Raw genomic sequence first — 144,179 nt, 5'->3', positions numbered from 1 at the left:
AGGAGGCCTTCTGATACTGGCACTCGGAACGTCCTATTGCCCAAGCCCCCTTCTGTTCCTGACTATCCTTTTAACTACCTTTCTTCCTTCTCTGTTGGGATTTATGTCCCTTAGAACTCTGCCAAGTGCCTGCTCCCCTGTGACATTAGACATATTGCAGACTCCAGACTTATCTTTCCTGCTTGCTTTTCAACCAGCTGCTTTGCTGTGTGACTGCTCCAAGCATGACCTGCCGTCGGTATGGGTGCTGATAGGCCTGGCTGGCCAAGACCCTCTGCAGCCTCAGCATGTGATGGAGTATATTTTTATAATAAGACGTGTATATTTGGTCTTTATCCTCATTTCTGGCACAGAGCTCCTAACCCCCTTGCAGTTTTCTAAATGTTGAGAGCTAAAGCTGTCCTTTGTGATATTAATGGGGTGACTTTTGGGCTGCACCTAAGGATGGGGACTACTGGTGCAAGTCTTGTGTGATTAGAGGGTTGGGACCTTCAGATCCATTCTATCTACCCCACCCACCCACCCCAACCTCGGTGGAAGACTGAGCTCAGTAGCCATTGGCCAATGCTTTAATCAATTGTGCCTATGTAATGAAGTCGCCATAAAAGCCCAAAAGTTCCAGGTGTGGAGAGCTTCCAGGTTGAGGAACCAGAACATTTCCACATGTCACCAGGCTTAGCCCCAAACTCCACAGGGAAGGATGGAAGGAAGCCCCTTCGTTCTGGACCTCATCCTTTGGAACTCTTCATCTGTCTGTTGATTTATATTCTTTAATATCCTTTGTAATAAACTGGTAATTTTAGTGAGTAAACAGATTTCCTGAACTCTGTAAGCCACTCTAACAAATTAATTGAACCCAAGGAGAGAGCCATGGAAACCCCTGATTTATAGCCAGTATGTCAGAAGTACAGGTAAAAACCTGGGCTTGCCATTGGCATCCTGAGTTTGAGGGGGTAGTTGGAACCTCCAATTTGGATCCAGACAAGCTTTGTGTGGAGCCCTGTGTGGATGGTGGGGGCCAGCAGCACACTGGTCGGGACAGCTGGGAAGGTAGGGGTATGGTGGTCAAGGATAAATGGGATGACAGTGATGATGTGAAAGGAAAGAAAGAAAAGTAAAACCAGAAATAAAGGTTTCAGAAAAGAGAGAAAGAGAGAGAAATCAAAAAGAAAGAACAGTAACAGGAAAAAATAAAGGGTTTAGAAGAACCTAAAATTCTAATACCAGAGAACAATTAGCAGATAAACCAGGACTGGGCTAAAGAAGTTACAGGAAGAGTCAGACCTCAAATTAGCCAAAGAAATGTTTGGTGTTAATAATAGAGCTTATAGAATCAATGCTCTGAGCCTATTTCCAAAGAGATGACTTCATGGGTTTTGAAGAGTTACTGAAAGATAAAATTACACAATATTAAAAGTCACTATCTTATGCAAGTTTTTGGAATCCTTCGATAGAGTTATGTTTTTCTTTGGAAACTGATGACTTGAAAAAGCTTACCAATTCACTGACTATGCTTTGCAAAGGCAAAAGAAGCAAGAGGAGAAGAAAGACACAAGATGTGGTTCCTGGAGCAGGAATAAAGCCAGCCTGGCATACCACCATGATGATGCAGTGGAGGACTCTACCAGGACTCTGAAGCCCTTGTGTGACATTTTAATCTTCTCCTGGTGTCTTCTTGTGTTTTCCCCAGTCCTTTCCATGTGCGACACAACTTTCTTTCCTTTCAATTCTGCCAAGTGCTGCAACCAGAAGGGCAGTATGGGGCAGGATGGCTTGTGCTGGCTGTTTAACTCCATGACAATGAGGTGCCGGCGTGACAATGAGGGAATTGGGTGGGAGGAGCTTCAAGATGGCAGAACAGAAGGATGCGGGGCTCACCTTTTCCCACCAATACATCAAAACTACATCCACATGTGGATCAATTCTCACAGAGTACCTACCGAACTCTGTCAGATCTTATATAAGTGAAGCTATAAGAATGAGGGCATTGGATCTTGCTGCCAAGGAGTTAAAATCTTGAAGCTTAGTGCCACTAAGTCACAGTTTAAAAATAAATTCTAATGATGTTGTCAATGTTGCTATCTGATTCCATAGCAGCAGCATCACTAAACTGGGGGGAAAAGGGTGCAAGATGATCAAAAATTGTGTAGAATTTACTGCCTTAGCCGTACCTCCTTGAACTACTTCACAGCTTGCCAAGAAAAGCAGTTTTCAAAAAGGACACGTGATGTGAACCTAATTAAAATTGAGTTTGAAGGGAGGGTGGGGGGATAGCTTAGTCTAGAGCCGGTGTTTGGCATGCATGAGGTGCTGGGTTCAATCCCCAGTGCCTCCATTAAGGGGGAGAAAAAGAGCACACACACACACACAAAAGAAAACTAGGGGAAAAAAATGAGTTTGAGGATTTAAACAAATCACATGGTGAAGAAGACTACTTATTTCTGCTTCAGAGTGAAAATATTGCTGCTGAAAGACATGAGCTTGATACTTAAAAATTAAATAACAAAAACAACCCAACTTTGAGGCTGAAGAAGGTCAAAGAGTCTTGTATTACCAGTTGTGGAATCTCCTAAGTGTCACTATGTCTTGACTGTTGAGTTTTCACTTATCAGAATATTTCTACTGATGGAGCACTTCAGATGGAGGAGAGAAACTCTGTATCTCTTTTATTTGCTGGTTGAAGTGTCTGGAGAACAGTCTCTCTCTTGTTCTGCTAGGCTGTAGTGGGATGACTTTACCCGGTGTGGGCATTTCCCTTCTCTTATAAAATGGGCTCAGCAAACTGTTGCCATTAACTACAATTTGATGGATTATGTTAACAATTATGACATCTGCGAGGTTTTATAAAGCAACTAACTTAACAAAATCGCTATTGTGAAGACTTACAAAGAGCACTTTGAAACAAAATGTTTAAAAATATACATAGTTGATATTTTTTCTAAAAAACTAGATGCATGGTAATGAAACCAAAAGGATTTGTGGTTTTGAATACATGAGCCATCTACCACACATGAAATTATTAATTGTAGATCACCAACTAAAGTTAACTCCTTCATGCCAATCTTCACACAATGCCACATAAAAATAATATTAAAAGGACCTTGAAAAGCAATGGTCTTAAGACTCTTAAAGAAGCCCCAAAGGGACAGTTACCCTGTGTGCTTCTCAACCAGCATCCTGAGGATTCATTTTTCTCTTTGCATCAGACAGGGCTGCTATCTACAGCAACCTATTCTGCTATTGTTATCCACGCTCTAATTTTTGTCTCTCAAATTTCCCTCCAAATTTCCTCCCAGTATTCCAGCCCTCCTTTACTAACTCTATTTTCTTCCATCCTTTCTATTTTCTGATTTAGTGTTTCATGAGGTAAAGAAATTTAACCTCAAACACTTTAAAACTCTTACTTTGACTCACTGTCTTGATCAACACAATAGATATTGGACTGTAATTATAAATAAATATGGAGTTTGTTACAAAAAGCTGTGAATACAAAAGCAGCCCACATGTTATCCACACCACCAGCCAGATACAGATTTCTCACTTGAGTTCCTCAGTAGCTAGTTGCTTTTTTACTTCCTCCTCCTCCGTCTCCTGACAATTCTCAGGCATCCTGGTTGGTCTTGTATCTTTGCTTTGTGTCCTCTCTTTACAGACGTGAGGCAAGCCAAGTGACTGATAAATTGTGCCTTTGTATCAGCTGTTAGTTGTCCAAATAACTGACCCGGAAGTTTCATTCTGTATCCTTGTCATGACAACTTCCTTCACTAAAAGACAAGTTAAGGGGAGAGTGGGGATAAAGAACAAGATCTGTTTCCAAAGAAAAGGACACAATTGACGCACAATTGCCCTTAGGCTTAAGGGTATTTTTTCTGTGGATCCCAGCATCCTCTCAAAACTGGCCTCCAATTCCTCTCATTCTCTAGAATGGCGAGGTACAGAAAGGTTTCCTTCGGTTCACGGTCATACTGAACGTTAGTAGTGGAGTAGAAAAGTGGAATGAGGTATCTTTACCCAGAAGGTCTGAGTCCTTCATCAATTCCCACTCCAGGGCAGGGGGATTTAGACGTAGGTGAAGGGAAGAGTTGGAAGGGAGAGAATGTGGGTGTGAGAAGGTCACTCCTGTAGTGACAGCCACCCAGCAAAGGCGAGGAGGAGGAAGCCTGTGCCCTTTACCTGACACAAGGTCTGCTGTCTTCTCCAGGTAGTGGACTAACCACTGCGTTTCACTGGGGCAGTGCCGGGGATCATGAGATGGAGCTTAAGTTCTCTGCTGAGAAAACCGGACCTAGCTCCAGCCAGAAAGAGCTGATTCCATCACATTCTCAATTTGTTGGTCTCGTTTCTCTTCCTCCCATGTAATAGGTGGACTCGTGGCTCCCTGTGCTACGTACGGTTCCCCTCACCACACGCAGAGCTGCCTTTCCTCACACGCAACATTTGTTCAGCAATGACTTAAGCATCTGGAACCTGCAGAGACAACTGGTAATAAGAGGGTCAGAGCTGGCTCACTTATACTGAGTTTTTAAAGACCTATGAGATGAGAAATGGAAACAGAAGCCAAGAGAAAGTGCATGGCATATGCTCCCTCAGCTTTTAAGTGCAATAGATCCCAATTCAAAACATGCTTCCCCTACATATGAGGTCTGGCGCTTAATATAACTATTCAGAGATTTAGTTTCTCATGAATAAAATAAAGCAAATAACGTGCTCAAAGCAAGACCTATTATCTATCCCCCTCACTCCTTTTTCCCCCTCTCACGTCTGGTAGGAAATTATGCCATCAGAGACAGTCATATGAGCAAAAGGAAGTTTTTGCATTTGTTTTTGACTTTTGACTTTGACTGTACAACTGCTCCATTCTGAGGACTTAAAAGTTCCAAGCTCAATCCTAAAGTGGACAGAAGAATCTGAAGATTTGAACTCCCTGTTGTCACTCTTCTGGATGATGTTAGAAGTAATGGCTCCATAGTTCTGACCACAAAGGGCTCAGCCAGGATAAAGCCAGGACCTGGTGGGGATGGGAAAGCAGGGCATTCAAAATATCTGAAGAGGACTTTAGGGGTGAAGGCTGTAAGGCAAATGGAGGGTCTCCTCCTATCTGACCCATGGGCTCTTGGAAAAATTGTCAATATGTATTTATGGGTGTATATCTAGAGAGAGTGCCCAGCAAAACGTAGTCACTAAATAAGTGGTTCTTGTTGTTTCATCATTATTACTGCAATGACAGTTGATACGTACAGGTGCCAAGGGTTCTTGGAGGTGATCTAGTCCAGATTGTTGTACTGGAGGTTGTTACCGTCTTCCCCTGCCCCAGCATCCTCCCTGTCTTCCCTCCCTCATCATTAATCTACACTAGAGAATGTATGATCTACATCTCATGTATTCTGAACCTGAAACAAGATCAGCAGCCAACCCATAGGGCTTTATACCTCTGCCTCTGGGACCTTTCTGATGTGAAATGATTTTTCTTGGGATATTCTACCTGAGGCACCAATAGTCTATTTTTTGGCCAAGAAAGATAGTCAGCTTTTAGTAACACCCTACCTACCCTTTGGTTTGGGGTTTCCACGATTGAAACATAATCAAACACACAGTGAATCCTTAGTCCATCAAACTGTCAGCAGAGCCTCCATAAGAGCTGGAAACATAGAAAATATTATGCCAATGCTGGTGTGTAAAGAGAAGGGCCCACCTTTATTGGTAACACCTGGCACAGTCTGTTAGAAAACTCTAGCCATGTGGCATTGTGAGCACTTACTCTGATAAATGAAGGCCAGCATGGATACCGGCACACACAGAGGGGCTCACCACTCCCCAGAAAAACCATTCCAGCCTTCCATCCAGTAGCTTTCCTCACAGTTTTTTTTTTTTCCTCTAATTTCAACCACATGTCTTTCTAGGTGTGGAGCTGCCTATATTCCCTACAAACCCTGCATTTTGGCAGAAACCCTAAGGCTTTGGAAAGTAAGGGGCTTCAGGGTACCGCTTCTCCCTGATGAGCATTGCTCTCCATCCTGCTCTCATTTTCTGGTCTCACCCACCTAAACACCCACAGATCTTGAGCTGGCTTCTTCTAAGACCTTCCACTGCTTCCTAACCGGAATTAGCCTACAGTAAGAGCAACCAAGAACAGGGTCCGTATTTCCTCCATCCACCACATCATTAACCAGGGTGCCAAGAAGGATAGCCCATGAGTGCTCAAGATTAAAATAATGTACAAGCAAGTACCATTTGCTCCAATGTCCAAATGTGTTAAGCATTTTCTCTTAAGAAGACAAATCCACCACCACCACCCCCCCCCCCCAGTAGTTCCCAAATCCCACGCACTGGCTGAATAGTATCATTTTGAGATGGAAGGTGGGTTTCCACGATTGGGGCACAATATTGAGAGAAGAGCAAACCCGTGAAAAGTGAGATGCCACGTTTTGAAAAATGACTTCTTTGCATTCCTTTATAGTCTTTATACAGACTTTGCAATGCTTTGTATTACTTTAGAACCTGCTGATTCTATTTTGTTTTTTGTAGTTTTTCTTAATTCCTCTCTCCCAACCCGTTGTCAACTTTTAAAGATCACTTCATGAACACTGCTTCCCACATCCCTAAGGAAAGACATGTGAGCCAAAGTTTGCAGCCATTGGTTAATATTATTGATTTACTTATTGAACAACAAATACCTATTGAGCATCATCTGTGTGGCAGACAGTGAAGGTAGGCACTAAGGATTCAGCACTGAAACAAGAAAGGCAAAACAATATCATCTTATGAGATTTAGTCCCTAGTGATGGGCAAACAGGCAGTAAATATTGACTATATAAAATATGCAGTATGTCAGTGATATATGTTAGTGGAGAAAAGGGAAAAGAGAAAGAGGAATAAGAAATGTTTTTAAATAGGACGGTTAGACATAATGTCCTCAGTACAATGACATTTGAAAAGAGACTTGACAGAAGTGGGGGAGTGGGCCGTGGGGAAACCCAGCAGAGGAGCATTCCAGGCAAAGGAAGCAGCAAGTGTAAGGCCCTGAGGCAGGACTGGGCGGACTTTCTGGAGAAACCATTAAAAGGCCAGTGTAACTGGCCATTTGGTAGGCTGTTATAAGAACTTTAGCTTTTATTCTGAGATGGAAAGCCATTGCCAAAGGAGTTATATGGTCCAATTTGTGCTTTTAAAAGGAGTCTCCTGGTGGCTAGCTTGAGAATAGGGCATAGGGGGACAAGAGTGAAAGCAGGAGGGCTATAGAAGGTGGACCTTAAACCAGAAGGGTAGAGATGAAGTGATGAGCAATGGCTGAAATCTGGGTATACTTTGAAGGTAGAGCTGGTAGGATTGGGTGATGAATTGATTATGGAATATGAAAAGAGGAAATTCAGTGATGACACTGAGAAAATGTAAGAATGAAATTGCCATTACTAAGATGAGACAAACAGCTTGGGGTTAGGGGAAACAAGTGTGAAGGGATTACCAGGCATGAGGATTGAGACATGTTAAGTTTTGGATGCCCAAGAACATCCAAGATTAAATGCTGGATAGGCAGCTGGACACAGAGGAGAGGTCAGTATTAGAGTTGTGTATTTGGTAACCCAGAGTATACAGAGTGCATTTAAAGTCATGAGGCTGGATGGCTTCATATAGGATGTGAACAGAGATAGAATGAAAAGAGAAGAGATCTGAGCATCATGTCATGGGTTACTGTAGAGTTTAAAGACCCACAAAGAGGAATCAGCAAAAGGGACAGGACAAAGACCTGCCAGTGAATTAAGAGGTAAACAAGGAAAGCGTAGCACTCCAGAAGCCAAGTGAAAGGAGGGTGATGATGGATGTTACATGCTGCTGATATAAAAGATAGATGACAACTAGGAATGGACCAGTGGACTTCACAACAGTGGGGTCAGGGTGATCTCAGCAAAATCACTTTGGTGAAGAAGTGGAGGCAAAAGGCTGTCTGGAGTAGGTGCAAAAGGAACACAGGATGTTGATGGTAGGGAGTAGGGACAAAAATTCCAAGAAGTTTTACTGTAATGGGCAACACAGATAGAAGATAGTGACTGGAGAAAGTCAAGAGGACTTTCTGGGTATTTTTTTTTCCTCTTTTTTTTTAAATGGAGGAAATTATGGCATGTTTATATGTGAATGGGAATCATCTGATAAAGAGAGATAATTTTGATGATGCAGGAAAGAAAAGGGAGAATTGCTGGAGAGATGTCCTTAAGCAGGGTGGGAAGACAGCTCACAAGTGGAGAGTTTAGCCCTAGAAAGGAGCATAGAAAGTCCATCTCGTACCTTGAGCAGCTGAAGGTAATACTCAGGTTCCATTCTGCCTGATGGTCAGCTAAGCATTATATCTAATTTACTGATCGGCTCAGAAAGAAGCCTGTCTGTGTTCATTCACAACCTGACCTTGCATCTCTACCCTTTCATTAATTTATTTATTCAGCAGGGTTCAATTGAGCAGTTCCAAAGTGTGAAGTACAAAAATGAGGATAGAAAATGAACAAAACATTTTATCTTTGGGGAAATATGTCTGTTTACCCCTCAAAGTTACAATCGACCATGGGCCATAGGGTATGTGCCCCAAATACTGTAAACCTAGACAGTATATGATAAACTTCATCAAAGAGGCACAATAAATAACAACAAGAGTTTAGGAAAGAGACAAGATGCAGTAGAGTCAAATCTGGATTCTTGGAAAAGGTGACGTATGTAAAGAATTTTGTTAAACAACGAATGAGGTAATGGTGTCCCAGACAGATGTGCTAGCAGATGCACTTAAATGGGAAAATTTAGGGAATTTAATATGATTGTCCTCTGTGGAACCTATATTGTCCTCCATTGCCTACATCATTTTTTTGTTTTGTCTTTGTTTTTTTCATTGTTATAGGGATCAAGAGAGACAGACCTTCTAGCAAAAGATCTGAGACTAAATCTAACTACTCATGACATGAGGTGTTAATTATTCAATGTCCCTCTTCAAGTTCAAATCTAGTTATTAAAAAAAATTCAAGAGACGTGATCTCTGTTGTTTCTATAGATGGAAACACATTTAAGTGTTGCCAAAGACATAGCACAAATCTAAGATAGATGTTGGCTTAAGACCATGGAATATTTCTGCCTTACCTACACACACACACACACACACACACACACACACACACACACACACACATAGAATGTGTAACAGCTAGGTGAATCCATTTTGCTTAGTTATATTATTCCTTGATGTTACAGTGAAGAGTGGAGGGAAAAAGAGACTCCATTTACCATGTTGTGTCTAGGAAAGAGTGATGAGAAGAAACCTTCTGAGAGTGCATGCATTCAGCAAACTTTGACAGCCTAGTATGTGATGGTCACCATACTGGGCTCTAGACAATGCAGTGATCATGGATAGGAACATGGGGCACTAAAACATTCCCTTATCCCTCTGCCACACTCCACAAAGGTGTACAGATGGAACAGTCTCAGAGCTGGGCAAAGATGTGTGTCTACTGCCCCACACACCCCCGAAATAAAACAGTTTCCGGGTTTTAATGACAGTGTCAGGTATTTATAATATTCAAATCATGTCCATGTGTATCATTTCATTTGTCCCCCATATGCCTTCAGTCTGGCTCAGCCTCATTACCTGCCCCACCCTACACAGATGATCAGGTGCTTGCCTGGGGGATACATACTCCAGGGACAGGTTAGTGGGAGAACCCTCCACAAACAACTTTACGAAAAATTTCAGATTAACTCTTCTCAATGGGTGATTCACATCAAAATGATCCAGCTGTGCAGTAATAACCCAATGGATGTGTCTTCATCAGCTGAATTGTAATGAAGAGATTTTTGTTAGTTTTACTGTTGATCTTGATTGAAGGTCAAGATCTTCCTGGATTGTAGCAGAACAGATATATGTTGCTATTTACGCATTGCAGTACATAAGCCAACTTATTATATCTTGTCTCTGAAGTATATGCTCTGTTTCTGAGAAAGCAGAAGGGCACGCCAACCAAGTCTTCTGTCATCACCCCAATGGGCCATCTTCTCCTCATTCTTTCCTCCTTGTCCAGAGGCAAAACAGAGGTCAAAGCAATGATCCCTGTCCTGTCCTGTCCTGAAGCAGAGGGATATGATCTGATGCCAGCAGGAGGTGTTACTAAGTAACGTGCTAATAAAGACTGAGCCCATTTGCTCCCCGTCAGGGTCTAGAAAGGGTCCTCCTCATTCCCCTTCCCTCAACCCCGCTCGCCACATTGGGTAGAGAGAGTGCTGCCCTCTTATGGGACAGAGGTCTCAACGCCCAAGTCCCAAGAAATAGCAGGCAAGTCTATTGGCTTTATAATGTAAGGTATGTTGTGAGATGGGGAGAGCTGGCATTATGTTTCCGTTTTATGGCTGGGGAAGTTGAGGACCACAGCGCTTAAGTGATGGAGCGCTGTCCTCGGTCCTGATCTGCTTTTCCGCCTCTGTCTAGAGTGCTCTCCAACACTCTGTGCCGCCACTGCAAAGCAGAGCTGCAGACAATCTGTCTGCGGAATAGTTGGTATGTTTTACAAAGTACTTCAAAAGTTTTAACGTTCTCTTACTCCTCTCTTACTTGTTCTGCAATTCTACCAACCCCGAGGAATATTCTTGGTTAAGTGTAGTCTCTACTTCACGGTTTGCTTTCAAGATGCAAATACTGCTGAGGTTGGGTGACTTTAAGTCACCTGAGGGGATCAGTTGATGAATGCACAAACCCAGGCTCTGGCACCTAATACACTCAGTTCAAATCCTAGTGTGGCCATGTATGGGTTCTATGGCGGTGGCAAGTCATTTAATATGTCTGGGAATGAAATTCCTTATCTATACAATAGGAGTATTATATATATGCAGTTATTGTAAAGATTTTAGATAATGCATGTAAAGTGCTTGGCACATAGGGCACAATCAATAAACAAGACTTTTTTTTTTAAACATACATAGTCCTGAGCCTGACAGCTTAGATCAGACTCTGTGTTCTGCTACTCACTCACTGTTACCTTGAAAAAGGTAACTGCTTTTAGTTTTGCATTTACAAAACAGTGTCATCAAATTATCAGGATTATCCTAAGGATTAAATGCAATAATGGTTTTAAAATCTTGCCCAGTGCATTAAAAAAGCATAGATAACATGATAACTATAATTATTATCATCACATCCTTGGTGGGGAGGAACTTCTGTTCTTCATCTATAAAATGAAGATGGTCAAAGAAAGGGATCTCTTGGCTTTTTCTGCCATTGGCAGCCTGTGATTACAGGAATTCCTCTTGGCAGAATGGGCCAGGGTACCAGAGGAAAGGAGAAACAGGAAGGACACAGAGAAGAGGCACAGAGACAAATTCTGCCACATCCACGAAGCTGTTCTCCTGAAAATGCCCACTTCGTGTGCAGCCATCAGGAGAGGTCGTCCCCAACCCCTCCTAAAGCCATGCACAGATGTCTTCTGCCTTCTACCAATGTCCAGTCCTTCTACCCAGAAACTCCTCATCCATCCGTCTCTCTGGTCTTGGGTCCCTCCCTTCCTAAGGTTCACTAACATTCGTTTCCACTCCCGAGACACAAGATTTTATCCCTCCTGTGTGCAGCATGAAACGTGAAACTGCTCGGCCCGTGGGACAAAATGAAGAAAGAAATAGGGATGCTCTGGCTGGCCTGGCGCTTGGCCCTGCTCAGAACTCCTGAAGTGCCTGTGCATCTCACAGACATAATGGCTGAGGCTGTGTGCGTGCGTGCGCGCGCATGTGTGCACGCGCCTGCATCTCAGGCAGAGGCAACGGGAAGCAATATTTATCCACCCACCTTCTCAACATAAAGGAGGCAGCCAGATGCCCTTCATGTCCACGGAGCAGAGGTCCACCCCTGAGTGAGGAGGGGGAGGGGGCGGTCATAGATGAAATGGGTTTGAGGGCCAAATTATCACCCGTCCCAGACATTGGCTCGCAGCGCAGAACCAATTTGAAAATGTGGCATGATCAGCAGTCTCGCCCGAGGAGAGACCTGGACCGGCGTAAAGCGAGGCAATAAATCAAGGCTCAGTTGCCCTGAGTGGGGAGCCCTGGCTGAACCAGCCCAGGCAGCTGTGAGGTAGGATTGAGATGCATTGGCAGAGCTGTGACGGTGACCCCCAGACTGAAATAATTGGGGTTGGGGGAGGTGCACCGCGGGTCAGACGCCGGGGCACTGGAAGAATATATGGGGGGAGAACGCTTTCAAAAGACCTGCCCAGACAATGACAGGCTCTGGTCAGGGTAATTATCTGCCGTGTCCATACGTGCTAAGTTCACTCTTAGAGGAGGAAGAGGCGCTCACACAAATACACGGGCGCAGAAAGAAAGAAAAGGCTTCCTGAAGAAAAGGGAGTACCGTAGAGCCAAAACAATAGGCCCCAAAGGGAAAGGTGAGGGAAAACTTACAGAACTTCATTTCAAGGCAAACAGTGCCCTCTAGAGGCGCGAGGGCTCGATGCAGGAGAAGTGGAACAAAAGAAGTTCGGTGGAAAGCGGCGCTGGAGACGACCCTTCTGCACCAGACGGACGGGGCGGTCTTGAGACTGGGGTCTAAGATTCAGGGACGGGGAGGGAAGTCCCCAGCATTTCCGCCTTCTGAGAGAGTGTTCATCATCCTGTCATTTTCACACTTTTCTCAGAAGATAATCCTAGTCCTTGCAAGGAGGCATTTTGACAAACACAATTACAAAGGGCCTGTTGTTAGAGCAAATGTTGGATTTCAGTTTGCGGCAGTAGAAATGGGTTTTTTGTTTTTGTTTTTGTTTTTTTGTTTTGTTTTTTTTAGAGAGAACCTCCAAAAATGGAGAATTCAGGACAATGTGGGATGGGTGGGAAGAGGCAGGGAGACATAAAAAATATATATATTGGAGCTGATATTTGTGGGCAATTAGATCTTTCCTCTTTTGATAAAGCTCCATCTAGAAGTCATCATTTTCAAAAGTCAAACAGTCCCCCTATGGGTCCCTTCATGAACCCTCGAGTCCCTTTTTTGAATCCTTTTCACATCACAGCCCCATCTCCCCTAGACCCGTCCTCCACAGCACCGCCCTTGTCCTCGCCCACCCTTCTCTGCAGAGGGAGCCCTGCCCAAGATGCAGCAAAGTAGAGTTGAAAAGGCCTCCACTTCCAAGCTAAACCGATGTGCATTAGAAATTCAAAACTATGGCCCTGTAGATGGTGATCTGAGCCTCCTCTGTGTCCTCATCTTAAGATGTGGCTGATAACAGCCTTCTCACTGTGCTGGTGGGAGAAATAAGTAATGAAATAAGGGTGTCTAACGGTGTGGGGGACAGGGATGGAGCCCAATAAAAATTAATTGCCTCCTCCTTCCCTTTCCTGCCACCTCTAATTACAGATGCCCTATCTCTGTTCTCTCCCTGTCTCTGTTTCCTTCCCCGCCAGTCCACACTGCACTCCAAATACTACCAGGCTTTGCATCACAGTTACATCGGGCCATGCCCTTATTCCACTGTTGTCACCTGCAGGACGAATCCAGACTCCTCGGGCATTCAGTGCCCTCCTCAGTCTGTGCCCAGTTCAGCTTCCCTCTTATCTCCCACCTGCTCAGCATCAACCAGCAGACTGCCTGTCTGCTTGCCACCCCGAAGGCACTCCTTATGCCTTTCCCACAATGTCCCCATTAGGAAAGCCACTTTTACCCACACCTGCCTCACTCCTCTCCCCTACCCAAATCTTACCCATCCCTCTGGGCCAAAGTCAAGTCCACCTCCTCTACTGAGCTTTCTCTGGCTATTCCTAGTCCATGGAGATGTCTGGGTCCTTTGAGCTGCTATAGCACATTGTATCTATCCTTTCAACCTTACCAGTACTGAAATAAATACTGTGCACCTGAAAAGAATGATGCCCATTTGCAGGTATTGGCACAGAAAGAAGTCTCTGATATTGAGGTGACTTAAAGGAATAAAAACAGTATATATTTTCTGAACCATTTCTGTTAAAAGCAACTACAACAACGAAATAAGTGTGTGGGGCAGGGCAGGGGGTGCGTATCTATATATGAATGCACAGGGACGGCCCTTTTCTATTTCGTACTTTCTTTGTGTGAATCTTTTCCACTGAGCATGTGCACATTTTTTATTTTAAAACACTCAAATAAGTCAACAACCATTCATGAAGCACCTAGTGGGCCAAACACTGACCCAGGTGCTGGGAATTCCCAAATGTGGCCCTTGCTTCCTGCAGAGTTCATAGGCTACAGGAAGAGAAACCAGCAGAACACTGAGGTGGGATGTGCTAAGTGCTGTGAAATCAAGAGATGCAAAGTCCAGGGAGACTCAGGGGATCAGGATGCTAGCTGGGCAAGAGGAAACACCCTGGAGCCACGATAGAAGGATGAGCGGGTGTCTACCAAGTGGAGGAGAAAGATTCAGACATACTTGGTGGAGGACGAAGCACGTGCCAAAACAAAGAAATGTTCAAGTGCTTGCCTTGTTTGGGGAGTGACAGGCAGGTACTGTGTGTGGACAAAGGATAGCACACAGGTCACAGAGGCAGAAGATAAGGCTCCGAAGAAAGGTTCTTGCTGCGAAGATCCTTGTGTGATGAGATTAGAAATTCATTCCTTTTTTAAAAAACATATTTTTATTGAAGTACAGTCAGTTTGCAATGTGTCAGTTTCTGGTGTACAGAACAATACTTCAGTCACGTAGGAACATACATACATTCATTCTCATATTCTTTCCTCTAGGAAGGGGATAGGAAGGGATAAATTGGAAGTTCGAGATTTGAAGATATATATATAGATATATATATATATAAAATAGATAAACAACAAGTTTCTACTGTATAGCACAGGGAACCATATTCAGTATCTTGTAACCTATGATGAAGAAGAATATGGAAATTAATTCTTTATACAACAGGGAACCACAGACTGTTTCAAGTGTGGGCATAATATAACCATATACTTCTTGGCATTATTATTTAATTACTTCATTACATCTATTATAATTTTGCTGTCTCTATGGCATATATCTTGGTCCCCCAATCCCTTATGGAATTCAAGTTTCTCCAGAAGAAGAGCAGAGGCAGCTAAGAAGAGATTGCTCCCAGCCAGAGTGGTGTCCATGGCTTAAACACGTTATCCACGGTTCTTATTAGAATGTAGAAACAGTATCTATCTCAGGTACAATGTTCTGATCATAGCCCTGGCCCAGGAATGTCACATCTCACTTCTCAGAATTACTGTCTGAGTGAAAGGCAACATAGACTTCACTGCACCGCTCTTCTTCTCTTCTCCCCTCCACCCAGTCTCTGCACCCAGCTTCCCACTGGGAGCCCTTCCATGAGGCAGAGCCCATCACCCACGTGGCTGCTTTTGTGGTTGTGCTGGAGAGACGGCTGGTTGGCCCAGAGAGCGTCCACATGGCTCCTGGTGATAACACCTCAAGCAGGAGAAAAGAAAAGCAGTTTTCTGTTAATGGCACTGTGTACAGCCGGCTGAGCTGTTTGGCACATTCTCTGCAGCTGTGTATTCATGATGCTACATTTAAGCCAAAAAAAAAAAAAAAAAACCCCAAAAAAACAAAAAAACTCAACTTCCAAACGATACAATCAATACAGGCTGAAATTTGGTTGACAATTTAAGTGTGTGTTTTCTTCTTCCTGACAAATACTTCCCTGTGAGGGAGGGAAGGAGATTCAGGCATGAGCCCCCCAAAAAAGTATAAACCCCCACTGTGCCAGAAAAACAGGAACAGATTCTGCCACACGTGGTGCTGCTTGGCTGAGTTCCCCAACTGCTCAGATGATTCCTGTGGCAAATCTTCTCAATGGACGTAAGGGAAACAGAAGTGCCAGCTCACAGTCTAGGTGGGGAGCAGGTGATGGGGTGAGTGAATGGGGTGAGGCAGCTGGAAGAGTGGTACTACTCCACGTAAGGTAGATTTACGTGAAAGATGGAACCTGCTAGGCTGATATGGTCAGAGAGCTACACCTGCCCAAGCCAGGCTGTCACCTGCTCCCCCAAATGCCCACGCTGCCAACAGCTGAACTTGGAGCCAACCAGGCCTGAGTACTTTTTTTCCTCCTTCTTTGGGGCCCAGTGTTTACATACTTAGGGGCAAAGGCTTAAGACTGTCCAGGGAAGCAGGAAGGGGTTGATTATGGTTTCTTCCTTGTTGAGCTTTTAAAGCTATGTTGAAGAGAACAGTGGGGATTGAACACGAGTTTGATAAAGATTAAGCCAGTCTGACTGCCTATATCTGCTACACACTCTTAAAAATCAGGGTGAGAATTTTTAAGGAATCTCCATACTGTTTTCCATAATGGCTGCACCAAACTACATTCCCACCAGCAGTGTACGAGGGTTCCCTTTTCTCCACAACCTCTCAAACATTTATCATTTGTGGACTTTTTAATGATGGCCATTCTGACCAGTGTGAGGTGCTACCTCATTATAGTTTTGATTTGCATTTCTCTGGTAATTAGTGATACAGAGCATCTTTTCATTTGCCAATTGGCAGTTGTACATCTTCAATGGAGAATTGTTTCTTTAAGCCTTATGCTCATTTTTTATTGGGTTGTTTATAATCCCATTCCTGGGCATATATTCAGAGGAAACTCTAACTCAGAAAGGTACAGGCACCCCAATATTAATAACAGCACTGTTTACAATAGCCAAAATGTGGAAACAACATAAATGTCCATCGACAGATGATTGGATAAAGAAGATGTGGTATATAAATGCAATGGAATACTACTCAGCCATAAAGAAGAATAAAATAATGTTATTTGCAGTAACATGAATGGACCTGGAAATTGTTATACTAAGTGAAGTAAGCCAGAAAGAGAAAGAAAAATACCATATGATATCACTTACATGTGGAATCTAAAAAAAAAATGAGACAAATGAACTTATTTACAAAACAGAAATAGACTCATAGATATAGAACACAAACTTGTGGTTACCAAACAGGAAAGGTGGAGGGATGGAGGGATAAATTGGGATTTTGGGATTTTCAGATACTAACTACTATATATAAAATAGATAAAAGGCAAGGTCTTACTGTATAGCACAGGGAACTATATTCAGTACCTTGTAGTAACTTAGAAAAGAACCTGAAAAAGAATACACACACACACACACACACACACACACACACACACACACATATAACTGAATCATTATGCTGTACCAGAAATTAACACAGCATTGTAAACCGACTATAGTTTAATAAAAAATAAATAAATACTTAAAAAATCAGGGTGAGACTGGGTAGAATTAAGATGGGTCTGGGCCAGGGAACTCAGGAATGTCTCATTGCTCTTCAAAACCAGAGACACCCACACCTTGAGATCCTGAGGGAAAGCGCACAATGGACCAGTAGGTTTGGCTCTGAAAGTCAATGCCGTGGATGTGGGCGGGGTGGGGTCGAGTAGCAGTTCTTCCTGATTCCAACTAACATGAACAGCTTCCGATGGGCACAGGCTGTGAGGTCAGATGTTTATTTCACTCTACCTGATTCCCACATCCTGGTGTCCGGTTTCCCCACCCTGCAGACCCTTGGAGGGAAGAATGGAACAAGCAAGAGAGCCACACAAGCAGTCTTCCTCTGTGTGAAAATGGGACAAGGAGAGAGACAAAGGAGAAAAAAAGGAAGCTTTAATACACAATGACTCCACACATAGGCACTAATCAGGGTCCTCAGAAGCTGACCCAGCGCATCAAGCCCCCATCCACTCTGCTATGCAAATATATTACCGCTTTGTTTTGCATTAAGCTTCCCAGAAAACTTCAGATTGTTAGAACTGAAAAAGACCTCAAACATCACTTAGTGGAACAATCATTTTTACAAAAGCAAAGATGATCAAAAATACCGTGAGACTTGCCCAAGGTCACACCGTTGGTGGTGCAATGTCAGCTAAGTCTGGGTCTTCACCCGATGTCTGGCACTTGTCACAATACCCCCTCCCCCCAGCCATGGATGACGCCATTTGGTAGTTCTTTTGTAAACTTGTTTGTTTTCAGTTTTCCCCCAATAATGAGGCATTCACTTCATATTTCAGGAAGCAAACATCGTAACTATCCATGAGTGTTAGACAGCTTTACGCATATCAATTACTGTGGGGTCACTCTGAATGGATTCTGGAATAAATGATCAAAGTTTGGTTAGATGGGTTCTCTCTGGGCTGAATACACAAATTCTCTCCTGGGACTCGAACTGGGACATGTGTTAATTAGCAAATGAGACAGTTTTCTCATGGATAGGCTCCCAGGCTCCCCAAACACTTTTCTACAAACAAAAATTCATATTCCTCTTATTATATGATCATTTTGAAGTCTGAAAAAAATTAGGTCACTGATTCCAAATAGACCTTATGGGGGTCTGGTCTCTCAGCAGGTGTGTGGGTTAGCAGCATTCAGCAGGAAGGTTGGAGGGGGCAGAAACCTGGGGGGAAATGTTGGTCCCCAAAGCCTCCACCTTTTAGAAGGTTTCACTCAGCCCTTAACTGCAGAATAAACAAATACTCATCTTGTTCCAATTGAGGAGCTCAGCGGGTAAAATCTGCACATAAGGAAAGAGGAAAGGGACCACCCAGCAGGAGCCCTTCCCACTGCCCTGAGTCCAGCCTGCACTTGGTGAGTTCACACCGCTTCTAGCACAGATCAGAGCCTCGTGGACATCAACCTACAGCAGAAGTGTTTAGTAGAATACAGAACTGATCTCCCTCAAACTCAGGGGTTTTGACGTGAGTAGGTGCGTACGTCAGGCAAATAAAATGGTGAGTAGGCTGCAGAGATTTGCAATACTCTTCTGAAAAACCTTCCTGGATTTGCAGTCTTTAAATGGGCAAAGGGCAGAATGACAGCAAGCTCTCTTGGGACTTTTTGGTTCTCCTATTGAGTTCCTTCAGCAGGATGCCCCCCAGGGGAGGATGGACCCCAGAAAGAACACTAGCAGGGGCAAGAGAAAATCATACCAACACCTTCCTCTCTTTTCTCAACCTCATCTCCTTATCTCACTCAGGTAACTCCAGGAAAAGATGGTGTCAAGATAACTTTGAAGGGGAAAGAATCAAAAACAAACAAACAAACAAAAATTATGCTCTTGGATACTAGAAAATTAAGATTAAAAATCATACCAACTTGGTCTCAGAGACTGATATACTGGTTTATTTATTCACTCAGCAAATATTGATGTGTTAGGAAATCACTGGGAATATATTGGTGACCAAACCTAGTGGCATTTACCGCCTAGTGAGTGAAACAAACAATGTAGAATGAACTGGGCCTGGCTGTGATACCCAACGAGCATCAACCTTTCAGCAGCTCAACAGGAATATTTCAGATTCAATACCCGTAAGCGCTAATCCTGCCTTGTAGCCACGCTGTCTGGAACATGCGGCCTCCAAATCATTGAAGAAAGACAAGAGAGTGGGAGAGGGCGGGGGATGCGTTTACGGGCCAGGCCTAGAAGTGCCTGACATCTGCCTGCATCCCATTGGACAAAACCCAGGCACTGGCCACCTTACAGCTTCTAGAGAAGCCAAGAGATGTAGGGGTGTCTGTGGATTGGTTGAGCACTAACGGTGTCTGGTACATATAATTGCAGATTTTGAGACACTGTAGGTGGTAGAACCCTTACCTGCTCCAAGAATAAACCTAAGAAGTAACTGGCACCTAGAACCCTTGCTGTCCTAGCAGTGGTGGGGAAGGAGGGTGACTTTGATTAACCCACTTCCCATTCCACTGCCTTCCGAGTGTAGACACAATTACTGGGCACTTGCCCTGACTCTTCCACACTTTCTGCTAGGCCACCCCCATCGGTCCATTGACTCATGGCTTTTCTCTCATTGTTTAGAGGCTCCTCGGTCTCTCACTGACCCTTTCCAGTTTCTCTCCAGTACCTGCTGGACCTGCAGGTTCCTGGCACATCTGCCTACAGCACGTATTCACTGAGACTGAATTGGACGCTCTTTGGAAGAGCGAGAACAGATGATTCGCTTTTCCCTCCTGCCCCTCAACAGGCTCATTCCTGCCTGTGCTCACACCTCGCCCCAGCCTAGAGGACCCCTCCCCACTGTCATCTGTCTAAAGCCTTTCTTCTGCGGCCCTGCTAAAATCCTACCACCTGCATCAAGTTTCCGAATCTCATATCCACTAATTTACATCTTTTTTTTTTTTAATTTTGGGCTTCTCTTCTTCAAAAAGACCTGAATAAAGAGGGGCAAGCCAGGACTCAGCTCCCAGTTCCCACGGCACCTTCACATGAAGGCGTGGGAGGAGGAAGCCCTCCTGTGTCCCCCTGGGGACACTGGGCCTTTTCTTTAACTGGTTCTTGAAGATGAATTTTGTCCATACCTTTTCCTTGAAGACAGGATGCCCCAAAGTAGCCCAGGAAAACCCTGGGACAAGGACGCAGGCCATAAGCTGAAGGAAAAATATGAAGAGATTGGCCCCCTCTGGGCTTGACGTCTGTTAGAACTGGGTTCAAATTCTGACTTAGCTACTCTGTAGTTGAGTAATCAGAGATGAATTATTTCCTTTTAAGATAAACAACAAGTTGATATTGTATATAGCACAGAGAACTATATTCAATACCTTATAGTAACTTATGGTGAAAAAGAACATGAAAACGAATATGTGTATGTTCATGTATGACTGAAGCATTGTGCTGTACACCAGAAACTGATACAAAATTGTAAACTGACTATACTTCAATTAAAAATATATATACAAAAAAAATTTACCTCCTTTTACTGAGCCTTAGACTGCTCACTTAAAAAAAAGTAATAATAACCCTTGCCCTTCGGTGGTGCAGAGAGGACTAAAGATCACACACGTGAAGTTTCCAGCACTTTCCTAAGTGAACACATAAAAATGGTGGTATTGCCCTGCACTTCTCTCTCATATCCCCTATTTACTCTTTTTTTTTATATGTCAAAAATTAAATTTCTTCTGCTTGAAATACTGACATAAAATGGGCTTTATAATTTTACAGTTTGGAGAATACCTCTTTTATCTTTCTTCACTTTTACTGAAGTAGAGTCAGCTTACAGTGTTGTGTCAGTTTCTGGCGTGCAGCATCACATTTCAGTCATACGTGTGCGTACATATATTCCTTTACACGCTCCCCTATTTACTCTTAACCAGTGGTTTCTGCTTGCTTCTTTTTGTGACTCTCTCTGGTTCTCCTTATGGCGAACATCAATTCTGTATAGGTTGTTTTTTCTTTTTTTCAAATCCCGTAGGGAAATACTTCTGACTAGGTGAATTATGCAATATAAAGCGACCCTATTGCAGTGAGTTTCTTTCCCATCAACAACCGCTTTTGGCTTAGACCCAGATCCCTGCCCAACGGCCTGTGGCCCTTGGGCCAGAGTGGCATGGCCTAACACTCGGTGGCCTGTGTGTGAGAAATTGCCTACCCGTCTTCTTCATGAAGTGATTATGCAACCAGCAGATACGGAGTTGTTGGTACTTGATAAATATTTTAAGAAAAAATGAATGTGGTACTCGTTCATCGAGTCCACCACAATTGCTGAAATGCCTGAGGGACAAACAACTAGCAGAACAGTGCTTCTCACACTTTAAGGGGCATGTACGTCGCCTGTGGGTCTTATTAAAGCTGCAGGTTCTAACCCATCAGGTCTAGGGCAGGGCTTGTATTTCTAACAAGCTCCCAGGGGATGCCACTGCTCATGGTTCCTGGCCCGCTGTCTGGGTAGCAAGGTGGTGAAGGACCCAGTCATTGACTTTTCCCTGCATCCTTCCCTGATGATGTCCTTCCATGATAGCCCCAAGTAGGTGGTGTATTAACACCATTGCCAACTTCTCTTGGAGAAGAGAGGATGGGCTACCAAACAGACTTTGGCTTATGGCTCAACTAGCAAAAATGCAAGAAGGTGCTTCAGCCATTGGGTCACCTGCCCCACCTCAGTACTCACTGTGCAACTAGGCTAGTCATCGATGACGGTGACTGTGAGTTATTTAAAGCCAAGTACTTCATCTTGCTGACTGTATGTGCCCATGACCTGTATAATGCTTGGTGTGTACGTAGTGCATTCTCGACTAATATTTGTTGAACAGAAATGGATTTCTCTTTGGTGGCCCTGAAAACATCTAGTGCACATAGCAGGCACTCAGTAAAAGCCTGTTGAATGAACTAATGAAGATGCAAAGAAATAATGATGGTGGTCCTGTGTAGAAGAAAATATTATTTCTCATCAAAACCATCTCAGCAAGAGCATCTCTTAGGACTAGAGGACTAGGTACTAAGGGAAAGAACACTGATGTTAGACCAAATCCTGGGAAATGAGCGGGCCGCAGCTGACAATCCTAATTGGTTTGGGTACCATCTGGTGCTGTGATTGAAGCATTTTTCATGCTCGCTAATAAAGGACTCAGGCTGGCTTTAGGGAGGACTGGGTCAAGCCAGTGACTTCTCCGGGTGGAGAACTCACCTGCAGGGGTTGCCGAGGGAGCTGCTGATTTGAGTCTGCAGTTTCCTTCTCCCATCTCCAGGAGCAGGTCCTGTAGGAAAATAAATGCCAACTCCAAAGGAAGAGCCCGAGGGCCTGTGCTTTGTGAGAAGCCCACCAGGGAGTACCTGACTGTGAGGCTGGAGCGTGAAAGGCTCCTTTCTCTGCACTTGGCTCGTAAAAGAAGCCCTATGGCTTGAATCCACCAGCTCCATGCAATCTCCCACAGCAAGGCCGCTCTGAGACTCGTAGACAAGCGGGGGGACAAACGGAGGAGAGATGCTGCCAACACTGGGAACAAAAGCTTGTTCACATAGCTGGAGTTACAGGGGATGTAACCTAGGAGTTTTGCTTTCATGAGAAAAAAAAGAGCATTTGGAGTCTGGGATGGAGAGGGAAGAACAGAATTCTTATTCTTCATAAGGAAAATCAAGGAACACTGGAGGGTGGCACCAGAAGTGTGTTTACAGAATCAACAAATTTCTTATAGCAGGATGGCCAATCTGCACGCTCTCCATTCTTCTAACTATTTTTATGGACACTCTTTTACAATTAGACCCTCCCCCCAAGAAATTCTTGAAGAAGTACTATCCGAGCTTTTCCCTCTAGTTTCTTTTTGCTTTATTGCCTCCTTTTTCTCCTCTTCAACTATCTGTCTGGAACAGACTAAGGCATGGCGCTGCCTAATGAAAAAGAGATTAAGGAATAGACTTGAAAGTCATTCTCAAAATTTACCTCCAAACTGTATTTAGAGAGGTGGCCTGAACTAGCAAAAACTAATAATAAAAAAAAAAAAAACTAACATTTTTGCTCACTTACCCTGTGCCAGGAGGCACTTATAGCACATTACCTATGTTAACTCACTTATTCATGCAACTGACTCCTCAGGTGGGCACCACGAACATCACTGATATTTTAAAGATGAGGAAGTTGTAAAGCAGGAAGATCGAGTAACAGTCACAAGGTCATTCAGAGAATAAGCTATGAAGCCGGGACTCAAAGCCAGTCCATCTGACTCCAGAGCCCACCTTAAACACTGTGCAGCAACATGACCATTGGTCCATCACCATGGTGACGCCCTGCCGTGCAGCCCTCTGTAATCCCTGGGTAGACGGCCTGCCTTCTTCTGGCTTTGATTTTGTCTGTGGATACCAGCTGTTAATCAATCACTTGTTTCAGGCACTGAAGTCAGTTCTCAGGCAGATTTCACTGAGATTCCAGGGACGGCCCGCCCGACACCCCTGGTCTGGTGTCCCCGTTCCTGTGCTCTCTCAGCGCCCCACACTACCTCTCAGTCAGCCCTCTCTGACCTCTTCCTGATGATCCTTATCACCTACTTTTTGCACTGTGTTCAGACTCTTGGTCATCTTCATTTCACTGCCTTAAACTTATCAGATTGTTCTCTAATGTTAGGTCAGTGTCTTCAGTAAACTTCCATGCATGCCCTTCATCTAATTTCCCCCACAGCACAGCAGAGCTTGGAGTGAATACATGAATGAACTAGAAACAGAATGAAACAAAACAACCACAAAACAAAAACCTACCTTTTTCTTTTCTTTCCTCTTATTCTCCTGATCCTGATCCCAGCAAGTCAAAAGACATAGGTTAAATTTCAGGTGGCTAAGAAATCCTGGGATAGGTTGTGTCATGTGCATCAGAAACCTAAGGTTATCACACGAGTAATCGAGACCCAGGATTGATTCCACTCCTTGTTTTCGGCTGAGACCTCTCCCCTCCCCTTTCCCTCTTAGTCTGAGAACACTGACCTCAAGGGCCTGCTCAGGGTGGATGTACCACTCTAGGTTTTCAGAAGTGAAAATGTCATATCTGGTGGGGAGGGAAGGCGGGAGGGAAAAGAAGAACACTTACAACAAAGCTTCTGGACCAATATACTTGATGAGATACCCATGAAAACCAAAGGACAGGGAAACAGAGACTCAAAGCATCTTAAATGAGGTTCCTTAAAGCCCCACTGGTTGTCTCTTGTCTAGGTTTCTGCCACAGTAGCTGGGAATCAGAGCATGCCTCAAGCGCCTTCCAGCTCAGGTGTTTTGTTTCCACTTCAAGTCTAGGAAGATGTGTCCATCCTTGTCCCTCTGTCTTCCAACCAGCCCCTTACTTCGTGCATATTCAGCCTTTTTTGTGCCACCCACTCTTCCCCCAGCCAACGGTGGTGCAAAGAACATGAGTTCTGAAGTCAAGCAGTCTTTGATCCAAAGCTCGTTTCCATATTTATTAACTAAGGGATCTTGGGCACATTATCTAACTTCTCTGGGTTGTCATGACAATGAACTGAGGCATCCTAGATAAGTACTGAGTACAGTTTGGAGCTTCTGTAATTTTGGGTAATACTGACACTGTTCTCCATCTTTCTTCTTATTCCTCTGATTTTCTTCTTTCTTTAGTTCTTTTTTTTTTTCCTCCTTTAGACCTTTTGTCTGTAAATCTTTGAATTTTCCCCTTGACTACTTACAACTATTTTTTACAACTGTTTTTTTTTTTCTAAATTTCAGCTCCAAGTTGAAAAAGGAAACAGAAAATTTACAGGTATTCAACTTAGAAATTATAAATGGAAAATCAGCCATGCACTGAGAGGGAATAAAAAGTTACTGAGATTCTGTACGTCTGGAGGCACCATCTGGAAGTAAAACTTGTGAAGAAACAAATCAGTGTTTCCTTCATTCAGAAGATGCTTTTGCCTCAGGGATGATAGCAGCCCTAAGCCGTTTTCAGGGATGAGCCCTGAACTAGCATATTGGAGAGGAGCATAGAAAAACCTCCTACTGAACTATGAGTCAGGAGAGAGAAGTTTGAGTGTCTAGTTGGATGTGTGACTCTCCTCAGAGCAGTTCGTCTCCCTGAGGCTTTGTTATGTTCACCAACTTTCCAGCTCATGCAAAAAACCCCTATGAAAGTGCATAGCTAATCTTATAGCACCTGGGGTCTGGAATCTTATAACTATGACTATTCTTCAGGAAGAACTTCTGAGAACTTATTTGTGATATCAGGAAACCACATGTTCACTTTTGCTGCATTCTAGTAACAGGAAAAAGAATTACAAGAAGACAAGATGGTATTAGGAAAACAAGCTGAGATGAGCTGCCCTCCAGGTTATGGTCTGGATTTGGGAACCACTCAGTTTGATTTCCTACAACATCTCTGTGCTTGCAGGCTGAGGAGTAAGAAATGCATACATAACATATATGGTAGAAGAAGATTTGTGCTCAGAGGAGGGTAGGCTGTAAGGGGGTTTCCGAAACTCAGTCATATCTGGACAGAAAGAGAACCAGCAGGGAAAGCTTTATGGAGAAGGGAAATTTTGAGTTAGATCTTACAGGATGGCCAGGATTTGTCAGGTGAAAATGGAAGGTAAATCAGTACAGTTATGGGGAACACAAAAGCCAAGCATAGGTAGGAAAGTATAGGAGGGATAGAGAGATAGAGAGATAGATAGACAGACAGACAGACAGACAAATTGATGGAGTGAATATTTCACCTTGAACAGAGCATAAAGAATATTTAAAGAAATGATGGATTTAAGAATGGAAAAAGCCAGAGGAAGTGGGCAGGGGAATTCTGCATTTCAGATTAAGAAATTTTAACAGTGGGAAGACAGAGAGCTATTGATGTGCTGAAGACAAGCTGGAGTCTTCCTTCACAAGGGAACTGGTCTTCAGAGTATATATTCATTCATCACTATCCTTATACAGATATTGAGCATGTCACCTTTCCCACTAAGATCTCTTGACTTTTTCCCCTCCCTTTTCTCATTGGATAGGTGAATCGATGACATCAAAGTTGAAAGAACTCAAAGATTATGCTCCCGTTCTATTGATAAGAAAACTGAGACTTAACTCCACGTGGTCAGTCAGCCAGCAGAGGTCACATATCTCAACTACAGCTCCTATGATGAAACGACTTCTTCATTTTCTCTTTTTTCAGTCCAGGCTAATTTTTTTATTAGCATTGTTAATGTACTTTGGAAACATGCCTGTTTTACTATGGAGTAATGGATTTGCTAAGCAGCAGCTTCCTTTAAACCACTTTCTTCTTAAAGAGCAAAAAGACTACTTGGCCACCCTCCAAAGATTCTTGGAATATTTCACCCAGTAGAGTATCCAGAAGATAATGTTAAATCAGCACAACAGGCATGCTAGAGTAGGGAAGAGTGAAGGAGTGACTTACTAACAAAACACTGATAACTGGATGAACTGTCTTCTGGAGAAATCTTTTAAAATAGACCAGGCAATATCAACCTAATACTTCCTTGAGGTAATTTGGATGTTAACTGACTCAAGGTCAAGAAAATGGAAGTAAATAGCATTGGCATTTTCAAGTCCAAATGTATTTTTGTTTGATATATGGCTTTATTGTAATTAAGCCAAGTCCTAAAAAAATTAAAATTTATAGAATCTCAAAATGATTAAACTCATAAGAAACTGTATTTCATAGTAATTATATAAGATGTTATAGGACATGTAGGTATTCATTTTCAACTGGTGTGTGACAAATGTGTAATCACAAAATTTATGGTTTAAAATAACACATATTTATTTTCTTACAGTTTCCATGGGTCACACAGAACTGAGCATAGCATAATCTCTTCTCAGTGTTTCAGAAGGCTGAATTCAAGGTGTCAGCAGGGCTACATTCTTATCTGGAGCTCAGGATCTTATTTCCAGCTCATTTGAGTTGTTAGCAGAATTCAGTTACTTATGGTTGTAGGACTGAGGTCTCCACTTTCTTGTTGGCTCTCAGCTGGGCATCTCTCTCAGCTTGCAGGGACTTCCCTTGCATCCTCACCATGCGGTCCCCTCTGTAGTCAGTTCACAACATGGCTTTTACTTTTTCCCAGGCCCACAGGAAAGCTGCTTCCTGTCTCTTTAGCAGCTCAGTGACTAGGTCAGACCTATCAAAGATAACCTTCCATTAGATTAACTGATTAAGGAATTTTAATTCTATCTAGACCATTCTTTTTGCAATATAATGTAGCGTAATTATGTAAGTGTAATCCCATAATATTTACGGATCCCCCTACACACTCACAAGAAGGGATTATACAGAATGTGTACACTGGGGGCAGGAATTTGGAGGACCAACTTAGAATTCTGCCTATACAATGCATATGAATCCTCACTTCCCTTCCAGTCTCTGAATCTCTTCAGGACAGGGATCAGAATTTAAACTATTGTTGAACTGATGCAAGAAAGAATTAATTGAAATTAGTTTCTCCAAGCTTTTAAATGTCTTTAGTTTATATCTTTAGTTATGTTGAGAGATTTTGTCACCAATTAAAATTAAGCATAGATTTCCATGAAGAAATGGCAGTTTGTAACAAAGATTTGCCAGTACAACTGGTACATTTAGGGAGAAAAATTTCATAAAATCAGTATAATAACTAATTCCTTCTCAGAGCTATCCTGTTCATCAACAAATATTCATTGGAAACCAAACTTGTATGTGCTGAGCAACTTGCTAGACTATATGGGGGACAAAAAGAAAAAAAGACCAGAATATTCTTTTTTTTCAAGGAGCTTACAACACAGCAGGAAAGACAGCTCTAAAATACATGAAACAATATTGAGCAATACAAGAAAAATAGTTTATATTACATCTAAACTGAGTGCTACAGAAGAACACTGCAAAAACCTGCAAAAATAGGTGCTCAAGACTGGCTGATGTAGGAAGAGACGTTTCTGACTTACATCAGTTCTTAAAAGGTAGGCAGGCAGGAGACATTCGATGATCTGTTAGACGAGAGAACTGTTGAAGATTTTTGAACTAGGACATAAAGCACGGAGCGTTGTCCATAAGGGAAATGAGTGTGGAAAGGGCTTGTTGGATGGATTAAAGAAGAGGCTACAGTTGTGCGGATCACCGAGAAAGTAATCCAGATGTGAGGTGATGGGAGCCTGGACCATGCGATAGTGTTGGGAGCATGTGGATAATGTAATAAGAGACCATTTAAGTGAGAATATAGCGGGATTTGGTCTTAGACGTGATATGGGGGAATAAAACAGAGTGGAAATCTACAGTTTCAAATTTAGATGGTTGCGGCAAGGACTGTTGGCTTCACACCAAAATCCATTTGCACTTTTCTTCCTGGGAAAATTGCTAGACTACATTTCCCAGTTTCCCTGGCAGATGGGTGTGGCCATGACACAGAGATCAGAGACGAAGCAGTGCTTAAAAACCCCTGCAGGCAATCTTCCCTTCTCTTGTTCTCTTTCTCCCTTCTACCTGGCTGCAGTGGAGATAAGCCTCAGAGCCCCCAAATGACAACACGGAGAAGGGCCACCCTGCAGACTTGTTTCCCATCCTGTGCTGTTAAATAAGGAGAAAAGTTTAATTGGGTTTGAGTTGTTATACATTTCTATTTATTTTAGAAATCCGATGATCGAAACTTCATCTTAGGCACTGGGGGCACCACTAACAGAAGCAGTGAGTTGGGAAGGGGATGATCACTTAGGGGTTTTTAGAAAATACTGAAGCAGAACAGAAAGTCTATTAGGGAACTGGTGGTACAGCAGCATCAAACCTTAAGAGAAAGGCTTCGGTAGGAAATAGAGACTTGTTACTTGCAAAGTAAAGTTTGTTGACACCACAGAATAAAAGAATTCTCAGATGAAGAGAGTGTAGGGAAGTAAGAATAAGAATTGAGGGCTGAGTCCTAAACATATGTTCATCATTGAGGAGTGGAAGAAAGAAGGAGAGCCAGTGAAGAACTGAGAAAGGAGGTTTAGAGAAACCACTAAAGGTGCTGTGAAAGCCAAACCCGTGGATACTGTACTATGTGTTTTTATAAAAGGAACTTCAGCATCCTCGGATTTTGGTATCCCCAGGGGTTTCTGGAACCAGTCCCCTATGAATACCGAGGGACAACTGTGTAGGAAAATAAAGACAGTTCACGTTTAAAATGTCATTTTGAACTTAGTTTATTCCTCATGCATCCTCCACTGACCCACAGCAGAGCCAGCCCAGAATACAGCACCATCCTCAACCTAGGGGCATGTTGCTGTATCAATCAGCCGCCACAGGTTCATTACCTAACTCCTTCATACCCGCTGAATGCCCATTAACACTCGAAAACAATGAACTAGCCAGAAAACAGGTGGCATTAGGGAAGAAGAAAAAGCACAGGATCTGATTTATGAAAATATGATTTTATTTGCGTTTGCCTGATTAAGAATTGGTTTATACACATTTGGATCTTTCGTTTTACTTTGTCATCAGCATGTTTTAATTTTTAACCAAAAAAAAAAAAAACCCATGGTTAATTAGCTTTTGTCTATGTTAACCCCAAAAATGTTTCAACTGATTTTTTTTTTCCGTGAAATTGTTCAGATTATCTGGCTTTTCTTGACTTTATGCAGGCACAACCCCACAAATCAAAAGAAACATCTAAAGCCTAATTTGGACCTTGAGGTTTGTTCTATAACAATCATCCTATGAAAGGAATAGTTCATTTCGATTTGCTCACAATTTAGAAGTAAAACCCTGAAGACAAGTGTGGTTTAGTTCCGAGTTCAGGAAATAAATATGAGTTGTTGTCGTTAATATAATAATTACACTTGGGTATGGTACTTAAAGGAAGAAGTTCCTTTTCTTTAATCAGATGTTAATTGCACAAAAATTTCAAAACAGGGATAATTTTAAATGGAAGGTAAATGGGATCGTTTCTATGTTTAGCTGGTGGTAAGATACTTCGTTAATAATTCTCACAAGTGGCTAAAGGAGAAACCCCAGGCAGAGAGGGAAAATAATCCCCTCAGTGAGCCAGCCCACAGGGAGCTGAACACAGCCTTGCAGACATTCAACAAACGCACATGACCTGCCTGACTGTCCCGCCCCTTCCCCGTTGAAACCATGTGTTCCAGGCACGGTGATCAGTACCACTTTTAACTTAGCTGGGTGGGAAATAAAACTGCAAAAAGATGTGATTTATTTAAAGCCACATCTACATGATATCAAAGCAACAAATCATGGCCATCTATCCCATCAAAAAAAAAAAATCAGTCAAGTTAGAGAAAACAAATAAGTCAGATTTATTACTTAACAGTGCTGACAAATCTAGTGAACTATCTGAGACATGCACTCTCCTTTGTTGATGTTTTGCTCTCTGGAAAGACAGAGCTCCTCGGTACACAAGAGGACTTCACTTATTCTCTTTACCATCCAAAGCACTGCTTTTTCTCCTCCCTTTTTGTTTTTTTAATACAGTATAACTTTTCCCAACTCTCAGGTAGACAAAACACCAATAATGGAAATGACTTGATGATCTTTTTAATTTCTTAGTCTCTTTCAACCTCCATAGACCCCACTTTAAAGCAAATCACACTTCAGTGGATTGCACATTACCTACTGAAAAATAGTTTCAATTAGAAATTTAATTACACTGTCTTGAGAAAATGGAAAGGACAGTTTCTTTGAATTTTATACATTATGGAAACCTCCAAAGTGCTATAAATCTGCTAATTGATTTCTGTACCTGTAATGTTTGATTAGGTGTATTTTATTGTCTTCTTGGTTTTAATTAACCCTGGGCTTGTCAAAATGCTTCCAACGACAAAGGATATATGATGAAGTGTGATAAACTCTATTAACAGAGGCTGACTTTTGTCAGTAATTGCTCTCATGCACAAGAGTTATTAGAAATTAGCACATAGAAAAAAAAAGAAATGGTACTTTTGGTAACAACTTTTATTGGCAGCCATAAATCTGTGGATTGCCCCCTATGTGCTGGTGATAAGCAAATGTGAATGACCATAAGGTCCTATGGAAGATCAATCACTCACTAGATGTCATATAAATATTAAGAATGACAAAATACAAAGAATTATGAAGTCTGAGTGATGAGAGCCAAAATTATACCAACATCCCTAACTGTTCAAATTAAGGAATTGGATCCAGAAGGTGGGCATAAATGTGGAACCCCAGCTATAGCTGCTGCAGCTGACCCAAAGCGGGTATTCAGTCGGTGTTGTGCAACTGATGTCAGAATAAATCAATCAACGAATTTCCCCAGGCAATTAAGATTGTTTTTCATTCCAAAACTGTTTTAACCACAACTTCCTATCAAGGTGTTCAATACAGGTCTTTCTGTTGAAGGTGGAAAGAGAAATAATCATATTTTACTAGCTACTGATTTAAAAACAGAAAAGAGGGGTAAGAGTTGATCTGTTTGTCCAAAAGTTACAGTTAACTTCTGGGGATTTGTTTGTTGGTTGGCTTTTCTTTTCTTTTTTTTTTTTTTTTTTTCAGTTTGATAAGGTGGTCCAATACCAGCAAAGCTTGCTTGGTTTTAATCTCTAAGAAACTGACAGAGCACTCCTTCAGAAACATAGCTTATCAAAACTCCATTCTGTGCTGATATCCTGTTAGAACCCTGAGCACCTGGCTGTGCGACATAATTTAATGCCATCAGATGACTTTGCCCAATCAGATTAGACAATTACTCATGAAGTCTGGCTCTTGGAAGCCATCTCTGGATTGAAAATCACTGTAGAGGGGATCCTGGCGTTGATGATAATGTGGAGGTGAATGACCATAGTCAGGAGTGGGACTGCGTTGATGATAATGTGGAGGTGAATGACCATAGTCAGGAGTGGGACTGCGTTGATGATAATGTGGAGGTGAATGACCATAGTCAGGAGTGGGACTGCGTTGATGATAATGTGGAGGTGAATGACCATAGTCAGGAGTGGGACTGCGTTGATGATAATGTGGAGGTGAATGACCATAGTCAGGAGTGGGACTGCGTTGATGATAATGTGGAGGTGAATGACCATAGTCAGGAGTGGGACTGCGTTGATGATAATGTGGAAGTGAATGACCATAGTCAGGAGTGGAACTGTGTTGATGATAATGTGGAAGTGAATGACCATAGTCAGGAGTGGGACTGCGTTGATGATAATGTGGAGGTGAATGACCATAGTCAGGAGTGGGACTGCGTTGATGGTAATGTGGAAGTGAATGACCATAGTCAGGAGTGGATGTGCGATTACCTCTCTTACAGAGCTTAGTCTTCCTGCAGAATGAGCTCACAAGAGAAAGAACAGAGCAAACATGAGCAAGTGGTTCTGGAACCATCTGGTCTCCCCAGCTCCTGGGAAGCTGCAGAAGTATCTGGCATCTACATTTAAAGAGCACCAGCCTTTGGAGCTGAGAGATGGAGAGGGCACTTGCTGGCCATTGCACTACTGGTCCGTAGGGACAGGTATCACTCACTATTTTAACTTCATTACCAACACTGACCCCAAGGTGAGTGCACAGTGGCTGAAAGTGAGCCCCAAGATCTAATGGAGCAATGACATAAAAGGAAAAGGGATAAAACAAATCTCCAAAGAGAGGAATAACAAGTCAGGCAACCAGCACAAACTTATTCTTGGTGAAGAAGAACTCTTGGAGGAGAGAGACGGCAGTTTGAGCGTAATTTGAAAACAACGGTAACAGTAACAACATGAGCACTTAAGGAAAGCAAATTAAAGCACAGGCACTTCCTAAAACTTGATGTGTAAGTCTTCAGTTTCGAAAGTTAGCAGATGCAACCCAAGAATTCTATATCCAGCCAAGATAGCCATCATCTACCAATCAGAATAAGAGAAAGATACACAAGGACTCAGAAAACATGCTACTCTCATACCTTACCTGAGAGAGGTATTAATAAAAAGAACTTTAAGCAATAAATGAATCTCTAGAAAGAAGTTAAGGGAAGATAAAAAGGAGAGGAAAAAGAAGTGAGGGATGAAACTTACCATATGTATAATTAAATCTAGGAGAAGAATGACAGCAATGAATAATTGAGCAGCATCGCTGTGAAGCTAGAATCCTTAGAACAGAAGGCACACGCTGCAAGCGAAAACCTAAATATAGTTTGAAATTAAAGGCATAAAACTACTTCAGTAATACCTGGGGTTATAGGGCTGGGGGATGGGTAAATGGATTATGAAGTTATTCCCTTGTTGGGAAAGAGAGAAAAATAGATTAGTCTAAAGATCCCATTTTATTGGGGTTGGGGGAATCATATCTTGGAAGGAGGAAACAGTTACTATTTTGCTTTCAAAGAATAGTAAAGAAATAAATTCAACAACTAATTGCAGGCTCTTATCAAACATATGTTGATACGTTTGATATGTTGAGGTAATAAATTGAAGATATTGAGAAAGAGAAAAACACCATGAGTTGAACAGAAAATGATTTTAGAACTTTCATGAATAAGTAGTAACTTGATTCAACTAACATAAAAAATAAAATGCTGAATTATGCTAAATAAAGTAGAATGGAAAGATTAAAAACCAAATATATTCAGTGTTTTTGTTAAATTTAAATAAGATGAAGTCTGTTATTAAAATACAGAGACTGAGATTTTCTTGGTTTGGAAAAAAAAAAGAAAGCTCAAAGGGAAAAAACAAACAAAAATACCCAACACTCAGCTGTAACAACCTTTTTACCCAAAGTGTGCAGAACCAACATCAGTATCACATGGCCTGTTAGAAAGGCACCCACCCCAGACCCCAAACTGTAGTTTAATAAAATCCCCCCCTAATTCACATGCACATTAAAGTTTGAGAAGCATCACTTATATGCTGCTGACTTCCAAATTTGTATCTCTAGTCCTGCTCTCTCCTCGACTTCAGATTCTACATGCCATTCCCCAATCTACATGTCCTCTTGGTCGCTCATAAGCATCTCTAACATAGCAAGATCAAGCCAAACGCAGATTTCCTCATCCACAATCTACATTCTCAGTCTTGCTCCGCCTCAGGAAGTGACAACACCATCTGTCCTGTTGCTTAAGCCAAAAACCCCTCCAGTGATGGTGGACTCCTCTCTTCCTCTGCCACCTGGAGCCATTAGCAAATCCTGGTGTCTCTACATTGACTATATCCAGAACCCTGCCGTCTCCCACTTCCTGTTTCGTAACCTAGTTACGTCTTTCACTTACATTTTTGCAAGAGATTTCTAACAAGTTTCCTTCCTCCTACGATATTCTCCACACAAGAGCCAGTGACGTTTCTAAGATGTGTCATGTCCTATGCCCGCTCAGAGTTAAACCCAAAGCTCTCACCAGGACCTTCAAAGTCCAGCACAACCTCACACCCCTCCTCCCAGCTTCCTGGCCTCTTCACCCCGCTTCTCCCTGCCAGTCCGTCTGCTGTCACTGTATTCAACTCTTCACCAAGCGAGTCCCCACCTTAGGCGCCGAGCCCCAGTTGCCTGCTCTACCATGGATGCCCCTTCCCAGGTAGCAGCACTGCTTACTGGTTTGGGGGCTCCCTTCAAATGTCACCTTATAGAAGACGTCTTCTCGGACCACCTTTATAAATTAAAGGACCATCCCAATCCTCTTAGCCTGCTCCGTTCTTTTTTCTTCACACCGTTCATTACCACTTGACATATTTTTTAATTTTAGATATTTATTGGTTTGTTGGCCCCTCCAAAACGTAAACTACATGGGCACAGAAGCTTTGCTGATTTCTCAGTGCTTCTAAACACTGAGGGGCTTAGCACATAATAAATTCTTATTGAATAAGTGAATAAGGTAATTACTAGCAACACACATACACACACACCATAGAGCTGTGATCCTAAGAGTTTTATTGACCAACTGCTAATTCCACAGGATATTAGGAAAAGATATGTCAAATAAGCTCAGGAAATGCAGGGTTAAATGAAATTACTTGGATTCTTGATTCATTCCATATGTATTTATAGAAGACCTACTATTTGTTAAAAAAAAAAAAAGAAAAAAGGCAAATGCTGAGGCTGTATTAATGAACAGAACAGACAAGTTCTGGCTTTTATAGACTTTACAGTCCAGCCAAGAAAACAACTGTAAATCAAATTATTACACAAATTATCATTTAATTATTGTTGTAACCAGTGCTACAGAGGAAAAATGCAGGATGCTTTGCGAATGTATAATGTGGACCTGATCTGTGGTCTAGGTTTCCCTGGTGACACGGTGTTTGACTTGTGAACTGGAACGATGAGTTATCCAGGTGCAGAAGTGGGAAAAAGAACTCCCGGCAGAAGGAACAGTCTGTGTGAAGTCCCGAGGCAGGAAGGGACATGGCACATTCGCAGAACTAATCAAGTCAGACACAGTGTCGTGAGGTTGGTAGGAACCAGACTGCAGGAGTTCACAGACCATGTTAAGGATCTGGGCTTTTTGTCTAAAATGTGTTAGGAATTGAGGAATTTTAAGCAGGACTTCTCAGATCCCTTAAAATACGAATATGAATTGTAAATGTCAAAGAAGAAGCATCTCCTCAGTTTATTTGATTATGAGAACTACTTTTTATAGAGCTTCTCAATAGGACTGTTGTTCTATAGAACATATTTTGGGAATGCTACACCATAAAGAAAAAAAAAAATTATCAAGGAAAACATTCAAGTAGAAAAAGGAAAAGAAAACATATAAAAACAAAATAACATAAGTGAGACTTTATAGATCAGTTGGGACTGTAAATATATATGAATTAAATTCTATTGTTATAAAGAAAAATTTACACATTATTCTAAAACCAAAATCCAACTCTGCGCTGTCTATCAAGATTAAGCTAATACAATCGTCTTAGGATTCAGCCTTCCCACTCCTAATTATTTACCCAAAAGGAAATGAAACATATGTCCACACAGACATTTACTTGTACACAGAAGTTCATAGCAACTTTATAATAGCAAAAACTGAAACTAATCCATAGGTCTACTAAAAGGTGATTCAATAAGCAAGCTGTGATATGTCTGCACAATACAACATCACACAGCAATAAACAGGGATGAACCACTGACATATCAGAAATTTGGATGAATCTCAAAAATCATCATGCTGAATGAAAGAAGCCAAACACAGAACAGTATGTACTGTATGATTCCACTTACAGAAAATTCTAGAAGATGCAAAATAATCTATGACAGAATAGAGATCAGGGTTGTCTGAGACCAGGAGGAGGAGACGGATTGCAAAGAGACACAAGGAAATATAGGGAAGGATGGAAATGCCACGTATGATGACAGTGATTGGTTTTGCTAGTATACACAGCTGTCAAAACTTATCTAATTTTGTGCTTTCAGTTGGAATAGTTTATTTCATGTAAAATTTTACTTTGTTAAAATTATCAAAAAAACAAATCGAAAACAGGAAGGATGTCTGTTTTGGTTGTCACTATGAACCTGGAACTTCATACAGTGCCCAGCACACGATGGATGCTCAATAAATAAGAAAATAATTTGATTAACACAAGGAATGGATTTGTTTTAATGGACATATAGAAATTTGCATCTAACTGAAGAATATATGTTTTGTGCACACAAAGAATGTAGACTCCAGAGCAATGCAATAAAACTAGTTAATAACAAAAAGACATTGACAAAGCTGTGACAACTTGAAAAAAAAATTAAACACGTTTCAAAGAGGAAATAAAAGAAAAAAAAAAGGAGGGGAACAAAAAAACACAAAATCAGAAGAGAAAGGGGTTATAATTACAAATACAGTTTAAATTAAAAGAATTTTTTAAAATATATAAAATAGGTAGCATAGCAATTAATTTGAAAAATCTAGATGAAATAGACATATTTCTAAGAGCATCTGAATTACCCAAAACTTATTCCAGATGAGACAGAAATTTGAATAGACTGGTAATAAGAGCATATTGTATACATTGTCAAAGATTAGAAAAGGTAGAAGCAAGCACAAAACAGAAATTATAAGCCAGTATCATTTATGAATTTAGATACAAAGAATTCCAAATAAAACATTGGCAATGAGTCATGCAGTGCATTGAAAAATTATTCATGACCAAGTTGAATTTATTCTGAGAAGGTTAAGTTGGAGTAAAAAGTAGCAATAAATGATATCACTTGTGTTATTTTTATTAAATGCTTTAAAAAAAACCCTATTGTTCAGTGTTTTTTCACCTTTAATGTTTATGATATTTAAAAGAGTCATTGAACAATGACTGTAAAAAAATGTAATTAATAAAAGTAAACAATAATTCATAATACAGGTGATAAGTCAAAGAGGAATTGGATGAAAAATTTTTAAAACAATAAAGAACATGAAATAGAAATCAATAGCAAATGTGAAATTACACGGTGAAACAGTGGATGTATTTCCTTACAGCCAAAAATGAGAGTAATGCCTGCTGTCTTCAGTTAAACAGTATTCTAGCATTAATAGCTAATGACATAAAACAAACACAAAGACATGTGTATATATTCCAAGAGATTCACCTGAAATAAAAACAGCTTTAGAACTAAGAAAAATTAGAAAATGTCTGGATATAAGAATGTTAAAGAGCTTTCTCTGATATTAAAAAAAAAAAAACAGATAGAAACTATCATTAAAAAGGTGACCCCATTCTTAACACACCAGCAGAAAAAGGATAAAAGTATTCAGAAATAAATACATAAGGCAATGTGTAGGATTAATGAAGAAGAGGGCACATGATCTTGCAGCATTTTCTTTTTTTTAATTCTGGCTTTCATGCTGAGTTCTATCTGATATTTTCTTTTCTGCAAGGTACAGACAGGAACTTGGCTTTTGTCTGCTCAAAACAGGCAAGAAGCCTCTGGTGCTCTACACCAGCCATTGCCCATGGTTTTGAAACATCACGTTGATCATCTTATAAATGCATATATATTTGAATTTTTTTTCTAGGCTATGTAGGCTATGCCACTAAGCTGATCTAGCTGTGTATTTCTGAGCTGACATTATATTCATTTTTAAGAGAAAAAAAGGTAATTGCTAATGGATTCCAATCTACTGGTTAATAACAGCTACTGTGAAACTTTTTTTTTTTTAGTGACTAGAGCATCAGTAAGTAAACTAGAATTTTGGAGCCAGGTGGTCTTTTCCATTTGAGAAATCCTGTCTGCATGAGTCTAAGAAAGGTAGATTCCTTCACTGTCAGCCTGCCTCCCCCGACCTTGTTTTTGAAACTCTTATTAAATATAATGAGAAGTTGATCTTAAGAGAAAGTTCCCACCTTCTATGTTCACTGACCTAGTTTGGAGCCCAGCAAAGTGTTGCTCAGCTTTTAAAAAAGCAGCAACTCTCTCCAGGGGGTTTTAAATTACTAGTGCCAGGTGCTGTAGGTTTCGACAGAGACACAGCTCAGCGTTTCCAGGCTGTTTCAACTCTTGCCTAGGCTGAAGCCAGCAGTTCTGTCCATCTGTCCCCAAGGTAGCTAGAGGTCCCACCAGGAAAGGAAAGAGTCTTGCTTGTTTAATTTTGATTTGCTTTAGAAAGCACACACACACACAAATTTTAGTAAGCGCCTATGAGAGCTCATTTGTTAACCTGGTAACTATTTCATCGTGTAAATATACTTGCACCATCTTTCCTGTTTCCAAGGAGATTTAATTATGCCCACAGACAAGATGCACCCAGATTGGAAGCGCTTCTTTTCACAAATCTGGTCAGATATTTTTCATCTTGACCAAGGATTTTGAAAAACTTTCACGGAAATAACAGGTATAATCTGGCATTCAGAAAAGTTACAAAGTTCAAAACTGGGCCAAGTTAACATGAATTTGAAAGCAGGGGAATCATGCATAGTTTTTAAGTTATTATACACCAGTTCAATGTATCATTATGTTAGGTTAATATTTTCTTAAACATGGCTTTGGATCTTATTTTCAAAGTGACAAATATATAAAAACAAACCATAAATTTGTGCACAGATCTTGACTTCAGTAAATAAATTTTGTTTTCTCCAGAATTATTTTTCAAGGAATAGTTGGATTGACCAGTAACCAGTTTTACAGGAAAGGAGAAAAGGGAGCAGCAATGTACTTTTGGGCAAGTTCTAGTCATATGGAAGAGGACTGAAGAGTATTGTGAATGATTTTCTATCGCAAGTGATTCAGGATCATAGCCAAACCCAATAGTATTTGTTTCCAATCATGATTATGGACTGTGGATCTGGCATCAATTGCTGCCTGATTCTGGGAAAGATGAAGTGACAAAGTAAAATGATCCGATGTAATTAGCCTGCTTATTTCATCATATCTTGTTGGGGAAGGGGGGAATTCTAATATGTGTCACAGCCCATTAGCCAAAGACTCCAGCCATCCAGTATCAGTGCCAACGTGAGAGCAAAAAATGTATTTTGACAAATATTTACAGAATGCACATTATGTCCAGGGACCACGTTAGGGGCAGTGGGTATAAAGACGTGATTCCAACTAGACAAAGTTTGCAGACTAGTGGGGAAGACAGAAGAACTTGTAAAGAGATAGTCTGTGGGTAATACCATAACTGACAAGTTAAGACAGAAAAAAAAAAAATTCTTGCAGAATTGTGATAAACAAAGTGGAGTAGCAGTGTCTAACGGTAAAAGCCAGACCCTGGAACCTGGGTCTTCTGTGTACAACCTTGGAGGGTACTAAGTTTCTCCAGGCCTCACTTTTACTATCTGTGAAAAGGAGAATACTAAAATTTACCTTGAAAAGACTTTGGTGAGGATTTAGATAAGATACTTTAAATGAAGTGTTTGCTTCTTAGTAGTTACCAAATAAACAATAGCTACTGGTACTATATGCTATTAATATAACATACAGATCAATACAAAACTACCAAAAAAAGGAAGCCAAAATGAACAACGTGCCCAGAGACCACTCACAAAAGAGTAAATACAAATAGCTAATTAAAAAAAGGAGTATTAATACAGCTTCACTTATAAAAAATAAAAAAAAAATAGAATGAGATGTATTTCTTGACCACCAAGTTTACAATTTATTTAAAAGTAATTAATACTTCACTGTGGTCAGTCTGTGTTAAGATGAACTGTCTCAGGCAGCACCACTGATTGTGTCGTAATCTTTCTGGAAAAAAAATTATTTAACATGTATTAAGGGCCTTCAAAATGTTCTTATGGCTTTTAACCAATAATTCTACTTGGGCTTTAAAGATGTCCATTAAACTGCTCTCTATTATAAAAAAATTTTGAAAAGACAATGTAAATATAGAATAATAGACAAATGTAAGGTTTTATGCTACGTCCAAATGATAGGCTATCATACAGTGATAAATACAATGCTTGGCAAGCTTTTTTTAATAGTATGATTTTGGTTAAAATGTTAAAGGGAAAGCAGGATACAAATTTGTTGGAATTGTACTGTCTGCCATGTGTATGTATATATGTATACATATGTATATATGTATCAATAAGCTATTGCTGTGTAACAAATTACTCCCCCAAACCTAGTGGCTTAAAATAACTATTTATTTAGTTCATAATTCTGCAGTCACTTTAGGCTGGATTCACCTAGGCAATTTTCATCTAGGTTTACCTCAAGTGGGCTTGTGTGGACATCTTTGATTAGCTGGTCAGTTGGGAGCTGATATAGGATGGCCTCAGCTGAAGTGACTCATTTATTCTCCAAATGTTCTTTTGGCTTTTATCAGGCTAGCCTGGGGTTGAGCTCATGGTGAATCAGAGTTCCATGAGAGAGAGTAGAAGTGTACAAGGCTCAGAACTGGTACACCATCACTTCTGCCATGTTCTGTTTTCCAGAGAAAGCCACAAGGTCAACCCAAATCAAAGGGAGGGAAAACAGACCTCAATTCTTGAGAGAGGCAGCCTCAGAGTCACATCACAATGACGAAAATATAGGCAGGGGCGGAGAAATGGGGAAGTTTTGTAATTAACCCATCACAATGCACATAGAAAGAAGTCTGAAAGGCAGTATATCCAAATATTAACACTGTATTTCTGAATGATAGAATTACTGGTGATTTTTAATTTTTTATACTTTTTCGTTTTTCATTTTCTACATGCAGACTTTACTTTTAGAAACAGATAAAAATAAATATTTTTAAATGTGTATCTGGTGTGCTTGCACCTAGTGGTAGAGACACATCGAGGCACGTGTGGGATCCCAGAGGAAGAGCACCCAACGCGGTCTGAGGGGGAAGGTGGAGCTGACTGCTGGGGCGGGGGTGGCCTTTGAGCTGGAGGTTGAAGGGAGTGTTAAAACCATTTGGCTAAACAAAGTAAAGTGAGGGCATTCTAGGCAGGAGAGTGGGTCAGGGAGAGAAACTCCGTGCAGTTTAGGGGAAGAGGACCAAAATGAAGAAGGGAGCCCAGATGGGAAGGTGGTATCAGGAAGGGCCTTGTATTCAACTGATTGAAAGTGAACCATGGAAGTTTGAACCCAGTCTTAACAACTCCAAGCTGGATACGTTTAAAAGGGGATTGTTTTGTAAATTCTTAAAAATATTAAATGATGGTTGTATGAAAACTGGTGCTAAAAAGGGGAATTAGCTTTCAGCTGAGATCACAAAATTCCCAGGGAACAAGGGAGCAAAACTAGAAAGATGACCATCTATGTTTTCAGCAGCACCAGCCACCTCCCTTCCCTTTCTGAAGCACAGAGAGTCCGGGCAACTGTCTTGCTATGGATGATTCTTAGAGCAGGATTCATCAGCACCTGCTGATTAAATTTTGGGCTATAAAATTATATAGTCACAGTCTTAGAGACTAGAGTCTGTGTTATGTGTTTTCCAATGAAGTACTTAATTAAAATGAATGCCTCAATATTTGAATTCCTAGAATCAATCAATCAGCTGGTTGTGTGTGATTTATCAAAGGGCCCCTCTTTTCCCCAGTGTAATGTAACTGAGGTCCCCTAAACTAAGAGAGTGAAACCTCCTGAAAATTGAATTCACAGCCTCATCAGTATCTGGCTTTTATCAAAGGAGATAAATACTGCAAAACACACCAAACTGCTATGCTAACAGAGATATGAACAATCTAAGAGCACAGGTAGAAATCCAGTCACCAGCTTCACAAAGGCCACGTCCCTCAGCAGATTCTTAACTCTTTCCCCTTCTTACAAACTCCAAGTTTATGTTGCATGTGACAGCAATTGACATTTAGTGAGAGCTCCAGGAAACTTCATTCACTCCTTCTCTATCCTTCCATGGCTTTATGTGATTATGGTTAGAAAGAACTGAGGAAAAAAAACAGTATTTTTCTTTTAATAATGAATAGATTTTAATTAGGATTCCTAGATTTAGCCAATAAAAATGACAGGCTGTCCAGTTAAATTTGGATTCCAGAGAAACAATAAATATAAACATGGGACATATTTATACTTAAAAAATTACTCTTTTATCTGAAATTCAAATTTAACTGGGCATACTGTATTTTACCTGCTAACTCTAGTTTTAAGATTTTGCTTCTACTGTAGAGCACAAGGAACTATATTCAATGGCTTGTAGTAACCTGTAATGAAAAAGAATATATATATAAATTATTCTTTATATATATAAATTCCATTTTATTTATATTCTGATATATATGTATTATATATAGTATGTGTGTGTGTGTGTATGTATACAGAATCACTATGTTGTATGTACACCAGGAACTAATACAGCATTGTAAATCAGCTATACTTACATTAAAAAAAAAAGGTTTTGCTAGAATGGCAAATATCTTCCTTAGAGAAACTGTAGGACTATTAATAGACATGGGAGAGTGTGGAGGTGAGGTGATGTGTCTAAATTATGCACGGTTATGGCAGAATTCCTGTTCTCCTGAGCCCCAGCTGGACCCTCTTTCTTTCATCAGAACACCCTGGTACACTTTGGTTGGTCAAGTCATTTGATGGATTTCATTATCTACCAAATGATTCCATCGAATTTTATGTAGTTTATCCAGAGAGGAAATAAGCTTGTTGAAGCAAAGCTACAAATTACCTAATTTGCTCACTTGAGGGCCAGTGTGTTGACTGTGAGAGTCACAGTAGCAGCTACCTAGTCTAAGTGTGCAATAGTATTGAACTTTAAAAAAAAAAAAATTAAGATGTTATGAAAACACAAAAGTACAAACTGCAAGTGAAATTACTCACTTTAAGGCATCTGACTAATTTAGGAAGAACTCTTTTTATATCAACTAGAGCAACCATAAAATAGGGTTTGGACACTCCTCTTCAATTCCTTCCTCGTTAAGAAATTAGAAGGAGGAGGGCATGGCTCAGTGGTAGAGCGCATGCTTAGCATGCACGAGGTCCTGGGTTTAATCTTCAGTACCGCCATTAAAAAAAAAAAAAGTTAGAAAAAGATTCTTTAGCTTGATTTTGGCCAAGAGAAAAAAAATATCTGTTCTAGAGACAGCCAGATTCCTCCTCTTCTGTCTAGTTCTAATTTTGGCGATTCTGCCATATATTACACTCCGCTCTTGTTCTACCCTGGTCTCTCTGGACTGATGCCTCCAAACAGTAAGGCCCTCATTACTACGTGAAGATTTTTCTTAGTATCTATCTGCAGTTGGTCACTGTTTTGTTCTCAGCTTTAAGTTCTGAACGTTTTCCAAGAGTACTGCTAAGGATGTTTGCTCCTTCCAACACACTCTGCCAAATGTGTGCTAATTACTTCCCACCCTAGGAATAGCTCCTCTGTCTGCTTGGTGCCTCAGGTCTCTAATCTGAGTTTCGCGTGCAGTCAGCATTCTGCCCACTGGATTGTCTACATGCTGGGGTGGCAGGAGAATGTTTACCCACTCTCTTGGGAGAATGTGGCATTTTTCTCTTTGGGATCTGATCGAAAAACACAGAGCAGAAACATTGATTTAACTCATGCATTCTTCCACCTGGGTTATTACTGAGCATCTATTATGTGCCAGGCACTGTGTTAGGCCCTGGGAATATAACTGTGAGCGACATACATATGCTTCTTATATCTAGTGTGGAAGGCAGTTATTTATTCAATAATTTCAATAGTGTTAAGTGTTTTTAATAAAAAAAGGATAATATATGTGAGGATGCTCCAGGGGGCCTTACCTAGGTTTGGAAAGACTTCTTGGAGAAAATGATTTTTTTTTTTACTTTATTTTTCTTCTTCCAGTTTTATTAAGACGTAATTGACATACAACACTGTATAAGTTTAAGGTGTACAGTCTGGCAATTTGACTTACATACATGATGAAGTGATTATCACAAGATGTTTAGTGAACATCCATCATCTCATATAGATATAAAATTAAATAGGAAAAAAAATTTCCTTGTGATGAGAACTTTCAGGATTTTCTCTCTCAAACAACTTTTATATATAACATACAGTGGAGCTAATTAGATTTATCATGTTGGACATTATATCTGGAGTACTTATTTATCTTATAGCTAGAAGTTTGTACATTTTGACTGTCTTCATCTTGTTCCCCCTCTGCCCAGCCTCTGCCTCTGGTCACCACAAATTTGATTTCTTTTTCTATGAATTTGGGTTTTTTTGAGGAATAATTGACCTACAACACTGTTAGTTCCTGTTATGCAACATAATGATTTGATATTTCTAACATTTCAAAATGATCACTACAGTAAGTCTAGTTACAAGTCAGCATGCAAAGATACTGCATTTATGGTCCCCACACTGTACAGTTCATGTCCGTGACGCATTTATTTTTGCACCTGGAAGTATGTACCTCTTAATCTTCCTTTCTATCCCCACCCCCTGCAACCTCCTCCTCTTTCTCTGTATCTACAGCTCTGTTTCTGTTTTCTTATGTTTGCTCATTTGTTGTCTTTTAGATTTCGCATATACGTGAAATGCCCCTTAATACACCCAATTAATTAACAACATTACCTGTACCACCCATGAATAAACTTCCCAAACAGAAAGTATAACCAAAATCACATTACTGGTGGAGCAGGTCCGAATCCCCGTCTGACTGATGTGGATTAAGAAAAACAATATATTTTAGCAAGAACCAAATTGCCTAATGTTGAGATTAATTAGCAGAGTTTATCCAGAATCAAGTGATAAGTTTGAAACTACTTGAGGATAAGGAGCTGTTTCTAATCCTAACAATGTAATATTATGTCAATTCCATGACAATTCCAGCTGATGCCATCATTTTTAACACTAAATATACCCTCTGTGTTAGTTTTCCAGACCAGATTGTCCAAATAAATCAGAGCCTTTGTTGATTAACCTCAACATGAATTTTTAGTTATTTTTGTTGCACTTATAGCCTTTGCTCAAGTCAACGGTCTCAGTCGCAAAGGGAATGAGATAACGCCAGCTTTGAGCGCTCTGTAAGGGTTGATGAGGGACCAGCCAGTCAGTGGCTCACTTGTCAGGCAGTGAGCCAAGGCAAGGAATGTGAGACTGAAAGTTGTGGGATTAGGTGAAAAGTCTAGAAAGCATTTGGAACCTGAGGTCTGGACCCTCTCTAGCAGCACCTACATAGAAGATGTCCACCGCAGAGATTGTCCCAGCAGAGAAAAGAGTCTTCAGCAAATTTTTAAGCAGAGGGAGCTCAGGTCCATCTGCGCTGCTCTATGGAGTGAACGGGGGGTCCAGTGTCAGAACGGTCTTCCTCACTGTCCAGCTGCTTTCACTGAACAGTGGAAATCATGCAGGGAGATCTCATTTCTCCTGAGTCCTGGGCTAAGTTTCTCCTCCGGCTGCCTCCTTATGAGCCGCTGGAATCCAGATAAATGATGGTATGTATTTCTTGTTCTAACAGGTCAATAAGGTAAGCCGCCAACAGCAAAACCAAGCGTTGCATCGAGTACAAAAATGAAGCACTTTACTATATTTCTGTTTTCCTTGAAGAAAGGGATTCTATTTCAGAAATATGCCAGGCGACCTACCACATTGTGAATAATAATGAACGTTCCTGTTCCACTGCCTAACTTCAAAGAGAAAACATTATCAACATAATCAAAACCCTTTCTGAGGCCCTGCATGATGACAAGCTCCCCCACTGCTCTCAGGTAAACAACACTGTGCAGTTTAAAACAGGGAGAGGGCCACCGGCCTCTGTGGAGTGAGGATGTGGTGTGAGATCTTCGAAGGCTGCCACAGAGCAGAAACCTGGTTTTCCCTGAGCCCAGGCTCTCTGAAGGCCGGTGGGATTACCTCCCACCACTGTGTAAATCCCTGTTGCCAAATAATACCAATGAATTTCAAAAATCTGGAGCAAGCAAGTGTAGTGTAGTACATTTTTAAAAATTCAAATGCATTACCATAAAAATGAGCCTCTTCTCTGTCACAGCTTGTAATTCTCTCTGACATGCAATTGACTGATCAGCAGACCTGGGCTCTACAGTGGGAGACTTTTTGCATTCCTCTTTGATCTGATTTCCCCGTATTTAATGGACAATTATAGGCTCTTTAAATCCCAAAAGTTCGGAGACAGCAAATAATTACCAGTAGCAATTTTAGAATAAAGCCAGTCTAAATGAGTGCAGTTAAATTATGCAATACTAAGCAGTGGCGTTTTTTATCTTAAACAAGGACAGCAAACCAAAACCCCAAACAGTCGTTGCACTGCCTCAAATTCCTCCTGACAGCTGCCTGTTAAACTTCTGACCTGTTTGTAAAAATCTGCACGCCATCTACCAAAGGGATACACAGATGATTGCAAACTTCTGTTCTAAGGACATTAAATAAATTATTTCTTTAAGATCGTATGGCAGATCTATAATTAATTAAACCCACCATGATATTACGGCAAAATAATTTAGCTTTTCTAAAAAGGTAAATGTAATTTGCCGATCTGGTATTTGGAAGGATGCTTTGCCCAAAATCAATTCCTTTAGTTTCTAGAGAATAGAAACTAGAGGCAATCTCATTTTAATTATATCTCTTTATTGCTAACAAAGGAATGATTTATGCAATTAAATTAACTGGCTAGAAAATTATTCTCAGCTGGGCTGTCCTAATTCTTTGCTTTCTGAATTGCAGGCTCTTACACTTTCCTGTGTAGATTAATTTTTCTGATATGCAAACAATGCCTCTTGTGTTCGTCTTTTCCTTTTATTTTTAGTTCAAAAGTCCCCTTTTCTTCTTGCCGCGACATGAGTAATATTTGTTGAACTGCTGCGCTTTGACTAGATTTTTTTTTTAACGTTAAAAAGATGAAAAAGATCTTTTCTTTCCAATCTCATTATTCCAGAACAGAGCAAGGTCTGAGGGTTTCTTATCTGTGGTACTTGAACAGCAGCAAAGACATGGAAAAACTGCAAAAATGTCAAAGGCTGCAAAATTTGAAAGTGGTTTAAGCGGTCCCAGGAGTTGTAAATTAGCAAATGCTTTTAGAATCATTTTTCTCCATAGCGTCCCACTGTCCCTTTGCCTCAGCCCCCTGCCCCGGCACCACCCCAGCCCACCCCACCCCAGCCCACATCCATCCTACACCTTCTCTGTCTGCCGCAATTATTTCTTATTAAGCACAACCAGGTAAATAATGCACTATAATATCACGAGCCACAAGTCCACATTTATGGGGTGACCTCTGTGAGCAGAACACGAATGAGGTACCAGGGGAGGCAGGAGGGGAAGGTGGATTATAAAGGAATCCAAAGATATTCGCTCTGTCCTTGAGTGGTTGATGGTCCAGGGGGCAATTTTTGATAAGTATTTTTATGAGGTCAGATCCATTCCTGTACTGATGGATTAAAGATAGAATGATGACGTTATTCAGGGACTACATTTTAATTCAGATTATTTAAAAATATTCCATACATTCTGTTACTCATTCTTTGAAGATAAGATGAGGTGACAGAGGAAAAAGGATGTGGGGAGAGAGGATGGCTGTGCCCCAGGTCTCAGTTGAGTCCCTGGGATCACACCCTGCTACGTGTGGGTCCTTGGCTTCACGCAGGAAGGAATTCAAGAGCGAGCCACAGTTGAGTAAAGGCAGATTTATTTATAGAGACACATACTCCATAGGCAGAGCGCAGGCTGTCTCAGAAGGCCAGAGAAAGGCCATGTGGTGTGGGGTTGGGTGCTCGGCTGAAAGTAAAAGTAGGTACGCATTCTGTAGGCATAGTGCTGTCCGTCTCAGACGGCGAGGGGCTGAGAGGCCACAAGGCACGGGAGTGGGTGTTCAAAGTGAAAGTAGTTACACCCTCCACAGAGCGCGGGCCATCTCATTCAGGAGGGAGAGTGTCCCCCAGGACTAGGGGTTGCCAGTTTTTATGGGCTCATAACTTCACATGCTGACAAATCTGAGGATCTTTCCAACTACTTGGGGAAGGGGCTGGGATTCCCAGGAACTGGGCCACCGCCCACTTCTTGACCTTTTATGGTCAGCCTTGGAACTGTCATGGCACCTGTGGGAGAGCCATTTAGCATGCTACGTGTTACAATGAGTGTATAATGAAGCTCAAGTTCTAGTGGAAGTCAAATCTCCCACCATCTTGGGCCACAAGTTCTTTGGGAATTGAAAATCCCGCCATCTTAGTGTTACTTGCTGTGTCATTCCTTGAATGGCAGTGCCCTGCCCCCTTCCCTCCTGTCTCAGAGTAAAGAGTTGCAAAATACATAGGCTGACCTTGTAAGGAAAGTAACAGAAAAGAGATTAGGTGCACTCTTTCTTTTGAAGCCATAAATATGTGATATAAGCATGCTTCCCAGGGCATCCGCCTTTACCTACTAGACCAGGGTCACAACCTTCCGGATTCCTGATGGGCCAAATAGTAAAATGTATTTGGACCTGTGGGTCATATGGTCTTTGTCACAACTCCTGAACTCCGCCATCACAGCAGGAGAGCAGCCACAGACAATATGTAAGCAGTGAGCCTGCCTGTATTCCAATAAACCTTTATTTACAAAAGCAGAGCATAGGCTGGACTGGCCCATGGGCTCTGGCTTTCCAACCCCCACACTCCCTCTGCCAGCTGCTTTTCACCTTGTCCGAGGGAAATGAGCCTTATCCATTTCAAAAATTAAAACTCAAAATCAAAAAGTGTTGATTGGGTCCCAATAAGGACAAGGCACAGTGCTAGGCCCTCAGTCGCAAATGACACATCGTTTGCCTTCAAGGACCTCACAGTCTCGTAGGTTAAACTTTTTAATGGGCTTGGTGGATGCAGTGGATTTAAAAATTACCATTCAGTGGAAAAAGTGCTCCAATAAAAGTTTATAAAAAACAAAAAGACAACCTATGGACTGGGATAAAATATTTGCAAATGATGCGACTGACAAGGGCTTAATTTCCAGAATATACACACAGCTCGTACAACTTAATAACAACAACAACAACAACAAAACAAACAAACAACCCAACCTAAAAGTTTTTTTAAAATGCTGTGGGGAGGAGAAAGTGAAAGGCAAACCACAAATGGAAGAAGACATTTGCAAAGCATACAGCTGACAACCAGTAGTATCCAGAATGTAAAAACACGTATTGAAGGCAATGAGGAAAACAAATAAATAAATAACCAAATAGAAAAGTGACCTAAATACATGAACAAGTAATTTACCAAAGAGAAAACCTAAATGGTCAATAAATATATGAAAGTATGTTTATCCTCACTGGTAAACAGGGAGATGGAAAGTGGAAACTAAGGCGAGATGTCATTTCACATTCCTGGCATCCGCACACTTCAAGAAGTCTGATTACACTGAGTGGTGATGATGACATGAAATCTCTGGAACACAGAGAAGCTGCTGGTGCTAAGGTAAAATGGAAAACCACTTTGGAGACCTGTAATTCTGTTCTTTGGTATATATGCCAGAGAAATTTCACCACGAGTGCATAAAGAAATATGTAAACAGGTTTTCTTAGTGCATAGCACACGTATAATCACATGAAAAATTTTAAAACGTAGGAAGCCTTCAAAATGTCCTTCAGCAGGAGTATGTGCTGGGGCCATGAAATGAAATATGAGGCAAAAGTGAAAATGAAACAAAACGAGTTACACATATAGATACAGACATAGCTCAGAACTAGAACGCCTACTCGTTCAAGGAATGTGTGAGTGCCTCCCATGCGACAGGCACTGTTCTAGGCGCTATGGATCTGGACAGCACTGAATAAAATGAAGTCATCGCTCAAGTTGTTCCCATTAAGTGAAAAGAGTAAGTTGCAGAAGAGTATACAGTATGCCGTTCAACAGCATGCCTGTGCATTGTTAGGGACGCTTCATCCAGGCAGTATAAGGAAATTCATGGAAATAACAAATTTCAATTTCAGGATAATAGTTACCTGAGAGCCGTGAAGGGGCTTGTCATCCTGCAAAGGGCTTCGATCGTATTGCTGAACGTCTTCTTTTTTCAGTTAGGTGATGGTACATGGATGTTCATTCTTATTCACAGTGTAGTAACCTTATCTACGTCTGAAATGTGATACCTTTCTTAAAGGAAAACAAGAATGTCTTTACACTCAATCGCTGTGTAAAGATTTTGATGATGAGATGTTACAACCAAATTTCTGAAAAAAACAAACTAGGGTCTGTCTGACATTGTGAATGTCCAGAATAGACACAACTAGCTGATGACAAATTAAGCACATTAGAGAGTTTTCATCACGTTGAAAATAGTGCTGGTTACTGTGATTTGGTGGAGAATCAATGAAAATGCAGCATTTCACGTATTGTGTCAGGGTTTCTGGGCTAGGACCCCATGTCTCATGTTAATAATTTCTTAGTAGAAATTCACTTTTAACCAGGAAAAAAAGAGATGGTGACCTTAGGGAAAACAGAAAATGAAAAATAATTTTATCCAGGAGAACAGGGAAAAGTTCTCAGTGGGCACCTATGAGTCTGATCATGATTCCTGGTCCTCTGCCACCGTAGCAGGGCCACCTAACCTCTCACGCCAATGACCTACCTACTTAAAAGACTTTGTGGGGACATGTTTCCTGAGACTGATGGGAGCAGGGCTGCATTGAAGGGACTGTTTACTCTGCAATCACCTTTGGGAGGAAAGCCAACTTTTTCCTGCTCTTGAGAACAGGAGTTGTCTTTCTCACTTGACTTCTTCCAATGTACATACTTATACAGCACCTGATGTAAAGTGGAATTTTAGTCCAAATACCTGTTCAGTTATTGATTAAAGAAGAGACCTAAATTCTGTGAAAGTAAGGGAAGGCCAACCATGGATATGAGTATGGGGCCAAATAGGGCTTCATGTAATACGCATGTTTAGCACGTGTATGAGCCATCCTGGTTTGCGCAGAGCTGAGGGGTTTGCTGGAATGTGGGGCATTCAGTGCTAAAACTGAGGCAGTGAGAGAACTAAAGGAACTCTTCTAAGAAAAATAGAAAATTAATAGGAGAACCTAACAGGGGCCAGCCTATTGTACCTTTGAATACAGGAGGGTTTCTTTATTCATTTTTCACTAAGTATCATTTTGCTTCTATTATATGCTAAATTCTGTAGATTGCAAAATAAATTATGGTCTCTGGCTTGAAAGAACACTGGTACAAAGTTGCCTTGATTGCATCAGGACAAATTCACTTTCCCAGACAAAATGCAACTGATTTCTGAGAAACTTTGAAAAAATATTAATATTTCTGTAACTTTTTTTTCTCCAAATCTAGCCTAAAAGATGGCTTTAAGCATCTCAGTATTTTCCGAAGCCTTTTTCCCTTCCTTAGTGACATACCTGGGAGAGATAAATGTTAGTAGTAAGTAGGTCACAATCATGAATATAGTGTTTTTTTTTCTGGTTAGATTATATTTCTTTCAAATTGTAATAGCTCACCCTAGCACCTGCTGCAGCCATTTTTGTCACCTCTATTTCTTGGGTTTTACCAGTAATAGCCATCTAAAAACAGTGCTAAGTAACTGACATTTATTTTTGGATTTAATCCTTACAACAACTTTGTGACGTAAAGACGACTATAATCCCTAATTTAAAAATGAGGAACCCAAGGCTCAGGGCCATTCTGTAAGATGCCCCAGTTCACACAGCTGGTAAGTTGCAAACACGGAGTTTGAAGTTTTCTCCAAAACCCACATTCTTCGCCACTGCACTCAATGCCTCACCCTAACCATGGCTAACGCAAGGTAAATTGCTTGACCCCGCGTCTGTGTGCTGCGCCGAGCACTTTACATGAACCGTCTCTGCCTTGAAGCGTGAAGAACTCAGTGATGTGAAGGTGGAATCAATGACAAGAGGCGGGGAGGGCTATCCACTTTGGTATTCAAAGTGTGGTCGTGGTCCAGCAGCATCAGTCTCCCCGAGGAGCTTTGTAGAAATGTTGGGTCTCAGGTCCCACCCAGAGCAGCCGAATGAGACTTTGTATTTTGACAAGATCTCTAGGTGACTGGTAAGCACACCCGCATGCTTCACTGCTGTACAAGACCTGCGGAAAAGCCTCGTCCCTGGTCTGGGTGGACTTCTCCACGGGGATGGTTCTCAGTGGTTCTCTAAGTGGGATCCCTGAACCAGCAGCATCTGCCTCATCTGGGAACTTGATTGAAATGAACATTCTGGATGCAAAACTCTGTGGCAGGAATCTGCCTTAACCCTCCATGTGATGCTGACCAGCCCTGAGGTTTGAGAACCCTTCTTTGAACGCAGAACAGCCCTTACACCTATGCTCAGCCTGGAAAGAGGAGTCAGCAGTGACACCCTGTGGAGCCAAAGGGAAGCTTGCACGTTTTCTCTGAGTATCTGCTCCCCACCCCACCCCCCCAGCTTGGTAAGATAAAACCATCATGATCTATGTTCTTTGCACTAAAAATACGAAGCTGATTTCTTTCCCTGTAAGCTATTTGCTTTACAATCCTGTGCTCATTTTGGTCAAGCAGACTAGACTCTCTGATTCAGCAAACATTTATTCATTCATCACCAAGTAGGTGTAAAGGACTGCAAATAGACGTAGTCAGGAAACAGAAAGTAGATCACATTGGTCCCTGGGGCAATCTGCTAACAGCTGTATTTGTAACAGCACCAGCTACCATTCGGGTATTTGCTGTGTGGCGGGAACCGTGCTGTTTTCCAAAACTCACTCAATCCTTATGTGAGCTAAAGATGTATTTATTATTCCCATTTTATAAGAAGAAATGTAAATGCTGATCCTAAAGTTTATGCTCTTAATCACACAACAGAGCTCCTTAAAGTGATCTCCAAGGATTATTGTCCTTAGAGGCACTTGGTGTGCTTGTCTCAAGTGTAGATTCCCAGAGACCCACCAAATTAAGGCATGTTTAACAAGTGCCTCAGGCGAATCTTACACGCACTACAGATTGAGAACAGTTGTACTACCCTGCGTTGCCTCCCTCAAAATATTGTCCTTCAGAGTATTGTGGCTCTTACCCTAAAATGGGTTAACATCAAAGATTTGTAAAGCAGTGGCAGAGAGATGATTCGATTTGCATTCTAGGGATTTCTATGTAGTGGCAGTATAAATGGATTAGAGGACGGTGACATTACTGACTTTGTCATCTTATCGGAAGGAAAAAAATGTCACACCGAGATATCAATGCTGGGTGATGGTCTAGATTCATTTCCTAAGTGACTTGCTCATTGTTGTATGGGTACCTCAAATTCTTGCCCCGGGAAAGGTCAGTTTTAAGAGTTGCATGGAATCTGAGTTGGAAATCCTGAACCAAGTACTAGGAGAATAACTGAGGATAAAATAATCTCAAAAGGAGAATAAAGTGGTGTCAGAATTGGAGCTTTGGCATGAGTCATTCTTTAGCTAACTTTAAAAAATAATTTTAAAATAGTATTTAGAACCTATTTAGACTCTAAATAGATTGTCTCTAAGTTCTTTCTGACCCTTTTTTTGAATTGTTACTATCACTTTAAAAATGTTCAGCTTTGATGTTTCAGATCTCAGACTGGAGTTATTCTGGTGTTGGTTATGCAAGTTGTGTTATGCCCCCTGGTGGCAATATGGAGAGGAAGATGAGAAGCGTACTTCAATCAGAGGGAGAGTGCCGACTTAATTGAAATAGGTGGCAGGCCCTGAATTTGAAATGGAATTTCATATAAAAGTTTTCTGGTCTTACTAAAAATAGGAAACATCCTGTTAAACTAAAATCAGACGTATTAACTTCAGCCTGCAAGGTGCATATTTCAATTTCCCTTGCTTTGTCATAAAATGGATTAGCTCCTTGAAATATGTCAGTTGAACCTGAAATTAAATATTTGCTCTACATATAGCTAATAAGTAAGTAGCTGGACTCAGAAAAGATAATTTTTTTAGAAAGATAATTAAAAAAGAAGTCTGCCGGTACACAGAATTTCCTTCAAGATCAGGCCTTGGGAACTGTCACACATACATGATGTTACTGTCTCCTTTCAGAGCATTAACTTCCCTCTATTAATAAACTTTTAAAAGTTTCATAGCCCAAAGAGTTATTTTCAAGAAGGCGTTAGATTTGCCCTCCAATCAAAACAGCAAATATAGGTTTTAATGGGGATTATACTGAAAGCTTGATGAAGGCTTTTGATTTGGGGGAAAAAAAGATGAGAGCAAAGATATTGAATGACTAGATACTAAACATCTGTTGATGTTTGCTGCAAAAAAAAAAAAAAAATCATGAAATGTAACTGTTTCTTCCCGGATTAAGATCAACTTGGCTAAGGGGGGAAAAATGGCTATTCCTTAAATAAACACAGTAAGTGGCTGCCAGGTGCCTGGCCCTGTGCTGTACTATTAGTACCAAAAAAGAGATATAGTCACTGGCTTTAAGAGACATTAAGTCTAGCAGAGTGGAGGATGTGTAAAAAAAAAAAAAAAAGACAGTATAATGATAAAAACTGCAGTGAAATTATAGTGAAAGTAGTAACATAAAAAAAGGAAAACCTGATGTTTAGAAAGGTATTACAGCTATAATTTGGGTGGAGACTTGAAAAATGAGTATTTTCTAGTTGAACATACAAAAAAAAACCCCATAAAGTAAGGGAAGAAACATGCCAACACATGGAAGCATGAGGTGTAACAAACTGAAATAGTTCAGTATTGCTCGAGGATAAAGTGGGAACTGGCAAGAGAAAAGGCTTGAGAGTCTTGGGTATACAGGGTCTTGAAACTCACACAAATTTATTCTATAAGTGACAGGTCCCAAGACTTTCCTAGTTCACAAAGCCCTTAGTGTATCAGAAATTCTTTTACCATGCCCCTTGGCCTAAAAAAGAAAAAAAAAAAAAAATCCAACCTCAAAACACTTAGCAGTTCCATTATCAAGTAGTTAGGTTCAAACAACTTAATGGGCACTTATGCCCTAATTATGTGTACTAAAGAAAAATAACAGAATATTTTTTATCTGCTTTTAAATAGCCAACTATTAATTGAACGTGTATGCCTATTGGGCACTGTACAAATTCTCAAACCTTGGAATCGGATTGGACATCACCACCCTCATTTCCTCTTCCATCGTGATCTTCATGATACATGCTTAGTATCACAGCAAACATCAAAAACCCAGCTTCATGAAGACATGTCAATGAAAGGGATGTCGCATGATGTTAACACTGAAACTGTGAACTACCTTGAGCTACAGGTTGCAGCAGTGCCCAGTAGAGAGCAACTTCCACTGTCTCCTTTTCAAATTTAAAATATCCCATGGTTTCCCTGTGAGTTCAATATGGTACCCAAGCAGTACAATTTGAAAATCTAAAAATCTTTGTATAAATTACTGACATAATCTAATTTGCATGTTTAGAATACCCTGATGCCTTTGTAGATGGGTTAGAGACTGGAAGCCTGGTAAAAGATTATTGCAAGGTCAGCAGGTGAGAAATGACGATGATGTAAATTGCAACAAGGGCAAAGGTAGGAGAGGAGGAAGATCTGGGTACATCAGTGCAGTTCTTCCTAACTAAGTGGATATAAAGGAGTGAGTTGTGGTGGCGTAAGAGGGAAGAGGATGAGTTCCTTTTCCAACGTGAGCAACAGTGTAGCTAGTGATCCTCTTTAGTATAACAGGTTTTTAAGTACTTTGTTATCATATTTGAATCTAATTGGTTTCGCTTGCAATCCTGTATTTTATTTCATGCATGAAAGATATCATTCTGAAAAGATCCATTAGGCTGCACCAGAATTCCAAAAAGTTTAAAAACATCTAGTCATCCCTCGGTATCTGCAGGGGACTGGTTCTAGGGCCCAGCCGAGATTTTGTCTGCTTAGTGCCATAGATGGTCCTCTGAAGCTGCAGTCCACATCTAGATTCAACCAGCTGTGGACCACGGAGGACCACTGAAACAAATCTGTGCCTAAGTGGACCCGCGAAGTTCAAAGCAGTGTTGTTCAAAGGTAAACCGTACTGGCTATTGGGTACCCAAGGTCTGAAATTCAGGAGATACATGACAAATAAAATTAAACGTATATAATGCAGTAAAAGAGGCATGGATGTTTAATTTGTGATTGAAGTAATGGGTGTAGAGAAAAGTTTCTGAGGGGCACAGAAGTTGAAAAGAGGAGGAGCATCAAAGGCAGAAGACTAGAGAACACAGATACCTCAAAGAATGGAGAACAAGGCCCTTGTGGGAAAGCATTAAAAGGAATAGACAGAGAATTAAGAGAACCAAGACAGTGGTGCTACTGAGACAAAGGGGGAAAAGTCCTGAACAGGAGACCGTAAGGAAGATAAAGATTAAAATGTGTCCAGGGAATTCTGGTAACTAGCAGTGTGATCTTACAAAGTTCAGTGACTAGTATGGCTAAAAACAACAATGTCATGATGGGCCGGGAATGAAGTATAGATTAGGTTTTCTAGAACTTTGGTTGTGGGGAAAAAAAGAGCTGTAGCTAAAGGTGGAGATAGGTCCAGGAAGAGTTACAATGTTTTTAAATAAAAAATGAGGGAGATATGGTCATCCTTACACCTGTTACCTAACCCCATAAACAGACCTTTCTATGAATTAAAATTCTGAGTATTTTTTAAAAAAGCAAGAAAGGGACAGGGCAATGGCTGGAACTTGTGCCCTGACTAGTCCCCTCTGGTCACCTAGACCTTCCCACTCCCCCCACCCCAGGACCTTTCCTCTCCCTGAAAGCCTGGTCTCTACCTGCAGTAATAGTTTGGTTTATTTCTGACCAAGAGAAAAGCACCAGGAACTCTAAGCACTAATTCTTAGTATGTATTGTCTACCATGGCACCGTTCTAAGAGGTTTGCACGCTTTAACTAATTTCCCTCATAAAAACGCATGGCAGCAGTGAAGAACTGGAGTACAATGCGCTCTCTCTCCTCCAAATAGTCACGTTAGACAGCGCGGTACCGGAGAAGGAGTCCCGATCTCAGGATCCTACAGAGCTCAGTTCAAATTGTGGCTCAACTGCTTACTCAATCAGGACCTGCGCTGTTCCGTCACCTATAAAGCAGTTATAAACATGTCTGCCTAGAGTTGCCTGAGTGAAGATCAAACGAGATCCCAGCCTCGATGCTCAGTGCATGGTCAGGGCTCAGTAATGCTGCACCTCGGCACGTCAGCAAAGAAAGCAGCAACGGCCATGACAACGACCGAAGAATTATGTAATTCAACTGTAATTCTTTCTGTCTCACTCCAACCACTACTGACAACGAGGAGCAGAAAAGAGACGTGAATAGCTGCACAAGTTATTTTAATTTTAAGTTCATAAAAGTACACAGAAGTACATTACATGCATCATCCTACAAAACGATAACCTACGAGAGTACATAAAACTGACTGAGCAACATTATGTGGTACTTTTGATACTTCCAGTAACTTCAACTTAACTATTCCCTTTCCAAATATAAAATTAACAATCGGCAAGCTATTTACAAAAAGATGTGCAATTCTGTTAATCAGGTTGACATTCTGAACATCTTCTTCTTCAGCTCAGCTGTTTTCTCATCTATTTTAGCACAACAGTCCTCTGTTGCCTTTTCAATGCCTTCATGGTACTTCTCCAAAGCAGCTTTCAAGCTGAGAAATATTTCCTAAGTGGAAAATGAAATAGAGTTGCAAGTATTCCAATAGTCTCATTCATATTTATTACTAATATTTTAAAACCTAGACAATCTTATGCATATGTGCACACATATGTGTGCTTACTCTTATTAAATATTCATTCTGTAAGCTGTATGGATGCACCAAAAGGTCAGCTGCTTAGAAAGAACAAAGCAGAGATATTAACAATGACTTGGATTCCAAGACGTTAAGAACATATTTTTAATTATCAAAGACAAATTTTTACTTTGGAGCTTTTAATGTTTACCAGGCAAATAAGCAGCTATCACCTCTGTATTTGACCCTGATTGTCATTTAAATGATACATAAACAGATTTAATAAGTAATCTATAGGACTGAAAAATATACTAATACCTTTTAAAGCTGTTTTAATAAACTGATAAGGCAGTTCTACTATAAGTAAAAGTTTTCACATAAACCTAATGGATGTGTTAAGAATTAATAAAAAATACAGAACAATATTTATAGATTGAATAAAATAATAAAAGAAACCAATTAGTCTGCGTACATTGTCTTCTATTTCATATTTATCAAATACAACTTTTGATCTGTTTATTATTTTTTCCTTAAATAAAATAATTCTCAAACCTTGGTGCAAGAAAAAGTGGTATTTGGAAAGATTATAAGAAGTGTTTCACCACTGAAATAAAACAGCAGGCCTTTTCCAATGGGAGGAGAAAGCAGTAAATGGGTATAATGGGCACAAATGTTCTCAATCTTAAGTGTTGCTCCCATTAAGTTTTTCTTAAACCTATAGTTTGGCTACTACTTATCTTAGTTTAAATTCTAATGTAGATACTTCTGATCTGGAGCAAATTACACGGATTATAATTTAATATGGTATGAATTCAAAATGTTCCCCAAAAGAACACTGTTTGCAGAGACTGCCATCTATGCAGGTTTGAGAACTGTTGCTCTGGGTTAAGTGAATAAAAATAGATGCTTAAGGCTAAACACTTTCCCCAAATCCAAACACAGATCACTATTAAACCCTAATACAAAAACAGAAGATCTAATCAGGCATCAGATTACTACAGCTATGATGGAACACGAATCATTAGGAAAATAAACCAAAAGTTTTTGATATTTTATTTCTTAAATCTTGTAGGAAAAGTAAGGTGAACTGGTTGCTAGCTTATATAAACACCATTTTCAAAAAAAAATCAGCACATTCAGCAGCTACAGATCAATTTAATTTCCTAGGTCTATGGGGATATATATTTATTTATACTAAAAAAGAAAGCTGAATAAATTTGTTAGAAAGACATTACTTGTGACAAACTATTAAAATGAAGTGTGGCTAAATAAAGATACACGATCTATAAATATCTGAATCAACCATTTCAACATACTCAGAGGAACAGTCTTCTCCTGAGAACAGCCACATTCTCAAGGAGGGACCCGATCCTGCAGACAGAACCGTGACGAATGAATGGAACACTGGAGCCCAGTCCCAGTGGCGCAGCCAGAGGCAAATGCGTGGAGTTCTAAGCCAACCTCACAGGACGTTAGTAGTGATAAGTCACAGCCCTCACAAAAGCTACACACTTCACTTTCCAACTAAACTGTGCCTCCAAGTGGAACTTTATATTAATTCACATAATAAATAAGTTTTACTGTGACGGCTTCACAGAAGTTAAGTATTTTTAAACTCAAACTCTAGTTCTGTGGTGTCTAATATGACAACCACTAGGGACGTGTGATTATTTAAACCTACATTTACGTAGCCACGTGTTCCTCAGGTGTGCCAGTCATACTTCAAGCGCTCAGCAGCTCCATGCCCCTACTGGCCACTGCACCGAGCAGCACAGGGCACTTCCAGCAGTGAGTCCCACTGGACAGCACTGGTCTAGTAATTACCTCACTTTTCAAATCAGAGAAATTTAGGATTACATAATATCCGCGGAGTTTTATGGCCAGTGTAGCCATTTGTCCCCCAAGTATGTATTAATTCATCAACCAATATATTACCAAGCACCTTCTACAAGTAGCGCCGTAAACAGTGCAACAGCACAATGGACATGCAATTACGCTTTCTACCCTAAGGAGACATACGACTGATACAAGAGTGGATACTGAGCCCCTGAAATGTGACTAGTACTAACAAGGAATTAAATTTTAAACTGTATTTCATTTTTCATTAATCTAAATGGAATGTAAATAGTCACATGCTGCTAGAAGCTACCCCACTGGACAGCACCAATCAGAATAGACTACAAATGCGATAGTATTTCAGGAGAGAAATCAAGGAGACCTGAAAGGAGCCAGAGAAAGTTATGTGGAGAATACACTTTCCATTCAACCTCAGACACAAAACTGTACAGATCCTAGAAGGCAGGGATCAGGACTTCCTTGTTCACACGCACTCCCTGAGTCAGACACAATGGTTGGCACCTAGTAGGTGCACAGACCGTTTGTTGAATGACTGGCCAAATGAAGTAATAAAATTAATAACTGCAGGAAAACAGGGAGCTCCTGTTTTAAACAGGAAAGTGTATTAATAAAAGTGATATTACAAAGAATGGCTGGAAAACGAGGGCCAATTAACCTGAACGAGAAGATTGGAAGAATCTATGATATTTATCCTCAAATGTCTTAAGTAGAAGTGTTCTTAGGTAGAAGAGGGCACAGATTTGTCCCAGAGAGAAGACCCTGGCTCACTAGAGCGCAGCAGTGGACAGTTTTAAACTCAGTATAAGAAGTGACATTTTAGTAACTAATGCTGTCCTAGGAGGACAGCTTGAGCAGTGATGAGCTCTGTAACACTAAAGACAACGAAGCAGAACACACCGGTGGTTCTCAACAGCTGCGTGAGACACTGAGGCTCACTGGCCCCACTGCTGGGAATTCTAACTCAATACATTTGGGTGGGGGTTTCTTCACTTTCAAATTCCCTGTGGAAGTCTAACACACAGCTAGCTTGAAGAAACGCAAATGCTAGATGGCTTCCCAACTTTATAGATGTTTACAGAAAGTGTACTACAGATAAGGCCCCATTCCAGGCCTGGTTTGACATGATATACTAAGGTGAAAAGTGCCTGACTGCTGTGGTTGAGAAATTTAAAATGTTACTGGTGAGATGCACAAAACTAAAAGGAATTTCAAGCAGGCGTGGGCACCTTATGGGCTCATTAACTGTATCTGACCATGTGATAACAAATGTTTGTTCATTTGATTTGGTTAAGAAGTAGGATTAAATATCTCCTAAGGTCTTTCTAATCCCCACTCTAGAGAGAAACCGAGGGCCAAGGGCTGAGTCTATATACAGTGAAGGGGCAGAAAAAAGAAAAGTAGTTGGAATGTAGAAAGAAAAGGAGGAGTAGCAAAAATCAGGGCAGTGTACTGGGCAGACCATGGGAGGGAAACCCAATCATTTTCTCTTCACTTTTCTCTCTTCCATTCCTTCCTTCTGTCCTACCTTTTAAAGTAGCCTTGAGACAGTCTTCGGTATGCATGCACACACGTACACATACTTGTGCTAACAACCTAATCTTTCAGGGGATAACAGTTCCTGAGAACAGGTACAGGGGTTGCCCACTGTGGTTCTTTTAGTATCAGGAATCCTTGCAAATTAGGTGTGGATGGTAGAAGGTAGTAACAGCAGTGTTTAAATATTTTTCAGATATCAGAGGTCTAGGAAATCTTGACTAAGATATCAATGTAGGTAAGGTGAAGAAGAATGAGGGGAAAAAAAAGAGGCCAAAGGATTTTACATGATAAAGGGTTGTTTTTAGTGACTTCAGGTAGAGCAGCTTGGGACAATCTTGAGGATATTGGACAAACTTAAGAAGTTAAAAAAAAGAATGAGATGTAATAGAAGTACCAGGAATAGACTATTTCTTTGGGTCACTGGCAGTCAAAAAAAAAAAAGAAAACAGGTAAGCATTTTATGTTTGCACTGGACATTTTGGAAGATAAAAATGTAGAAGACAAGATGCCTGTCCTCATTAAATTTCAGACAATATGAGACAATAATATAAACACACTTGAAACAAGCAAAGTAACTTTAGGTAATTATGATAAAGTCATCATTAAAGTCTCAAAATACAGAGATAGATCTAAGCTATTTTATTTCAGGTAACAAAGCAAATACATTTAACACTGATGTTATAGTAAATACTTTTGAGATTGCTTTATCAGGAAAAGAAGATGCAGAAATTTTTTAGAAGATATTACTTAAAATCACCATCCTAAAGTAACTAAAAGTTCAGAACTTTTATGGAGCACTTACTCTTATTGCAAAGCACAATTCTAGGTGCTAACAGGGAAAAAAGGCAAGAAAGAAAAAAAGGTATGAAGGAGACATACATGCAAGCTATTCCAGGGTAATGGAAAAGATGCTACAAATGGAAATAAAAGCAACAGACCCAAGGGGCCAATTTCTACTCCGCGGAGAACTGACAAAAATCTTCAAAACGAGGGTGATATAATTTACATTTTAAACTCATGAGATTATCTGAAATTAAGTTCTTATGAACATATACTCACCTGGGACTTCAGTTTCTCCCTTTCAGCCGCATCTTTTAGTTGTTGAATTCCAAATTTAATTTTTTGGATTTCTTGATTAATTGTGGTTACTCGCTCATAGACAGCACCTCTTTTCTCTTGAACTTTATTGCAATCTCTAAAGGAAAATAGAGACGGCTAAATTGTAACTCCTCTTAAGCATCTAAAAAGCCAAACGTTTAACTCTAATTTTGAGTGTGACTCTGTATATTTGATTGACACACCTAAAATTCTTCTCAAGATATGAAAGCAAACAGATGAAAACCCCAGGGTGGCCCTGTACTCATGCCACGGCACACAGTGCGCTCTTACACACAGAAGCTGTTATTTAAAATGAAGGTCTTAAGTCACATCTCCCCAGTTGTGCTCACCCATGTACTGCTGGCAGCGTGAATCAGCACAACTTTGCTGCAAGGCAGCCTGGCAACAAGTTAAAACCCTCGGTTCTGCCCTTTTTCTTTATCTGCACGAGGAAGAGCAAAGGAAATCTTCAGGCGAGCCCCTAGGCTGAAACAGTGACATCTCATAGACCCGCCTGGGGCATTTATTCTAAAAACACATTCTTAGAAATGATGGGAAGAAGACTCTGCCAAGGAAATGCCCCAACATAGTGGCCAAAAACGACAACAACAACAACAACAAAATGCTTAGCAAAGTATGACTTCCTACCTTAATAAAAAAATAAGACTTTTTCTCAGACTATCCTATAATGTTACAGAGCTAGACAGTAAGAAGAACCGGCTGATTCGTTCTAATACAGCTCAGGCCACTGTCTCTACAGTACACTGAAATAAGCAGTAGCGCCAGAACCCTTCTGAAGAATTATGCGAAGGAATTAGAGTGGTATCTGGAAAAGAAACAAAACTCGTACCTAAAACACCTCTAAGCCTAGACGTAGCAGCATGATAAGATTCATGGTTAACTCATCCATTTTAGTCACCTAAAGGCGGAATAGCTTTTTGACATCATAGGAGATTTGGAATCTTAGGGGGAAAAATGTATTAGGTTTTCCTAATTACTTTCCAATGCATCAAGTTGAAAATAAGTTCATACTCGATCACTGTGCGTTTGTACTGCTTGACATCCTCATGCTTCTTGTTTATTCTGAACTGCGCTGTGGCAAGTTTCTCCTTCTTCACAATCATCAGTCTTTTAAAGGAATTTTCTTCAGTCTTCAATTTCTTCAGTTCTGACTCATCACTCTCAATTTGGTCCTCCAGGTTCAGGCTCTATATTTTAAGAGACGTATTTAAAGTCAATACAACCAATTAGGATTTATAAACAAAATGAAGGACTATTTTCGAAGGTGAGCTATATATAATAAAACACAATTTTAAAATGCGATACAACTGTTTAAACGCTGAAAGCCCAGAACAAGAATGCAGACTGAACAGAAGAGATGTCAGGAAGGCACTAGGGATCCTGAGAAAGAACCTGACACCTGGAGAGGTGTTTCTATCACGGCATTTTACCAGCAAGGATTGGAATGGAGGGACATATTAGTAAGATCAGCCAACAGGCTACATTGAGGGGGTGTGGGTCTGAGCTAAGGCAGTAGGAATGAAGAGAAAAGGGGAGACCCCAGATGCAATTAAAAGCAGTGGATCTCAGTCTTTTTTTGCTGACTCTTGATGGCAGTTGAGGGGAGTATGTAGGTGGGGACGAACAGCTCAGGCGATCTCACCTTCTAACCCTCTCTTTCCTCAAAAAAGAAATTTTACCAAATGCTATGTTAGTGATCCCGGGGACAGTCTGGATTAGGATGATAGAGTTAAGAAGTGAAAAGGATTTCCAAGTCTCTAGCCTGAGAGACTCAAAGCCGTCGGCATTAGCTCTCCATCATCATTCAGGGCAGATCGGTGCCATAAACTTTACGTCTCTTTAGAGATCCCGGCTACAGTGCGAGGCAGTACGTTGGGACTTGCTGCTCACTGACTAGAAGATCACTGCCAACTGTTAGAACAAGTTCAAAATTTCATGACTTTTCCCCACAATTTACATGGCAATATGCTATGTTAATTAATTTATTACTCTTTCCATCTGAACGTTAAAATGGGTCTGCTACTGCAATGTTTAAAAAGAGCAGCGCTTTATTTCTGAGCATACACGGTGCCGCATCTATTACGCTGCAGATCCTGCTTTTCTGTAGGAAAACAGCAACAGAAAGTAAAAGCAAACCCAAGGGACTACAGCAAACTGTTACACAGTAAAGACATAAAAATTCCACATAGTACAAACCTCCTTTAAGATACTGGTTAACTTTTCCCTATTGTCTGCAAGGTCCTGTATTTTCTTTTGATATAACTGCACCTCCAGCTGACAAGAAGGCAGGCAGTCAACAGAGTCTCGATAGATTTCATACTTTTCCATCACTTCTTGCTTTGAAAGAAAAAGAAAAACACGGAAACCACTTCGACACTCATCTTTATGAAACTGCAGCATGTCAATTTGTTTGCTCTTAAACAATTTCTGTACTCAATACTGAAAGCTTAAGAGCAGGGAACAATTAAGTTTCTAGGTCAGTAACAAAGCAGTATTACTGTCGTGTGTCTGAGCACATTTAATTATGCTTCCTAATTGCCAAATATCCTTGAACAAAGAAGAAGAACTGCCATAATTTTTCTAAACCATTCACTGAAGTACCCTCCGAAGGTTATTCATGACGATTTTAAAGGAGTTCATTTCTCCTAATGCTGAAAACGACTCCTGATCACTCCTGGGCAATTACATTACCAATTATAATCTTCCTATTCATTTGTCTAGTAACTATTATTATATCACTATTACTACAGCTAATTCTTTCAAAGAGATGAATTCTTCTAAAATTAGGAAATGAACATATGTTAACCATAAGCACTGCATAATACAAAGGTTTCTTTCCTTTCCCCAGTAGCCTACCCCTCCTCCCACCTTATTAACTAGTTGGATTTTGTCTTCAGTGAAATGCTTAATCATATTATTGCTCATTTGTCCATTGAGTTGTCTTTTTCTCACTAATTTGTAAAGACTATTTTGCATTTTTGCACGTCATGGATATAATCCCTTTATCTGTCATATGCACTACATGCACAGGTCTACTTCTTGCTATAGCTTTTGGGTTTCCAATCTTAATTTTAAAATTCTATCCCATCCAAGATAATATAAATGTTCTCCTAAAATTTCTAAACTTGTTTCATTTTTAATCCAATTAAAATTCATTTTTGTAAATGCTACAAGGTGTAGACTCAACTCCCTTTTCTTCTAGATGAACAGCCAGTTGAACCAGAATTGTTTATTATTTCGGAACTCTCATTTCTGTTCTAGTAATCCTTGTCTATTCTGTGATAATTCCTGATCATCAGGAATGACCTAAATAACAAATCCAGAGACAAACCAGAAATGTTTTTTTTTTAATTACTGGTTTAAAAACCTCCTCATAAAGGATGCTAAATTGTCTACCCACTTCTACTTCCGTCCCACCCTACCACAACCCATCTCCCATAGTAACCCATAATCTTTTTAAACATAAATCATACCATGTTCCAACATCCCGCTTTGAACCAACCAGTGGTACATCCTTGCTCTTAAGATAAAAGCCAGCACCCTGAATAATCTGCCTGTTGCCTATTTTTCCATCATTGTTTCATGCCTCTCTCCTTATACTTCATGCTTTCTTCCTTGAATATAACTTACTCCTATTACCTCATAGAATTTGCGTATGCTGTTCCTTCCGTCTTGAATGCTCTTCCAAGTATAAGTTTATATGATAACCTCTGTTCATCCTTCAGATGCCAGCATAAATTTCCACTTCCTTCCCACCCCCACCTCTGATTTCCACAATACTAAATTAGGCTACTCTCATTATGCTATTTCAAAGCACCTTATACTATTTTTTTATTTGTCTGTTTGTTTCTCTTTTTGGTGTTTTTAATAGACTTTATTTTTTAGAGCAGTTTTAGGTACACAGCAAAATTCAATAGAAGGTTCCGGGAATTCCTATATACTTCCGGCCCCTACACACGTACATCCTATACTTTTTCTTAATACATATTATAATTTGTAATTATATAACTGATTATAAAATTGTCTAATACTTTTCTCCATTAAAATAAAGTAACTAAGCCTCATGAGGACAGGTCATTTCTGTTCTGATCACCCAGGGCAAAGACTCAAAAGTTAGTTGCATAATTTAACAAATGTCCTGAAATTATATTTCGTTTCCCTACATCCACTTTAGAAAAGAGCTAAAAATTAAAGACAAGGGCAAAAAGCTAAAGAGGAAGAGATGTATAGGTAATCTGTAAATTAAAAAATTAACACATGATTAAACAAGAGTTGCTAAAAAGAAAAAAAGATAGAAGAGCATTAAAATAAAAAGAAAACTCACTCTGGAATTTTTAAGCTTCTGGACTGTATCTTTCATTTTTTCTTTATAATTCTTTAGCTTCTCTGGAGAATCCACAATTTTTGTTTTCAAACCCTCTTGTATTTCTTTCAAAGAAACCACTGACAATTTTAGTTCATTCTGTTGAGAAAAGATTTTTATATGTAAGGCATAATAATAAAACTGCTGATTTGCCAGTATAATAATGGAAAAGAACAAAGAAATCGGGTCTATGCTTGCTGTAATGGGGGTAAAGTTAAATTATGACCACACCACTCCCCTGCCTGACTGCTCACATCTGTCCATAGGCCAAAGATCAAGCTCCTTAGTGCAACACGCAAGATCCTTCATATGCAGCTCTGAGTCTCCCTTCCAGTGTCATCTTCCCCCAGTTTCCTACTATACCCCACAATCCAGTAATACTAGGCAGTCTTATGTTTGCACAATTACAAGGGATCTCTCCCTCTTAGCACGGTCCTCCTGAGTATCATCATCCCCTTCCTGTACTGCGTGTGAATTTCTACTAACCCTTGAAAAGCCTGCTCCTGCTTCCTCTGTATTCCTTCTATAAACAGGATAGTTATTGTACATGCACTACCATAATTATGCACTTAACATGTTTCTGAACTGAATGAGCAACTTGGGGTTGTACACAGTTAGCTCTGCTCCACCAGAACCCAGAGAAAGTAATAGCACCGGCAAGGTACTCAATCCATGGTTAGTAACTAAAACAGACTTCCTGCTCCTCAACTTCAGACCACTTAGGAGCTGAGGTGAAGGGTATCTGAGAATTCTTTTAAAACTTTTCTGTACATCTAAAATTATGTAAAAAGAAATTCCTTCCCAAGTATTAGTTGATAAAATTACATTTACATTATTTTGGGACACCCTATAACTCTATGTACTGATGAAGGAAAGACTGCCAAAAAATTTAAGAATAAGAATAAATTCACTGATCTCCATAGAACACAAACCTGTCCCTATGAAAACAGCATAACAAAATAGCAACAAATGACTATATAAACCTATAAATGTGCACGTAGCAGCACAGAAAAAGGACTGGAAAGGTGTAACCTCTAGTGGGCTAAGAAGAGAGGGGAGAGGGCCCTTCATCTCTCTCTCTCTCTCTCTCTCTCTCTCTCTCTCTCTCTCTATGTATGTATATGTATGTATGTGTGTGAGTGTGTGTGTGTCATTTGAATATTTTATAACAGGAGTGTATTACTGTATGGTTTGTGTAGTTTGTGTAAATTATTTTTAACTAAAATTTTTTTAAAGTTTTTACTTTTTGATCAACTAACTCAGAGACCAAAGCTGAATGTCTAAAACAATATATTTGTTATTTTACTCTTAAAATTTAGCAAACCATGACATTACCTATTCTTTTAATGCCCTACAAAATTAAAGATCATTTTCCTTTCATTAGCATTGACTTTCATCATTTTCCTTCCCTTTACAAAAAGTCTAAATTTGATATTATAACTACAAAGTGATTTTGTTTTAATATAGATTGGAACAGAGAGAAATGAATAAAGGCAGATCTTTCCATGTATGGAATTAAAGCCAAAACCATGAAGGCTATATTTAGAAATTATACTAAATAAAAACATAAACCTTCTAACAGGAAAAAAAGATAAATTTGAAAGACAAATAAAATTAATAACCCTAATTCATAGAGTTAAAAAAAAATACACAAGAAACATAAACAGGTAGTTCACAAAGTGAAAAATAGTAACAAGCCACTGAATAAGGTGGTCAAAATCACTTTGAAAAAAAAAAATCAAAATTAAAATGAGGGGTTTTTTTCCTATAAGAGTAACAAAGAAAAAAAGAAAAAGAAAACATAAAAACATCAATTTTGACAAAGATGTAGTAAAAGGAATACTCTCACATTCTATTGGTAGGAGTGCAAATTGGTATCTTTTAGAAGTCAGCTTGACAGTGTGTGCCAAATTTAAGTGTGATTCCCTTTAACCCAGAAATCCTACATTTAGGAATCCACCTGAAGATAAACATCATCCTGGTGCACAAATATATATGCACATGTGTAGGCGTGTAGCACACACACACTATTGTTCAACAGCAAAAGAAATTAGAAGCAATGTGATTGTCTGTCAGGACACTAAAAGGATCTACATTAAGGTCCATCATAGAACGCACAACCACATGCAGTTATGAAAATGAGGGTCTATAATGACATTGTAACTATTTATACCATATTGTAAAGTGAAAAAAAAAAAGCAGGCTTGAGACATGCAGAGTATAGTATCACTTATGTAAAAGTACACACGTACTGGCACATTTGCAGAGAAATGTAACCGATGACATGTTGCTGATTGTGCAGTGAGCTTTCAGGTGATTTTCACTTCCACCGTACACGTCTGCATTTACATATTTTTTAAAATAACAGTCACCCATTATATTTAAATTTTAAAAATTTGAATTAGTTTCATTTTAAGGGAAAAAGAGAGAAACATTTGACAATAACACAGAGTTAAAATACTCCTCCACAAAAAGATTCAAACCTTAAATGCTAGTTAAATGAAAAGATGCTTACCAAACGCTTGGTTTTCTCTGAAATATCTGACTTCTTCTGGGAATTTCCCTCTTGAAGCACTATCTAAGTAAAAAAACAAACAGCTGCTTTAGAATGGTTCAAGACAGATTTAAATTTAGCCACTCAATGCTTTCTCATAAAATAAAAGTAACAAAGGAGAGGACTTAAACGGACTAGACCAGATATTCTCAAACTTTCTCTGTTCGTGATGACCCTACGGCCAAAAGAAGCACCTAACAGCCCCTTTGTTAAGTAGTTAAATCCAAACAACTGGGCAAGGACTTATGTCTTAACAGCTTAGCAGCCCTTTGAAAAAGTAAAACACACAAACTGAAAGAAAAATAACATTTTTATTTTATTTTTAAACAGCCACAACTACTTCCAATTGGATGTGTGTACTGCATAAACTGGGCACAGCACAAATTCACAAATCTTAGAATCACTGGACCCAGACAATTCTCATTTCCTGTTGCATGATGATTTTCACATAACATTTGCTTTTTATCATAGCAAATGTCAAAGCCCCAGGTTCACAAAGACACGAAAGGAAGGTAACATGAGTTAACATTGAAACTGTGAAATTCCTCGAGCTAGAAGTTGAAGCAGTGTCTGATAATGCTGAATGCCCTTGTTTCCCTTTAAAATTTAAAATCTCCTGAAGCACCCCTGAGGGTTTGCTGCAGCATCCAGGGTGCCTCAATGCACAGTTTGAAAACATCAGGATTAGACACAGAAAAATCGTAAAAAATTCTAGTCAACAAGACAGCGTATAACTTCGACAACATAAAGAAATAATCATGGTTTGACCTGGATGACAGAAGTATATATCCATTATAAGGGGCAAAAGCGGACACAGTGATATTCTCTATTTCTTTAATAATTGAAAGTAATGTGCTCTTAGACCCTCCACATCTACAAAGAAACCTTTTCGAAAAAGTTTAAGGTGTCTAACAACAGATACCGTTTTTTGACGAAACTCTTGATTCAGCGACTGCTGCAGCTCCTGAATGTCATCTGAAAGCTGCTTGAACTCTGCTTGCTCTTCAACCGGAACAGAGCTAAACACAGCAAAATAGATTAAAATTACACACATCAGGTTCTTAACCTTGAATGGCCAAAAAAAAGTCTCTGCCCTCCAATAACTTAAGTGAAAAAAGCCATCTGCTCTCATGTTTCTGAATTCCTATCCTTCCACATGACAGCGATTTTAAATTGATGAACTGGCCCCTGGTACCCAGAGAAAATAAACATCAGATGAGTTCCTTCAATTTCCTGCCACCAAACCTATGCACTGACTCATCTGTGCGCACACCTACCCCTCCCAAGTCCACTCTTACTCTCAGTGCTGATTTCCCCACCTCTGCCAGGGCCCTCCTCTCCCCACAGCCCCCTCCCGCATCACCCACTTCTTGTGCTCTGCTAATCCTTCCCAAGAGCACTTACACACATTCTAGTCTCTTCCTTATGAACGTTCTCAACTTTAGTTTTTGAAACATAGTATAGAATTGTTATTTTAATTTTCACTTTCCTAACTGCTAGCGAGCTTAACAGTCTTTACATGTTTTTAATGAGCTATCTGCCCTTCTTCCTCTGTAAAGTCCCTATTTATAGCCTTTGCCCATTTTTCTGTTATCTTCCTTCCTGTCAGTCTGTAGGGGATCTCTGTGTATTAGGAATACTAGGCTTTGTTATTAGAGATGGTAATGCTCTGCTGCATATGTAGCAAATATTCTCTCCCAGTCTGTCACTTCTCTTTTGACTTGGTTTATGGTAAATTTACCATGTTAAATTTTAATATCTAACTCCTTTTCCCAGTCTTTTCAGCTTACTGTTGTCTCTAAAGGCAATTTACGCCAAGGCTGGCTGAAAAAAGATCTCACCTAAAATAGATAAACCCAAAGACATCAACAAATTAGAAGGGATAAAAAGTTCTTCTGTTCAAAATCAATATATATAAGGCCAAGAAATCATAGCCCTCAAATGATTCTTTCTCCTTTGAGTCAAAACAAAACAAAGAAAACCTCTGTTGAAGGAATAAAAATGTTAACAGAATTAACCGATCTGAAGGAAGAAAGAGAATCCGGTCAGTTATTACTCAGGTACATAAGATAATACCTCCAGATATAATTTGGGAGAGTCAGTTAACGGCTTTAAACATCGCTGGCTAATGCGCTAACAACAACAACAACAACAACAAAAAGGTCAAAGAATGCATTATGCATTAAGAGAAAGAAGAAAAACTAGCTTTTCTTTTCCAGAAAAGGTAAACTTAAATACTCTGCTAGTTAGTAAGGAAGATAAAACAGTAAACTATAGGTTGTAAAATACTACTTACGTTCAGTTTGCATTTTGAAATTGCATTTGTTTTATTTGTAAACCTCCTACTTACTCAAGTCTCTCCAATTTCATTAACGCCTCCTGATGAGCAGTATTTAACTGCTGCAATTTGTCCACAGAAGATTTCTATTAAAGCAATTTTAATAATTCCATGTTAGTGTTTTTCAATATAATCAGTGAAGTATTTTTTAAAATATCTACCAGTACAGGCTGCGAAATGCTTACTCACTCTACAACTTTCACCATCAGAACTAAGAAATTTAAGAAAGAATCAGGCATCATAAGTGAATTAGGAATTTCTTTACGTACTCAACACACAAATGTAGAGTTCTTAGCACAGTTAGGCATTATGCTAAGTACCGGGAAAAATTCCCAAGAAAGGACTAACTTACAATTCCTGGGCTTAAGTAGTTCAATCTCCTTGAAGAGTCAGAAAAACAAATATAAAACTACAAAACAGCTTGTTACAGGACTGAATACAATGACATCCAATCCAACTTGGGCAAAGGAGCGTCACAGAGGGTTTCACAGAAATGACAGATGTGTGAGCTGTGTCTTAAAAAATGAGAAATTAGCGAAGCAAAATCGTGTGTTTGTATGTGCTGGCACAGACAAGTGTAAGTTTTGGAGAGTATGTGATGTTCAGGGGTATAAGCTTAATGTAATTTGAATAAGGCTGTAGTTCTCCATATAGCTCAGCTGCTTAAGTCCTAGCACTCTAGTGTGACTTGGGTGCTTTTCTAAAAGTATGGTACCCCAAAACTGAGGACAGGTGGGAACAGGTCACACAGATGACCCATAGTCTTACAAATTCTCTAAACTGTTGACAAAATGAGTTTCTATCTGTGAAAGTGATTTACTTGGACTGAATCTTATAATGCAATGCTGGGCAAGCATGATAAACAAAACAAAACACTTAATTAGGCCATTATTTAGAAAGCAAATATAAACCTCGAACACCTTAATAATTTGAAGAACACTACATTATCTATCAAACTTCAAAGAAAAAAAATATGGTTATCACTATGCTCCTCTCTTGCATTTCCTAACATAGGAAAAGGAGTCTCAGCTACGAGATTAAAACAAAAAAGTCCAACCTCTCCCTAATGATGCCAAATAAAGAAGAAAATCTCACTCTCAGATAAGCTTACTAAAAATCTGCAATTCATATAATATATAAATTTGATCCTAATGTCCATAAAACAATTAGGTATCTGTGACAACGATTTCAAAACAGATTAGTAGTTCAAAATGATGTTACTGATCAGGTATGTGACCCACAATATACTTGAAGCTTACATATTGCCAAAGAAACTCCATATAGGTCTCACGGCATGCTTCTCTGAAGTGAATGAAGTTGATGATGCCACTTAAAAATCGACTTGTCCGTTTTGCTTCTAAAATAGAAAGCAATGCTCTTTCAATAAAGCTTCGAAACCATGTAACATAAAAATGAAAATTCATCTTCTCCCACCATATATTCTGCTCATACTATATAGAATAAAAATGTGTGTATGCCAGTTAACCACAGTGCAGGATATCTGCCCTAACTTAAAGATCAGAATTATCTTAGCATCAATAATCAAAAAAAAAAAAAAAAAAATAGAAACCACTTTTGCCCATGAGAACAATAGGGCCCAGATTTACTAACCCATCTTAGACAACCAGAAAACCAGAAAAAAATATATAAAGCAACACACTGTGGACACTGAACAACAGGCAATATATGACAGCAGTCCCCAAGAGAAATAAATGAGGTGAACCCTATTAACGTACCAGCCTACCACTTACGAGAATTTTCAGGTTGTGCTGCAGGGAGGGAGAACACAAACAGAACTCATGGGTTTTGCTGAGTCATGAAGATAAAGTTTAGAGTTTAGAGAGACCAAAGCAACCAGAATTTATTAAAGCTCTTCCTGATTCAGCCTTTATAAACATATTCTATAAATATATTCCACTTGTTCAAGAAGGTAGAAAAAAAGAATCAGCATTATAAGGTGAGAAAGGATGTTTTACAAAGACCTGAATCCAACTTTTACAACTGAAAAATAAAACATCTAAAATGAAAAATACACTGTAGAGGCTTAATAGCAGATCAGACCTACAGACGAAAGGGCTAGTGAAATTGAAGACACAGCAACAAAAGCGTCTAAAGTGAAGGCCAGAGGGAAAAAATGAACAGAGTTCCCAAGAGCAGAGGGACAAAATCAAGCGACACAACAAATGTGTAACTGGAGTCCAAAAAAAGGAATGGATGAAAACCTTCTATAAAATAGCTGAGTATTTCCCACATTTGATAGAAACTATGAACATATCCAAGGAAGTGAGCAAATCTAAGTAAGGGGAAAAATCAAACAGAAAGTCCTCAGAAGGCACATTATAATCAAACTGCTGAAAGCTTGTGATAAAGAGTCTTAGTAAAAACAGCCAGACATGCAGAGAACCAAGAGACAGTAACTCCAGGCTGAGTAAGCAAATGGTCTGGATGATTAACTTCCATTTACAAACAGCTGATGATGCCTTGGACCCACATGACACAGGTAATTGGAGTTGAGATCCCTACAAGAAGTGGGACTCTAGAGAGGCTACATCCTTCGTGAAATGGTAGATCAGAGAAAGAAAAATCTCTCATACCACCACAGGGAAATGGCAAAGCTACTACTGTCTCAGCCTTGTCTCTAGTGAGGAAATAATCTCCCCTGAGAATTCTGAACCTTGGGCCTATCGCCATATGGATTTTTAGTCTAAATTAAACTATATACGTGATCCAAGAACTACCAAAATTAGGAATTAAGATTAAAAAGTGATCTTTAGCCAATATTAACCCTGGAATAACTGTCAAAAGCTAAATATACCTCAGGAGGGATGTGGCCTCAATCCCAGAAGCAAAAGAAGACCATAGACTAACCTACTGAAGATGAGCTTAAATTTTAATCCAAAATGCATGTGCACATGTGCACTCAAACACACACACACACACACACATGCACACACACACACAAGAAACCATCTATAATCAGTTTGTGGGATGCAGCTGAAGCAGGGCAAAATGGAAATTCATAGCACTAAACACTTACATTAGGAAAGAAGGTCTCAAATTGATGTCCTCAGCTTCTACCTTTAAAAAACTTGGAAGAAAAAAGAGAAGAACAAACCCAAAGCAAGCATGAAATAACAAGAAATAACAATGAGCACAAACTCAATAAAACAGAAAACAAACTGATCAGGGGAAAATAAAAGGGTGAAGAAACAAATTACTAATGTCAAAATCAGAAAGGGGACATCACTACTGACCCCAAAGACTACGAAAATGATACAGGAAAATTATAAACAACTTTATGTAAATAAATTTGCCCATTTAAATGAAATGGGTAAACTCGCTGAAAAAGGTAAACTACAAAGACTCACTCAGGAACTCTGGCAATAAACAACCAGAGTAGCCCTTTATTTATTAAAATGAATTAATTTAAAACCTTCCCACAGAAAAAAACACCATCCTACACAGATTCACTGGTGAATTCTACCAAACATTTAAGAAATACAAATTTTATAAAACTGTTCCTGGAAATGAAAGAGGGAATCTTTCTAAACTCATCCTAAGAGGTCAGCAACACCCTGATAATCCAAATCTGTCACTGCAGTGACATTACAGACCAATATCCCTCATGAACATCATCACAAAAAACACACAACAAAACATTAGCAAATCAAATCCATTAATCTATTAAAAACACATAATGTATCATAACCAAATGGGGTTCATACTGAATACAACAAAATTGGTTTAACATTCAAAAATCAAACATAATCCACTAGACCGAAAAAGAGAAAACCACATGATTTTCCCACTAAATGCAAAAACAGAATTTAACAGAAGTCAACACCCATTCATGACACAACTAGGAATAGAAGTTCCTTATCCTGATAAAGGCCATCTAAGGAAACCCTATAAACTAACATTATCCTTACTGATGAAAGCCAGAATGCTTTCCCCTTGAGACTGGGAACAAGATAATGATGCCTGCTCTCAACAGTTTAATTCAACATTACACTAGAAGTCCTAGCCACTGCAGAAGGAAAGAAAAAGACAAAATACATCTAGACTGGAAAAGTCTTTGTTCTCAAATAATGGCTGCCAATGTAGAAAACCCTAAGGAATCTACAAAAAAAAATCTACTAGAAATGAGATCAATATATAAAAATCAATTGTTTCTCTACACTAGCACTAACCAATCAATCAGAAATTCAACTAAAGAAATGTACAATATCATTAAAAATTTGAAGTACTTAGGGATAAGTTTAATAAAATGTATATAAGACTTATACTCTGAAAATTATAAAACATTGTGAAAAATTAAAGACAACTTAAATAAATGGAGATATACACATGGATTAGAAGACTCAATATTATCAAGTTGTCAATTATTCAAGTGAACTATACATTCAAAGTAATCTCAGTCAAAATTCCATGGTGAGGAGGGGGCAGGTATGAAAGTGACCAAGTTGATTCTAAAGTTTATATGGAAATGCAAAAGGATCAGGATAATTAAAAGCATTTTGAAAAAGAGAACAAAGTTATAGGACTTACACCAACTGATTTCAAGACTTACTATAAAGCTAAAGTAATCAAGGTAGTATGGTTGGTGTGAAGAGACATACGGATCAATGGAGCAGAAGAGTGAAGCCAGAAATACACACACATATATATACATACATATGTGTGTGTGTGTGTGTGTGTGTGTGTGTATATATATGAGTATGAGCATATTTCTCTTTTTAAAGTAGAATTTTTAGAGTAGATTTAGGTTCACAGAAAAACTGAGCAGAAAGTAGAGTTTCCATATACTCTGTCCCCCATACATGCATAGCCTACTCCACTATTAACAACCCCCACCTGAGTGGTACATTTGTTACAAAAGATGAACCTACACTGACACATCATTACCACCCAAAGTCCACAGTTCACATTAGGGTTCACTCCTGAGGTTGCATTTTCTATGAGTTTTGACAAATGAATAATGATATGTATCCACCATTTTAGACAGATTCACTGCCCTAAAAATCCTCTGGGCCCTGGCATTCCATTCTTCCCTCCCCCCAACCCCTGGAAAACAATGATCTTTTTACTATCTCCCTAAGTTTTGCCTTTTCCAGATTGTCATATAATTGGAATGGTATTGTAAATAGCTTTTGCAGATCAGCTTCTTAAACTTAGCAATACGTGTTTAAGATTCCTGGAAGTCTTTTCATTGCTTCATAGTTCATTTCCTTATAGCACTAAATAATATTCCACTGCCCTGATGTACTTATTTATTTACCCATTCATCTATGAAAGGATATCTTGGTTGTTTCTAAGTTTTGCCAATTATGAGTAAAGCTGCAATAAAGATCTGTGTGCAGGTTTTTGTGTGGATATAAGCTTTCAACATGTTCGGGTAAATACCAAGGAGCATGACTATTGGATTGTACAGTAAGAAAACATTTAGTTTTGTAAGAAACTGACAAACCGCCTTCTGAGGTAGCTGTATCATTCTGCACTCCCACCAGCAATGAATGAGAGTTCCCGTTGCTCCATATCCTTATTAGCATTCTGTACTGTCCGTGTTTTGGATTTTTGCCATTCTAATAGATGTGTAGTGGTTGATTAATTACTTTTGACAAAAAGTGCCAAGGTAATTCAACGGGGAATGGATGATAATCTTTTCAAGGAGTGGCCCTAGAATAATTTGATAACCATATGCATTAAAAAAAAAAAAGAACCTTTAATGACATGTAAAAATTCAAGCACTAAATAATAAAAGCTGAAACTACGATATGCGTATAGCAAAATATAAGAGTAAATCTTGTCCCTGAGGACAAGATTCCTTGATAAAATAAAACAAAAAAAATAGTTTCATGAATGATAGAAGAAAAAAGTTGATCAACTAGAATCCTTAAAATTAAATATATTTTGTTTTTGAAAAGACAGTTATGAAATTGAAAAGGCAAGTAACAGACTAACAGAAAATATTTACATAACATGTATCTGATAAACTACTTGTTTCCAAAATATCTGAAGAAGGCTTCCAACTCAATAAGACAATTCAATTTTTAAAAAGTAGGCAAATGATTCAAATATACACTTCATCTAAGATATATGGATAGCAAATAAGCATATGAAAATATGCTTATTGTTATCTAGTCATCAGGGAAATATAAATTAAAATCGTGAGACACACCTAGACAGCCTCTAGCATGTCTTAAATTAAACCTTACAATATCAAGTCCAGGGAGGATGTGGAGCAATTGAAACTATCGCATACTGCGGGTAATAATGCAGGCACTTTATGATATAGCCACTTTGAAAAAGAATTTGGCAGTTTTTCAAGAAATTAAGCATGTACTTACTACATGAACCAGCATTTCTACTTCTAATATTTACCCAGAGAAATGAAAACACGTATACATAGAAAGATTTGTGTGTTAATGTTCACAACAACTTTGTTCATCATGGTCAAAAAATGGAAACAATTCAAATGTCTTTCAACTGGACAATGGATTAACAAATTGTGGTATATACTTACAACAGAATACTACTCCAAAGTGAAAGAAATTAAGTATTAATAAATGCAATAACAGACAAATCTCAAAAGGCCTTATGCTAAGTTAAGAAGCCAGACACAAAAGACTAAGGACTGTGTGATTTCATTTACATGAAGTTCTGAGAAGTCAAAAAATTACCGTGATAGAAAGCAGATCAGTGGCTGCAGGTAAAAGGAGATCACCAAAGGTAACTGACTATGAAGAGTTATGGGGGAACGTTCGGGGATCACGATGTGGCCGTGGTTATACAACTACATACATTTGTTAAGATTTATTCAACTATGCATTTAAAATCAGTGAACTTTCATTTTGAGTAAATTATATGACAATAAACAACAACAACAACAAAAGCAGGAGATCCAAAAGAGGATAAAAAACAAATTTTTAAATAGCACAATAAGTATCTTGCAACATGAAATAATCTGATGTACAAATATCAAATGAATCAGTCAAACGAATTAATTGACACAAAGTTAGGAGAATTTTACATTTTAAGATAACGTGACTATTATCAGCGCTAAAAGGTATTTTCTTCATGGTAAAAAGTAATTATTACATTTGATAAAAGTGGTATGATGAAGCCACTATCCAACTATGAAACACCAAGCTTGTGTATTATTTGTATTCATATTCTGATTTACAGGGAATTTTTCCAGTGTAAGGAGTTAAGAAAAACCAATCAGAAAAACAGCTTTTCTGTGGCTTTACAAAGGAAAAAAGTTCCAATAATAGGATATAAAAAAAAAACATCCTTGAGGATTAGATACACTTTCTAGATCCAATTTCTTTGAAGTCTTTTTTTTTTAAACATTTATTGATGGAAAGGTAAAATGTTAGATTGAAACTAAACATTAAAATTCCTTTTAAATTCTCACTTACTTGGATACAGAATATCAGCAATCTCAAAGTCATTCACCCGGCAGATGGGCAGAAACGAGTCCCTTGAAGATGAAACGGAGGAAGAATATTGAGAAGTGTATTGTGAATTACTACAAAGCCAAAGGACATAAACGTTTTATTTTCAAGAACATTTCTGGATATATTTCTCAATGTCAAAGGACCAAGTCAGAAGTCTACGACAATACATAATCCTATATCACTAAAATCTGGTCTTTCTGTGTATTATACAAGTATTCATCTAACACCAACGTATAGTTACAGATTCTAGTAAACAACACACACTCTTGGAGGTACTAGGACTCTTCAAGAATGTAAAACCCTCCAACAGTTTTAACTCACAACTTCTTAATATATCAATAGAAAGCAGAATTGAAAGTGCCACAGGTGAACGCAGGTATGTTTGCTGACAATGTATAATTTTGAATATTTATGGAATAGAGTGGAAAGAAAAATGGTAGAAACTCCTTCCCAAAGAAAATTACATTATTAAGAAAGCTTAATGTAATGTAAATACAAAAGTGAACAAAGAAAATCATGACTCTACTCACAGATGAATAAACAAATTGCTGACTGGTAAGAAGCCTTCCATTATGTGTGGGTACATGACTTCAGAGTTCACTGGCATCTACATGTAATAAATCGCAAAATCCAAGTTAGACATTGATCAGAAAAAAGAAAAATCTTCAACCTCAAAAAACCTTAGTCATAGATTAAAATCAAAATGTATTAACTTATCAATATAAAAACAAACAACACAGATCCTAGCACAAAACTATAGAGTTGTCATTAATATTAATAATGCTAGGTTCACAGTGGGTGCTCAATAAAGACTTTTTAAATGAGTGAAAAACTAAAGGGATAATGGTTAGCATTTACTAAATATCAGGTACTATGCTAAGCGTTTTAAATATGTTCTCTTCATTTTTATATCAACGCTAAGACAGAGTACTACCCCTATTTTATAGACCAAGAAATTAACTTAGCAAGGTTTCACAGCAAATAAGTAGCAAAGCCTTTGATTTTTAAATAATATGTAATATTGGTGAGATTCTACAGATATTACACTTCCAGTGCATCTTCAGATGATGCCCTGATTTTAGCAAAAAAAAGATTAAGAAAATGATCTTCCTCCTAGAAATACTTAGTTTGCTAAAAGCTCAACTGCTTTATTTCAACTGTTTTAATCTCAGTGCACATCTCCTACTCTAATTTGGGGTCCATTCTGAGAAGAGAACAGTATCTGTGAAAACTTTGCTGTTGCTTATTACAGCCTCTGTGGACAAACCTATAAATCTGCGAATAACTGCATAGCATCAGTAATTTGTCTCTTTTACTATAGTTTTCTTCTTACTAAAGCTATCAACATATACCTTTATTATGCCCAAGATTCTCTTATAAGTGACATTAATTTTATATAAGCCTTTGATTTTGTGAAAAGTGAAGTCAAGAACTTCCTGTCCTGAAAACAGTACACAATGTGAGCAGGAGAAACGCAGCAAAAGAACATTCTGTTCCTCATCTGAAACCCACCATGTAAAAATGCTCCAGTCGAATTCCATATACTATTTGTAAAGCTCTCATGTAGATCATGTGCAAGACTTCAGGCTGCAAGAGAAAAATAACTTTTAACACTCTGCTGCATCACTACCACCACTACTGTCCAGCACTGCAGGCAACAGACACAAAGAAGAAAAGGGTGACAAAATTACTCCACTTCCCTTGAAGTACTTCCTAATTTTTCCAAATTTTGAAGCAACTTATATACTTATCAGCTTGATCATATGTAATAAATAGCCAATGAGATCAGTTGTTTAAGCTTACAGACGAATGATAGCAAGTATATTCAAACCCAATCCAGGTAATCCATCCACATTGGGAAATGGAAAAAGAGTTAGTCTTTCAAAACACGTTGTCAGGCATGTGGCAAAAATGGCACACTGAAGGTGTACTTTTTTAAAAAAGATCTTGGGAAACCTTGTTTGATGCCTCAGATGTTAAGGTTAAGATGAGTTAGATGTTAAAGTTTAAGTGAATACTATGACCCAGGAGGTTTAAATTTAATAGGATAATAGGAGATTTTTAAGTTTTATCTTCTAAATCAGTGATTCCCTAATACTAGCCCACAGAACCTCTTCTGATTTGTATACAAGCTTCTTTAGTCTGATGTTATTCCATTTTAAAACTTAAAGAGGCACTGAGATCAAATAGTTTTAGTTCTACATCACTAAACATGTTTTATTATGTTACCACTTCAAAATGAACACAGGAAACTGGAAGGAGACTTTGGGATTTTCTGTGACACATAAATAGTTCATTTTTGCATTTAATAACTAAAGATATAAAGAACAATGTCTGTCAAAACAAGTCAATTCTCCCTTGGGACATAATGCAAGAAAATTAGTCTGTAAGCTTCTAAAGAAGACTGTAAGCACTTTTGTGATTGGAAACCACCTAGAGTAAGTTTCTTTATGCTGTACCAATAAATGGTGCCCTCAGACCACTATTCCAATAATAATAAAAAAATTTAATATATTTTAATATGTCTATGGTTTAGAAGCCTTTTTTTTTTTTTGAAGAAAACAACTATATTAAAGATTTGAATCCCTAATGTGAATGTAGAAGCTGCCCCACATAAAAACTTAATGTTATTTTTAAATTACACTAGGTGAGAGATTTTCTCTGGATTAAAATCGCTAGCCTATGTCAAATAGTAAAATACAGTCCCGTCTCCACATGCTATAGACCTAGTAGTTTAATTTCTTTTCAAATAACATCAACCACAGACAAACACAACGGCATGTTACCCTGGGATTTGGAGAAAGATCATTCTTGGAGAGGTTTTTACCATCAGCTCCTGTTAAGATTTTGTTTCGAATATGAACCACAATCTCAGCTGCATTATATCTGGGGAAAGACAAAGTTTCCATCTTCGGAGTCTCCTGCTAGTCTGAAGGAATTAAAAACAAAGATCAGAAACATGGCACAACCAGCAATTCTCATTATCTGGAAGCTGACAAATTTAAGGACAAAATTAACAAGCCAAGGTTGAACTATATTCATAGTAAAGTTAACTATCATCAAATAATCAAATATCCTAGTAAGGTAACATTAAAAACAAATACACACACATATTTCCTGAAATAACTTCTAGTCGAAAGCAACACAGTCATCTTCTCATTTTCCTAATGCTGTTTTCCTTAACATGGGAGAAGACTTAGGTTGAACGGAAATGAACCATGCTTCTCTTTTTTAAATTTGGGAGACACAGAGTTTAATAATAAGATCTACCCTGAGAATTAATCCTCAAAGCAAGATATATAGGCAACACTATCAGCAGAATCTATATACAAACAATAGCAATATAGGGCAAATAATAAAACTGTACTCTGACATTCTACTCAATGTACACACAGTGAGATGATGAATAAGGTTTCAGATGTAAGTAAGAACAGAAAAAAAATAAGAGTAAGAATAGAATAGTTGTAATTGGCAGGAATTCCAATCACCAGAGAGAGAACTTAAAAAATAAATAAATAAAACAAGAAACCACTTCCCCTAACATCCTCAGACAGTGAGATAGTCCCACCTGTGTTCCCCTGGAGCAGCAGTTCTCACATTGGAGACCCCTTGGGTTGTCATACTAGAGGCGGATGCTACTGGAATCCAGTGGGAGCAGACCCAACATGCTGCTAAACATCCTGCAATGCATACGCCAGTACGCCAGACACCCAACACCAAAGAATTATTCAGTTCAAAATGCCAATAATGCTGAGGTTAGGAAATCCCACCCTAGACTAGCACTGGACTCTGTTATAATACTTGCCACAGTGCATTGTGATAATGTTTACAGAACTCTGGCACTACACTGTGAGCTCCCGGTGAGTTAAGACACTTTCGTTTTCTTCCTATCTTTAGCTGTTCCCAGCAGAATAGCAGTAGTAACAGAAGAAGCAGCAGCAGTAGAAGCCACTCAGCTAACAACACTTGGTTTATCACCTACGGGTCCCCTACTCCCTAGGGAAGCAGTGGGATCCCAGGAATCCAATGTGAATTTATTCAATTTTGCAAACAAACCGAAATGACCCACAATTCTGGAGATCTATTTCTTTAGGCTCCTAATATGTTAGGATTAAAAAGCAACTTCAGCTACTTGCCTAAACTCTGACAAATGTTGGAAGCCATTCTAAAAGATGATTAACAAGTAACTTCCCAGTTCTGCTTGAACACTTACAAACATCACAGAATTCACTAAGTCTCAAGGTGACACTTTTTTCTACCTTCGTATGGCTCTAATAATCAGTTAGCTCTTCCTCATACTGTGTAGAAATCTGTTTACTGTAACCCTTACCTACTCGTCCTTTTTCTAGTCATGGCAACTACATAGACTATATTAATCCCCGTTTACATGACTCCACTTTCAAAAACGTGAAAAAGCCATCACATTTATTTAGCCCTCTCTTGTCTAAGGTGTGTATAATTTAATAGCCACTCTTCATACGACCTTGTTATACTCTACCCCCCCATTCCACCCACTTTCTTCTAAAACTTTTTTGTCAATATATTCTTAAAATGTAATGCTCAAATTGAACACAACACTCCAGACAGGGTCTGCCTAGGGCAGAATATTAATACAGTTGGCAATGGTCATTGTCGATCCCGTGCTACGGTAACACTGACAAATATACATATGTGATCGACTGAAACTCCCAGAACTTCTTCAGTGTAGCCCAGTGATATGATATCAAGCCAGGACTTCTCCATGTTCTTCTTTCATAATTGATGATATGAACCTTTAGCAAGGATTTGCATTTCCTATTACTGAATTCTGTAATTCTAAGTTCTCATTCTACAGCCAGAATCTTTTTGAATCCAGATTCTGACACCTTATATATGTTCTTTGTAACATAAATATGCATTCTATATTTTCACCTAAGTCAAAGATTTAAAAGTCTTTGATAAAAAGACTTGCCCAAAGAAAGGCTGCAGAAAAAGTCAAATTTCCAAAAGAAGCTATATCTGGATCAGATACCTCTATCATGATAAAGACACATAAAATATCTTCATAAGTTATTATTGCACATCCCTCTCTTCTTAAAGTCTTGCATGCTCTGCTATCAAATTAATCCGTATAAAACACCAAATGCATCATGTAACATCTTTACAAAAATACTTTAATTACTTGCTCTTCCCGTCACATCAAATTCAAGTTTTTCTGCTCGGTTTCTAAAACCTTCCACGGTTTAATAACTTAATAAATTTTCTGCTCCAAGTTAGTCTCCTCCAAGACGTTTCCCAAATTTCCCTTTTGGAATCATCTCCCATATCCAGTTTCTCTTTCTTTGACAGTACAATCTCAGTTCCAATTAATTCACGTGTGTGTGGAGAGGAAGGGAGAGTGGAACAGAGAGGAGACGGAGGTTAAAGGACAGAGGGGGAGATGTGGGAAGGAGGGGGAGAGAGGCCTTCCAATACACAGTCCGAGCTCCTTGGCGGGATAAAGTATATAAATGAACTAATATATGTAAAGTGACCCTCAGACTGCCTACCAAGTAACAGGCATTTACTGCTAATTACCCCTTCGGTTTCTCATTTATTTGCACCACCAGGATCCTGCACACAGTAGGTATTGAAAAAACACTTGTTAAACTGTAGGCACTTCGTTTTGCTGCAATAAACTAAACAGGGGAAATCAAAATCCTAGGAAGCAGAGGTTAAACAAAAACAAACCGAAAAGACGCCCAATTTCAAAAACTTAAGTAAAAAGTTTTCTGAATTCGTTCAGGGGAAATGATCGTGCTACGCACGCATAGCGCCACACATACATCGCTCTCTTCCTCTGACTTTTGGACTTAGTATGACATTTTTGCCTTTTGATTCTTGGCTTTGGCTTTGGTTAAGCGATGTCTGAGCAACGAAGATTTGCATAAAGCTGACCAGCATCTGCAACCCCACTATCTACCAAGTAACTGAGTTATAGTATATATAAATGCAAGTTTTAACTGGCCAGCCTCAGCTGAAATTTCTTCTCCCACAATCTACGCTGTACCGGACAACACCCATTAGTTTTGTAGGAACTGAGCTCAGGTTGCTTTGTGGACTAAAATCCAATGAAAAGGACCTCTGAGCTCGCCCCCACCTCCCAGGGGCTCGCTTCCCCAGCCTCCTCCCCGGCCCTGCGCCCAACGAAAACCCTGCCGGGCCCGGCGTCCGGGCCCCGGCCGGCCCCTCCGGAGCGAGAAGGCGCACTCGGTCTCCCTCCTTCCGTCCGCCAGGGTCTGTCAGCGCTCACCTACCGCAGCAGCCGCCCACGGGAGGGCGGCGAGTCCGCCGAGCAGCTTCAGGCGAAGTCAAGACTCAGAGAACACCGACCGTTGTCACTTTTCAAACCGGCCGCCTCCAACTGGAAGTCCCGCCCCGTCTCTCCCCGCCCACTTCCTGCCTGCCTCGCCGGATGCCGGTTGGGCTCAATAGACTCTAGGCGGCTTTTGCCGGAGTTGCTTCAGGCGGAACCACTTTTCGTGGACTTGGCGTCTAGTCGGACCTCGATTCCACAGGAAGTGGGGGCGCCGCAGTTTGGGAGAGGAGCCCGGGGTTGCTATGGAGTTCCCTGAGCCCCTTGGAGCACTTTCCGGGTCCGTGTTGAAGTGCAAAAGCAAATGGAGCGTTTCTGGAGACTTGAGCTAAGCTCAAGTTGACGAGGGAAAGAGGACTGGGAGCTCTCGATGGGGCAGGGTAAGTCAGAGTCTCAGAGTAATAATAATGCAGATATTTTTTGAGCACTGAGCGTGAGCATCTGTGTTAGATGCTTATAAGCATTATCTCAGTTGAGCTTCATTAAAAAGGGTGAGGAGACTAATAGATACTATTACCAAATGAAGGATTAAATCAGGGAGATTATGCAACCGGGCCAAACCTGTGCACAGTAGTTCACAAGTAGCATAACGCGGATTTGGACATATCATCTGATTCAGCGTTGGTAAGCACAACTCCAAGAGGTGGGAGCAACCTAACGGTTCATCTGGTCAAATCCTTTCACTTATACAGGCAAGGAAACGGGCTCAGAAGTGATATGTTGCCAGCTGTACAGTAATGGCACTGTCCAGGGTAGGATCCAGGTCTCCTGGTCTTAGCTTCATCCTACCTCGATTCATCCCTCCTCAGGAGCCAGGCACTCCCAGTCCTTCCTAACACTGAACTGTTCTCGAGACTTGCAATTGTCCCCAAGTGAGTTGAACTCAGATAATGCATGAATGAGGGGCACCTCATACATGCATGATGACAAATCAGGGTCTTGCAGCAGAATATTAGACTAACCTAGTTGTCAGGGGGAAAAGCCATTTAGTTTTATTATGGCTTGGGGCACTTGAGGCCATAATAGGACTTGCATCGGATTACAGGGTACAGTATCATCTAGTAAGGCTGATGTATTGGGTGGGAAGTCTGGACCGAATCAAGTGAAAAATAATGCTAAGAAGATTGTATTGTAAGTAGACACGTGTATGAAAGGAGAGAACGTTTGCACTCCCCTTGAGGAGGATGAAAGAAGCCCTTGGGCCTGACAACATGCATACCGCGCTAAGGCATTGCCACCTACTTTGTGGCATCTAACCATCATTTTTAAACTTATGGTTACCAGGGAAGAGAGGGTGGGAAGGGATAAATTGGAAGTTCGAGATGTACAGATACTAACTACTATATAAGTTGGAAGTTCGAGATGTGCAGATACTAACTACTATATATAAAATAGATGAAAAAACAGATGTCTTCTGTTTAGCACAGGAAACTATATTCAGTGTCTTGTGGTAACCTATAATAAAAAAGAATATGAAAGCAATTTTATGTATGTATATGTATGAGACATTGTGCTGTGCACCAGAAATTGACACATTGTAACTGACAGCACTTCAAATAAAAATAAAAATGAAATGAAATAAAATAAAAAAATAGAAAGTTAGCCCTTACACAAAGCCCTCTACAGTAACTCCAGCCAATATTAACCCATTTCCTTTGTAGCCGTCTGTAGCACTTGTTAACTGTAATCGTCACTCATTTACTCATGTAGTCAATCAATCAAAAGTATTTATTGTATCAAACACAGTACTGTGTACTGTGCAACACATTCGTGAATAAAACATAACTCCTGTCTTCGCTGAAAAAAAATAATGACTATACTTTAAAAGACATAAATTCTTTGTTGTGGGGAGTGAAATCTATACCTATTGATATAGAAATTTATACTGATTCAAAATAAAAATATGTTTCGTATCTAGTAGTTTAGGGCTTTCTTTTTCCTTTTCTATGTCCAGTCACTGATGTAATTCTCAAAGTCAGAATCTTTTTTTAATACTGAGTCAGTGAGGAAAGGAGAGAAAAAAGACCTTTTTCCTTGACACTTACCAGATCAAACTGATAACTTGTATATGCGCATACTCCATTAGGCTGTATCTTCTTAGAATCAGGGAAAATAATGGTTGAGAGCTTAGCTCTTGAGTCAGAAAGAGCTGAGTTTAAATCCCTCATCACACTGCTTACTCTCTATCTGGACTCAGGCAAGTTGTTTAACCTAACTAAACTGGTTTGTGCATCTTTAAAATAGCGATAATATCTGATTTATAGGGTGTCATGAAGATTAAATGGATTCATTCGTGTAAAGTGTCTGGCAGAATTGTGAGCACATGGTACGTGTTAGCTGTTATCTTGACGATTATTATGTACACACTTTCCTGGTAGTATATATCTGGCAAGTGGTGAGTGCTCAATAAATGTCTGAACCATCGTTAAGAGTCCAGATAAGGAGAGCGTGGCCCATATGTAAACCAAGAATAGAATGGACCACATATAGAGAGAACAGTGAGGTGAAGGAAGATCAGGATGACTGTATCTACAATATAATAATTGCTTATTGAGGGTGTAATTTTACTGTGGATATGGCAAATTGATAGTTACAATAAAATTAAAATTAAGGAAAAAAACTAATGGGTATTTATTCAACGTATCTCCATTACAAGGGTAGATCTGATTTTTCAAAATTCAGGTGTCTGTTACTGGTCATTGTGAGGTGGAGGACAGGGCGTCAGGAATCCAGAAATCTCAGCCTAGACTTTCTAGAGTTTTGTCATCATCCATAAAGACATTACCTGCAGCAGAAAGTTAGACTCTAGCATTCCTCGTAACTGTAGCATCTTTTTTTCTTATACCTATAAACCCTCACTTGCTCTGTATCTGGTCTTATATTTCATTTTCCCTGTCAGCCCTCCTGCCACTACCTCCCTTTCCAGCCTAGACTACATGGTTTATCAATATCGAAACTCCCCGTGTCCCTTGCCTCTGACCCAGGTGCCTGTCAAAACCCATAAATCCCCAGCTGGACACCCTGAAGAAAATAACACAAGGTGACAATACAACAGGTCTTGGCCTATAGCTTCAGCTCACCCCAGTTCTTGACAATCCTTTACCAATTGTCGTTTCCCTGTCTTACAACTTTCAGTGATTTCTCAAAACTATCTCCTTCCTCAACCTCAGCTTCTCTCCTTATCAGCAGGTGGCCAGAGTAGTCTGAAAGGTATTTTTCAAACATTTAACATGCACATGCGTTTGCAATTTTTATGCCCGTTCCTTTCCTAATTTAAATTCCATGTTCCATTTCTAGACTACACTTTAGAGGCTGGATGTCAGGCCTGTACGGACTGAGCAGACCTTGAGTGACAAGGTGGGATGCTCAGTGAGACCATGGCAGCCTGCAACTAGGACTTTAATTCCAGTGGTGCTCCTGTAGTAGCAAGTACTTTTGGTTAAAATTTAAAAGCCTTTTTTTAAGTGACAGGATTTCCAAATAGTTGTTTCTGCTTTGCTTTTAGTGAGTCAGTAAGGATGAAAAGTTGATTCACTTGGTCTAGTGTGGTAGGAGTGGGTGAAGTACTGAGATTGGGTACTACTCCCTCCGTGCTGTCAAGCATCCACTCATTTGAATACAGAGATTTCCTAGGGGCCACAGACATTCCCAGCAACCATGTTCCGTGGTAACTGAGAAAATTCAAGCCATCACACAACATACACCTTAACCTCCTGCCTACCCATTTCCCTTACCGCCACATTTATCTCCCTCTTTCTTATCTATCTCAGAAGATGAAAAGTGCCTTCTCCACTGTTTTATTGCTCAGCGCTTCCCTTTCTAGACCTCTCTGCTACATTTGACACCATTAATCAGACCTTTCTTAAACCCAACTCCCTTTGCTTCTCTCCTGTTTCTTCTGCCTGTCTCATGCTTCTTAGGGAACTCTTTCTCTGCCTGCCCTGTAAATAAATATGTTTCAACTTTAGGGTTTGGTTTTGGTTTTTGGTTTTTCTCTCTGTTTGCATAAATCTTCTCCTTTGGAATACCACCCTCTCTCATTGTCTTATTAATCTATTTGCTCAAGGATCCTCAAATTACTGCTATCCCTGCCCTCTTTCTTAAGATTCAGTCTTTAATTTCCTTGCCTACTAGATAGATCCATTTGGAAGGAATCTCGAGCCTTCGAGATTCTAATTTGTTCCTTGCTTTCATTTGACTACCAGTCTATCTCACTGCTATCTCCAGCCTTATGACCCCTACCTACATCCCCCAATTTCTTCTTAGTAGCAGCTCGAATGATCAGTCCTAATGTAAATCTGACCATTTCACTGGTCTTAAACTTCTACAACCCCTTCCCTCATCACCTCCTAGATAAAGTCCAGCTTCATAGCCTGCATTCTAGGACCTCCATGATCTTGGCACTGTTTATGTTACCACTGTCATCTCCCATCACACCCACTTCCTATTCATGAGGCTGTTTTACACTTTTAGACCTTTTCTTACTTTTGTTGACTCTGCCTGGACTGTCTTGATTTTCTTTGCTTGACTCTTTTTTTTTTTTTTTTTTTTCAGATGCCTTTCTCTATTCCATGGTCTGAACTAGTTGACTTTCCTTCTGGCTTTCTAGACATTGATTTATTCATTCAAAAAATATTTATTGAGCCTCTTATTTTGTGCCAGACCTGAAATATAATAGTGAACAAACAAATGTGGTAAAAATCTATCTAATAATTGACCTGATAGAGCTTATATTTTCATAGGGAAGGGAGACAAGTAATTAAAAAAAAAACTGCTGTTGAGTCTGAGTGGCTCCATGCTGGAGGACAGCTAGGAACTGACCAGGTTAAAGGGTGGAGGAGAAAGTAGAGGGAATGGTTCCTGTGAAGCCCAGACGTGAGAGGAGAGCACAGTCCGGACACAGGGCTGGGGAGGTACACAGGCACCATGTAGTGAGGAGCGTTACTAGTTAGTTATATTAAGGAGTTTGGATTTCTTCCTAAACATAGTTGTAAGTTTGAAGGGTTTCAACATGATTAGGTTTGTATTTTAGATGGTGATTCTGGCTACCTTCAGAAAGTGGAATTGAAGAGTGGCAAGACTAGTGAGAGGAAAACCAGTTAGAACATCACTGTCATAATGCTGGGAAGAGAAGATGGCAGCCCGTACCGGGGTATTGTCAGTGCGGATGGAAATAGATCCCAGAGGAATTCAGAAACCAGAAGTGGCAGGACTTGACGACTGAATTGGGAGGGCAGAGGTGAGAGAAGCCAAGGATAGAATTCCATAAGCAAATGTTAGTGAAGTCAGGAAAGACCCTGTTGGCTATGAGATGCCCACAGCCTCCAAGTCCTTAGACACTAGATGCTTGGTAAGTATCTGCTGAGTGAGAGTTCTCTGGCTTGAGCACCTGGATAAGTGGGATGCCCGTCTCTGAGTTAGGTAATACAGAGGTGACCTCGTTTGGGGAGGCGACTGGTGATTGAGTTTTGGGAAGGTCTAGCTCAAGATGCCTGCGGGAGAGAGACATGAAGATGACAGACACAACGCAGCTGGAAGAGATGAGGTGTGTTCTTAGTACACTTAAAAAAATAAAAGTCTATGTTTTATCGAAATGATCTGTTTTGTGTCTGTCTTCACTGCTACACAGGGCCAGTTCTTACTGGCTTGATTTCCTAGCACCTAACACTGTGTCCGGCACAAACTGGGCACCCAGTCAGTGTTTGTTATCAAACTGAACTCCTCCTTTTAAAACATGGTACATCTAACAGGAGAAATGAGTAATAGTAGGAGCCTCTGAGGAGGGAATCAGGGGGTCAGAGTGAGAAGATTTTATTGGATATACTTTGGTTCTTTATACTTTTCTCTTATGTGCTTCCATTTCCTGTGAAAAAATAAAGAGATGAGAAAAAAAGTATTCAATCTGTATTAACTTCAAACTGAAAACAATACTCTAACTATGATCTGATTGGTATAGAGTAGAAGATTAATGCTATCTGAGAACACACCAGCATTTTTTGACCACATCACATTATTGATTGGTTTACAGGCTTTATGGTTGTATCATTGATGCCACTGTTCAGCTCACTTACACAAACAGTTAATATTTATTCATGTCTTAAAAATAATCACTAACCATGAATGGAAATACAGGCTGAAGTGAAATTATGAACATATACTAGTATATTAAGGGCATCAGGAAGAAAATCTTTGAAACTATGTATTGTGAAGTGTAGATAAAACCTTCTAAAGCAAAGGAGTTTCATAGTTTTACATCTGCCTGACATTTCAGATGAGAGGAAACAGTGTGTCTCTTTGACCTGACTGCTAACATTTGTAGCTTGCCAACATTACAAGTAATATCTAATATGCAGAACCCTTTATTTACAGGTGGTGGGATATTCTTTGCACATCATTAACTGTAGTTAATTATGAATGAAGAAGTCACAGTGCTTTTATATACTTGTGAATTAGTATTTTAGTATATAATTTTATTTAAAAGGTTGGGGTTATAGGTATACTGAAAATGCACTAATATTCAAAGTGTTAACTCTAGTAACATTTTTGTTTGCATAGCATAGTCACTAGGTGGTGCTGTTGTGTTAATGTTAACCTTACACAATTTGCAAGTTTTATTTCATTTTCTTTTTACATAAGTAAACAGAATTAGAGTGATAAACAGAACACAATGTTCTAGGTGGAAAAAATTAGATTCTAAATTTATTGACTTTAAGATATATATTAGAGTTCAGGCTTAAGAAGATAAACAATTGAATTCAAAGTAGCTGTCTGCTTTTTATTACCTTTTAATCATTCCAGACCTGTTAATTTACTTCATTCCTCAGCTGTGTCATCTTTATTAGTGGATTTGGGAACTAGGCTATGCATTTGCAGTACTTTAAACAGAATCTTTGTTTTGGATTCAGAGGAAATTTTTAGTTTGAAGCCAAAAAATGCGTGTCCTTTACTAATTTGTGATAAGCTCTAAACTAGATCCCAGGAAGCAAGAATTTGGTTTATTTTACTCTAACCTCCTAGTATTCTCTCCCCAACTTTCACATCAACTTATATTATTTTAGCATAGTATAGAGAATCTTAGGAATTAAGGAATTAATAGCCTAAACAAATTGGATATTGGTAAAAGCATTTGTCTAGTGTGACTTTTTGAATACAATTTTTACACTCTAGGTATTTCCAATTTTGGTATTATAGTATCCTGTGGTGTTGCCCGTTATTTCAAGGGAGTTTATAAGATTCTCTGGGGGAAAAATGTTAATGAGCACTAATGTTAAGACTAATGATTTATACCAAATTTTGGAAAAAGAAATTAAAAAAACAGAATCAATAATGACAGAGTATCACAAATCAGAAAACTCCGGCGATAACTAGCTTTTTTGGTCGGAGTTTTAGGGTCATGTTTTCATTCCTATGGATTCTCTTATGCTAATGATGTCTATTATCCAGAGTAAGGCTTCTAGTCAGGACTCTGTTTAATGAACCCTTAGAAGGAAGTCCCTTCTGAGTTCTCAGCATCTTCTTTTCATAGCCCTTAATCCTGTTTTCTATCAAAAAAGGAGGCTTTGTCTGAGTGTTTTATCAAAACGTTTCTACATAAGCACCAAGTAAGGGTGTTTAATTTAATCCTTATTACTTGAAAAAGATTACCTGTCAGTTTTCACCCACTATGAAGCAGAGAACCGAATAAACACAGGGTGACCATATAAATTCAAAGCTGACACTTGGATGCTGTTCCGTTTATATACCTTTTGCGTATGGTACTTACATAATAATAATGATTCACATTCCTAGAAGATAGTCTAGGTGCTAGGTCCGCTCCATGTACTACCTCCTTAATTCTCACAACGGCGTGAGGTAATTTCTGTTCCCATTTTTCACATGAAAACCCCAAAACTTAAATCACTTAAGAAAAAATTAAAACAATTTGTTCATAGTCATACACCGAGGAAACCAGGGAGCCGAAATTTGAACCCCCATAATCTGATGGGAAAAGCTCTGTCTTTCAATATTCTACTCTGCTACCTAATCTCAGACCCTTAGAACTGGTAAGGGCAGTGCTGCTTTCTGTGTTCCACAGGCTGTATCGCTGGGCCCTTCTGGGAAGGGCTACCTCCCTGGAGGCTGGTTCCCCTTTGTCACCTCCCCGCGGCACAGTGCACTCACGCGGGCCCTGCCGAGCCTTGGGCAGTTCTCTGAGGAAGGATGTAGTTGCCTGGACTCTTGGCTCTACTTCCCCTTGTGTTGTCGCAGGGACTATGCCCCTCTGTAGGCTTGTGGGTGGACTGGCCCCTCGAGGGCGTTCCGGGCCTTCAGAGGTGTCCGGTGCAGGTGTCCTCTCATTCCTAGCCCTCTTTTCCCACAGCTTGGCATCTTCCAGAATCTCTCCAAGCTTCTACTTCCCTAGGACCTATGATCATTCCAAAGAGAAAGAATAAAGTTCCAGACTCTCTCAGTTTCTCCCTTTGTCATAACAGGAAGTTTCATAGCTGCAGCTAAATCTGTCGGTTGTCAGTTACGTTTGGCTCCACTTGTGGACGTGGGCGCCTCCCAAAGGTTTTTTTCTTGGAGTTAATATTAGCTAAAGCAAAACACATTTAAAGCATTTGCTACCCCAAGAATTAATTTGCTTATGAAAACTGCTGTTTGCTCTACGTGAGAAATTCACAGTCACAGGAGTAATATAATTTTGGCCTTATTTCTTAGGAATAAACCAGACTATATTATGCTAAGTGGCAATGAATTATCTCAGAATCACCCTGTTTCCTACCCTGAGTGACAATGAATTATCTCAGAATCACCCTGTTTCTCCCCTTGCCCCAGGGCAGGGAATGGGGTGCAGTCGTGTGGGGAGATGAGGACATTTTATTTCACCCTATTATGTTTTCATTTTAGGCTTGGAGACAGAAAGCAGAGTGGCAAACCATGTAGGGTGGTGGCTTAGTAGGGAACAGAAATTTATGGGATTTTTTTTTTCTTTAATGGAGGTGCTCGGAATCCAGGACCTTGTGCATGCTAAGCATGTGCCCTACCACTGAGCTCTACCTACTCCCCGCTAGGGAACAGAAATTTAAACTAAGATTCTAACCCCAGGATTAATCAGAATTGGCAAGATTGCAAAGATTTTGTATCAACTGTAAATATAACTGCCATGATGCTGTCAACAGGAATTCACTGAATATTTAGGTATCAGACACTATACTTTCAGCACCCAGTAATTAGGACAAATGACCTCCAAGGGCAAAATAATGTTTTAACTTTGTGTTCTTCTCTAGGTGAGTGAAAAGGAAAAACTCTGTTTCTCCTCTCCACACTCTATTTCAAATGTGTGGGGGTTTTCCCACACGGCCAGTTCTCCAACTCCAGTGTCAGTGCTGACGCCGTCTACCTGGAGTTAGTGTCAGAGCCCGCAAGTTAACGGCTCAGTCCCACAAGACTTCCTCCACTTCAGAGGCCAGTCACAAGTCCCAGGCTGTCACCTGTACTTCTGACTAACAGACTAGGAATTGGAGTTCCCACAACCCCCTCCTCAGGTTCAATAATTTGCTAGGATGATTCACAGAACTCAGAGAAACCCTTAGGTCTACCAATTTGTTATATGATAAAGGATACAGAGGAACAGCCAGATGTGAGATACATAGGGTGAGGTCTGGAAGGGTCCTGAGCACAGGAGCTTGTGTCCCTGTGGAGCTGGGATGCCCCCCCATGCTCCTGGCACCTAGATGTGTTCACCAACTCAGAAGCTTTCTGAATCCCACACTTTAGGGATTTTTATGGAGGTTTCATCCCATAGACATGGTGGACTATTAACTCAATCTCCAGCCCCTCTCCTCTCTCCAGAGAATGGGGGTGGGGCTGAAAGTTCCAAGCTTCTAATCATGGCTTGGTCTTTCTGGTGATCAGCCTCCATCCTAAAGTTATCCAGGAGCCCACTAAGAGTTGCCTCAGAACAAAAGATGCTCCTTTACCCAGGAAATCCTGAGGGATTTAGGAACTCTGTGTTAGAAACTAGGGTCAATGACCAATTACTAAAACAAAAGATGCTCCTCGTGCTCTTATCCCTGAGGAAACCCTTAAATTACAAAAGTTTTAAGAGCTCTATTCCAGGAAGCAAGGGCAGAGACCAATACATTGTTTCTATTATTTCAATTTCCTTCTCAATAAAATAGGGACTTTTTCTAGGTAATTTGATATGTCTTTCCTGCTTGAAGGAAAAAAAAGAAAAGACCAAAAAGAAAAAGGTTCTCATTTTTATTTCATAAATAAAAATTAAGATTTTTTTTCTAAAGATCTATGTTTTCCACTCTGCCGATGTAGAATCCTAAATTTTTACTGGAGAAAACTATTTTAGGGAAAAGAATAAGTAAAGGACATACTAGAGTTCATTTTCGCTGAATGATGACATCTCTTCAGCTCAGAGAGGGGATGAGGTAAGGAGAGAGAGCAGGGGCTGGGGAGGTAGGCGTGAAGCAACACCTTGAGTAGCCTGGTCGCATCAAAATCCCAGGAGCTCTTCCCTCTGTTTCAGCCTCACACCTCACAGGAGTTGCTCCCAAATGTGAGATGAATGCCTTTGTATATGAATTCAGAAATAAAGAGATTTGACAAAAGGACATCATGTGTTAGTTTCCTAGGTCTGCTATAACAACTGCCCCAAGCTAGGTGGCTTTAACAAGCAGAAATTCATCGTCTCACAGTTCTGGAGACTAGAAGGACCGGATTTGTAACTGGACAAGGCGGGTACTAAACACAAGTCTGGCTGCTTGCTGTTCAGAAACACTCCAGTACTCAAGACAAAAGTGTTGGTGGAAAAGGAAAAGTTGCTTTATTCAGGAGGCCGGCAACCTGGAAAGGTGGTAGACTAACATCCCAAGGCCATGTCCAAGTTGCAGGTTAGGAGACAGGTTTTAAAGGCTGGGTGAGGAAGGGGGCTGCAGGGTGCACGAGCAGCTTATGCACAAGTCTCAGATTGGTTGGCATCAAGGCGAAGTTTCGAGCACCACCAGTCTTCTGGTTTCAATCTGTCTGGGTTCTACATGCTTGCGGTCAGCAGTTCTTATCTGTTAGGGGTCTGCTTCCTGTAAAAACAGCTTAGGAATGTGTGTCAAGCCTTTATCTGTAACCTTCAGGGAACTGGGAGTTCGGAGATTCTGCTATGTGGTGGTTCATAATCTAAATTGTTACCAGTGTCCTGGCTCGACAGCTATTCTTTGTTTCTGCGTCTTCCCATTTCCTAGCCGTTAGCTTTTGAGCCAGCCTTTTGAGACTCAGGAGAGGCCTGGGAGACCAAAGCGATAAAGCAAAAGGCTTTTGCCTTCAAAGGGCAGGGACACCGGGGCTTGTATGTGGCTTCAGCCCCCCCTTTTCTTTGATATTCTTCAGCCTTGAGGGGAGCAGGTTCGGGACAAGAAGGGGAATAGAAGTTTGGATAGAGAGGTTAATTGTAAAGTCAACAGAAGAACTCGGTTTTGGAGGGAACTCTGTTTCAGATTAAGGTGTCAGCAGCATTGGTTCCTCTGAGGGCTGGGGGTTAGACTCTGTTCCATGCCCCTCCCCCAGCTTCCGGTGGTTGGCTGGCAATTTTGGCATCCTTGGTCTGTAGATGTACCACCCCTACCCCTGCCTTCATCGTCACATGACATTCTCCCTATTTATGTATCTTGTGTCCAAATTTCTCATAAGGGCACCAGTCACATTGGATTAAGGGTCACCCTAACGACCTCATTTTAACTTAATTACCTCCATAAAAACCCTGTTCCCAAATAAGGTTACATTCTGAGATTTGGGGGGTTAGGACGTCAGCATTTCTGTTTTGGAGGAAATAATTCAATCCATAAAACAGAGTCACAACATCATGAACTAACAGCCTTTCTGAACAGGATCTATAAATAGTCTGAGGGTTCAAGCTGGGACAAATGCACCAGATTCCCTTCAGAGCAGGATGCAGTCCCTCAGTTTGTACCTCCTTTTTAAACTGAGCACTAATTACTTATTACTTTTATATTTGCTAATGCCCTTTGAGTGCTCAGTACATGTGATTCATTTTATTTTTCTTAGAAACAGAACTCTTTCAAAGCCCTGTCTGAATGTATTCAAAAGGAACAAACAAAGGTAACTGAATTGGTGACACTTTGGGTCTTGTCGTAGAGAAAAGTAGGTCTTATTCAACAGAGCGTAGAGGACCATCCTAACTTACTGAGGACTCACATTCCCTGACGGTGGATTCTAAAACCATGCACTTGGTGAAAACACAAAGATAAAATTGAAAGAGACAGAACTGAGTGAGCATGTATCAGTTTAGAAACACCATTAAAAATGTCCCCACACTCTGAACTGCTGATAACATGGTAGTTTGCTAACAGTGAGGAAGTACCTTTTACTATGTATAGTCAGCTTTCAATGATCCCTGGGTATCCCTGATATCCGTAAGTCAATTTAGTTCTGAGGGTAGTTATATACCAGTGTTGGGGGCATCCTTGTACCACAATTCTGTAGCATCACTCACAGCTGATCCGTGGAGAGCTAGTGACCTGACTTAAGAAAAGGTGGCTGACAGGATAAAGTAGGGGCAGGGCATAAAGAGAATCATGGGTAGAGACAGAGATGCCAACAAAGGGGGGAGCTTGTCCTCTTGTTCCTTGCTGATCTGTAGAATCTACAGGCCCACTTTAGAGTTTCTGCTGGAACACAGTGAAGTGTGGTGAGAGAATTCCTTGGAAAGCTTGACAAGGAATTCAGAAGAAGAGCATGTTTGTGAACATGGAGGAAAGTGTCTATTTCTTATTTAGATATTCTGAAATAGTGTAGCCTGTTCCTGTGGGGCCTACAGGCCCCAAAGTAAAGAATCTTTGGGAAGAGAACCCATGAGTTGTGAGGCTTCATGGGAAAGAATGTGGTGGTTAGGTGGGGGGCAAGATTCCTAAAGCAGCTCAGACAGCCACAGGGCCAAAGGGGGGCCCCCCACCCAGAAAAAAAAAATACTGCAGCAGGGGTGGAGGGAGAATATCCTTAGTGTTACTAAACCAAACCTGTGCCCACGTGCTGTAAAACCAATCCCTGACACCAGGTTGTGGTGAGGGGAAATGCAGCATTTATTGCAGGGCACCAAGCAAGGAGTCCAGGTAGCTAGTGCTTAAAAGACCTGGACTCCCAGAAGGCTTTCAGGGAAAGGTTTTTAAAGACAAGATAAGGGAGGAGGGTTGCAGGGTATCCATCTGCTCATGGACATTTTTCTGATTGGCTGGTGGTGAGGTAATCAGGAGTCAACATCATTGACCTTCTGGTTCCTACCAGTCTGGGGTCTACATGCTTGTGGTCAGCATATAGTTAACTTCTTCCACCTGGTGGCAGTTTCAGTGTCAGCGAAACAGCTCAAAGGATGTGGCTCAGAATTTTGTCTATAGCCTCTGAGGAGGAACTTAAAGGTCTTTGACTTTGTTTAATGACTAAACTATTCCTATTTTGTCTCACTTGACCTGCTTCCTTTCTTTCTGTGTTTTCTCACTTCTCTGATTAAATGTACTCTTTGGAACTTGAGGAAGCCCTAGGAGGCCAGTTTTTCTACAGATAAGAAGCAGGTGGAGGACATAGGGTGGGGGAAGTGGTCCGTTAGAGAAGGCCCCTTGGGGTCCTGCTTGGTTACATTGGGACAGCTAAGCACCACTTCAAGAAACTAAGCACTCATCCTCACAGAGACCACTACATCCATTGAAGCCACCATCAAAGGACAGAGCCATTCCAAGTCAAGGAGGTTCCAGAAATGCCTTACGCCTTGGTCTTCTATATGGATGGTTTTGCAAGGTAACCTCTGATTCTCCTGTCCCACCCCCTGCCCCCAGCTTCAGAGGAAACAGACCCGAGGAGGAAGGGGAGCAGTGGAAGGGCATGCCACGCTTCATCGGCCCCCTCCTGTCTTGAACTGGTAAGCCTGTGTTTAGTAATTAAAAGTGACCAGAAAGTTATGGACTCTGTCCAAGACACTATCCAAGAAATGGAAGAGAGATTTAAGACAGCCTAGTTGGAGGTAATAATTAGAAGAAACAGAGCAGGTTAAGCTTTATAACGTTTGCATTGTAAACACTCTTGAATCAGCAATAGTCCTGTTCTCTGAAGGGATCTTCAGGGCTGACATGCTAGACATAGCTGAAGACTACATGTTAGACCACAGAACTTTTTTAAAAAGTCTTCCTTTTGGGCTGTTTTCAGTGTTTGCTCCTCTAATCTAAGGGTCACTATTTAATTATTATCTAAGAATCCCTGTTTCAATGTATTTTTTAAAAAACACTTAATATATTAGTAATTATTTAATACATATTTAATAATATAGTAATAATTTAATATATATTGATTAGACAGAAGCCATATTAAGTGTTGGCAGTATGAATATAAAGAAGGAATTGCCCCTGTCTGTGAAGAAGCCATTGTGTGTATGTGCACTTATAAATGCATAATTACGCCTCGACCAGAGAGCTACCAGACATAGCAGAGAGTGGGTAGAAGTGTGGGGTGGCTCCCAGGAGGAAGCCGTTAACTTCCCGGGGAAATCAAGAGAGGTTTCACAGAAAGCATGACGTTTAAGCTGGTTCTTGGAGGAGGTGCACATGAAGCCCATGAAAACCACGTCAGCCTTTCACACCTTGCTCAGGTCAGTTTATCAGGTTGTTTTCCCACCTGGCAGTTAGATGCCAGCAGGGCGGGGAAGTTCTGATGGGAGGAAGGAGTGCCACAGAGACAAGGCCCTGCAGGAAGGGAAGCCTGGAAGACAGGACTCCCGGAGTCTCCCAAGGGCAGTAGCAGGGTTACCAGGAAGAAAAGCGCTGCCAGAAGTGAGGGGGACCAACACTGTGGCCCAGATCAGTTTACTGAGGTCTGTTCTGGTTCTGTTGGTATATTTCAGGGGTTCTTTTTACAAGTATACTTTATTTAGCAGGATCAATCAGTGACCAGAGAGGACAGTCATTGATTCTTAAGACTTCCATTCGAAACAGCGTGTGCAAAAGCGTAGAGAGACACATAGAGCATTAAACAAGGGCTGAACCAGCCGTAAATTCTCACCTCGGGACAAGGAGGTGAGCTTATACAGAAGCACAGTCCAAGTTCTCTGCATCTTTAGAGCCCTCTGCAGCTTTGATGATCTGCTCTATGTTTTTAAAATTTCCAGTTTCAAAGATGTGTGATGCCAGAACATTAGCTAATTGTGGGACTTGGAGCAAGTTTCAGAGAGAGCCTATGTTTTAAAATAACCCTAAAACTAGAAAGTTGGAATAAATTGTCGCCATGATCCTTTCCAAAGATATCTGTTTTATGACTATTTGAGGTTAGTTCAATCAGTGCTAACGACACCATAGTCAGATTTGTAGCACTGGCTGAAATTCATTCATTTAAAAACTATTTGGTGAGTATCTATTCATAAGGTTGCCAGATAAAATGCAGGGCACCAGGTTGGAACTTCAGATAAGGAACAATGACTTGTTATAAGAATGTTCCATGTGACATTTAAATATGCAGAATATTCAAATAATGTACTTAAAATTAGTCTTTAATTGAGTATCAGATTTTACTAGGTATCCTTTAAAATATTTTTTTCCCTAAATCTGTCATTCTTACTATCAAAAGCTAGGCTCTGGGAAAGATGAAACTGTGAATCAGGTATAGATCCTGCCTTTGAATCGAAAGAGACTTAAGTATAAATACTGTATTACAGAATGAAAAGTAAAAGTTTATAAGAAACATACAAGAGAAGGCTATAAAAGCTAACAAGAGGGCAAAATCACTTCCAGGCTTGAGAAGCAAGGAAAACATCTGTGGCTAAAAAATATTGCCTGCCATATCAGTAAACAAATGATGCTGCAGCCATCAGCCATCAGCCACTACCCACCGCCCCGACCATGAACCAGAGGGAACTCAGGGCAGAGACAAGCAGGCAGCTGTCCGCTGTCCAGTTCTCAGCCACTGCAGCCACCCCCAGTGGTACGCCCTGAGGGCACTCAGGGTAGGAAGCATGGGATACTGGCCCTAGAAAGCTAAGGTGTATATCAAAGGAATGATTTCAATAAGCTCAGACTCTTGCATCTTCCCATACATAGAAAAATACTAAATTCCTTAACTTGAGATACCTGGTTTTCTTTAAGTAACAGTAAACTTTTGATGTTCCGACGACCTGGCTTTGTTGCAAAAACTCCTGTATATCCTGGCTTCTCCCTTACCTCTTTGGAGCAGTCCCTTAGAATTCTCTGAAAGGCTGCCTCCCAGGCTTGAAGTCCTCAGGATGTCGGCTGATTAAAACATAATTCTCAACGTTTAGGTTGTGTGTTTTTCTTCAGTGGACACATCTGAGTTGGGCTGAAACCGATGGCAGGACTAAGGCATGTGCATGTAGTAAGGGAGTTGGGGGGCTTCCTGGAAGAGTCCATGGCCTGAGTAAAGTCTTGGAGGGAAAACACCGAGTGAGAGAGAGCAGCTACTCACTTAGTTTGACTGACCTGGTGAGTGAAGGGAAATAATTGGAAAGGTGAGGTAGGGCCATACCATGGGAGCCTGGCCAGAGACAGGAGAGATGGAGGCCAGAAGTCTGAGTAGGCCAGGGAGTTGGATTTGATGCTTAAAGGCCTTTGATCCAGAGTGACACTGCACACCAAACAGACGAGGGGGAGTATGATGGATCATCTCAAGCCAATCACCTCCAAGAAAGAGTGGCCCATTAGTGTTGTCTTTGTCCACAAAAGGAAACATACATCTTAACAAATGTATTAAGTGGAGAGGAAATGTGCTAACGTGGGAAAACCACAAGTGTTGGTGTGAAAACGTTCCGAGTTCTAATCGCATTCCCCCTCTGACCTTAAGTTATTTCTCGTCTCTGAATCATGGTTTCCTATCTGTAACACATGCACTTGTTACACTTGGGGGTTCTGAGTAGGTAGCAACGTGTACCTGGAACACGGTAGGAGTTCACCAGATACGAATTACCCAGTGAGTTATTATTTTACTTGCTACTTATTCCCCTCTATCCTCCAGAGTTTCTTATTTTATTATAATAGGTGAAGATGCTATCAGTAAATAGAAAACTTCCTTTCAAAATATTTATTTTTTTCTCTTTATAGAAAAGTTAAATATTTTAAAATAAAGAACAGCATACCCATCTGAACTGAAAAAAAAAAAACAGGAAGAACCGAGAAGCCAATATTTGGAATTCTGTGGCCAAATATTTGTTTTAAATTGGTTCCCTCAAAACCAAAGAAAACTAGGTTCCTTCCTAACTTAAAAATCATCGGATTAGAATGGATATCCTGGGAAGGGCTTGAGTGTCTCCGGGTAATTATTAAGTGAAAGCAGACATTTCTACTTATTTATCTATGGTCTGACCAGATGATGTGAAAGTTACAGCTCAGCTAATGAACCAGGGAGTCTCATGGATGCTCTGGGCTTGATGGAATAACAGCTCATGTGGCGTATACAAGCCAGAGGCAAGGGGAGACTTGAGCAATAATAGGAGAGTTTATCCCTTGTAAAGATTCATCCTAGATGATTCTTCTGGTTTCTGTTTTTCCCCCTAGAATTCGGTCTCAATGTAAAATGGGCCACAAAGACTGATGATAAATTTGTTCTCAGAGAATAGCACCTCGAGGAAGAGTGACCCAAAGTGCCCTGCATGGTCTGAAATAAACACCATTGCTGAAATTGTTTACAGACAGTGTTAACCATTTGGGCATTTTTCTTTCAAAAATGAATTATCATCCAGTAACTACCTTTACTCATATCCTTTCTCTTTGACCTCATTCCTGTCCCCATTGCGGAGATTCTGAAATAAATTTGCAGCTGAAGAAAAACCACCCTTCCCCTTGTCTCTCCCCAGCAGGTCTGCCGTTGGCGCGCAAGCTTCCTCCTGTGCACAGCACAACGTGGGCTGTGCCTTAGGTTCATTCTCATACTTTGCATTTGGGGTCAGTAAACTTGGTAAGTGCACAGCTGTGACACAGTAGGACTCCTAAAGACTTTAAATGCATGGACGTGATGTTATCAGTCCCAGAAGGCTAGCCTTTGAGTGATCTTCTTGGGTAACATTTTTGGCAGTGCTTCTTCCTTGGTCTTTGATAATGTTCTGAGTCTGTGTTTGTGAGACTCTCAAATTTATTTCCAATTAGATAAAGGTGACCTTCCCCTTCTCCAAGCGGAATGTCCCATGAGACCCGAGAATCCTGTTGAGGCCTAACACAGCTGTCCTTAGTTAACCGCTAGAGCACCTTCAGTCTGAAAATAGCTGACACAAAAATAAGACTGCGACACGAAGGGAGAACAGAATGGTCAGGCACACCGCACCACATTTTTTATCAAATTATTTGGGTTAGGATTTGAAAACCTGGTTAGCGCTGTAGCATTAAGAGACACTTTGAATTTAAAGTTAGATGGAGAAACTGAAAGGAGCTTAATCACAGAGCTTAGAATTAGGAATAGTCATATTCAGGATGGAAGCTTCTTGGGCTCAATGTCTGGGAACACTGAGATTAGGCTGCTTTACAATGTCGCTCTTATTTTTCTGGGTGGTCTCCACGTTAGGAGAACAGCCTGTCACGTGGGTAAGGCTGATTTCAAGACCATTGGCCTCCTTCCCATCTATTCTCCAAGAATTAATCCCCTAAGACTCACGACTGTCAGTCATGCTTTGGGAGTGAGATGGCAGAGTGATCCCTTCCTTTCTACTTGACTTTCTGCCTCTCTAGAAGAGGGCCGATTTTACTGCTTACCTTGGGAAACATGAAAGTTAAACATGATAACTAGAAATGGTGGATGAAACCAGCATTGGATGCTATGAAGTTGAACATGGGACTTGATATTCTGGAGTAATGTGTACTCTTTTTTAAAAGCAAACACATATGGGTCATTTTAGAAAGGTTAATTTCTGCCACCTCTCCAAAATACAGGTGTAATTTCAAGATTTTGCAGGTTCGGCTCCAGACCACTGCAATAAAGCAAGTGTCACAATTTTTTTTTTTTTTTTTTTTTTTTTAGTTTCCCAGTGCATACAAAAGTTATGTTTACAGTATGCAGTAGTTTATTAAGGGTGCAATAGCATTCTATCTAAAAAAATACATACCTTTATAAAAAATACTTTAGTGCTGAAAAATGCTAACCATCATTTGACAATGCAGGGTTGCCACAAACCTTCAATTTATTAAAAACACAGTATCTGAAGTGCCAGGAAGTGAAACCTAATAAAACGAGGTAAGCCTGTATTCCCAAAACAATGACAGAGTAAAACTGTCATTTAAAACACCAGAAACACCATTTGTGGAAGAAGACTTTTTTTCCCACTCTTTCAGTTAGGAAAGAATGATACTTATTAGATCAAAATCAGAGAGCAATGATGTTTACTCAGAAGCCATAACACTGGACTCTGGGAAACAGAGTCCAGATCATTATTTTTCAGAATTTCTCTTCTCAGTGACCTGTAGAGGGTTTCCTTCCACGAGGAAACACCCCAGTGTTGATGTCAGATTCCTCATCAGCAAAGAATTGTACCTTCTACCTTGTACCTATCATGTGCTTCTCGCTGTTCAAGGCATTTTCACATGCCCTCCTTCTTTGTTTATTAAAGTAATAACCCTGTGATGGCATTACTATTTCAGAAGACCTCCAAATTTGAGAAAGACACCCAAAAAAAAAAAAAAAAAGGGAGAAACATTGGTTGCTATTCTCCAACTGGCTTCTCTACAGCCTTTTCTTCCCAATATTTAAGAGCTATAATAAGGAAGGAAGACTGGCATTTTAAACACTGGGGTTTGCTCAAGGAGAATTCACTCTTCTGCTAGAAGAGGGTGACTTGTTTCTCCAAGGCTGACGTGTGTACTGTCCACCTAGACTTTATACCATCCAGCTCCTTTTTGCCTCCTTCCAGTGCCTACCCCGAGAAAACAGAGAATATACTATTGACTTAATAATTCTTACAAAACACAGTGTTTGAATTTCAGAATAGGGACAAGGGAAACACACAACAGGCCGTCTCTCAATTCTGTGCTTCTATCACAGAAATCTGAGTGTTCTTTTAAAGGGCACTATGGGTTTTTTTTTTCCTTCCAACAGCCACAAGGTAAATAATGATCTACCTAACCTGCATAATAGCAGTCAGTAGAGTAATTTGGAATTTAACTGTTACATACATAGATGTATGTACATGCCCTGCCACTCCAAATGTAATATATATTTCATATGTCTATGGCCTGTATCCCCTTCGTTCCTTGTACTGGGCCTCGTATATTTTTAGTGCTCAATAAATATTTGTCAAAATCAATCAGAAATGAAATGAAAGAAATAAAAACTTCTATCTATACGCCTATCCATAGTAAACAGTAGTAGCAGTATTTTTCTTTCAAAAAAAAAAAACCAGAACAACAGTTTCCAAGAAAAACCACTGTTCCTTGATGACTTGGCAATCAACAACTCCCAGCTCAAAAAATAAAATGAGATAAAGCAAAACATTAGCTCTGTTGTTAAAATGTCTTCAGAATAATTTGTTCATCATAAAGTCAGTTATGATTGAATTGTGTTTTTATGAAACTCTTGGGAATATATTTCGTTTTGCTCCTTGTTCTGATTTCACTTGTAATAGGATGGAATTCTCTTTCTCCCTTATTCCTTTGTCTCTGCGCTGCCCATTTCTGTGAAAAGGAAGATGGGATTAAAAATAAAAAAAGGTTGAGACTTGGCTAGTATAACAAGTGAGAGTCAATACATCAAGAGAAAGCTTTCTTTTTTTCTTTTTTCTGGTTTTTTTTTTGTTTTTTTTGTTTGGTTTTTTTGTTTTTTGTTTTTTTTTTTTTGGTCTTCTAAACACCATGCTCTGAAGAATTTAAGGGTCAAAATGCCTCCCCTGAACATTCACAGTGTCAATCTGATGTCATCCATCAAGGATGGAGCCAGGATATTTGCTTAAAGCCCTGATCCTTGATGCATTGATGGTGCACCTCCAAAGTGGATTCCAGGACCTGGGACTGGAGCGGGGATGGGCAGAAAAGGAAGAGAAAAAAAAATGGGAGGAAGACTGGAGGGACAGAGCAACTTGCATGTCCTGATCTGGCAGTATAGTATGGTGGTTATTGTCACCTCTGGAATCTGATGCCTAAGTTTGAATCTGTCACCCTATTAAATGAGGGAGTTAATAGACCTGAATTCAAAGAGTTATTTTAAGAGGTAAATGAATTATTCATGTAAATTCCTTAGAATAGTAGGTGACAAGTAATCATTTTATAAATGTTAGCCATTATTATATGAGTCAGTCTGTATTGAATTAGAAGGTGTTTTGATGGGGAAAGAATGCAAGCATTTTGACCCCTCTTCTGGACCACATATGTGTGTTGGATCAGCTAACAAAAATTTCGGTTTGTCACTACGTGACAATCCCCAATTTGCTTGGTTTCCAAATTCCCTACATAGCACAGTGATGACTTTAGTTTTCCCATTAACAGGAGACTATCACCTTCTTTGCTGATTCTATAAATCTTTTTGAAGAACTAGTTCAAGCTCCCCCCACTTTTCAAAACTACATAATTTATTTCTTGAACTAAGTTCACTAATGGAACAAGTTTTCTATTTTTAGTTTTCAGACATATTTTTTACATAAAATCTTGTGCTTTCTTTTTTACTCAAAGTGCCATTAAAGCAAATGCTTATAATATACTATCAAATTTTTAAAACACAGGGCATAATACCATATGTACACGTTAACTCTGACTGTTTATTATAGTTGCCTCCAGAGTAAGATTATGGACAACTTTTGACTGCCTTTTTATACTCTTGAATATTTTCTAAATTACCTTAATATCCTTGAATTACTTTGACAAGCAATTAAAGCATTATTTAAATGTTTGTGTTCCCTCCAAAATGAAAGTTATCCAGACTAAATTATAAACGGAGAAGTAAAACTAAAAAGAAGGGCCTGGTTTCCCTTGGAGCGTATCCCTCAGATTAATACTGCCAGTGATTTTACTGCCAGTCTAGGATTAAATGGTAAAAATAGATGATACCAATATATTTCAAATGTTGTTCTGTCAGAGTAACCTGGCCGACAGGACCTGAACACATGGTATTTTCTCTTTCCTTAATACCATTTAGTCCACATCACAAAGACTCCATTTATCAGTTCCACAAATAAGATGGTTATTCTGCATTGGGCCTATAGACAATCCCAGATTTTTTTCAGAATAATGAGAAAGGAGGAGATAGAAATGAGTCCAATCCTAAATGTTGTATAACAGCAAAACCGTTTCCATTTGGGGTTGGAAAGTACGTGCTACAACATGGATTAACCTTAAAAATATGATATGTGAAAGGAGCCATGTACAAAGACCATATATTCTATGGTCCCATTTATATGAAATGTTCAGAAAAGGAAACAAAAAGACAGAAAGCAGTGGTGGTCTGGGGCTAGTGAGAGTGATAATGAGAGAACAGACTACAAAAGAGCTTACAGGAAAATATGGGGATGATTTAAAAAAATCTTAATACTAGTGAGTGGTGATGGTTGAAAATCTCTATAAATTTACTAGAAATCATTGAATTGTATACCTAAGTCAGCGAGTTTCATAGCATTTAAATTATACCTCAATAGAGCTATTCCAAAAAAGTTAAAAAAAAAAAAAATAAGGAATGGTGAAGACCAAAGTCTCTGATCAAGTCTGCCTTTGTGTATTTAGCAAAAGACTGAGTTGCACAATGATTATTTTTCCTTCTTGTCTGACTTGATTAACTCTGCTTTCAATAGTAAAAAGTTTATGGGAAATTTAAATGCTTAACTCCCTAGAGGACTTTTGACTTTCCTGTTGTCCTCAAAGGAGAAACATCCAAATAACAGATGCAAAAAATTCATTAATGATGAAAACTGTAGAATTAAAAAAAAATTTAAGACAGGTTGCCAGTAATTCTTTTTATCTCTCTTCTCAACAGATCTTTTCACTTTCTGAAGTCCCTACAGACTAAATCAACCATAGTGGCATGTCTTAGCCAGTCAGGATGCTGTAACAAATAGACCCTGGGTGGCTTAGACAACCAACATTTATTTCTCACTGTTCTGGAGTCTGGGAAGCCCCAGATCAAGATGCTGACTGATTCAATTCCTGCTGAGAGCTCTCTTACCTATTTGCAGGTGGCCTCCTTCTTGCCCACAGAGTGCTCAGCTCTTGCCCCAGACATGAACTGGTTTCTCAGTTCCAGAGTTAAACATGTCAGCCAGTTTGGCTACTGACTCATGAACTATGGATTGTTAGCTCCATTATACAGACGAGGCTATTTGCTTTCATGTGGATTGCTTTGATTATGATATTATTGCCCTGGAGAGCCCAATTTAGGACAGTCCCAGACCCTAACTTTTGGGGAGGAAGGAAAGAAACAAACAACAGGAAGAAAATACCCCCCTTTTCACCCATAGGAATGTAAAAGTTTACTAGGAGAAGAATGTAGTAAAATCATGTCTTTGAAATAGTAATCTCTTTCCCCATTTCCTGTCTTTCTATACAAGATACTAGTTAACTGTGTTCATCATTCCAGGGAAGGGCACACATCTTGTGAGTCTTTGATCTTGGCTTTGTTTTCCAAAAGACTTGCAGGAAAGGATTAGAGGAGAGCCAAAGTGTTTGGAAAGCACATGAACTGAGAAGACTGTCCCTCTTCCTAAATTAGTAAAATACTCTTCCAGGCTTGTGAAGGGAAGGAGCAATGCAGGGGATGAGAACAGTGTGCTGTGGGTCTGAGACACAGAAAGGCTCTGTACCTTTCTTCTCTGAAATAGTCCAGGAAGTGATTTGAGGTCTGTGGTACCCTCAAGAGCAGAGAAGGGACCCCGTGTTGTAGACAGAACCTAGGAAAGGTGACAAGACCTCAGAGAGGGTATTTATGCAGAGATGTCCAAAGACAGTCTTTAAGAGATGGCTGAAAAGCAGCACAAAGATTTCTATGCCTTTATGCATAAGGAAGAAGGGGCAGAGAGAGCTACCAGTCCTGGAGGGGTTGCAGAAGGAGGACCAAAGGGCATCACACTGATGGCTGGTGTGGACAGATGAGAAGTCCAGGCAGCATGCCCACCACTGGGGTTTGACCTGCGTAAGCTCTCATCAAATCTGAGACACAAACTGGAGAAGGAGAGGAAACGTGTAAAGTTTCTGCTAGACTAGCAGAATAGAAGCTTGAAATCCAGTTTAGGCTGAGTTATAAAACAGGAAAGTTAAATTTATTTCACATCTGGATTTGAGGCCTCTGATTCACAATAGCTGAACAGCCACTTACGCTGCTGGGCAGCTTCATGCATTTGTGTCCCGAGTCTCCACCCAGGTGCACATAGCGAGACCGAAAGCTGTCTTATGCATCCTTATATTTCCTTCAGAATGTAATGGTTTTTCAGTCATTTAACATACTTGTAAAGCATGCATGGGTTTCCAGGACTGTTTAGTTCCTGAGGGTACGTCTTCGAGCAAAACCGGGGATGTTCCTGGTTTCATGGAGTTCACAGTCTATTACAAGAGATGGACAGTATTCTGATGGCCCCCAGAAGACTAAGATCCACCTCGTTTAGGGACTCAAGGTCACAGAAGTTCTCCTGGTCAGGGCTCAGAACCAGACTGCTTTATCTCCTCTGTCCTAGGATGTACTGCTTCTGATGACATGGAAACTTACAAAGCACACAAACATTAAAAACAGCCACTATGTGGTCTGTTAATATGTGACAGTGTACCACGTATTATATAAAGGAATTGAACCAGGTATTAAATACCACATATTAAAATGTAGGAATATTTTTAAAGTAGAATGTAAAACAGTTTGCCCAACCTGAAAAAAAAAAAGAGAGAGTTGGACAGTATTCAAATGAACAACTATATATTTTAGGTGGTGATAAGTGAAGGGAAAATTATAAATCAGGGCAAGAGGCGTATCTAGAGGATTCTCTGGTTTTGCATACATGGTATTTACTCAGTGAAACTGTTAAACTGAATTGACTGGAACTCATGCTTTTTGGAGCACTGGCAATGATTTCATTTTCTCAAGAAAGCCAAAATAAGCAAATGAGAGGAGCAAATATTTACATAAGATTCACAAATAAAACAAACCAGCCAAAGACCTTATTAATAAAATTAAGGAAAGGGACATAAAAATTTAAAAATCACACAGACAAGAACAAATACATTTTTATTAACTTAAATCCAAATACGCCTGATTCCAAAACTTGTGAAGTGTTACAACATCATGAAACAAAAAAATAGACTTTGGGTCTGAATTCCTGTTTCAGTTAGGTTCCTTCAAGCAAGTTCCTTAACCTTTCTTAGCTTTCTTGAGCTTCAGTCTTCTTATAACATAAAACGAGATTAGTAATTCCAAACTCACTGATATGCTGTTGGGAAGATTCTATTTAATAAATTATAATTTTAAATATTATGTAATGTTATGATAAAAATATTATGATAATGTAATCACCCAATAAGTGATAATTATTTAAAAAAATATTAGCTCCCTTCCATGTGGTTCCTCCTCACAGACATGTACGTTGACACACAGAAGTGGGGAGGGAAATAATGTGTACTGGCAATGTATCACTGCTTTATGAGCAGAATGGAACACAAGGATATTTTGAAGCAACCAGAGGGTGCCTTCGGTGTTCTTTTCTTGGAATTTGCGCTTGACCTCCATTGCCCAGCATTTATCTAGGTGTTTTCCCGTCCTGGCAGGGGATACGGTCAGTCTGTTACCAGGGCACCTGGTGCTCGGGGCTCCTGCCCCACATGCACACGTCCGAAACAAGCCTCTGCCCGCCTGCTGGCCACTCTGGGTTTGCTGATGCCATGTTCTGTCACCCTTTCCAGCCTATACTTCTAGAGTGATGAAGAACTTCTGCAGCTCCCAGGAATCCCACAGTAACTCCCACTGGCATTTAGGAGTCAGGTATCACATGCCCTCCCTGCTCTGTCTCCAGCTGGACTAACGTTCTTCGTTACTCTTGAGGTACCTGAGGTTCCCTCCATTATAATTTCTTGCTGCACTGTATTGCAATCATCTGTTTGTAGATCTCTCTCTTCTCAGGGGCAGCAAGCTCTTTAAGTGCTGGATGTAAACTGGGAGTTCAGATATTTAATTCAGCACGTGAAGGGATAAGCCAACATCACTATGTAACATGCACAGACCACTTTGGCTCCGTGCCTCGCCTGATGCTAGCGATTTTACATGTAGTAAAATGTGCATTTTAGTATTCTCTTTCTGAATGTGAGGCTGTGAGTTTGGGTTAAATAATTCAAGGTGTGTGCATCTAAAAGAGAAGCGTGTCAGGCCAAACCAGACGGAGTGCCAGCAGAGAGAACCGTTTAGTAGATGGGGGCTTTTAGCTTTCCCACATCGCTTATAAACATAGCTGCAATTTTCTGCCTCTGTGTAAGGCAGGCTTTGGCTGTAGGATTCTGAATGTCACTGTCAAAAGACAAAGATGCAGAAGGGGAAAGGGTTTGGCCGTTATTAAGCCATCTCAATTTACACCAGATTTATATCCATCTTCCAACCACCCACAACTAACTTCTGTAGAGGGCATTAATTAGTCATTTTTTTTTCACTTTTTATTTACTTTTTATTTTTTTAGGGAACATCTGAAATACATTATTCCTCAAGCTGAAAATTCCCAGATGAATATCCTGAGAAACTAGCTGGGTTTCTTCTCTAGTAACATTCAAAACCGTCAATTAATTCTTCTGTGAACAGATTCAAACCACAAAGGTTTTTAATGGCTTTGGAAGAAGCCAAAAGGGCTACACGCATAAATACTTTCTTCAACATAGACTGCATGTTGCTTGGACTGAGTTCTGCGGAGAGGGCCAGGGCTGGTGGGAATGCAGTCACTGGGGACTAGCCATCCTGATCCAGGCATCTCCCTAGGGAGGGCTGTTTTTAAGGTGCCACAGGGATCAGTTAATGAGGCCAGCCTGAGGTCTTAGGTCATGTCTGAAAGAGGAAAGAGCAAAATCTTCATGGGAAACTTGTGCGAAAATGAACACAGCCAGGACATACAAGTATTATCTAGCACCCTAGGGAGGTTGTAAGTATAGCCTAAGAGAGAAAATAGCAGGGGTTGGGGAGACAGGGGTAACGGATATAAAACTGGATTAAGAGTTTAGTCCCAACACGGTTAGAAAACCCCAGTGTGTGTGTCACTGTCTCTCTTTGGGCCTCAGTTTCCTCACTGTAAATGTCCCTTCCGGTTACATTCTGTGAGATCCCTTCTACAGCCTAAGATCGATGCTGCTGCTTTCAAGTAAATCTCCTGGCTGAAAAGCAAAACAGATACAAAAGAGAACGTAAAATGATATTACTTTTGAATGTGTGGAAAGCAATAACATTAGAATAGAAAGAGGGTAACTTTTTGCCAATAGATGGGAGGTTGGGAGTTTGAAGATTCCCCACCCCCACACTCACCAGTTCTAAACCTCAGAGAGGACAAAACTGGTGCTCTTAGATCCCCAGGGGGAATTCTAGATGTAAATAATCCCAACGAAGAAGCCCTTTCTAATCTTACCTTCCCAAACCGCAAATCCCCTTCCTGTGTGTTTCCCACTTACCCAGGCAGAAATAAGCATTCTTCCTGTTTGCTTTCAATAGTCTCCAGTAAATATCTCAAAAACGAAACTCACACACATCAAATTATTTTGTAACCCTTTCTTTGGTGGTCTAATCTAGATAGCATGGACCAGAATGACAGCTCCTTGATAGAAAGGATTGTGTCTTAATTCATCACTTTGGTATTCCCAGGTTCTGTATTAGTACTTGGCCATTGTAGGACTTCAGAAAAATAAGTGCTGATTAAACGGAAGGATGAATGAGTAATTATGTTGAAAAGAAATATGATCAAAGGGAAAAGGGAAAGGTGGCTGGCAACATTGCCTCCAAAATCCTTTCAGATCTGAGATCCTTAAGCTTTTATTGATCCAATCACCCGAACAGTTTTCTAAATATCAATATGATTTTGTGACGATGCTCTTCCCCATCAACACTTGCTGTTTCCTTAGACTTCTGTGTGCTTGTTTCTTGCATTTACATTTCTGCCTCTGTCTCCTCCTGCACCAGGATGTCAGCATTGTTAGACTGACAGTGACTTCCATCCTCCTTTTCCCTCCATAGTTGTGCAGTGTTCTTTGTTGCCCTGTCTTGGGATGACAGATTGGAAAGAAAGCATCTTTTGAAACTGATTTCCAAATTGCTCAGGTAATGTACCTTTTTTTGTGTGAAGTTCCTTTTAAGCAAAGATGCAGTTGAAATTAATGTAAACCAATCTTAATGACATTCTGTTTATTGGATGGATGTGTATCTGCCTACTGGCTAATTAATCATCACCCTAACCTCTTCACCAACTTCCTCTTCCTCCTCTCTCATTCCTGTTCCCTCCCTATCCCCAAGCTTCCTTTAACTTTAGGAAAGACAGGTTTCATTCTACCTTAATTTATTCCTGATCACTGATTTTCAATGTTGATTTAGATTAGAAATAAAACAGAGAAATGTTGTGTAGATTTTGGTATCTTGACATGGGAAATCTGTAGAAGAGGAGGACTGCTTTGATCTTAGAAGAAACAGAGTGAAAACACCTTGTGTCCTTTATTAGAAAAGTGCTAAGAAAGTTGACTCACCCCGGAGGGATCTTAGCAGTCATTTAAACACACTCAGTAGCTTGAATTCTCTCTTTAAAAGCTTTCAAGCAGAATCACACAACAACTTCATCGTACACGAGATCCACATTTGTACTCAGCTGGTGTACTGCTGTGATTTAGAATTATAGAACATTAAATTTGCTACAGTCCTTTCATTTTTACAGGTGAGGAAACCCAGGCTCAGAATGGAGTGGCTTATTTAAGGTTACATAGACAATTAGTGGCAAATCCATGTTTAGTGCTTCTCTTTTAGCAATCTAAAGTTTGGATTTTTTTTTTCCAATCAGTGTCCATGGAGAAAAAATTACCACCTTTCAAATCACTTCTTATTTGTTTCAAGTTTGTCTCTACAAAACACCTGAAAGAATACGATATGCAACTGGGGATATGGCGCATTCTCATAGCACTCACTGACATAAATTTGACTTTCAGCTTATCTCCTGGCCCCTAGTTGAGAGTAGGACATTGAGAAAATTGGGTGCACCAGGCAGGTACACTTGGAGATCAGAGGTAAGTAATGAAGTAAGGAAATGTCTGGAACGACATCTCTGAATCTGTTTTGCAGATACCCATAATCTGTAAGATGCTAATTATGGGCAAAAAAAGGTAATCATGGTAAAAATTCAATTGCAAAATACTGCAATAAACACAGTTAAGTGAGACTTTTAACTTTTACTCTGCGAAATAGTCTGTAAAGAGAATGAAAAGACAAGCTACAGACAGCAAGAAAATATTGGCAAAACACATAGTTGACAAAAAGACTTATCTAAAGATCTCCCAAAAGAATACAACTGGAAAATGGGCAAAAGACATGAAAAGAAATTTCATCAAGCAGAATATGCAGATGGCAAATAAACATATGAAAAAATGTTCAACAATATTAATCATTAAGGAAATAAAAACTCCACAATGAGATACCAATGTATACCCACTAAAATGGCTACAATCAAACAGACAGACAATACCAAGTGTTAACAAGGATGTGGCAAAACTAGATCTCTCATACGTTGCTGATGGGAATGCAAAATGGTACAGCTACTCTGGAAAATAGTTGGGAAGTTTCTTAGAAAAATAAATATATACTAAATGTACAACCCAGCCATCACATTCCTGGGGGTTCATCCCAGAGAAATGAAAATGTATGTCCACACAAAAATGTATATGAATTTGCAGGCTTCATTTGTAATAGACAAAAACTGTAAATAATTCAAATATCTTTCCATGGGTGAATGTTTCAATAAACTGTGGTACACACATAGTGGGAAAATGAATGAACAACTGAAATATAGAGCAACTTGAATGAATTTCAGGGGAAATACCCTGAATAATAATTTTTTAAAAAGCTAATCTCAAAAGGCTACATACTGTATGATTCCATTTAAATAAGATTCTCAAAATGACCAAATTATAGAGTTGGGGAACATGTTAGTGGTTGCTGGAGGCTAAGGAGGGAGATGGGTGTAACTATGAAGGAATAGCTGGAAATCTAGGCTGGAGTTACACATTTGGGAGCCATCAGCATACAGGTGGCACCTAAAGCCAGGAGATTATGAGATCACTTTGGACAAAGTGAAGATGGAAAAGATGAAAAGTCCAAGGATCAAGTCCAAAGCCCTGATATATTTAAGAATTCCTGAGAAAAGGAGAGATCAGCAAAAGAAAGTTAAGGTGTGACCAGAGCATGTTAGAGTGATGGGGTTACAGGGTGATTATTTTTTTCCCTTTTTTATATTTTCCTCATCATAGTTTTATTACTTAAAAGATGAAAAAAGTGTGAGTAAAACTTTTTGATATGTTTCTAAACTCCTTAGAGACTGGAGAAGGTCTATTGCTTGTTCAGAGATCCTTACATGGACTCCATCTCCACTGAGAAACCAACATTTTCCTCAAAGACCTTGTTAACTCAAGGAATATATTGGCTCAGATGTTTAACAGGCATGACAGACGATTGAGTTCCTCTGGTATATGTTATGTGGTCTTAAATAAATGTAACTTGAGGGGAAAAAAACTGAATTGTATCACTAGACATCTTTTAAGGTTGAACTTTTTCTCGTCTAGATTCTAAACTTCATAAGTTGAGGGATGTAGTACCTACCAAGTTCTGTGCAGTGTCTTTCACTTAGTAAGGTTCCATTACGCTTGAAACGTTTAGGTTTGTTAAAATCCCAGAAACACCTCCAATCTTGTATTTATGAAAAACTCCCTTGCTAATGACTAAGGCCTGGGCAGAACTTGTCTATAATTTTACATGTCCAGATTTTTTTCCCTTTTATGGATGGAGTTTTATAGATCATAAATTCAAATGCTCGGAGAACCTTAGAATTTATTTATTCTCTCCCTACCAATCCTCTTGTGTTGAGTTACTGACTCAACAGAGCTCAGCTGAGATTGGCACTCTTCTAACACTAATAATATGTTTTATTTTTTCAGGATCTTTCTGCCAAGAACTTAAAAGTAGTGGGGTGAGCAGGGAAAGGCATTTCCTCTCCAAAGACCAAATCTTGAAAGTCCATCCTTGCATCAGCCACAGGAAGGCTCTTTCCAGTCCCACCACACCTGATTTTAGTAGCTTTTCTTTAACAGGGTCTTAGGTAAGCTGGGTTCTTTTGTAGCTGCGCAATGAACTCACTGTGTGACTTCAGACAAACCACTTAATCTTGATCCTACAACAACTCACCCTCACTGCCTCTTAAGTTTGCTGTGCGAATACATCAGACACTATTCATGATAGGTTCAAGATATGTAGACGGTTAAAGCTCATTGACCTAAGTATAGATAATCTTTACATATTTGTCTTCAGCTTTCTTTTTTTCTTTTCATTCAATTTATGGTAATTTCATCACAATAGTGATTGTTCCCAGAAGATTAAATCCACAGTTTGTGTCTCTAGTCATGCTTTGTTCTAGATGATCAGCAGTCAGCTCTGCACCTCCACACCTTAAGCCATGTTTGCAGAAAGATTTAGGACTCAGCTGGAGAACCCAATGGACATCTCTGGGGCCTGGTGTCCTGGGTCAGCAGAGCTCTATAAGGCAGTGTTAAATTAAATGTATGAGCTGAGTACTTCCAGGCTCAAACCCATATCACTCTGAGAAATGTGGCAACATCATATCTACTGACTGGAATACCATGGACTGAGCCAGGGGGAGCTGAGGGAAGGCAGCAGAAGATAAATATAATGAGGAGATTAATCACTAGCACTTACTAGAGATTCATGACATTAACTCATTTAACCTTCAGGACAAACTTGCACACCAATTACTATCATTCCCCATTTTATAGAAGTGGAAACTGAGACACAGAAAGAGTGGGTGACTTTCTCAAGGAAGTGTTGAAGGTTTGGTAGAAAGTTAGAGGCATGATTTAATCTTCTGAAAAGAAGACTTTCCTCCATGCTGTGAAAACCTTAAATTAGAAGAATGGTGATAAACATACTAAAAGGATTATTACCGTAGTGCAGTAGAGAAGTGAAGGCTCAACCTGAAAGTTTCCAGAAGGAGGAACTGATTCTTCCTTTCTTGTATTTCCATAGAAGAGACACTTTACTCTCCATAAAGCAGATTACTGGAGTGGATACTTTCTGTCTCTTTCCACTCATTTTTCTTCCAGTGCAGAGAGCAGGTGTAGATTATTTGAAATTTGAGAGCTTCATGCCCAGTGGGGTAACTTAACTTGCAGTATGTTTATGAAATCAAATTGCAGTGTGATAACTTTCTTCATTCTCCTTCGCTCTTGTATTTTTGGCCCCTTGTTTTACAAGAGGAGACAGGGCTATCTCAACTCTCCCTCCCATTGTGAAGCAGACAAACAGGGGCAGATGTTCCTCTGTTTGTTGAAGATGGACCATTTTCCAGTTTCTTCTTTGCCATTTGAATAATTTTGTCAAACCCTAGTCTTCCTACTAATGCCAATGCCATATTTAGGTTGAAGTGTTAAGATGGTCCAAGTTGGCTCAAGATCCTAGCCACTACAAATCCAACTTACCAAAAACTCTGCATTTTGTGCTTTACTGAACAGCCATCAATAGAGATGATTCTTTGCACCTTATTTATCTATATTCCTGCTATAATCCTAAGGAGAGGAAAGGTTATTAGCATGGGGATTCCAAGAAGAGCACCAATGGAGATAGAAATAAAAGATTTGTATTTCCCAGGCAGTGTTGTGTTTTTTTTTTCTTCTCTTTTTCCTGGAAGTGCTTTTCCCTAATTTTTTGAGTAAACTCTGCTTCCCTGCTTGAGCAGTGCTAGAACAGTTTCTGTAAATAAGGATTAGGGATGGCTCACTTTAAAACAAGGGTAATGCTGTTCCCCGTCCCCTCTTAGGTTCATAGTAGAACATTATAGATCCTGGTGAGTTTTCTATCATCTCATCTTGAATGGCAATCAAAACTCCATCTGAGTCCTTAGGACACCCTAATGGAGTGTCAGAAGTCATTAAACTAAAAGAGTAAAGATAAACAACAGGAGTCTTTGATCCCTGGGACTAGTAATCAGTTCATTAAAAAATTAGAGGGTAAGGTCCAGTAACACGCTGTAACCATATTAAAGCCAAGGCAGATCTGACTCTGTGTGTTTTGGGGGCCTGTTGGCCTAACCCAGATCTAATAAAGAAGGTGATTTTTATCTCTGCTCCTACTAACATTGTCACTCTCTGTACTGAGGGAGAAAATATGGGTGGGAAGAAAGTGAGATCTGCAAAGCCGAGCACCAGAATTGTCCTGCACACAAATCTGTGAGTGCCCTTAGGGACACACCTATTGTATTTAATGTCTTTTTTCATTCTGTTTCTTTGTTTTCATAAAATTATAGAATTTCAGAGATTCAACTCCTTTTTCCATGAAGGAAACAGAAGCATAGCCCAGAGACATGATATGCTTAATGTCCCAGAGCAACTTGGTGACGGAGTAGGGACAACTGAGAAAATGAATTAATTGAGAGAATAAACATTTGTTGATCCTGTACCATGGGCCAACTTTGTGCTAGGCTCCAAGAGCAGGATTAAAAGATGAAAAAAGTATTAGTTGTTGCCTGCCCCCCTCAGGAGCAATAATGTGTTGGTGGTGTTGTAAAGGAACTGTGTGTAATATACAATGTGATCACTCAGGAAGAAGTGGCCATTTTTCCAGGAAAGGAGATACATACACACACACACACACACACACACACACACACACACACACACACACACACAAACTTCAATCCAGTTGCAATATGCAATATAATTTCCATAACCAAAGAGGCATATGGATGATTTGAAATGTTATGGTAGAGTGACATGCAATTTAATTGAGTAGGTTTGCATGATAGTCAATCTGAATAGTTACTGATTACATACTGAATTGATCTGGGATAGAAATTCACCCATGTCTCAGACAATATGGTTAGAAAGGCATGGCCTAAGAATGGCGCCATATTGCAGGGCTGGGAAGAGCCCTGAAACCACCAATTCACTTGATTAGAGCAAAACACATTTTCCCCATCAGAATGTCTCTTTAAACTGTCCAGATAACTCGTGTTCCAGTTTCCAGTGTTTGGAAAGTTTATCACTGCAATAAATCCCAGAAGAATAAGCAGGGGTTACTAGACTCATTGTAGAGTAAATTGCTCACAGAGACAAGTGGGTTTGATAGCAATGTCTCACCTTGAGAAGAGCTGTTCTTCCTGGAGATTAGAGTTGTCATTAAGTGCTTAGGTCCTCTTTCTCACTAATGGCTCTTTTGCTTTTAATTGCAGACCAGATTGAGGACATCATTTGAATGCATTATCTGGAGAAGGTAATCACTACACCTCCACCATACAGAACACAGACATTGTTTAAGCTGTCATTTATTGAACACATGCAGTGGGTCTGGTGCCGTTTTAAGTGCTTTACACATACGGGCATAGTGAGTGCTCACAGCACCCCCTTTGAAACTGATATTATTATACTCACTTTTACAGATGAGAAATCAGAGTTTCTAAGAGGTAAAATGATGTGCTTAAACTCTCACAGGAAGCTAACGGTAAAGGCTAGAATTTGACTTTGCATTCTCAATACTGATGCAATGGACATTATACCAAACATTTTAGGAGATGCAACAATATAAAAGTTGTGGTCCCTGATTTCTAGGATTTTACAATCCTTGTGAAATCAAAGTGATATCAGTGCTAACTTGTTAGAAGCAAAGAGTCTTATTGTCATATTTAAAAAGAAGAAGAGGCAATTGGGAAGGCTCCTTGGAAGAGATGGGAGCTTTGTGAAACTTCAGAAGAATTATTCCTCCAAGTTACCATGGGGAGAAAGAGAATTCTGGGCAAGACTGCTTGAACAAGTGTATAGGGTATGCTTGGGAGTCAATAGGCAGATGAGTGAATAGAGTGAATGGTACACGAGAAACTATCAGAGAGGACAAGGTGGGTAGAGGTGGGTGAAAAGAGCAAGACCACAGATTATTCCCCACCCCCAAATATTGGAAGACTTTTAAAGCTACAAAATTTCTGATGTATTTCAGGAATTTTTAGTGGTTAAAATTATTTTTCATTGTTGCTATTTTGAGGAAATCTATTCAGCAGAGTATATCCAATAATGTTGTCTAAGGTTTTATTTCTCAGATCATCTCTCCCCAGCACTCCCTCACCCCCATCTATTTAGATAATAGGGAAGTCAGGGCGAAGGAAGTGAATCCAAGATCCATGTGCCTCTATGGGACATGAGAAGAAGGTGACAGTTGGGAGGCAGAGTGCTAGATGTCAACTCTGGAACCAGGGCTCTTCCAGGGCCAGCGGAGCCTGGGACAGTGCAGCCTGGGACAGTGCTTTCTTCCACGTCCAGGTCATTGGACTTGTTATACTGAAAGCCTTCTGATTAATTAAACCCTCTGGTTGATTCTCCATTGTGTTGAGTCCTGAGATTCTTCGGTCTTCAGTTTTGCTCTCATGGATTACTGTTCTCAGTGAAGAGGTTTTGTTGCTTACTCTCTGTGTGGCACAAGCTTGCAGTAAGTCAACAACCAGAGTTGAGGACAAATTACACCCCTCATCTTCTCTGTTTATAATTTGCTTTATTTTTCACTCATTGTAAATGTTATTTTGTCTGCTAATTTTTTAAAAATTCTGTTATTTTTTTTAAGTTTAAAAAAATCACTCGTACCCTTTGTAGCGTGCTTGCTCCGTGAGTCACAGAAGCTGTTGCAGGATAAACTTGAAGGAGTTGGGGGACAATATGTTGGATAAACTTTGCTGTGTTACGTGCTTTGAAGATCATCCCTGAGCAAGAGCAGGATAATGAATTAGCAGGTACACAGTGAATCTGCAAGTGAGTTGGAAAGTATTTACTCATTGAAGTCATTTCTGGGAATGGAACTTGGAACAGACTCTGGAGGATTCTGTGTTCTGTGTATGGATCTTATTTTGTTAAGACTGCAAAACCATTGTCATGGAGAGCATGGGGTTTATCTTCCTGACTGTAGACCTCAAGCTGCTTCTGGTAAATGTTTTTACCTAATTACTTACTGACTTGGGATGGGCCTCAGATTGGTAAACATAGTGAAAATGGTAACAGCAGTGAGGTTAGCTCCCAGCTAGTGTATACTTATTATAGGCCAGAACTGTGTTAGATCTTTCACATACATTCTTATATTTATTGCTTAATAAAACTGAAAAGTAAGTATCTTTAGTTCCATTTTATATTAGAGAGTTTAAGTATCTTAAGGAATGTGATACAATTATGTCAGGCTTTTGTCTGATTCTAAGGCCCATGTCCTTCACCATTGTAATATTCTGTCTCTCAGATTTGCTATTCTCTGCCAGACTAATGGGGGTGGGTGTGTGTGTGTCTATGTGTGTGTGTGTGTGTGTGTGTAGATGTCTCCTCCTATATGTAAAGACACTCATACAAATGTATCTCTGCTCTCTTATTTTTTTAAATTTTTTTAAATTTAAATCTTCTAAAAAATTTTTTTGGGGGAGGTAATTTGGTTTATTTATCTGTTCTTTTTATTGGTGGTACTGGGGATTGAATCCAGGACCTTGTGCATGCTAAACACACACTCTACCACTGAGCTATCCCCTCCCCCTGTATCTCTACTCTCTTGAACATAGATTATTTGATAGCACATAGTAGAACTATCACCAGTCATCGTGATCTGCAGCTAACTGCAGAGACAGCCTTTCTCCTTCCCTTCCCACAGTCCAACCAACACACTATTATGGAGGTAACTTTTTATTACACAGATGTGACCACATCACCACTGCCGTCAGAAAACTTTAGTGGTTTCCTATGGAAAATGTGATAAAGCCTTAACTCCTCAGCCCTCTTTATCAACTTACCTTCTGCTTTATTTTTCAACCTCATATCTCATTACCTCTTCCTTCCAATTCCAGGTTCTTATCAGAGTAGGCTACTGCCATCCCACCAATATGCTTGCCTGTGCACCTTATTTCTTGATAATATCCCTCTTGCCTGAAATTCTTCACCTGTCCTAAGTCTTAAACATCTTTTAAGACTCAAGTGAAACATTTAAAATAGAGCCTGTCTTTGCATTTTCTGACTGTGCACTAATTTGATTATGGTGTGCTTCAAAGTTTGACTACGAGTATAATACTCATTCGTGTATATCTCTGCCTTATCTCACAACTCCCTTCCACCTGTGTGCCTTTTAAGCACAGGAACAACATCTGGTTCATTCTGTATTCATAATGTCTTGCTTGATGCTTAACACACGCTCGGAAAATGTTGGTTGAGTTGAATCAGATATTCACTAATGTTGCCCATGACTATACTTCATTTTAACATTGCACGGAATGTATTTATGCCATAAGATAACCAAAATGTTCATTTTTTTCTGATGTATTTAAACAATATGCCATGTTTGATCTACTATCTGTCTTCGTGGAGCCACTAACTTAGACATTTAGGTCAAAACTGTAATAGAACTCACCTATAAAGCAGGAATCAAGCATTTTAAGGACAAGTTTTTATTTTTCAAGAAAGATCTTTCTGCATAATGGAGAAATTCAATTCGATGTCCCACTTCCTTGGTCCCAGAGATCCCTATGAAATGTGAAGTAGCCTGAGGTGTTGGAGATCAGTGTGTTAGAAATAATTCATCTAGTTTAGTCTGTAGCATACAATGCTTAATAAAAGTACTGTTCTTATGCAGACATTTATTTTCTTAATAATGATTAATTGTATCCCCAGAAGGTCAACTGAAGTTCTCCATTAATTATAGCCACTGGCCAATCCTCCATCTCCAATGAAATATTGCATCCTTTTCTATTTCAAATATTTTAATGGGGAAGGGTATAGCTTAAGTGGTAGAGCGCATGCTCAGCACCCAAGAGATCCGGGGTTCAATCCCCAGTACCTCCTACAAGCGGAAATCAATGAAGAAACCTAATTACCTCCCCTTCATTTAAAAAAAAAAAAAAAGCCGAATACTTTAAACTTATTTTTATACATGAATGTCTACTCGTGTCAGTGTTTTCTATCTTAAATTGAACATCTAAGAATTGAATGGCCATATTAAAACCTGGTCAGCCTGATCATTTTATTCACTTTCATTTAACAAATGAATTGGATCAACAACTTAGTGGTCTGATTCTAGCCACAAACTGAATTAGAATTCAAATAATGAGAGGAGACGTAGCCCATGGTCTTGAGCTGCATATGTGTCACCCACGCCTGCCTGGAAGGACACAGTAAACTAGCAAAACTATAGTCTGAATCGTGGGTTGGAGGAATACTTTTATTATAAGAAAACAATTTAAACCTAGGTGCTGCAGGCAAGGGAAGCCCTTGTAGAGAGAGACAAGATGCAGTCTTACTGGAAAAGATTTCAGAGCAATGGGGAAAAGTCTCCTGGAGATGTTTAGACCAGAAGACAATGCATTTCCGAGTGCCTATTCTGTGCCAGACATTGTTTTAAGTACTTGGAATACAGTGATGAACAGCAACAACAAAAATCCCCACCATCATTAAACTTACATTCTAGTATGAAAAGAAAACAGGTGAACAAATTAACAAGTAATACAACAGGAGGCATTTTAGAAGAAAAATAAAGTCATACCGTGTCAGGAGAAATTGAGGAACAGACATAATTTCTGAAAGAGTAATCAGGAATCTCTCAACTGATGACAGGTGAGCAGAAACCTGAAGGAAGCAAGAAAGAAAGCCACGAAGATACTTTGGGAAGAGGGTTCCAGGCAAAGAGAAGAGCAAGTGCAAAGCCTGGGTGAGTGTATTTGGTGGGTCTGAGCTGGGATTAAAGTGGGAGGATATGAGATCAGAGAGGAAGCCAGAAGAAAGATCGTGTCGGACAGGCACTGATTCTTTTTTAATTTAGGTAGAGTTTATATACAGTGAAATGTTCAAATCTTAGGTAGAGAATTAGATACATTTTGATAATTATATTCACCCATGTAACCTCATCTCAGAAACAATATAGAATGTTTCCATTATCCCTAAAATTTCCTTCATACCCACTTCCAGCCAGTCTCCATCCTGCCCCCTGAAGCATATAGTCTGATTTTTTTCTACCGTGGATTAATTTCACCTGTTCTAGAACTTCATCTGAATGGAATCATAGAGTGAGCATGCGTTCTTTTGGTAAGGCTTTGTTTCCCCAATATGTTTTTGAAATTTATTCATGTTCTTGCATGTATTATTAGTCTGTTCTTTTTACTTCTAAATAATTAGCATTCCAAAGTATGAACATACAACAATTATTTATCTACTTTCATTAATATTGTTTTTGAATTATTTCCAGTTTCTGTGTTATTACATATAAGTCATTGTGTTGACATATCTTTTCATTACTCTTGGGTAAATATTTAAAAGTGGAATTTCTGGGTCACAAGGTAAGTGTATTTTTGACTTTAAGTGGAACAAAACAGCTAGACAGTTTTCTAAAGTAATTGTACCCTTCTTTATTTCCTTCAGCAACACATCAGAGTTCTGGTTTTCCATATACTCTCCAACATTTGGTGTTGTCAGCTTTTTATCTTTTTAGGCATTCTAGTGGATGTATAGAACTCTCATTAGAGTTTTAATGTGCATTTTTCTGACACTTAATGGTGTTGAATATTTTTCATGTGCTCATTGGCCATTTTTATATCTTTCTTTGTAGAGAGTCTATCCAAGTAAGTTGCCAAATTATATTATTAGTTTGTAGGAAGTCTTTATGTATTCTGCATACAAGAAGGTAAGGACTTTCAATTTTATTGCTTTTTTAATGTGAAGGGAAGCCACCGGAAGGTTTTGAGCACGGAATAATGCAAAACCAGGGGAATCGTTATATGATTTTGCATTGCACAACTTCAGGGGCTGCCATTCCCACTTGTAGCCATCATAGATATGTATATTTGTTACAGTTTTCCATCAGATGTCAGTAAATGTCTTCAGGAAAAGACAGCTTTTTAAAACTCATTCAAAAACACTATTTGAGTTAGTAGTGGATCACTGCCATGAACTTTTACTAGGATTATTCTGTATTTTGTGTGAAAACTGGAGTGCCACAAGGCAAGGTTAAGATGTTTTCCAAGCAGAAGTTTGAAATGATCACTTCTTTTAAGCTGCATGAGGTAGGAGAGAGAAAGACAATGCAAAGCAGTAACAGTTTCCAAACAGAATTCAGAGGAGATATGGACCCAGGATATATTGGGGTAGAAGATGAAACTTTTCCGCCTTTCCAGTCTCTTTAACTAGTGTAAGTTTCTCAAAGTAAGAAGTGGCCCCAGAATATAGATAAAATCAAAGGCAAGACTGTAAAACCCTTTCTTAAAATGCTTTGAAACATGTAAGATGATACTCACTTGACTCTCTTAGCTAAGCCAAAGAGAGGCTAAGAATCACAAAGGCATTGTCTTGACTTGCTGCTCCAAGCAGGGGGCAGCCTGTCTGAAAAGGGATGGTGGGAATGGATTGTATCTTTTGGAATGAACTATAACCTGATACATAGAAAGCCTACAATGTCTTTAAGGAAGTGCTGCTATGAGATTATACTAAGAAGGGTCAAAGACTATGGAAAATGAAACAGATCTCTGAGACCCTGAGTTCCTACAGGCTGGAAGTACGCTGAAAAAACTACTCAGCTACAAACACAGCCATTTCTTACGAAAAAAGAAAGATATCTAGATGGTAGTGTCAACACCCAGAGAGAAAGACCAAGAGATGAGAAGAATGGGTTAAGGAACTCTTCTCAGGGATTAGCACTGGGCCCTAATCAAGGAACATTCTCTACTGTTGTAGAAGGTGGAATTAACAGGTACATATTTGGGGGTGAGAATTGCCACAGACCAAAAGCTCCATGAGTTTCTTGTCCTTTGCCTCTCTTTATGAGAGTATCTATGGTCAGTATCCTACTGCTATTCAACATTCTATCTTGTATGTGTGGGAAGGGAGAAGGTCATTGTAGTTCACAGGTCCCTGTATGAAAAGGAGCAGTACTGGAGGAGCTGCACTTGACAGACTACAACCAAGGCGCTTCATCGAGATCTGGACCAGATTTATGTGAGGAGATCATGGACATTAAGCCTGATGCTCTGATTGGATGAAATTTTGGGATATGAAAAAGGAGTGAGTATAATTTGCATGTGGAAGGAATATGAATTATTCTGGCCTTCGCTGACTGTGGTAGATTATTTGCAAAGCTAGCTGCAACGACTCCTTATATTCTGCATGTCCCTTTACTCTTTCTATTCAGAAGCAGAGTCACTCCCCTCTCTTGAATCTGGAATGGCCCTTGCCAGTGGTGACTTGCTTTGATCAACAAAATGTGGCAGGAGTGATGGTGTGTATCTTCTGAGGCCTGGCAGAATACCAGAAAGTGATATTATGCAACTTCCACCTTTAATCTTTTGAAACTCTTCTGAGACTTCCCAGGAAGAAAGAAAACATGGAGGAAAAGGCTGAGCCATCAGCCAGCACCAACTGTCATACTTAGGAGTGAAGCTGTCTTGGGACTCCCAGCTCAGCCTGGACAAAACTCAGACAATTCACAGAAATTTGCAAAATAATATATTGTTATTATTTTAAGCCTCTAAATGTTTGTGTGCTTTATTTCAAAGCAATAGATAGCTAAAGCAGAAGTTGACTTTGTTATAAAAAATTTTCTACAAAGAAAACCCCTGGCTCCGATGGCTTCAGGAGTGAATTCTATAGTATTTATGAAAGAAATAAAGCCATTCTACACAAATACTTCCTAAAATAAAGAAGGAAGGCCACACTTCACATCTCGTTTTTTGATGTCAGCAAAATTGTGATGTAAATAATAAAGTATATTTATTACAAGTGTTAGGCCAATATTCCTCATGAACATACATCCAAATATCCCTAGGAAATATTGGAAAATTGAGTCAAGCAATATGTAAGACAAAAAAAAAAAAAAAAATCAGTGCCAAGTCAGTTTAATCTCAGGAATGCAAGGTTGGTCTAAAAACAATCAAACAATAATTTGCTACCTAAATAGAACAAAAGTAGAAAATACGGTCATCTCAATAGATGCATTAGAATTGAAAATTTGATGCTGATTTATAATTAAGAAATACTCAGAAAAATACTAACAGAAAGGAACTTCCTCTGATAAAGAACATCTGTTAAAATCCTACAGTGAACAGACAGAATGTTTTTTCCTTAGGATCCAAAATAAAGCAAGGATATTTCTTACCCCTTCTATTCATCATTGTACTTCAGGTCCTAGCAAGTAATAAGTTAAGAAATATAAATAAAAGTGTTGGGGTTGGAAATGAATAAATATCTATTAATTGACTTAAATATGTATTTTAAAATAACATGATTGTTCACATAGAAGTTTCCAGGGAATCCTGCCCCCACTGAGAATTTTTAAAGCAAAGAAATAGCCTACTCATGAATCAGTAATAGATGGCAAAGCTATTTGGTGAAGTTTTAATTAGGAATAAGTTACTTAACACAATTCCCAAATATCTCCCCACATATCACTTGTCAGTTACAAAGAGAAGCAATGGTTAAACTTAACAATGGAAAAACCACACAGACATCATTTTAATCAAGCAATCAAAGTTACTGTCACCAATAATGGGACACACAATGGTACAAAGTTACTGTCACCAATCTTGTGCCTCTTTATATGATGCACTAAAAAGAACAAAACATCACTCATAGTATTCCTGTCTAAGATGTACAACCTGAATCTAATCATGAAGAAATAGTAAAAAACAAACAAACAAACAAAAAAACAAATTGAGGGACATTCTAAAAACTGACCTTCACTCTCCAAAAATATCAAAGTCCTAAAAGGCAAAAGAACTAAAGAGTCCAGCCAACTAAAAAAAAAAAAAAAAAAAATTAGAGATTTTGGATTGGATCCTGAATTAGAGGGAAAAAATTATATAGAGGACATAAAATTTGAATATAGACCATATAATAAATGATAATATTATATTGGTACTAAGTCTTCTGAATTTGATCCTGTACAGTGGTTTTAGAGGAGAATGCACTGCTTTGGGGAAATGCATATTGAATTACTAGGAAATAAGGGGCTATTGTATTTGCAATGTACTCTCAAATGATTTAGAAAAAAAATGGATGTTTCTGTATGCTTGTGCATAGAACAAGGATATGAAGAAGTGCTTTATTGTTCTTACAATTCTTACAGAGCTGTCAAACAATTTCAAAATAAAAAGTGTTTTTAAATAGTGGTAGAAACAACGATAAACAGGGTGATGCATGCCCAGCCTACTGCATTCAAATCTACGGACCAGAAAACCAAAACAAACAAACAAAAAACCATTTCAGCAGGTCAGTTCGACCTTATGGGTCACCGGATTACGACCTCTTGAACTAATTTTCTCTGCGTTTCAACCTGTCTGATTTTGCCCTTCAGTACAACAAACACATCTTTTAAGTTATGTCGACTGCTGGAGCTGTGAAAGCGTTCTCCTTCTGCACGTGGCGCAGTAGCAAGGGGAGGTGGACGTTCTGATTTTCTCTGAATACTTTGTCACCAATTTCAACACCGAAGAGAAGAACTTTTCCATTTAGCCTTTGTTTGATTTTACCATTTGTTTGTTCCCAGTGCCTAAGTTAACAGAGCCTTAATAAGCATAAACAGTCCTGAGGACTCAAGGGTGAGGACATGGATAAAAGGAAACAACACCAAATAAGTTCAGTTTATTCTTCATCATACAAAACACATTCCTTTAGACTTACTGTAGCCTTGTGCATACCATTGGACTAAAAATAGACCCAATGCTTATTCCTAGAACATTGTTTGCTTTACTATTGTTAAATTCTCCAGGCAAAGTGGTTTTTCCCAAGAGATTACATTTGGAGATCACGAAGCTGAGGTTCTCCGTCCCTTCATCCCAGAAGTCATCCTTCCCAGTCCTTCATAATACGAACACGGGCTCTGTCTCCTCGCCTGTAAAATGAGAAAAATAATCATAACCACCCTACTTATCCCAACTTTAATTATGTACGCATACTTCCTAAGGGCATCTTACACATTTTAGAACACTGTGCACATGGACAGGATTATATGGTTGTCAGGGACCCCCAAGAGGTAAATTTCTTCAGTATTACTTGTTATGATTTAATATTAAAAAGAGTGAGAAGGATGTCAGAAAGATTTCTCTAAATGATCTCTTTATGCTTTGGGCCTCTCCTGGTCAGTCTCAGCTCCTGACTGCCTGAAGTTCCTCCCACCCACCCTACCCTGCTGCGTTGGCCAGAAAATGTTTCCTGACTTGATTTGCCAGTGACACAAGTGTCAATAACTTGAACATAGTCCATATAAAGTGCAGAGTTGCCGTCTCATAATCAATAATAGGAAAAACGATTATAAACACGGTTGACTGTCTTGTGATGTGTGAGTCTGTATTGATTTTTCCGGATGACAGCCTCATGAACAGATCTTGTTAGGACTCTTATGTGACACGGAGAAACCTGTCTAGAAATAATCAAACAATCAGAACACTATTTTAAAGGGAGTCCCTTCTAACTAGTCCATATATTGCGCACTTCTTTTTATGTAAACCCAATATACTATGAGCTCCTGCAGATCAATGATAAGGGCTTATAAGTGTTTTATCCTTTACAGAGATAATTAATGGTGAACGTAATTTAGTGACAATATAGTGTCACTGAACCAACTGTCATCAGAGCCTGAACCTTAGACACCTTTTAAAGTAGGATAATGAGGCTCTCATTGACAGTCATGTACTGCTGGTGTGGGTGGAGTCAACCATGAGCTAAATACTTAGCCCTTGTGGGAGGAAAACCACCAAAACCTTGGTATTTTAGACTTAGAGACAAAATAACAATAGCTCCTATTGTTACTATTGGTATTAACATTTTAAGTTTTGGAGAGGAGGGTATAGGTCAAGTGAGAACACATGCTTAACATGCACAAGGTCCTGGGTTCAATCCCCAGTACCTCCTCTAAAAATAAGATAAATAGGTAAAATAAATAAATTACCTCCCTTCCCCCTTGGGGAAAAAAAAAAAAAGCATTGTAGCTTTTTCTTTTCTTTTTTTTTTTTTTTTTTGACCAGACAGGAGAATAAAGAGAAAGGAAACCAATGTTTATCACATATGTTGTGTTTCATGCTCTCTCAAAGTTCACAGCAATCCTTTGAGGTAGGAAGAAAAGTCCTGGTTATGTTCATTTTACCCCTAAATATGAACATCTCATGTTTCAATGCTCTTAATTCAGAAGTTCAAAAGCCTTTGTAAGCATGAATTCACTGCTAAGCATGAAATAGCAATGAATTAGATGGGAATATCATGACCTTATTTTCCAGAAGAATAAATTCAGAAACAAAGAGGTGAAGAGGCTTGCTTCCAACCAGCCAATAAATAGATGTAAAGCCCAGGTTTATAATATACCATTTGCTCATCTAATTATTAATTTGATGAATGTTTGTTAATGACCTACTGTGAGCCAGGTATCTGGGAGAGGCTGGGAATTCAGCAATGTGAGAAAGAGATGGAAATCCCTGCCCTTATGCAACTCAGATCTTAGTGGGAGGAATCAGACAATAAATCAGGAAGAGTAAGGACAGAATGTCTGTGTATGTGTGTAACTGTACTCTGACCTAGCTTTTAACACAACGTGATCACTCTGGTGGCTGCATTAAACAGATTAAAAGGGTCACAAGAAGCATGTAGAAATGGAAAACATTTAGAAGGCTAAATCATTAATTCACGTGAGAGATGATGGTGGCTTGGTGCAGGCTGCTAGCAGTGGAGAGAGTGACAGCTCTGGTTTTCACTTAGTACTGTCACTCCTGCTAGCTTGTCACTCATATCACTTAAATAAATGACCAACATTTATAATGATGATTTTTAAGAAAAACTAAAGTGGATGAGAAGGACAAAACAACTTTCGGCCTTGAAGGGCAGTTACGAGTAAGCAAGCAGTTTATTTAGTTCTGTCTCTTAGGAGAATTAAGCACAGATAACAATAAAACCCTATTTTCAGCCGGACACGACAGCAATCATCCTCACAGACTCACACGTCACATAAAACTCAGCACCGTTTGTAATCATTTTTCTATTGTTGATCAGAAGAGAGTAATTCTGCAGTTTAGCTGTTCTTTGTACACATGATTGGCTTTTGTTTCACCAAGAGTCAAGTCACAGAACATTCTGTGGCCAACACACTGAGCATGTTTAGTGGCAGGGGGTGGGGTGGGGGCAGGTAGGCACATCTCAGAAACCACAATGGATTCCCGAGGCAGGCTTGCTCCTCAGAGGTCTTGTTCTGAGCCTTCAGTGCCTCTCCATGGGGCATGACAGAATGGGAGTAAAAAGGCAAATGACATTTTAGCATTACTATGAAAGTGATTCAGACCTCGTGGACACCCTGAACAGGTCCCAGGAACCCCAGGAATCCCTAGAAAACACTTTGAGAGCCTCTTCTTACACAACAAGGCAACTGAACAAACGTGCAAAAATGTGGATTCATTTCGCAAACTTAATAAAGAAGACTGACACAAGAGTACACTGTATGATCCTGTTGCTATAAAAAGTACAGGAACAGGCAAATGAAACTATGCTGTTGGGAGTTAGAATAGGGGAGCATGACTGGAATGGAGCAGCAGGGGTGGGCTTCTGAGGTGTTCTTAATGCTTCGTTTCTCTTAACCTGGGCCCTGGCTATCTAGGTGTGTTCCGTTTGAAAATGTATAGGTCTGTATGTACCCTTGTAACACTTTTCTTTACACTTATTACACTTCAGTAAAGAATAAAAAATTAAAATATTATAAAAACTCAGCTGTTAATCCATTTAACACTCAGAGTCATAAATCTGTCCAGATAGCATCTTTGAGTTGAGAATTCCAGGCTCCTAGCAACAAGCTTTTAACTTCAGCCCATCCTTCTGGCTTTCACATGAGTGACCTCAATTTGAAAGATTATAAACAATACTTTTGGGTGTGGAAGCACCACCCGTAATCCACTTCTTGGTCCCCAGCTGTTTCCCAGATGCATCTTCGCAATAAATACCTTTGCCCCTTTTGTAGGGTGGAGAGCACTTATTAGGGAGTGGCCTGAGGCAACGTTTGTCTTTTACCACAATCCCATTTCTAAATTTCCTGTTTTCCCATCTCCTCTCTCATGAATTTTACTGTAGGTAAACGCCCTTAACCTTTTTTGTACCACAAACCCCTTTGGAACTTTGATGACGCTCACAGACACAGAATAATGGAATAATGTTTTTAAGTCCATAAAATAAAATGTATAAGGTTATAGGAAAATTAGATTGACGTACAGTTGTGAAAATGTTAAAAATGTATTTCTGATAAATAGGTGTTTATTAATTCATGAAAATTAATATTGAGGATACTCAAAATTAAATCAATATCTAGCAGTGAGTCTACTGAAATTTCAAAGTAATTAAGCATTTAAATAGTATTCTGAGACATCTGTAATAACTATAATATGACACAAAATTATCTGAATTCTATGGATGACAAATGGAATCACATAGAATCCACCTGTGGGTTGGTCTGTTTGTTTTGTCTTCATTTATAATGAAAGGAAATATTAATTTTCAGTTAGGGGGTAATGAAAAGAACGATGTAACTTTTTCTCCATCCAAGTACACGTGTGCTGAATTTTGTTATCAGAGCCTCAAAGCACCTGAGATATAGGGAAACCAGATTAAGAACTCATGGTTCCAGATTCAGTTTTTCTAACCAGTTTCGCATACATGCAAATGATCAGACTCTCAGTCCTCCTGGTCTGCAGACGATAGCTAGGCCACATTTCCCACCTCTCTTTTCAAATTGGCTACTTTTGGAATAAGCTTGTATCTGTCTTGTACAGATCCACAACAAATGGTCAACACAAGCCAGCATTATGAAGTGGGTTTCACATTGCCCCGTGTCCAGCCTCCTACACCTCATTCTGCATATTAGAATGTGTTTCTCACAGCACCCGGCTCTGAGTCCTCATCTGTTAGTTTCCATTACAAATAACAGAAGCCCTGATTCAGGCAGTTTTAAGCAATAAGAATTCATCACACGTAAGAAGTCTCAAACAATGGTAGAATTCAGGTTCAGGATTATTTTAATCAGTGGCTTAATGATGTCATCAAGGTTGCAGGTCCTCTGTGCCTCTCCCAGCGTTATTTCCCAGAGTGAATTCTGTGGAATGTTATTTATCCCAGGAAAGAGATGTCCAGTAAAGCAAAGAAAGAAAGAAACAAAAGTCCCAGCAAACAAATATGCTCAGGAAACATTCCATAGACTATGCTCATTTTATAGACTCTTAGTTTTAATTAGCGTATATATGTATGTGCAAACATTAGTCTTCAATAACGATTTTGTTTAATATTATAATTTACAGGAAAAAGTATATGAAAAGATATTGGTAGTGCTCTGTTCTAGGCCCCACATGTCTCCTCTCTGAAGTGAAGTAAGTGCTGAGTGATGACATCTTCCAGGGGACATTCTACAGCAACCAGTGTTTCTTCATCCAAAAAAGGCGTACGTGTAAAGGCGTAAGTGGTTTTTGTTCTGTTTTGCGGGGAAGATGGATTGAATCGTTGAGTCTTATTATCTGATAGAGGCAGCAACATGTTCATGTTGCAGAAAAACAGGTGCACATATTTTTTTTTTAACAAAGAAGCTGTGTAGTGAAGATAATTAGCAAAACACTTTAGAAATTCCATCCAAAAAATAAATTTCAGGTGAACTGAAGATATAAATCTAAAACCATAAACCATGTAAGGAACTAAAAGAAAATACAGCATTACACCAAGACAGAAACTTTCATCAAAAGGGTATAAACACTGACTCATAATTATTTGGAAAATAAAAAGATGCCATAAACAAAGTTACAAATTAAACGATAAAGGTAAAATGTAACTGAAATCCATGGCCAAGACCTGAGTCATCACATACAAAGAATATCTAAAAATTATAGGTAAAAATAACCAGATCTAGTTTAAATTAACAAATAAGAAATGTAAGCTTGGTTGAATCAATGTTCCTTAGGATTCCCCTTATACACTTGATAATTTATAAAGGTCAATGAAGGTATCAATAGAATAGGATACAGCTGTTCCATTTATTCTTTAAATTTAAAACATAAAGTATCAGTTAATTTTCTTTTTAAGATAGGATTATTTGAGTGAATTTGATTCTCAAGCTGTAGGGATAATATTTGTTTTAATTAAAGTCGTTTGCGTGGTACCTAGGAGGGCACCTTACGCAGATGAGTGTTTTTTTGTGCTTTTGTTTGTTTGTTTGCTTTTTAATCAGTGTATTTGTATTTTCACAATCTTACCAGGCATACCTATCCCAGATGAGTGTTTAATGATGATGATGTGGTCTATAATAATGTTCACACAATATGGGAAATATTTTGCAATCATATAGACTTGTTTATGACAGCAAATATGACTGATGAGATCAATATCTGTATATATATATTTTTAAATTAATAAACTTTGTTTTCTAGAGACTTTTAAGGTGTGGAGCAAAATTGAGTGCAAAGTAGAGAGTTCCCACATCTCTGCAGTGTGGTACATTTGTTACAATCAAAGAACAGACATTGAAACATTATCAACCAAAGTCCATAGTTTACATTAGGGTTTATCCTTCATGTTGTACACTTTATAGGTCTTGACAAATGTATAATGACAGGAATTCTCTATTGTATTTTTAGCAAATAGTTTCACTGTCCTAGAAATCCTGTGTGCACTGCTTGTTCATCCCTCTGTCCCCAACCCTTACAGTCTCTATAATTCTGCCTTTTCCAGTATGTCTTACAGTTGGAATCAAAAGTATGTAGCCTTTTCAAATTGGCTTCTTTTATTTAATAATAAGCATTTAAGATTTCATCATGTCTTTTTTTGTGGTTTGATAGCTCATTTCTTTTTAGTGCTGAATAATATTCCACCACTGGAAGTGTACCACGGTTTATGTATTTATCCATTCATCTACTGAAGAACATCTTAGTTGCTGCCGGGGCAACAAAGGGAATTATGAATAAAGCTGCATAAGTACAAATATGCAGCTTTTTGGGTGGCAGGATGTTTTCAACTTAATTGGGCATGTATTTAGGACCATGATTGCTGTATCATATGTAGGAGAATGTCTAATTCTGTAAGAGACTGCCAAACTGTCTTCCACAGTGGTTTCACCTTTTTGCATCTCCAGCAGCAATGAGTGGCATTCCCATTGCTCTGTACTTCCATCAGCATCGGCATTGTCAGTGGTTTGAATTCTGGCCATTCTAATCTCACTGTTTTTCGTATGAGGTAGCTTATCTTTTCCTATGGTTATTTCCTATCTGTATATCCTCTTCGGCGAGGGGTCTCTTCAGATCTTTTGCCCATGTTTAAACTGGGCTGTTTGTTTCCTTATTGCTGAGTTTTAAGTGATTTTTGTTTGCATAGATTTTTGAGAATAAAAGAAGAATAAAGCCAGTGGGATGAGCCCAACTGTCTGTCTGTCCTGTTTTCACTCTGCAAGTCTGTGATGTGGAACTCAAACACCTGTTGGTCCAGCAAGCAATGTCCATCTACTTGGTAATGGATACAGCAGTCGAAGCAGTGACAAGAGCTGGTACGCAAGCACTGAGCAAAGATTTTGTCTGAAGGTACCTGCTGGCTTCTCTGGCACTAGCCCTTGATCTAACCAGCCCATCCATCCCCATGTGAACTTGTGGATCCTTTCCTGACTCCCACTTCTGCACAGTTTTGAAGCTCTAAGATGTTCTGGTGAAAAGAATTGTTTAATTTAGTTTTAAACACTGTTTCTAAGCTTATTTGACAAAAAACCCACTGACAGCCTACAGAACCAGTGGGCCCCTGAACACACTGGGAAACATAGGCAGGAGGCAGGCGTTAAACTGCCTTCTATTTGCTTTACAAGTCTTTTCTGCCTTACACTGAAATCTTTCATTAACCTAACAGTGGCCTTTCCTCAGTAAACTGGAAGATTTTGCCTCAGCAAACCAAAACCTAACATTTAAAGTTCCGTGTTTTTGTAAGAATTCCGTCTGCCCAGAAGTTGTGCCAACAAGGCAACCAATCCGTGAGCCAAACAACTCAAATATTTTCCTTGCCCCTTGCTCATTTTTCATTTTTCCCTTCCATGCTCATTTTCTGTACCATCTTTAGCCCTCATACTTCCTACCTCACGGTTACCAAGGGGAAAGGCCAACCGAAATGCTGCATTCTGCATGAAGTTGTCACCCCAGGGGGGAGGAAGGGAAAGGAGAGGGACAGAAGTAGAGAGCCAGCTGAGTCTGCTTCCTTTTCAAGTGAGTTCCTGCAAATTCTATCCAGGGATTTCTGCTTCCACCACATCAGATAAAACCACGTGTCTTGGCTAATCTTAGCTTCAAGGGAAATTTTAACTTTAAATTTTTTTAAAAAGCTGGGCATTTTGCTGCCCCATACACAATCAGTTTTCTGTTTTGGAAAGAAAAAAGAAATGAGTAATACATAGGCAACTACTAGTATCTGCCGTGTGTTATATGCAGCAGGGATGTGAGTCTTAGAGGATAAACTGATTTTGTAGGAGCACAGAGGCCTATTAATCTTGATGTGACAATGCATAGCAAGAGAGAAAATAAAAATACCTCCTGATCCTGAAATCAAGAATAGGAAATGAAACCGCATATGAAGAAACAAAAAACAATAGCAAAAATAAAAATCCTCTAATTTGAGGAGAAGTTCAATTTCAGTTAATGGTAACAGAAGAAGCTTAAGATAAGGGAAGTAAGCCAATTTATAAAGACAGAGCTACACAGGGTCCCGTGATGTGACTGTGAGAGAAGGACTGGGTCAGAAGAGCACCAGGTCAACAGTGATGGGCACTGAGGCTTCACCTCTGGAGATGCCCGGGGAAAAGGGGTAGGAAGCATGATGGCATTGATCTCTGCTAGTAACTCAGAGGAGGGTGTATATTTCTTTGTGGGTATAGATTAGATGTTTAGGTTAGTGGCATGCTGCTTCCCAGGACAGCTGTCCCCTCATGCCGCTGTCCCCACATGCAGACCTACAGGGGAGCTATGAGGGAGCACACTCCTCAGGCTTCATGAGAGGTAAGGTGATGTAACACAGTAGTGCACAGCCCAGCACAGCCATAGAGGCTGGATTCTGCACAAAAACACATGACTAAGAAAGGAGGCTGGGGGTGAACCTCAGCCTGTGCTCCACCAATAAGCCATGCAGTTAGCTGTTATGTCCACCCAGAATGGCCTCTCTTTTCCACTTCTCATGAAGAAGGTATCCCTGGGCAATGCTATGATATTTGGAGGTATTGCCATTTATTTAATTAACTAACTTGTATTTTTAGTAACAGATATGTAATGATACAAGCACTCCATTCCACATGCTTTGGGGGACCCAAAGACAAAGGGTCTCCTCTATTCAGCTTCAAGAAACTTAAAGTATAGTGTGGATATAATACACAAACTGCTGTTATCACTTAGACTCAAAGACACATAGCATCTTAGAAATGGAAGGGAGCCTAGAGGTCATCTACCCAAATCCATCACTCAGATGTGGGAACCAAAACCAACCGAGCAATCAACTAAACAAACAAAAAAGCTCTAAATAACAAGGACCGACTATATAGCACAGGGAACTATATTCAATATCTTGTAATAACTTACAATAGAAAAAGAATAATCTATATGTATAACTGAATCACTTTGCTGTACACTTGAAACTAACACAATGTGGTGAATCAACTATAGTTCAATAAAAACAAATACATTATTTAAAAAAAAACACTTGCATAGAAGATGGAGATGAAGGACTGAAAGCCTAATTAATCCTCCATCTAAAAGATCCTACTTATTTCGTAGAAAGAGAATTCAGCCCAAGGCATTTTGGCTTTGAAAGATCAAGGACGGCTTTGTTTTTTAAATGTCCTCCAGCGCTAAGTTGGATAACATTTGTAGTGAGAACATGGACTTACAGAATGTTCTTCCAACAGAAATTATTTGTCAGGGGAGGATGCTGTTCTCCAGGGAAAGGGACAACCTTTTTAACAGCCTCTACTGACCTTGAAGATAAATACTACATTAGAGTAATTATACCAGAAAATCAGCTCTCACAGAACTATGCTGACTGTCTGTTCCCTTTAGAGACAAAGCAGGACTCCTTGTTTTTAATATCTTTTACAGGCAAAAAAAAGCATGGAGTCTGGACCTGACTCCATTCTACTTCTGATGTAACATACGTAGTGAGAGCCTCCTGGAATTTCCATGGGAATCATCCTGTTCTGCAGCTAAGTGGTACTTAGATACAGTGAGACCAACCGAAAAAGAGAATTCCATCTACCAAAATACTTAATAATTTGACAGAATATGGAGTTTCTGTTTGCAATTCTTCCATGAACCTAATGGAAAGGGTGAGTGAGAATTTTTCCAAAGCTTCTACGCCTTCACCACCTCCTTAGTGGATAGATTGGGGCTACCAAAGAAGTCACCTTACCTTCTGTTCCCTTCACCATAAATTTCCTTAGAAATATCATCCTTTCATGTTCCTCCCACTTTGTCTTGATGGACCTACCGTCTTTCCAAACCTCCGCCTGCCCACTGTTCACCTTGTAGACAGCTCATATCTCATTCATCCTTTGAAAAGTAATTCCTACTTATTTATTACTACTCAAGCGACCACTATCATTTCTCTCCTTCCAATCACCCCCAAGGTCTTGAAAGAATAGTCTATATCATGACTTCATCTTCTTCAACTCTCACTAACAAATTTCTTAAAATTCTGTGCCCACAACTTCTCAGAAATTGTGGTCTTCAAGTTATGCTTTCAGTCAACTAACTGTGATAAAACCTGAAACAAAGCATACTGCTCTCACACATGCTTCCTCCTTGCCTAATTCAGAAGTCCAGCTGTTTTAGTGTGGGTCTTCATATGCATGGTCCCAGGCTGAAACTGGTCATCCTCCCACCCCATCCTCCAGGTTTACCAGCACAAGATGAGACCTGGTTTAAAACCAGTGCATCCAGCATACCCTGGCAGACAACATGGAAACTCGACATCATGCAGTCTCCAAACCTCAGCACACTCTTGGGAGAAAATTCCCACAGGAAGTAATTCCACAAAAGATAAAATCTCAGGCAGGGAAAAAAAAGCACACACACACACAAAACATTAGGAAGTTCATCGCCATGGAAAACAAATAAAAAAAGCAAGAGATAATTTTAGTAGTGAGTCTTTAGTGACTGCTTACCCTATGGCTCTGTTATAAGCATGTCGTAGGCAATGTTTTCATTACATTTTACTTTATAGAAAACATTGAGCTGCCCCAGTTTTAATTAGTCCAGTGTCACAGTGAGGGGTAGGGGTAGAGCTATAGTTTGAACTGAGGCTTTTTCTCTCCAGTCTGTGCTCTCAACCATTATGTGATACAGCCCCCCTGGAAGGCCACTGAGATACTTTAAAATAAGTGGTTCTTTTTTTTTTTTAATTGCAAGGCAATAAAGTGGAATGTTATAGCCATAAAACTGGAACAAAAATAGTCATTCAAATGGATCAAGTAGAAATCTTAGAAATTAAATTTATAGCCATTATAGTTTTAAGAAAGGAAACACATCATTTTAAGAGCAAATAGTACAATTGTCACAGCTGAATACAGAATTAGTCAACTGCATGATAACATTGAGAAAATCCTCCAGAATGGTACTCAGAAATTGAAAGAGATGAGAAATATAAAAAGGAAGTTAAGAAATGGAAGACAGAATGTGATGCTCAACATTGTCTACTGGGAGCTCCAAGAAAGAGTAGAGACAATTGAGAAAAGAGGCAATGTGCAAATTAGAATGGCTGAGAATCTCTAACGTTGAAGAAAGACACAGAATCTCATTTTGAAAAGTCCTTGCTCCCAAGCAGAATTAAACACAAAGCCACAGGATGCCCTTTGTATGGAAAAATGGAAGGTCATCCTAAAGACTCCCGCAACTGCTCACAATAGAGCAGCCACACTGACAGGAGAGTTTGCCTCAGCACCAATAGATGCCGGAGAACAGTAACATAAATGTCTTCAAAGTGCTCAGTACAAAAGATTGTGAACTAACATTCTGCAGCCAGCCTGACTTTTTTTTTAGAAATACAAGAATTTGTACAATATACTCCCACAGATCCTTGCTGAAAGAACTACAAAAAAAAAAAAAAAGAGAAAAATGAATGAGAAAGAAAAAGTGTGAGATGAAAAGCAACAGTAGACAAAAATCAGTGTGACATGAGAATAAACTTCCATAAATAATGACTATAAAATATTCAAAAAGAAACTATAACTTACTGTTTTTTTTTCTTTTAGCTGGAAAATAATAATATGAGAGAAGGAGGTATTGTATTGAAACTAAGTCTTTTGTTTTATTTGTGGGGAGGAGAGAAATACTGAGTAATGTTTAGACTGTTAAAATACATTTAACATGTATATTAAAAATCCATTGCTGTCCATTAAAATAATATAATGTATAACTATTAAATGAATAAAGTGTAATAGGAAGAAGGAAGGAAGGAAGGAAAGAAAGAAAGAGAAAGAAAGAAAGAAAGAAAGAAAGAAAGAAAGAAAGAAAGAAGAAAGAAAGAAAGAAAGAAAGAAAGAAAGAAAGAAAGAAAGAAAGAAAGAAAGAAAGAAAGAAAGAAAGGGAAGAAAAGAAAAGAAGGAAGGAAGGAAGAAAGAAACTCAATGTCTCAAATAGAAGATTAAAACAGGTGGGAAATATTAGTACAAAATAGGATTGTAAAAATACATCCAAATATATTATTGAACACAACAAATAGAAAAAAAAACCCAGCTGTACCTATCAATTATTAAAGGACATAAAACTGTTGTGCTACAAGTTTTCTCCCAGTTTGTCAGTTTTATTTTGATTTCAGTTTTGGGATTTTTTTTTGTCATGACTTTTTAAAAATAATGTAGTCAAATTTACCAATCTTTTCCTTTATTGTCTTTAGATTTTCAGTAATAGTTGGAAAGCCTTTCTCCACACTGATGTTAAGGAAGAATCCACCCATATTTTCTACTAGTATTCGGGGTTTCATTTTGTACTTTTGGATATTTAATCCATTTGAAGGATCGATATTGAATCCATATCCTGAATATAAGATATGGAGCTAATTTTATCTTTTTTTCCAAATAGCAAACAAACTGTCTGGCACTGTTTATTATGTCTATTTTAGTCCCAGTGTTTTGAGATATCTTTATTATATACCAAATTTTCATATGTACCTAGGTGTATTTCTGAACTATTTTGTTATGTTGGTATAATTATTTACTCATATATCTATACTACACTATTTATACAGGCTCTGTAGTTATGTTTAATGTCCTGGTGTTCATGCATGTTTATTTTTTTCTAGTTTGAACTTTAGGATCAAAATGGCTAACTCCATAAAAAAAGCTTGTTGGAATTTTTATGAGGATTGTGTTAAATTTAGAAATTAATTTAGGAAAAACTGACATCGTTATAATGTTGAGTCATCCTAGTCAAGGAGAAGGATGTCTCTTCATTTGATTGAGTTAACTTTTATGTCTGCTGGAAATATTTTTGAATTTTCCTTGCATTAATTTTATACCTTTCTTGTTATGTTTGTTCCTAAGTATTTAAGTTCTTTGCTTCAGTTGTAAGTGGATTTTCTCTGTAACATTGTATCCTCTAATCAATTTCTTGTTAGTTGTCTATTATGATAACTTACTGAATTTTTTGTTGTTTGAGTTAGTTTTATTATTGATTCTCTAGGATATTGAGGCTTAATATCATGTCTTCCACAAAAAGAGTTTTTTTTTTTTTCCTTTCTCTTTACTACTTCTTATGCCTAGAATTGATTTCTCTTAACTACATTATCTAATACTTCCAGTACAATATTGAGAAGGGCATCCTTTTGCCTTATTTCTGATTTTAGTGGAAATTATCTATTTGTAGTTAATTAGATCTGTATTTTCTTTCTGGGGAAAATGTCTTTATTAAATATATATTTATATTTACATAAAAATAAACATAAAAATATATATAAATGCATATATATTCTTAAGGAAATATCAGTTATCCCTCTCAATTTTTATTTTTTATTTTTATTTTTTTAATATTTTTTATTGATTTATAATCATTTTACAATGTTGTGTCAAATTCCAGTGGAAAGCACAATTTTTCAGTTATACATGAACATATATATATTCATTGTCACCCCTCAATTTTTATTGAGTGTTAAATTTTGCAGAAACATTTTCAGTGTCTATGGAGGTAATCATATGAATTTTGCAATTTGGATTTATTAATATGATGTACGATGTTAATGGGTTTACTAATATTGGACCAACCTTGCATTCCTGGAATAAATTCCACTTTGATATTGTATTATTGTCTTATGTTGATTTTGCTCCTTAGTATTTTATCTAGTATTTTTGTGTTTATATTTTTAAGTGACATGTGTCTATAAGTTTCTTTTTTGCACTGTTTTTTAAATCACATTTAGATGTTAATGTTAACCATACCTCATATTAAAAAATCAGAGTTTTGCTCCATTTTTAATGTACTGGACAGCTTATAGAGCATTGGGGCTGTCTGTGTTTGATGATTTGGTTAAATTCCCCTGTGAAATAATTTGACCCTTATACTTAGTAACATATGCTACATTCTTCTATGAAAATAGGACTATTTAAGATTTCTAACTTAGGGTCCATTTTAATAATCAATATTTGTATTGAAAATTATCCATTTTATCTCAGTTTTTAAGTTTATTTGTACAAAAGTCTGAAAAAAGTTTCTTAAATTTTTTTTTATTTCATTGACTCTTTCCTCCTTGTCAATTCTTAATGTGTTTATTTGTGATTTCTCCCCTTTTCTGGATTAATTTTTCTAGTTATTTGTCTCTTTTGTTCATTTTTTTAAATCAGGAATTTGTTTACAATTTAGGCTTACTATTTTTCTCCCGCCACCTCATTCTTCTGCTTTTATCTCTATTATTTCATTTTTGATCTTTTTTCCTTTATTGTTCCTTTTTGTAGTTTTCTGAGCTGAGTAGTTAATTAATTATTTTTACTTTTTCATTTTACTCATTAAAAATATTTAGTGTTGTGATTTTTTTTCTGATCACTACATTAAATATATCTCATAGTCATTAGAATAAAGTAGTGTTTTCATATTCATTACTTTTTAGACATTCTGTCATTTCAATTTGTATTTCCCCTTTTCATTCAGAAGTGTTTTAATATAAAGTTTTAAAATTTCTATGTAGAAAGGCCTTCTTATTTTTGTTGGTCATTTCTAATTTTATTTCCTTATGTTCACAGACTGTTGAAATATATCTTCTTATTTAATAGAACTTATTAATTTTCTTTGTAAACTATTACTTGCTAATTTTTTGTGAATATTTCATAGGCATTTGAGAGGAAGGAATACT

The 144,179-nt window shown here is 39.2% G+C and overlaps 1 protein-coding gene, 1 long non-coding RNA gene and 1 other non-coding gene across 22 annotated transcripts; 2 read left to right on the top strand and 1 right to left on the bottom strand.

Annotated features, from left to right (window-relative positions):
* Positions 1-57,698: 57,698 nt before the first annotated feature.
* On the bottom strand, positions 57,699-85,748 carry NUF2 (NUF2 component of NDC80 kinetochore complex). Of its 3 annotated transcripts, none has more exons than XM_010953791.3 (14): positions 85,621-85,748; positions 82,136-82,278; positions 80,862-80,936; positions 79,880-79,956; positions 79,311-79,372; positions 73,149-73,246; positions 71,902-71,975; positions 70,474-70,570; positions 69,513-69,575; positions 66,959-67,096; positions 64,831-64,971; positions 63,646-63,821; positions 62,575-62,710; positions 57,699-58,055 (listed from the first exon to the last, which is right to left on the bottom strand). In XM_010953791.3, the coding sequence occupies exons 2-14, from the start codon at positions 82,256-82,258 to the stop codon at positions 57,921-57,923; spliced, it is 1,395 nt and encodes a 464-aa protein (XP_010952093.1). In that variant the 5' UTR covers positions 82,259-82,278; positions 85,621-85,748; the 3' UTR covers positions 57,699-57,920. The 3 variants fall into 3 exon arrangements, with proteins under 3 accessions (XP_010952093.1, XP_045371802.1, XP_045371803.1); XM_045515846.2 differs by having other exon boundaries at positions 85,625-85,748; XM_045515847.2 differs by lacking the exon at positions 85,621-85,748 and having other exon boundaries at positions 82,177-82,250.
* Positions 85,749-85,868: 120 nt separating this feature from the next.
* Positions 85,869-127,349, top strand: LOC105068042 (uncharacterized). Of its 18 annotated transcripts, none has more exons than XR_012501359.1 (11): positions 85,869-86,063; positions 99,516-99,598; positions 103,532-103,629; positions 113,812-113,895; positions 116,766-116,926; positions 118,996-119,066; positions 120,068-120,108; positions 121,473-121,609; positions 124,452-124,545; positions 124,803-126,887; positions 127,015-127,349. It is a non-coding gene; the product is annotated as an uncharacterized LOC105068042 (long non-coding RNA). The 18 variants fall into 18 exon arrangements; XR_012501364.1 differs by lacking the exon at positions 118,996-119,066 and having other exon boundaries at positions 85,871-86,063; positions 124,803-124,919; positions 125,440-126,887; XR_012501353.1 differs by lacking the exon at positions 118,996-119,066 and having other exon boundaries at positions 85,870-86,063.
* LOC123616556 (U6atac minor spliceosomal RNA) lies at positions 86,827-86,951 on the top strand. Its single transcript, XR_006724569.1, has one exon. It is a non-coding gene; the product is annotated as a U6atac minor spliceosomal RNA (small nuclear RNA).
* Positions 127,350-144,179: the final 16,830 nt, after the last annotated feature.

Source organism: Camelus bactrianus, chromosome 21 (genome assembly GCF_048773025.1).
Source record: "Camelus bactrianus isolate YW-2024 breed Bactrian camel chromosome 21, ASM4877302v1, whole genome shotgun sequence".
NCBI classification, from domain to species: Eukaryota; Metazoa; Chordata; class Mammalia; order Artiodactyla; family Camelidae; genus Camelus; species Camelus bactrianus.
This window is presented reverse-complemented; position numbering and strand designations above follow the sequence as displayed.

What these genes read in the sequence shown, in the direction of transcription:
- NUF2 (XM_010953791.3), bottom strand. Translation starts at nt 82,258, where the DNA reads ATGGAAACTTTGTCTTTCCCCAGATATAATGCAGCTGAGATTGTGGTT. An exon ending in TGGAGTTTCTTTGGCAATAT is followed by an intron (nt 71,976 to 73,148) that starts GTAAGCTTCAAG and finishes TTGCTTTAATAG; the next exon opens with AAATCTTCTGTGGACAAATT. An exon ending in ATGAAATTGGAGAGACTTGA is followed by an intron (nt 70,571 to 71,901) that starts GTAAGTAGGAGG and finishes TGCTGTGTTTAG; the next exon opens with CTCTGTTCCGGTTGAAGAGC.